Here is a 144,179-nt window from a genome sequence, read left to right on the forward strand (position 1 = left end):
TCCTGTTTAAAAAAAAAAAAAAATCTTCATGCATTGGACCTTTATTATGAAAATTATGTTGCAAAAACCCCTAACCCCTAACCCTAACGGCAGGTCCCCAATATGACAATGCATACATGATAAATGACAATTATAGAATTCAAATATTTTACAAGCTTCAAATCTGCCGTGTCTATGTTTCAAAATGCCACAGCATGTGTTTTACAAATGTCAAAATAAATTACTAGAATGAGTCAAGCTGATTTTTTTTCCAAGGCTTGCTTTCCTAAATAATCTTATCTTGTCGCAGTTTCTGGCTACAGTCAGGATACATTGCTTTGTATTGCCGGGTATGCTTTGAATGTTTGACCAGTAATTTGTTTTAATTGAGTTTGTAAAAAGCTTCATTTGGAGCTCAGGTGCAGAAAACTTGTAGGGAAGCTAACCGGGAGCTGTATTTAACCCATGCGAGGTCAAGTAGTTTTCCCAGAGCGGTTGAACTGTTCTAGATCCATGCTCTCTTCAGCTGGTCAAAGGGAAGAGGCTTTTAAAGCAGTTTACCTGAGGCAAATGTGTGATAAATGGCAAAGAGGGTTAATTACAGTTTTTTTGTAGCCAAATTTTACACTTTAAAGTTCTGAGTGTGCAAACTCCACTGTTCTCTACAAAATTCCCAGTTTCATATTCTCTACTTTCTCCTGCCCGTTGTCAGGGGAGCACTGGAGCATATCCCCAGCATGCATGGATTGAAAGCAGGGAGGCACCTCGGAGAGGCTTCCTGTCAATCAAGTCTCCAGTCGACTTTTTGCATGTTCTCCCACAGCTCAGTCTTCACAGACGAGTCTGAAACCCGAGCACTAGTGCACCTTCACAAACGTCAGCACAGAAATATGACTTTTAAATACAAATGCAGTGAGGTGGTTCAGAGAGGCACATCATGCCCTGTCCTTTAGACGAAGGACAGAAGATCGAACAGAGGGAGAAACTATGTGCTTTTTTAAAGATGCAAGTCAGATCCCTACATACAATGTTTTACATGTGAGATACAACTGAGGCGAAATCTAGGACTGGTACATGGCCAGATGTTGAACAAAACAAATCCCAATTAGGCCTACCCCTCCCATCTCTGCTATATTAAAAATACAGCCAGGGCAGGAACAAGCTCTGGAACAAGAGATGAATCAGGGACATGTTATTCAGGACACAGTCAGGGGGGATAGAGAGCTCAGGAGGAGCGCAAGGACTTGACCTTTTGTGAATATTCATGATGAGGGAGAGAAGAGAGATGTAAATCTCTTTTTTTTTGGAGAGAAAAAACCTTTGTGGAGTCTAATAACAGAAGGCAGCTTGCAGTTCACTGCAAAAATAAATATATCTAGCAGGCGTAACATCCAGATATCTTGGCTGTCTGCCAGTCAGAAGGATCAATAGCCATTAACACCATCATGCATGCAGTCAGAGGACAGCAGGGATCTGTGGCTCTGCACACTATTTCATCATGACGGGAGGTGGATAGGCGCTTTGGTTACAGTAAAAAGAGCCCCACTCCTCGCAGCTGAGAGCGATGCTTTCTGACTGACAATGTCATCAACGCTCAGTGTATGTAAACACATCCAGCAGCCTGGAGAATCTAGGTCATTTTCTGACTGGGATGAGATGAGGAGGAGGAGTCGTCGTCTGGAGACACACGGAGCCACAAATGTGTGCCGCGTTCATGTGTCAAGAGTCAGGTCGTAATCCACTCGCTCCTCTTTTATCTGCTTCATGAATCAAGAGAACATGCCTCCAGTGGCGAAGAAATCCACCGAGAAACACAGGCAGTGAAGCGGAGGGGAGGAGGAGGAGGAGGATGGGTGAACGCTTGTAATTTTTTGCTCCAGTTCTCTTTGGTTTAGCACCGAGGACACATTGTCCAATAATACCTAAATGTTCAGTCTTCAGAATACACAAAGCTCTGCATCATGCAATATTGACTGTAGCTTGCAAAAACACAATAGCGCGACCCATTCGAGAGGAATTACATGTTTAATGTGGATCATCGCTCATTGCATCACTGCACAGGCCATGGAGCGGTGATATTGGCTGGAGAAAATCCTGCCTTCTCCTGAATACAGTGGAACTAAATGGTGCTTGCATTGTTGTGCTCTAAGAGCTAATAATACATCAGGACCTGGTTTTCAACACAAACCTTACTAAGAGCACTTTCAGGAAGGAACTACTTTCTCCTTCACTAAACTACACCTGGTCATAATAGCAGAATGAAGCATACGTCTTTCCACAATGAGAGCAGGATGTAAACATTATTGGTGGCTAACTGGGTTCACACACCAGCCAACACTATCCTGGCTGCTTTTAGATGGGCGAATGTTTGGCAGATCCTGGAGACCACCAGCTAGTCCTCATGTTCTCCAGACCTCATTATGTAGTAATACATGAGACACTGCTAAATTGCACCAAAAAGCTGTCCAGGATATCCTCCAGGATGCCATCCATAACCTCATCCCAGACATTGTCAGAGTGCATACAGGCATTATGATTGGTTCAGGCTGTGATTTCAATAACAATAACAAATCAATGATCTTGATTTTTGGTGTCATTTTGAATCCAACCATGAAAGCGTTGATGATTTTGGTTTTCCATTATGACCATTAAGTCATTTTGTTCTCAACAAATTACACAAATTTAAAGGTGGTAAAGATTTTCAACTTGAATGTTTTGTTCATAGAGATCCTATGTGTAATTTAAGTGGTGCCTTATTTTTTGCAGTAATATATTTTCAGTGTGTAGCTGCTATGTGAAAGAAATTTTTTTGGGATAAAACGGTCATCATAATAAGGTTAAACATCTATACTATAAAAATCTTTGAGGTTTTCTTGAGCCCTGAGGGATTATGAGCTAAATAGGTTGCTAACATTAGCTTGCTAACATTAGCTTGCTAACATTAGCTTGCTAACATTAGCTTGCTAACATTAGCTTGCTAACGTGCTTAAAAACTAGAAACTAAAACTAAACCATTTCAAACAATACAAACAAAACTGAAATAGGAAGATCCACTCAAGAAACTACAATCAATTAAAAACCAAAACTAATTAGGAAAAAAAAAAAAAAAACTATAATAATTCTGATCCGGAAGAAATTATTTTACCATTTACACCGAGTGAATTACCAGTTGCTAGAATGTACAAATAATAAAGTCCAGCATCAGCATGGCTTGAAAATTCTTTGCCTTTATCCTTTCAGTTATTTGCAAACCTACCTCCGACTGGCTAAGACTGCAAACATAATAAAAAGAAAAGTACCACAGCATAACAACTAAAAGAAAGATTCTTCAGCTGACAAACTTACATAAACTTGTTATATCAGGGACGTATTCAATTAGCAGAAAATGTTTCTTAGCAATCAAACTTTACACGATAGGAGGTGGATTATTTTCTTAGCCTTAAAGAGTCTCTCAGTCTAAATAATCACCCTTTTTCCCAGCATGCTAACTGAAGCGGTTATCATCTTATCTTACTACTTTCTACCTGCAGCATCACTCCATCCTCTTCTCTTTGCTCTCATTACTTCTCTCACATTCAGCGGATCCACAGGGTAAATGGTAACCAGTGTAAGGGTTATTTTCAGTTAAATGTCCAGGCAACAACGGCACTGAAGTCCTACTCCTGCAACCTCATCTAGCAGCTGTGCGCATCACGTTTTGCTCCTCTGTGTATTCAGTGGCTTTCCATTAAAATGATTACAAAGTGCCTATTTTTAAAACTAGATGAATGATGCAGACTGTTACATTTAAAAAGGACTTCATAATAAGACTCTTTAGAGAAAAAAAAAAAAAAAGCTTTTTGAAGTGTGACATTAACATAACCCTCAAAAAAACATGACCAAGCTAAAATGTAGCTAATGAAACAAGACTGACCCGTTTAGCACATAAGAGCCTCAAAATGAAACATTAAAAAAAAGCACAAACGCATATCAATTCATAACATGTTAAAACAATCTAATTAAAGGACAGACCTATAGTAGATTATTGCTCTGGAAAACACAGAAACAGGCATTACAATCTCAAATCTCAAGCACCATTGCAGCATCTCATTAAAGGGACATAATGTGACTATAATGAGGATTTAAAGCTCTGGAGCCAACTCACCTGATGATTACACAAACCTTTTGTTCCTAGTAACAGCTTGAAGCCGACGTCTCGGACACCATATGCTGCTATTAAGGCTTTAATGATCCGGGAGCAGGTGGGCAGATTGTGGGCGACATTATCGTCTGTCATGATGGCAGGAGAAGAGGTGACAGCGGTGGAATTGCCAAATTCCAGTTAACACTTGTCAGCAGTGTAGTTTGCATCACTGGGTGGATAGTGCTTCAACAGCGTGGCTCTAAAAAGAAAAATCACACTCTATGTCTGTGGTTATCCTTTACTGCATACAGTCCAGCTCCACAGTATAAAAGCGAAGTCATCGTTCCCCACAAACAGACTGATTGATTTTTTCCTTCACGTCATTCACAGCTCATTCATTACAGACAAGTTTACAAAGCAACAAAGGAAGCCAACTCTCTCTCAGCTGATTAATGATCATGAATCCTGTATAAGAGATTTTAGATTCACTCAGACATCAAAATACGACCTGGATACGTGCAACTTCAAGCTGTAGCCAGTGAAGAGGACAATATTTGATTACTTTCAAAATCATGTTTATTAAATTTAGAAAACACCATTTTTGTTAACAGTTTCATACCAACAGCAGGAAAGAAGTGAAACTGCAAGAGAGACGAAGATGGGGCCTGGGCCAACCCCTGAGTTAAAAACCACTTGTCTTTCAAAAGCTCATCGGTCCCTATGCGTTTGCTGTCTGAGGAGGGTGTCACCTGCATCTAACCTGGCATAGACTAGAAGAGAGAGTCAGTGTGGTAGTCAACATCTCAAGGTAGAACACCAAAAGAAACGAGACATAAGAAAAGTCTGGACATCAGGTAGAAAAGTTGATTTGCAAAGTCACTTTTCAAGTGGAGGTTGTTTTTTTTTTTTTTGTTGTTGTTGTTTTTTTTCCTGCCAAAATATACCAAGTATGCAAAATTAACATGTAATTAGGTTGCCAAACCATGTTGGTATGTAGGTTTCATCACGCAGATGTGGGAGGGGGGGTTCTGCACAGCTTTAGGGGATGTGGACTTGGGGGGTAGTTTGGGATGCAGTACAGATGTTGTCCATAAAGGAAGTGCAAACAAAGTCTATAAGGTGTGTTTGTTGAGGGGGGCTGTCGGGGGGGGGGTGGGGAAGGGTTACGGGGGTATGAGCGAAGTAGGGCTCACCCCCTTTGCTCATCAAGGTGCTGAAAGCGGTGACTCTCTGGAGGGTGAGCCCGACATATCATCAGGGGGGAAAACTGTGAGTGTGCAGGCTCGGATCCCCCCCAGTGACTCGGGCAAGTCGAAAACTTTGTGCCATTCGTCTTTCTCGGGGTCGTACTTCTGTACTATTTCCACCATGCACCTATTGTTCCACGAGTAGCCGCCCACCACGTAAATCTTATTCTCAAACACGGCCACGCCCACGTCGCTCTGACCTCGCAACATGGCGGCGATAGGTGTCCACAAGTCGAGGGCGGGGGAGTAGTATTCGCAGCTGAGGACGTCGTCGTAGTCGCTGGTGCCCCTGAAATGATTGCCTCCGATCACGTAAAGACGGTCGCCCACCGTGCACATGCAGTGGAGGCCGCGAACTGTCGTCATGGGCGCTTTCTGAGTCCATTTATCGGCATCCGGGTCAAAGCACATCAGCTCCTTCTGAAAAGTGTCGTGAGTGATTCCACCTGCAGCAAGAAAAAAATATAAAATGAAACAAGAGCATGGAAATTAGGGCTCAAGGCTCATTAGTTGGGAGAAGCTGTCAATCAGACAGATTAATGACTCGTTCGCTCAAGTCAGCCAACCTTTTTATTCATCTGGCCGATGTGGAGCATCAGCCAGCTCTGACGCTGGAAGGCTGCACATTTAAAAAAAACAAAACAAACAAAAACAGAAAAAAGACCTCTGACTTCTCTTTGATCCCCTTTTTCCACACCTTCACTCGAACCCACCCGCCAATTTGCAGGCTAAACACTGATTTCAAAACCGAAGTGACATCAATAGCTTTTCAGCCTCTTTTCCACAACATGAAATAATGCTGATGAGGAGCGCTCAGTACAAAGTGGAACACCATTACAAAGCGTCCACGCATGCACGCGCATTCACGCAAACAGTCTGTAGACACCGCAACACACAATGCTGAGGGAAAGTGGGGAAGGAGGGAAAAAAACACAACCAAAAAAAAACAGGACATGTCTACAGGGAAGGCTTAAAATAAAGAGGAACACAATCCCAGCATGCATTTGGGTGGAAGCCAGCCTACCCCTCCCCCCCCAGGCAGATTGACTAGGAGCAAATGCAGTGAAGATTTGCAGAGCACGCCGAATACAGGCAGTATCCCTCTTTTCTTGCTGCCCAGTGATCGTGCGCTCGGTTTATTGTTCAGGCCTAAGCCGTCTATTCAGCTGCCATGACTCAGATCTCTGATGGAGCACCCCCTTAGCTGATCAGGTTCAAAGATGGCCTCACCATCCGTTTTCCTTATCCAAGTAGTCCACGGAGCAAATCAGCTATTAAAACCCTGACAAGAGAACAGTGCTGGAGTCAAAATAGCCTCCTTGTAATACCTCTCAAGGGAGTGTGCTGCTATTTTGATTCAGTTCAATGGCTTTGGCCTTTCCCTAATACAATAATGTCTGATCAGTTTTCCAGTATCTCTGTCTAATCAGCGCCATTAGAGAGACACTAAGAGCAGACAAGATTTTGCCAAATTGATCCCAGCTCTGACAAACTTGCTGAGGAGCTTTTGCCCTTCCATAGGCAGCTTAGGGCAGACTGCGATATTGTTCATAATGTCTGCTACATATGCCCTTGTTTTACCACGCCAAAACATTTCCCTGCTCAGCCATGCAGATATAAAACAACTGCAGAGTCCCCTTGTAAAACCAGCGACCTGGTTGAATCAGTGCCAGCATATGTGGGACTCACAGAAATGATGCGAAATAGACGGGGAGGTGGGGAGGGGGCTTAGCAGATTCCAAAAATACCCCATAATGAGTTAGAGAGCCCATATGTAACGATCTATGTATCCACGTATTGATTAGTGTTACTGCAGAGTGGTTTAAAATATATGTAGACTGACATTAACATACAAAAGGCAGCGCAGGCTTGATGAAACCAGTTTTTACTTTCTTCTCACTTTTCAGAGTGACTTGAAGAATGGAGAGGTTTGCATTTATGGCCTCTGTGTCATGCAAAATACTTTCAGTCACTTGCGTTTCTCCATTGAGCATAATCACCCTCTTGAAGTCGTACTGTCAAGTTCATTTTACAGCCGTATGACATCTCACTCTGACTATTAGTCCCTGCAGGAATATGAGCTCTAAATGGCTCCCCTGTTCCCTCTATTCACTATTCCTGATAAAATAGACAGTTATTTACTCTTGAGGTGAGCAGCAAATTGAAATTTCAGACAGTTATGAGCCATTATGGGTCATCACTTCTGGGTTTTAAGTCATACAATGAAATTCAACACACTTTCTCTTTAGGTTTTAAGCAGAAGCCCCTTATTTTTTAAATTCACTTCATAACTCCACACAAAAAAGGCAAAGGAGCTACGCTGTAACAGTCTTAACCAACACCTGCATTATATCACAGGTACGACCAACATTTCATATGATTCAATGTGGAGCCATCACAGGACATCACCATTTGGAAACCTAATATTCGTGAGCACCGTCAGTTCTCTGCACTGAGCCCAAACAGACTTCAAATGCATGTTCAGCACAGATGAATCAAAGGTGTGAGGAATGATTAGCATAAATCTGTAAGTGTGAAAGACAGTGTTTTTAAATGATGTAGCGAGTTCAAACATACAAATACCTAGCAGACTGTCAGAAATAAAAAATATGAAAAGGAATCTTTCTTAACCATCTTTCAAATGACCGCTTTCAACTATTTCAATTTATCCAAACAACTTTGCAGGCCAGTGACATTTCTGCTTAGTGCAGAAATGTCACTATTAATGCAAAGAAATTAAATATAAACACACATGTAAGCTAAGAATCAAAAGGCACGTTCAGCCCAGCAGATTTTTAAACTAGAAAATATCCTGATCTGAAGGAAGCACATCCATATATTGATCAGTTTTACTGTGGGACGGTTTAAAATAAATAGACACTGACATTAAAATAAAGAGGCTAGAAAGGGATGATGAAAGAAAATGAAAAATCTTGAGCTCCAATTTTTACCCTCTTCTCCCTTTTCAGAGTAACCTGAAGAAAGAAGGTTTGCATTACAGAACCATATCCATTTGAGATTACTGTCAGCTCTCACTGACATTAAATGCATGTTCAGCATAGATGAATTAAAGCGGAGAGTACTTTAGATTTTTAAAATATAAAATGTCCCGATAAATATAAATGATCAAATATAATCATCTTTAATGGAGGAAAAAAAAACCAAATAAAAATCTCAACCATGAGATTTACATCAACATTTTTTCTTTACATAAAAACACCATTAGCAGACAACTTGTGAGTTGCGAAAACCTCAAAAATCCCCAGTCAGTGAAGCAACAATCACACACAAATCATCAGAACACTCGGAGAAAGTGTAATAGTAAAACCAAAGGGTCTTAATCTCTCGATAGGAATGTGGACCAGCAGCAGCGTTGCTCTGTGCCGTTTTCAGTGCTTGTGTCTGAACTCTGTCACACCACTTGAGCCGTGATGGTCTGTGGGCTGAGTGCATTCGTCAGGCTCATCCAGCTGACAGAATACCTTCAGACAGCGCAGCAGCACAGCCGGAGAATGTGACCTGATGTACTGTGACAGCTAGACACAGAAGTGCACTCCAGCTCGGGTCACCTTGCACAGCGCGACTGTAACCTCTGAGACCGCGGACGCTACAGCAGGGACTCGCCGGAACAAAACTGCACTAATGGGTAATGCTCGTTTACCTGTGCCGTGGGCATTAAAGGCACTTGAAAACACGCTGTTGTGTTATAACCCACAGCTGTACTCAGAAAACTGCCTGACCAGTTTTATCGTGTAACGCAAGTGCTCATTTTCCCTGACACATATTTTCAGCTGTCACAGGTGCACAGCCAGCTGTTACAATAGTAGAATTTACAAGACTGCTGAACTGTGATTGATTGTATCTCTGAAACATGAGACCAACACACAAACGTACACACACACACACACACGAAAAAAGGATAATCCATTAGACGATCAAAAAGTGGAAATAAACGCTACGAAGTGGAAAGTACTGCCAGGGGCGAAACGATTCATACAGCTGGCTACCAGCAGATTAGCTCAGGCCGTGACCGTTTTGTTATTCATCATTTCACTTTAGTTATATTAAAAAGTAAAATGTGTGGCTTTCATCTCGGCTCCACTCTAATATTAGGTCTGCCAAATCTTGTGATCTGTGTGATCCCAAACATGCCCCAGTTCTTCTCCCTGATAATGTGAAATATTAACTAATTAAAAATTGTTTATATAAACCCTGATAGTACTCATGTGTGGAGGTAGTCCTTAGCTTTTGGCCTCTTTCCAGCACGTCAGAGTTCGGTGATATGAAAATCAAATCAAAGGGGCTGCATGTACTTTTAATGTGGCAATTTTTTCCAGCTAAACATGAAAGATAACTGGAACCAATGTGATAGAGAATGTGAGGTGCCTTCTGTAGGACCATCTAACACCGGCAAACGTTTGCAGGTCTGTGGATTGAATTCACGGCTTGTGTGCACAGTGATCACACTGCTGGATCTAATAAAACTGCATGGAAGCTGGTCAACACCTCAGACTGTAAATTGGTTTAATACTGCTGCTAGTATATTGCTGCTAGAGAGCATTTCAACATTTTATTTTCATTAGCTAAAGTTTCCCAGGTGGCACTGTAAGTACAATATGCGTTTAATGCAACTATGTAAGTGTTGGTGTTCATAATGTATTCATATTCAGGAGGATTAAAGGATCAAAATACCAACACCATTTCCATTCTTATTGTTACTTCTATCTCCCCTTATATATATATATATATATATATATATATATATATACTTAAAAAAAAACCAATGCTGAAAACCTCCATTATCTATTTTTTCAAATATTTTTGCATAAAACAGTTTTTTTGCTCATGTGTTGCAGATGGATCATAGTACCCATGGCCAGGAGGGATTATTACAGTCTCTTCTGTGTTACACCTCCTACACAGGCTCTAGTCCTCTACTTTGCTCCATCCTTCCCAATTCCCCTCCACCACCACCACCACCGTTCCCCATCTTTTGTAGCACCGCTCTGGATTAGTCACACTAAGAAACTAGGGCTCATCTCCATACTGCAGGATTTGTTTTCCGTCGTATTAAGTGAACAAGTGCCCAGGTGTCACCTAAAGAGAAAGTACTGGCTGGCTGAAGGCCCAATTCTCAGTGTCCGCCATCTGCCCTAAGTGTTGAACCCTCGCAGGCTCCAAAAGCATGCTCAGCATAGATGAATAAAGTGTGAGGAAAGATTTGCAAAAGTCTGGAAGTGTGAAAGACACTTTCTTTATATGAAGTTTGAAAGATAAAAATACCTAGCATTAACAGGCTGTCAGAAAAATCCTGACTCACATATAACTCCAGAACTCTATATACTGTTTGTCTAAAATGAGATACTATTGTGACCCCACCTTGCAGTTCTATAACACATTCAGAGAATAAAATTTATTGCTATTGTAGCTTTAAAACATACAATTAAAAAAAACAACTCTTACCCAGTCATGCAACATTACATCTCTATTTATTTAAGCCGATAATAAACTCAAGACTCCCTGGGGCCACTTACCTGAAATATACATATAACCACCATACACTGTCCCAGCGTGGCCATAATGTGGCTCATTCATTTTGGCAACGTATGTCCATTCATTTGTCCTTGGGTTGTAGCACTCCACAGTAGCTTGAAGAAACAGATGAAAAAAAAAAAGAGAAAAAAGACTGTATTAGTAGAAAGTAGGTCAAGACACAACTAAGGAGGACAAACAGCAGCAAATGAGGCCTTGGAGGGTCTCAGCGTGGGAGCTAAAACAAGGATTTAAATAGAGAGTACACATCCCCACCAGCTCTGAATGCACTGACTGTGCAGGAAATAGTGAGATTGTTCGAGCTTTCATCTTAAGGTGTCTGAGGATGGTTCTATAAAATATCAGAGAAATCAGAAAGGTGACCTTAGGGTTCATATCAGATGCTCACAGGCTGATAATTGCTGGCTGGGAACCCCAAAACCAGCCAGCCAGCCAGGGTCCATCAACATGTATGATCACTGCATTGATGGAGAAGGGTTTGAAAAACAGGTAATGATTTACCTTCACATCAAACACCACAGTTTAACATTGCAGAATCACAAGTTTCCATTTCACTAGAGCTTAACATTTATGATTTGTGAACTACTAAGAATTACCAGAATTTCTCCATTTATTATGGGTTACAGTCCCATAATTCCCCTGTTGACTTGCTCCAGGCTTCCTGGCAAATAAAATGGGTTTCACCAGTGGCTGATCTGTTTCATCATTTCTGCGTTCACTATATCTGGGATCCAGTTTTCTACATTTCTGGATTGAACTTGTTGCAGAAAGTATTTGAAGTGAGGTGCTCCAATTACGGATTCTGGAAATGTAGGTTGTAGATGAGCCAATCCCCATAAACATGCTTCAATCAACTTTCGCAGAACCTCAGAAGAGTGCTACAGGAGTAAACTGAGCTGGGAAAGGCTACACAGGTATTTCTAAAGACATGAGTGAGGACAAATTCTGAACAATCAGGACTGTTGCTCCACTTTCCAGAAGCAGCTACCTGCAAAAATTACAACTGAGACAGTTAAGCACAAACACACTTAAATACAGAGTACATCCCAATAGAAATGGTGGAAATGAGCCCAACGTTACCTGCCAAACGCCTGCAAGAATCTCTACAACCTGCTTAAACTCTTTTCATTCCTGAAACAAACACCGAAGCTGTAAGGCATAGTGGAGGTAGTATCATTATTCAGGGATGCTTTGCTACCTCAGGCCTGGGTGCCTTACAATAGTGTAGAGAAGAATGAATTCAAAATTTCCATCCATCCATCCATTCGCTTCCGCTTATCCTTTTTCAGGGTGGCGGGGGGGGGGGGGGGGCTGGAGCCTATCCCAGCTGTCTTAGGGCGAGAGGCGGGGTACACCCTGGACAGGTCACCAGTCTGTCGCAGGGCTAAATTTCAATGAAGAAATTTTCAGGGCAGCAGTGCATTCCCTGAAGCTTTGAGAACGCTCGGTGATGAGAGAAAACAATAAACCCAAGCTCACAAGAAAATCAGTGTCACAACAGTTTTTATAGTCTGAATAGTATAAGCTTGTGAGTTTTGTTCAATCATATCATTGTAGAAATAGATAAAGATTTTTGTTTAGTGCAGTCCTTCAAAATTCCTCCTCATTTTACAAGACTCATAAGCCACTGAAGAATATGGGGTTATAGAGGAGCTCCTGTTAGTTACTCAGCTCAGGAGCCGGTCTTTTCCAGCCTGCACTGTAAATGATTAAACCATTGTGTTATTAGTTCACTCACATTGTGTTTCTTCATAAATGAGTCAGAATAAATTTAAATGTATCATCAATAAGTTTAGAAATCCTGGTAATCCAATGTAGTTCACAAACTTTTGGTCATCTTCTATAGTTAACAGATTTACAGGCAGTTGGTTTTTGGTTTTTTTGTTCCCTCACAAGGATTGTGAGTCATCTCTGGACCAGCTGGACAAGTCTCACCAAGGAAATCAGTGAATACCTAGGTCTGCTTGCTCAACAACTATTATCAAAGTGACCTTCAGCAGTATACAAACTCTCACACCAACTTGATGGAAATAGCATAGTTGTGCTGACCGTATCTAAACTGCAAAGTTGCTGAAAATGGAATTCATCACAAGCAACTTCTCAATAAAGAAATTATAAATTGCATTTAAACCTTGAAATGTACGATTTTCTTCTGTAAGCTGGAAAGGTCACATTTGTAATTAGCATGGATTTTTTTTTCTTTCTACAAGTTCTTCACCACAACAATAGAAATAGAAAATAGAAAATAGAATAATAATTTTAAAAACTGGCAGCTTGTGGTGACATACAGCGAGACCTGTACATTTTGCTTCTTTTTCAATTAAAGCATATATAGGTGCCTGAAGCAGTCTTATTTTTATATTAAAAGACTGAGCTGTTATTGTGCAAGAGCTATAAAAGGGTTTACAATATGGTGAACTAGAATTAGTAAGTACGTGCATCTTTCTTACATCCTTTTGAAAATATAAAAGCAGCACAAAACTAAAATCCATGCAACACTCAGGTCTGCAAGTATATTCTAAATATTTGTTTCTATGTCGTGAAGCTTTTCTTTTAAAATCTAGGCATTTCTGACATAACAGAAAAACCACACCCTCGTGATCTACCCAGAGCAAACAAATATAATAAAAGGGGCACATCCAGAAAAACATGGAGGCCTAACCGCATGCAGTTAAAGGGCAGTGAAACGTAAAGAAGGAAGAGGCAGCTGTGTAGACTGACAGTGAACTGGTGCTGTGTTTTTTGGTCTAATTATAACCCAGACTGCTTCCACAGTAGCTTCTCTCTGTCCACTGCAGCTACAGAGCTGAATTTAAGTACTGGGTGGCACCTCTCTGTGGTCTACAGTTGGTGCAGAGATTGCAGATTGGTTACTCAGCATCAACAACCAAATTACAAAGACTAGATATAAATGTATAAATACATCTGTTGGCTTTTGCCTTTCCACCAGAGGGATGAAATGTGAACCAAAAAGCTTGTAAAAGCATCAGATTACTGATACAAGTTCATCTGATATGACCCGCTTTTTTTTTCTTCCCTTTTTAATCACTGAAAACGCCACTGGCAACATGTATCCACCTCTTTATTTAATCCTCCCTGCAAGCACAGTTTGTGTGCCAGCTTCAGCTGTATCTCATCACCTACAGTTCAATGTTATGTACCTACCACAGCCCTGAACAAATAGAAACATTGTGACTTTGTTAAGACTGCATCAGCGTAGGCTGTGGCTTTGTTGTATTGCACTGCAATTTATTACACGGAGAGAGAAAAAAATCTAAACTTATTTTATTCATGATATATTATGACACCCTAAACAACACCTCATCAAAAACCATGCCACTTCTCTGAGGCTGCGATAACTGAAATTGATTCTGCATGTGCTGAAATGCTTTTGTAATGGATTACATTCGATTGGGAGGGTGTTTGTGATAATGTGCCCATCCTCTAAATTTTATTAAATTACACACACATTATGTGTGCGACATGTTGAAACAGCAAATGATGTGTATGCACGGCTCTTGATTACTTGGCGTCGGTATGCTTGCAGCCTTATTAAAGCGTTCATTCTTTCTCATACTGCTCTCTCATATTAAAAGTGTAAAATCTCATACAATATTAATTAAAGGCCCCTGTTGTTGCTTAAAAGGAAACAAAAACAAACAAGTGGGGGAAATAAACTCACCAAGCTCCCCTGCAGCATTCCTTCCACCGACAGCGTAGAGGTGTCCCTTGAGTGCACTGAGGTGGAAGAAGGTACGTTTCTCATTAAGGCATGCCACCTGGATCCATTTGTTGTAGCGAGGGTCATATCGGAACACCGTGTCCACTGCTGTTTTGCCTTTGGTGTCGTAGTTGCTTTGGCCACCCACAACATAGAGAAAGTTGCCGATGACCGCAATGCCGTGTTGGTAACGAGGTGCGTCCATGGGCGCCAGCGCCTTCCATTCGTGAGCCCTCTCATCAAAGAGACGCAGCTCCTTGCTCACAACAAGCTGCTGGCGCAGAACACCACCCAGAGTGACCAGGTGGGCACTGTCTGAGCGGATGGCTGTCCGTTCTGACTGCATAACTGGCTGCATGTAGGGCATCATTTGGTAGTTGCTAGCTTCCAGGAGAAGGTTGACACAGGTGTTGTCTGTACGCATAAAGTCCACAGTCTGCACGTGATTGATGAGATCCTGCGGGTTCATGAGAGGAAAGCGGATGTTCTTCATGAGCTTTGGGGCATAGTCCATACGGCTGTCTTCAAAGCGTAGCCAGCGGCAAGCCGCCTTGAACAGGTCTAACTCAGTGCAGTGTTTTAAGCTGTTACTGGACAGTACAAAAGCCAAGCGTTCAAATGGTAGCTTGACAAACTCCCCCGTGCCCAGCAATGAGGGAAAGTTCTTCAGGATGAAATTGTTGACATATTTATCCACCTCTGTGAGGTTGTATGTGTTGGCAATGCGTCCCACTTCTACACAGTTGTCCAGAGAAACCTTGACAGAAAAAAAAACAAGTAAAAAATCTTGGAAAGCTGCAAGTAAGTGTGAATAGAAAAGGATGGATGTAGCTTACAGCCCTTGGAAAGTAAAAAAAACCTCTTGGCCTACAATTGGTCATTCCTTTAGTTGTATAGAAATCTATGGAAAAATGTCCTCAGACCCTTGCTCTGTGAATTTACGGGCCTTTTGCTAGTTTCAAGTCCCAGTGAATGAAACATAAATGAAAGAATATGCTATGATATTGACTAATTCTCAGCTCAAGGGAAAGAAGTCTCATTACAAAGAATCAGTGCTTTAGCAATTTAACACACAGCAGATGTCAACTGACTCTGCTGCTTTTGTCCATTTTATATCACTTTAAATTTAAAAAACGTGGGTTTTCAGACAGTTGGCAAGAAAACCAGCTTTAATACACCCTGATAAATTTATCAGTAAAAACAGATTGCTGCACTGCATTAAAGAAAAAACAAGTACATACACTCTGGAAACACTAATAACTGCTCATATACATTTTTAAACACTTTGCTGTCAGCATTAATAGTCACTGCATGATAACTTTAGCTAATGAAAGCAGGCAGACATATTAACAGTTGAAATTATAATTAAAAGCTGATTTCTCTTAACTCTGTACAACAAGCGCAAGCCGTAAACAAAATTGTTGTTCAAACGTACTTTTTCTTCATTTAAAATAAGTCTTTGGTTTTTTGCTCTTCCCCTGGCTCACAGGCATGCTCTCACAACTTTCCCACCAGTTCAAATCCAAAATATTCAGAATCAAGATACTTTTTTAAATCCCTGATGAAATGATGTGGTCACAGTCAAAGACACCAAGAATAGTAACTAAACTAAAATATATTAAATTAAATTAAATTACAAAGTTAGAAAATATAACAAAACAGCTCTAATAGATACAATATTTTGAAATCATAAATATCCAAGTACATTACACAAATTGAATATATGTGGTTGGCATTGAGGTGGCCCTCTTGTCATACTGTACTTTGCTATTTTCTCTGTAGAGGATGTGCAAATAGTAAGAGTGTGCAACTATTGCAGTTTGTACTTGTGGATTAGATGGAATTTGTTTAAAATGACACAATGTTTATGAAAAAAACGTTTCAAATTTTATATCCAGTTAATTCAGACAATAAGCTAACTTAAAAACTGCAGGATAGCTGTAAAAACACAACTTTTGTGAGTATTTCCTTACCCCAGAGATGAGAAAGACCTTGCAAAAGTCCAGCACTGGAAGGATTTGTAAGAAGCTGGCTGCCTCAAGAGTGTCTTGCAGATTCTCCATGTTGAGTGACAACTTTGCCGTGTAGATAAAGTCAATAATCTTCTTGAGGCCTATTCGGTTTACTCCATGCAGCTTGATACACATTAAATCCTGTTCTTTCATTCCACCTGCACCAGAGGAGAGTAAGGGAAAGAAGAAACTATAGTACTGAACATATAGTATCTTTATATGGTTCAACTCAGATAGTTTTTTTTTATTCAAAAGAATAAAAGCTAATATATGCACACATCACGTAGATGCAAATGTCAATACCAATGTTTTTACAGTCAAATGACTTATGTCACCAAGAATAGTAAGCATAAGGGAGCACTTTTGTTCAACATTTACACTCAGAGCATTCCCTTTTCACTAATAAGCTAACTTAGGGCTGTTCGATATAACGATATATATCAGATGACGATATAAAAACGTCTATCGTTTCATTTTACGCTATCGTTTGTTTCGTGGTTTCGCAAAATAAACTGTTTACGGCAATATTTTTTCATCGTTTTGATGGTCACTGTAGTGGCTATATTAATTTCTTAAAGTTCTCTCTTTCTCTTATATTTTATATAACCACACTACGGACGGACAAGCGCCTGTTTTTATGCGTTTATGTTAGCAACAGCGACGGTAACACCTTCGCGTCAGTGTTGCCAACTCCTCAGTAAGGAAAATCGCTATTGGTTGTCCTAAAAGTCGCTAGACGTCGCTAAATGACGTCATCGCCTAATTTTCATAATTGGTCATGCTAATCTAATTGTAACCTATGTTGTTGGAGAGAGAAATAACATCGCGGAAGAGACATAAAGTGAGTAAAAAAAACGTCCTAAATGCATTTAGAGTTTATTTAGAACTACAAATTAAATTTCTTTTAGCAATTATTGTTTTTTTTAATGTCACAATTCCAACCCTGCTCCTTTACCCTGGCTTGGACCGGCAAAAGTGACCCGAAATAGGCACTCTGGTGGAGTTACTTTGTGTGTGTGTTTATAAGTAGTTTTAAACCTTGTGATCCACAAAACAGCATAAGAGTAAAAGAAGAACTGACTGCGTTACAGCACCCGCTGCTTGTTGAGAGTAAAAGCGATACGCGCTTTCACGTCTTTTTTTAGAGACTTTTTTTTAGAAAAAAAAAGTCGCTAAGGGGTCTGAAAACTCGCTAAATATAGCGACAAAGTCGCTAAGTTGGCAACACTGCTTCGCGTGTCCGCTTGTTTATGTTCCACATAAATCTTTCACAATAAAGCTCAATATCCTGTTGAGACTTTTCAAAATAAACTGAATCACGTGAAAGAGCAGATTATTTACGGATGAGAATTAAAAAAGAGCCGCCAAGTGCTAAAAAATAAACCTTAGACTCAAACGTTAGAACAGGCTTTTCCCGCAGCACGCCGTGTAATAAATACTCACAAAGAAAACGGCGGCCTTTACAACTTATGTCTAAAAATGTATAGTTTCATGCATCGTGGCACCTAGCCCTGGAAAAAGAGCCATGTGTCAGGTCAAACACAAATGCAAGAACAATCATGCCACTGTGCGATGTGTTCACTGCTACAGATACACTTGTGGTAAATGCAGACTACAGATACCATGGCAGTGCCAGGTTTGTGAGTGATTGCTGAAAATGTTGAAATGTACTCACTCACTTTTTATTATTATTTGTAAATATGTGTACAAATGGTTGGGGGTTTTTTGTACTGTTTTTATCAATAAATCTCAGCAACAAAGAAAATACACCCATGTGTGTTGATTTCTCCCTAAGATGGCAAACTGAAACACAAGTTTCCTTGTGGCTCAGGAAACTAACCACTCCAAGTTGGTGACTTTTGGAGATTTATTTTCCTGGATGATTGAGAATGCATCAAGACGAACACAAAAGGAAGTTCACAACTTTTAGCAGCCCCCCCCCCCCCCCGGACAAACAAAGAGGCAGTTGGCAGTTAGAAAGGCGGGTTTTAAAAGGTAGAAAAGCCAAATGGCTGCTCTCTGGGACTCTAGGTGTTAAAACACTCACTCCAGCTACATGACGCGCAGCTGGAAACACTTCCCGCAAGACGAGCTGCTCGAGATTCACAGAATTTACGGGAAATGTTACATTTTTGTGATTTATATCGTTATCGGGACGATAGAATTCTTATATCGGGATATGAGATTTTGGTCATATCGCACAGCCCTAAGCTAACTTATTAGTGAAATAAGACAAAACAAAAAGCTTTTCCTTTGTTCCGTTATATTTCACAAGCTAATCTGGACCAAACAAAGAAAAAGAAATTCGTGTGCACTGCTCATCATATAGAACGTGATGTTACTTGATGACAAGTTGCCCATCAAAGCTTGAGTCATGAAAGTAAACACCTACGGTTTAATACAAGATAAATTCAGTGCAGTAAGGTTGCGTTCTCTGACAACATCTGTGCTACTCGTTTTCCCCGTGTCAGATTAAAAGCTTTCAGTTTAATTGCCCAGATATCTTTGTTATCCGAAAGTGAATGAAGAAAATTTTTTGCAGTCTGTTATTCCTGAAAATACCACACAAACACTCTCTATGTACTTAAAAAGAGCTCAAGGTTCTTCTGCCTCTGCATACAGTGCACAAAGGAGATGAAACAGGCAAGTAGGTCATTTATATTCATTGCCAGCACAAATGACCATGAACATGAATGCATAACAATGGCTCAAACAAGCTGGTTTTATAATATGAATATATGCTCAGTACTGGAGGGATGAGGGCACAAGGTCAATTTGAGTAATTTATTCACAATGCAAAATTCTAGCAACATGACTGCCACTGTGTAGAAACAGAAATGCACATGAAAAGAAAGCAATTTAGTGGAAAATACAGAGATATAGAGTACTTAAATGCCTGTGCCACTGTCACAAATATCACAAAATTCTACATCGTGATTTGGCTGGAGTAAGGGCTTGTAGACCAACCTGTGAACATGGCTTTGAAATAGTCGGAGGAGGAGGCCATCATTGCACGGTGCACAGGGAAAGCTTCATCACAGTCGCCAGCCACCAATGTGACATCACAGAGCAATCCCTCTATCCTCAGCTGGTCAAATCCCTTAAAGAGAAAAAAAAAAACATGAAAGAGAGAGTTTGTTGCTGACCCTGAGCTTAGAGCACCTGAACAGCTCTGATTTTACTCCCAAGAAGAAGATCTCGGCTTAGACAAAGCCAGATGAAAAGCACCAATACTAAAACTTTCAAATATGGCTGCTGCCAAAAAAGGAAAAAGCAGTCACTGCTTTAGGGCTCAACACAATGAACTTCTGTGGTTCAGTGAGGATAAAAACAAAATGCCGTCAGCAACGGCCTGTCAGACATGAGCTGACAGAAATGATACGTGACAGCGCTCTAGTCTTGAGCTGGAGCTGACCGACTTGATTGTTGCCTTCATATTTTCTTGGCTTTCTTACGCACAACTGGTTCAAAGTGACAGGATTTTTTTCTCTTGTTGGCATAGAAACCTGATGCAAAGTTACAGCTAAAAGGCACTACCTACACTAAACATGGGCGAACACACTTTAATTCATAAGTGGATATTGCACTTATTCACCCAACGCCTGATTTCACAACCTACCAACTGACTACCACTTCTGATTATGGTTATGGCGGGGTGCACTAAGAATGTGCAAGCCAAAAACCGCCTTGAGGCGACAGTTACTGTGATTTGGCGCTATTTAATAAAACGAAATTGAATTAAACAAAAAAAAAAAAAAAAAAAAACCTGTATAACACATACCGACTCTAAAACAACCCCTGCAATAATCAGTGGGCGGGTTTTTTGGTGGATGCTTCCAAATGCACCACCTAATTGAGACTAACAGATTCTATAATCAGGGTGTACGATCACATCAGGCTAGAAAAATCATTAGCATTCCCTTACTGTGCTGTGGCAGCAAAAGATTAATGAGCTGCAAAAGCAGCCAACGGCCATTCATTTTCAGTGAGAGCCGATGACGAAGGACAGTTATTGCTGTTGCAGCAAACAGCATGATGCCAGCACTCACTAGCACAACTTTAGGCTGATCTTCACTTTGCACCAATCAGCGGTGACATGCCAAAGCTGCCACCAACTGTAACATTTATGCAGCTTCCTGACTATTTTTTTTTTGGGGGGGGGGGTTGTGTATGTACAAGATGAGTGAGCTTTTGTTATATTTTTCATCAACACTAAATCAGGTTGCGCTCACCCCTTACATCAAATTACATAGACACCAAATCCCAACTGTCTTGGATTATTACTGAAACACGAGACGAGATATTAAACTGTGCCCAGGAATCCATGGTATCAATTCCCTTATGTTGTGTGATATCGCAATGTTAACAGTTTTTAATCTTCAAAGAAATCCAATTAAAACAAATATTCAACATCTTGCTGGCCTGCAATCTGCAAACACCTGTGAGCAGAGCTATAGAAACTACTCACGAGATCGCCAAAGAAATGGTAAGGCCAAACATTAATGTTATTATCAGACGAAGGTGATATTTGACTCTACACTTTGTTTTCTCTATGTTTCTGCACTCTCACCTGAAGAACCACTGAGCTGTGCGTGTTGCTTGTGAAAAATCGAGTGTTTCCAGTCTTTGATGCCTGAAGGTGAGCAGAGATGCCCATATCACCATAGCCCAGAGCAACTTTCATGTGAGCGTCGTCGTCCTCCACGAGGGATCTAATAGGAAAAAGGAAATAAGTTTTTCTTTTTTTTTTCTTTTTTTTACTTCAAACGAGTAGCAAATGCACATTTCCCTCTAATTTTAGCTTCTGGAAAGTAGGACAGATGCATTTTCAAAGTGACACTGCTTAAGGACATTTTGGGCGGCGGTAGCTTAATTGTTAGACTGTCACCTAAAAGTTGTAGAACTGCAAGACTGAATCAGCGAGGGAAATTGTGGCAAAGGAAGTGAACGAGGTACAATGATCTTCCCAAAGCTCTAACCAACCAGACTCCAGCTCTAGGCCACTCCCGAGTCTTAAAAAGATGCTCATGAATTCTATGAGAATATACTAATATGCAAGAAATGTTTCTCCATAATATCAGTAAAACATTGTCAAATACCCAAGGCTGACATTGCATCCGTTCTAACTTTTGTTAATTAGCACTTAAATGAACATGCAATGATATGCACTAAACATTCTGTGGAAAAAAAACAAGCTTTGAAATCCCAATGTCATATTCACAGCCTTTATTATCCTCTTTAGTTGTATAGATGAACAAGTTATAGGCACATATGTCTGTGTCACACCACCAGCACTAACATCAGCAGGATCTGGCATGAATATTCAACACAGTGCCAAAATGACCTCTGCCCTAATTTACATGAAATGTGATGTGGATATTTGCTGTAGCCACAGTATACGAGCCCTTTTGCCAGAACTGAGGATTTCCACTTAGGTGGATGTGGTATAACGGTTCAATCCCAAGCTCCTTCTGTCCACCTGTCAAAGTGACCTTGGACAAGAGGCTAAACTCCTAATTGGTCCCAGTGGTCAGGAAAGCACCGTGCCTGGTAGATTCCTGCCACCAGTGTGTGCTTGTGAACAAGACACAGACAGGATAATATCACTATATAAATGGAGACATACACCATTTCCCACAGTACACAGTAAATGTTTAAATTATGAAGAGAAGCTCCCTGAATTGTCCCTGGATGATGAATAGATTTCATTCTGGACAACCTCTACCACCTTCCATCTAGAGCCTCCATCATGTTAAATTGGCAAGAATATACATCTCAGTGAAATACACATGGACATAAAGTTTGCAAATGGATTCGCCACTGACAACTGCATCCTGTCTTCTGATACATTCAGCAGCAGCTCACCTTCCTTCCACTCCCCTCTTCTTTTATTCATGCAAGGCTTTTTAGTATTGCACATTTCTTACAAACACTGCAACCTCTGGAGGCCACAGAGTGTCACAAAACACATTATTACACCAAAATATTTGAAAAAGTAAGTGTGAAGGTGAAAGTGAAGCGCCTGGCTTCAAGTTGACATTGAAGGATTTTTTCTGCAGTGCACAAAAAAATGAACTAACTGCAATGGCTAAGTGATAAACAAACAAGAATACCGCCCGATGTAGACTTAGTGACACTTTAGCTGTTTTTTGACTCAAGCTGGATGCTGATGGGTATCACAGCTATGTAATCCATCATCTCTTGAAATTTAATGAGGAAATGAAAAGAAGAAAGCTTCTAATGAATTTAAATGAGCTGCGCAGCACTGAAAAAGATCATTAAATAGAAATAATGTGACTAATAGTGAAAGCATATTACATGTCCAGTTATTATTTCTCAGGTTTCAGAGCTTAGGGAGGGAAAAAAAGATAAGATACAAAATACTGCTAATGATGATTGAAGCAAATGAAAGTTTTGGGGCTTTTTTGTTGTTGTTTTGCATAATGTCTGAGCCATTTATCCTTTCGTGGATCCTACACAGTAAGAGTCCTCTGGGAAATCTTGCAGCAGCCGTCTGTGAGAAAAAAGTCAGCGCCGTGGGAGCACGATAATTTAGCATTTTGTTATAATCTATGAATGTGTAAAAGGATGAAAATTCAGATACAACTACAACCTCGACATGTGATGTAATAGGGTGTAAAGTCCCTAACTGCTCCATAGAGGGTGAACATGGAAAGACGGCAAGTGTGACTCAGATCCCCAAGGCAGATACTCTCGGGATACGAGTACATTTTGTTCAGACAAAACTGACATTAGAGAATGAAGCTCATTTGGGTACAAGAGCTGTGGATCAAAAGAAGAACAATACTAACATTTGCTATCAAGCAACACAGCTCTATAGTGTATGTCATAAGCAAATCATTTGGATTGCTTTTCTACTCCAAGTACCAAAAACAAAACAAACACAAAACAAAAACAAAAAACAGCTGACCTTGGAGTTAACAGTTCGCAAAAGAATCGGAAACACCTGTCTTGCATTTCTAGAAAAGCAAGAACATGATGACAATCCGACAATAAAAACAATGATGTGATTGAATAAGGGCAGTTGTTTTAATGGGAAAGAAACAAAACTTTCTTTGCCAAGTCTGCGTCCACAGTAGCCAATTAAAGATCTGTATTTCTAACAGAATGAAAACTAGGCCTAAAATATTATTTCTATTCTCCATGCACTATATTGAGATGACATAAACAGCAATTAATGTGCAATTGGGGCCTCAAACAGTGTTAATTTTCAGACGAATACTGGCCTGGTTAGAAATCCTTTTTTTTTTCTTCACCCCACAAAAATGTTTGGCTCAGCATAGAAGTGAATTTGCGTCTTCAAACAGACCCCATGAGCAGGCAGCGCTTGTCAGATATACGAAACTAATGGAAGTAATTTGAAGTTCTTGTCTGGCTGAGCGCTTGATTTTTTAAAAATTTATTTATTTATTTTTTGTGGGTAGTGGAGTGGTTTTCCCATTTGTGAGTAAATGTTCCCTGTGCTTTGATGGGCTGTTATTCAACATCACTGAATAAAACATAGCTTTTACATGTTAATAAAAAGGCTGGGTGAGCCGCTGAGTGTCACGCTCTTCTTTCATATGTATGAAATTAAGTTAATGGGGCATATTTAGGTGGAGGTAATATTTTAAAATTGCTTCACATTTAAACTGAAAAACAGTTTATGTCTGTCCCAATAACAGATAGATAAACATACACACAGAGGAGGGTGTACAGTTATTCTTTTTAAGTATACGGAAAACTACACACCCACAATGAATAATTAAAGAACGCTCTTGATATTGAGAGTCTCCTAAATATGTCTGTTTTCTACTTAGCAGCAATATTCGTATAGCAACTCTGATCACAGCATAAAGTGAGCTGCTCAGTCTAATAACCAATCATCTGGTCTTCAGATTTCCTCAGCATCTCTAACATGTCTGGTTTTTACTTAATCATAAATAAAGAAAACATAGTCCCAGCTGGTAAAGTAAGTTGGGAATATAACACTTGCCTCCGTCTGCATTACATGCATATCTATTTTAAGACTGATCTCATATAACGTTATGTACATCAGTAATAAGTAGGCAGAACATTGCTTATGTAAACTGTACATCCATTAAAGCTTTTGATGCAAGTCTATTATAGGAGTAATCAAGTGTGATGGTGTGTTCATCTGTTACATAAAGATTTGGTAGCACAACATGGTACATCTGATTAGAAGAAACGAGATAGTTAAAGCTAGGTATTTTGCTGTGATTCTAATTCTTCATGACACTGAACATGTCATGAAAAAGAAAAACACACTTTGATGACATCTCTTTTGTGGGGGGAAAGAAAAAGAACAGGGGAGAACTCGGGTTTTTAAATCCGCCATCTATTTGTATCATCTCCCCGTGTCTGCATGGATTCTCTCTGGCTTCCTCCCACAGTCCACAGACATGCAATTAGTAGGGTTAGGTTAACTGGTGATTCTAAATTGCCCACAGGTGTGTGTGTGGCTGTCTGTGTCTCTGTGTTAGCCCTGGTGACCTGTCCAGGCTGTACCCTGCTCTCTCTGCTCACCATATGGCAGCTATAATAGGCTCCAACCACCCCCATCACCCTGAATTGGATAAGCAGAAGAAAATGGATGGGTGGGCTAAGGGGAAAACAGATGCAATTCACAGAAAGGATGTAATGAATGCTAAATGGCAGAAATAATTATTCACACCTGCTTCTATCAAAGTTTGCTTTGATATTGGTACAGATTATACATGCATGCATGCATGCATGTATAAACAATACTAGTGTTCTCCTATTTTTCTTATGTGGAAGCCCGTTTCTGCTGAATGGTCAGTGTACAAAGGGCGCTGCTCCAGAGCGCTTGTGGTTTAGGTAGTAGAGTTGCTCCTACAGTCTATATGTCAAAGTATCCTTGGGAAAGATATTGAAGCTCAAATTGCCCCTGATCCATTCATCACAGTGTACATGTGTAAATTGATACAATAGTGATTAGGTATAGATAAAGGCACTGTAACAATGTATAGGTGATTGGGTGAATGAGAGTTGTAGCAGAAAAACTCTAAACAAGTTCCAGTCCATTTGCCATTCTTTTTCTAACTGTAACATCACAAACTTTAACACTAAACATACTAATTGAGTCAGACAAGCAGCTCTTGGGGTTTCTGCAAAAATCTGAGCACTGCAAAGTCTGACTTTGGGGTAAATTTGCTGGGAAGATTTGAGCTTTTGTACAGAAAACTGCCAAATTTTCTGTTATTATACAGATACTCACAGAGGCTCATTAGCCGTTAATTGAGTACGTTTGATTAACAGTATCTTGTTGCTACTTACCCTCTTAAGCAGTCCCTATGGGGGGACTACTTGTTTTTTTTTTTTTGTTTGTTTTGTTTGGTTGTTGTTGTTTTTTTACTTTTTAGAGACTATTTTCTTGTGATGTGTAACTCAAATAGGTCTCCTTTTTCACAATAGTTAACCCAAAATTGAAAAAAACAAAACAAAACAAAAACAAAAACAAAAAACAAAAAACCTCTCAGCAAAGGTAAGATTTGCATTAAAAACTAGATGTTGCAGCAAGGACTTCACTATAAAAATTATATTCTTACCATTATTAGTCAAGAACAGAGAGAACCATAACTATAAGGGATCAGCTTGTCTCACTTCAAACCCTATGCAGCATTTACAGAACTGTGCAAAGACTCATATAGCATGGTTTTTCATAGGACTGCACATGAATGAGTCCACAAGTGCAACATGCATTGTTTTTTTAAAACAGTGTCTTTATTTTTAAAAACATCACAGGCTGCAGGCTGCCGAATCACCTGCGATACCGCACATTTGACCTGAATAACTGACCTCAAGCAATGTGACAGAACTGGTCTACTTTCACTGGCCGTAAACCATTTTGTCAACGTTAAAGACTGTATTAAGACAGTAGTTTTGATGGTTTTGACAAAGATCAAGATTGAAATGATAATAAAAAAGGGAAGATCACTCTCCTCAGTTACAATTAAAAAAAAAAAAAAAAGGATTCGCCATTTGAAATAAAATGCCATTTAAACACACAGCATTTTTGCCTTTAGGTTTCAGAATAAGTAAATGGTGACTCATTAGATCGTTAACCTTGCACATATTAAAGAAACTCAGAAATGCATAATAATTACTGAACTCCACAACTAAAGACCCAACAAATCAAATGGTCACTTAAAAAAGATCTACACCATTAACTAAGTAAAATAAAATGCTCATTACTGGCCTGATTGCTGCTATTGTTATGCTTTAGTCTGTGAGCAAATAAAGTATGTAAGCGAGCAGAGATTCATTAGTCTGCAAACACAGAATGGAAATTAAATGTCTGCTTGGGTATTGTAATGTTTTTGATGTACATTAGTGTGAAATGTAAATAGCCATCTTTCAGTAATTATTTTTATAGTAACTGTTGCACAGTAATTAACTTTACCAACAATTATAGATGCTGAATCTTTTTGCCGTGAAGGAAAACTGCACACAGGGCTGGAAATGCAGAATTATTAACGATGTGAGGCACAATTACTTTGGATCAGTTGGACGTGAAAAAAAGGGTTTCAACTTGCTATACTATGAAAATGTCACTGAATGCTTTTGCTGCCTAATCTGGTTTAAAAGTCATTATTGTTCATCTTTAGACTCATTATTCGTGCTAATAAAAAATTTAAAAAAGTTAGCTTAAGAGTTGTGGGCGGAAAACTTTCTCCTCTTTTCTTCACAGAGAAACTTTAGGCTCTGATAAGCCGAGCTGACCTCAAACTCACAAAAAGCTTCATCAGGCAGGCTTTTCTGTCACCTCACATTGCTTCACATCTTTGCACTTTAACACACCACAAAGACTTCAGCAAACTAACATTCCTGTGTAGACTTTTTTGTAAAGACTCAAACGATTAGGCCAAAGACATTTGGGATATATGATGGATAAACATTAAGAGAAGGTCAGGGTGAATCTAATTGTTATTCCTTTCACATGCTGAACTGAGGAGCTGGTAGGAGGACCAATGAGGATACATAAACAAACAAAATAAGCACAAAAACACGGAGACCTCTACCACCACAGGAGGTAAGGAAAACTAGAAATATGAGATCTAGCTATATTACTACAGGTCTGTTACATACGAATGATTAAGAATTAAATACAGCACCATCTTTTAGATGACAATGAGAGAATGGAATTGGTAATAAGGTACATTTTACAAGGAGATGATAATGGACCATGTCTAGCAGGAACACCATTACCACGAAATACTGATGGCTTTAACAATAGTCACAATCACACTGACACAGAGCACAGGCAATGTACTGGTACATTTACCCCGTCAGGTGGTAAGTCGGACAGGCAGCGAGGAGAGAGTGGGTTGTCCAAACCACAAAGGAGTGTTGGTGGCTGCCGGAACGAAACAAAAAAGACAACAGCTACAGCATCCCACATAAAAGTTCTGCTCTTCCTTACAGACCAGAGAACAGAGTCTTGAATCTCTAGCTGCATCCCTGAGCAGTCTGAAGATACAAAGCTTTAGTGCACGCAGCACTGACCAGCACAAAAATAATATGTATATTATGTTATATTTTTTTCTCTGATCTTGAAAAAAAGTACTATTACATTCAAATAAATTCTACTAAGCTTCTATATTATATACGTATATAACATATGCACAATCATATATGAACTTCTTAAAACATAGCAATATATAACACTGTATTAATTGTGTTGTTGTGTTTGTATGAAAGATTATGCTCAATAAAAGCTGTCACAAGTTCAATGCTAAACTCATTTCACAGTTTAATCCTCAGCAGGTCATGAAGCACATTCAACCTTTGAACACTGAGGGTGGATGAATACAAAACTGCTTATCAAACTCTCATTATCATACACTGTCACACATACTGCCAGGATAATTTCATTAAAGATCAGTGCCTTCCCGCCTGATTTTTTATTTATTTAAATTTTTTTTTGTACAATAACTTATATGTACTAAATAAAGCCATGCAAAATCTTGCCTTTGCTATGAAAATCTTGAAGTACACAGGATTGAGGGCAAACTTTTCACATTTTAAGCCACTGCAGAAAGTTTTTTCATATAACCAACTTTAAGAACAAATATCACAGGATACATCGATTTGAAAAACAAAACGTCATCAGTTTAAGGTTTTGCATAAAGAGTAAGAAAACCAAACATTGGTGTCGTGGATGTGAAAGAAATTTAAAAAGTGCACTTTGGCTAAACTTCAAGGGGTAACGTTACCATGTGGGATAGGTGGCTGTCAAAACAAATTATAGCATATCTACTGTCTCTCTCTTTTTTTAACCTGCATTTTGATGCCTTGCTTATCTTCTGGCTGTGATTCATACCGTGTCAAAATAATTTTATAATTTAGTCATATTGTAAACGGTTGCAAATGTAGCTAACAGCCATGAAATGGAGAAACAAAACTGATGTTCCTTAGTTCTTTAAAATGCTGAAATTTGAGCTCACAGAAAGGCATAACTAACATGTGTACTTTGAGGGCCTGTAATGAAAAATTTTATAATATTCATAATATAGCATGAAGGTAAAATTTTTACATTTTCTCCAATAAATACGCTTAAACAAAATCACAAGTTACTTGATCATATATAGAATAACCCCCCTATTTCCTAGAAGTTGGTATTGTATCAGAAGCCTTAACATATTCTAAGAAAACCCATTTTATTTCATTTAATTTTAAAACATTTTAATACATGCATAATACTGACCACTTCACAAGCTGAGTGTGAAGTAATAGATTAAAAGAGGGATTTATATCATCCGTAAAGTCAATAAAGAGATCTGTCCTAGATTTTATGCATAAACAAAGTTGTTAAAATTACTATCAGGTAGTACCTTGAAATGCAGTTACCTTAGCAACTACATTGGCACATTGATAACAATTCAGTTAAAGACTCTGTATAATGGTGGTACAGATGAAAGCCTTTGTTCAGGGCTTTCCTCAACCACTAGAAAATGTACTTCTAACTACGACAAGTGCAAAGTAAATGTATGTGATGCTATACAATCCATTTTAATATCAGTGAGATTTGCATGAACAGGAATGTTGCCTTAATTTTCAGCGAGCCGGAGGAGGAAGCTGAAGGGTTGAAAAGAAGCAATAAGGGAAAGGGTGGCAGCCTATCGAGTCCCTTCATGTCAGTGGAAAGCTTAAACACATCCTTACACCACTGACAGTTCAGGAAGCTAAAGTCAACTTGGCTTTCTCCTGGAATGACAGCAGAAGGGTCTTAAAAGATTAATGAGTATGGCTTTACTGCCTCGTCATGTTTAGCCTTGCATCGATAGGAACTTTATTAATCTCATCTGTTTTAGGTTCTTTGACATTTGTGGGACCAACATCACATTTTCTGGAGACAGATGCTTTTAAATTTGTAATGCACCAGAAATTCTTTTCACACGTAATAAAAACAAAAACAGATGACCTTTTCTTTTTATTCAGCATTGCATGTCATATATATAAATGTTAACAAAAAAACTTGGTGTCTACACGTGCCATCAGAAAAGGCTTTCCTGTGTCAGTTTCTGGACCCTGGTGCAAAGTAACCAGGGTAAAGGCTAAGTTAGCACTGCAGTCCTCGTTGCTCGTGTCAGATTTATTGTCAGATGCATTTATTTCCCCATTTGTTTGGCTGTTGACATTATTTTTGAATCCTACTGTATAAATGTAATCATGGAGGCCACACAACTTGATTACATCAATAACTAATACACAGAATAAAGTGTGTCTTTATGAGGACATGGAGAGAAAAACGGAGACACCAATCATAATGGCAGTGGAGGGCACTAAAATAGCGCAGCCATTGTGTCTAAACAGGAAAAAATAAAAGAGCTAAATAGGCTGGTGCGTTCAAGCATAATCAAAGGCATTCTGTTTCACGTCTTTGCCTCAGACAGACGGCTTTTCATGTCTGATTTCATTTTTTATTGAATACTGAACTCATTCCCTGCTTTCACACTGGAGACTGGAATTACCAGTGCAGGTCCAGTTTTGAAGTTGCGAAACATCTATATCGTCTAGCAGGGAAGGGATCAAAAGTCTTTTGAAAAGTCTGAACTTGGGATTTTTCGATTCCGCAGGCACTTGATTTATTGGGATGTGTCTGTGATACCTGCCCACACTTTGCAGACTCACAAAAAAAGAAGAGAAAAAAAAAGGAGAGATCTCTATTCTTAGGTTGGAGAAGCAAAAAGAAAGAATCATAGATAAAATTGGTGAGAAAAAAAAAACAGCATCATAATCTAAATGATCATGCTTTGGGGTGAGCCTATCTCTTGTACAAAGAGATACAAAAAAGTTAATATCTGATACTGATATGTAAATAATGCCAACCTGTCCATCAGTCTGACGCCTAAAATGCATTAATTACTGACAACAGTGGTAAAAGCTGAAACCTCTTAAAAGTAAGTGGAGGTTTTTCTGTGCCACCTTAAACTATACTTAACTGCATCCTGTTTGCATTAGGTCTCAGTCACACATACCTGATGACTGGTCAGTGATCATCTGGCAAACAGAGGTTACAAGGGAAAGAAAAGAAAGATGAAAGAAGTTCATTCTCAGACCTGTTTGTGAGTGGTCGAAGGAAAATGTGAGCGTGAAAGTGGTTGCAAAAAGGATACTGCACCGAAATAGGGCTGGGCCATATTATACCGTTCACGGTAATACCGGAATAATGTTAGGCAACAATAGGAAAATGAAATATCGCGATAGAATGTGAGTAAAACGCGCATGCGCAGTGCCTTTGTTTTCATACGCACATGGCCGATTGTTGAGTGAAACAGATGAACCAGAATTGGTTTGTAAAAATGGTGCAACTTCAGTGATGTGGAACTGGTTTGGTGTTTGTCCGTCAGATACACGACAAAGCACATTTTTTTGCAGAACATGCAAGCGGCCGTCGTTATTGTCGTATTTGTCGGACTAAGATGCTCTTAAATCTGGGAGTATCCTGGGTCCTAAACTCCGTTTCTTAAGGTCAAACGAACACTGCAGCATCACTGAGAGTTAAAAACTGTCTCAATTATTTCATCTTTAATAAAACGATCAGCATTGCTGCTTTACCAGGTGTAACTATGAAGTTTAACTTCCAGGCATCCATGAAAACAAAATTTATTACATTTAACGGAGTTAGAAGTTAGCAGGAAGCTAGCGGAAGTTAGCTCGCTAATTTCGCTAGTTACCTAAGCATGATATTGCATGTTCTGACTGAGATTTCTGAAAATATTCAAACGTACAGCTCTGCTATCACGTCCAACATAAATGAAGACAGGAAACTAAACAGCAGTGACGTTTGTAGGGTTACTGAAGTTGGGCTAGCTGGTATATAATGATGTGCTACCTGATCGCTAGCGACACAGCTATGTTAGCATAACATAAACAGTGAAGCTGGAGGACGAACACTAACACTTTTCGACTTATAAAAGTTAACGTTAAGGTTCCTGATAGTTAGAGACAAATGCAATCGCATGGCAGGATGCTGTAAACGGACCAAATTTCAGTCAGGAGAACAACTGAGATAATCCATCCACAATACAAGGTTAGTCATTAATATACTGCAACAACATGGGAATAGAGTAGCTGCCAGAGAATTCAACATTAATGAATCAATGGTACAGAAGTGGAGGAAGCAAGAAGAATGAGTTTAATAAAGTTTGATTTATCTGACTGCTTTGTTTCGCTTAATGTGCCTTATAATCCCGTGCACCTTATGGTCCGAAAAATACGTACTGCACACTGCAGTTTAATGTTGCAAAGCACCTCTTTTTAACTTCAGTGGATATTATACATGGTTATGCTCAGGATATGTCAGCCCATTTCTACTGGAAATGCCTTTTGGTTAAACTTTAAGCAAGGAATTTGCATTTGCACTGTTACATTTTTATAAAGCTTTAATATACATAAAAACCAGCTTCTTGTTTAAGTGAAAATAAATGGAAGGTTGTCTTTTTGCGCTAGTAATGTTGTGGAGTTGTATTTTGTCTCGCATCAATTATATCGTCAGTTATATCGTTATCGCAAATTTTCAAATATATATCGTGATAAAGATTTTTGGCCATATCGCCCTGCTCTACACCGAAAACCTCTTTGCGATTGCTTTGTTAGCTAGCAGGTTGCCACAGTTACATGTAGATGTAGTTTGTGTGGAAGGCAACAACCTTTCTGCAAACACTTGCAAGCTACTCACCCAGCAGTACTGAAATTGTACAAGTACAACACAGATCAAAAAAACTTTTACCCTGAAGGTAAGCACTCTCGATTTCTGGTTTGCATCACACATTTTCAAGTTTCATTACAACTCAGAAAGTAAATAGTACATTCTATGCAAATCACAAACGACAAGAACATTGTCGAAAAGATCAAAGCAATCACAAAGAGGTTTTGCGTGTAGCACCCTTTTTGCAAAACAATTTCACCTAGCAACAGCCAGCAACCTCCAGCAACCACTCACCAACCTGTCAAGGAATACACACATTTTTCCCTGGAGATTACCTGGGGGTTAGTGTTCAGTCTCCAGGCCTGTGTGAGTCCACCTCTGACAAACTAAAGTGGCTGTAAATAGTTTAGAACAACTATGTTAAATAAAGGATAATGTAATGATTTGTAAATAATGTAGACCTACTGAAACATGCCAGTTTACTACAAATTGCAACAATTTAATTTCACGCAGCTTTTTCTTCCTTATTCTCCTTAAATGTTATACTCTCAATCTCTTTTGAAACACAGGTCTCAAAATCCAAACTTACTATCAGTGAAAAAGAAGACACCATGAAGTCCAAGTAACTCTCAGTCAGAGAGTTTTAGAAAAGTCATTTCTAAAACTTGGAGCACACCAGCCTCAATAATTATGAAATTGAAGAAGTTTGGGAGCACCTCGGCTCGTCATAAAGTTGGCAGTCTAACTCAGTGGTCACTCAGAGTGAGATTCATAGGTCCTCTGAAGAGATACCTGCTAGAAGGATGGCCATGTCGATGGCACTTCATCAATCAGGCTTTTAAGGTAAAGTGGCTAGACAGAAGCCACTCGAGGAAAAAGACATCTGACAGCCCAATTGGAATTTGTCAAACGGCATTTTCAAGGACTCCAAGAACATGAGAGAAAAGCTTCGGGTTTCATGGAAAAACTGAAGTCTTCCATCACAAGTTACTAAAGCTTGGGGTGGCTGCCATCATACTGCAGGAGTGTAGTGACCGAGGAGCTGCGTAAAAACTGTCAAATAGATACACAAAACCTGCTCCAGAGTGTACAGAAATGCTGTGGATGAGATTGCAAGAAGCTCTGCTTCTAATGTCCTGACAAGTACGAGGAGGGGCTTTGATCCATCTGTAATGTTGTAATTAACAATGAAACTCTCTTATTTTAAGACAAGAGAAAATAATTACTATTAAGCGCGCGAGAGAAAGAGAAACCGAAAAGATATCCCCCCTCCTTCCCTCCAAGGACACATCCATGGCAAACACGGCTCATGCATCATCTGTGGAAAGACTTGACGATGGCAGTTGAGAGATGCTGCCCTTCCAATCTGACAGAGCTTGAGAGGATCTATAAGGAAGAAGGGGATAAATTGTTCATGTTTGCAAAGCTTGTAGAGACTTACCCAAGAGCCCAAAGCTTTAAATGCTGCCAAAGGGACTTCCAAAAGTACCAAATTAAAAAGGCCTAAATATGAATATTATATTATGAAAATGAAAGACTTCAGTTTTTCCATTTTTAACAGATTTACGTATTCTTGTGTGACCGATGGGCAGAAAATTGCAATTTCATCCATTCAAGATTAAATCTACAAGATGAAAATGTGTCAAAGTGAAGGAGCCCACATACCTTCTGAATCCACTGTGCTTTGAGTGTGTGTGTGTGTGTGTGTGTGTGCGCTCAACAAAAAGATCACAAGACTCCTACAGTCTGGCTGGTGCCCTCACAATACACTCTCTAGCAGCTGAATCCAAAGCGCTTGTGAAAATAGAAAGGCACAAGACAAGGTGACAAAGTGCACGGAGAGAAACAAAACAGGGACGACTGGGTGAGCACCTCTGAAGCTAAGTGAGTGGAGTCAGGAGGAAAATCCATTTGTCTTTAGTAAACAGACACCTATAGTGAAGTGTCACTCTCAATCACTGAGAATAGCAATGCAATAATGCTATGTCCTGAGCAGCTCCTATTCATGAACAAAAAACGACAGTACAACGATCAATCACTACATCACATCAATCATCATCAAGGGAAAACACCACAAATTTACAGACTCAACAGATTTGGCCTTTATCCATCCATTCTCTCCCACTCATCCTTATCAAGGTCATATGAGGGGGTGAGGGGTGGGGGTGGGGGGGCTATCCTAGCTACCTTAGGGCAAGACATGAATTACACTCCGGACAGGTCGGCAATCTGATGCAGGACTAACACAGAGAGACAGACAACTGAATTCCAACTCAGAACCTTCTTGGTGTGAGGCAACGGTGCTAACCACCAAGCCACCGTGCTGCCGCAGCTAAAAAAAAAAAAAGCCCTGCAGCTGGGAAAATGCAACCCAACCTACACCATCAGCCTAGACATATGAATGTCTTAATCCCCGCACACACGTGTGCTTCAATTTAGCTGCTGCACATTTCTCAGCATCTCTATGTTTCCCTCAGCAACAACACGCTTTCTTCTTCAACTAATCTGAAAACTCGAGGTGCAGCTTTTGTTTCGCTTCCTGCACCACACACACACAGACCCACAAAACAAGAAACAGTGGAGAAGAGAAAAGGAGGAAGTGTTACAGTCTTTAAAATTCTCCTCTCATACCATCTCTTTCCATCAAACAGACCTCGGTGCATCAAAACTGTGACAGCGGGTCTGTTGGATAGACTGCAATAAGAAAATGTGTTCACAGTGAAAACAGAGATTTTAATAAAGTTATTGTGCAGACAATTTTCCCCCCCTTTTTGGTCAAGAGCTACCCTAGAAAAGGAAGAGATCACTCAGTTCTTTTCAGATAACTGTGTCTAGATGTGTCAGACAAATTGCATTTGCTCTGTTGATTCAGATGAAAATTGGCACTTCCCTAATTAAAACGAAGCCTTCCGAATCAATACTCACAATGCACTGGTCACACACTCAACAGTTATCCTTTTAATTGCTGGCAATCACAAATGGAATCCTTATTTAAAATAGTATGTAATTAACCTGTTGGTTTTAATTAAAAACAGAAAAACTAATGAATGCAAAGGAAAATATTAAGCTTTCGGCCCGCTGATATTTTAAGTGGATCGTTGGGGCTCTCTCTGTCTAGGACAAACTATCCATGATCTCCAGATAATTGCCCCAATCGCAGCTAATAATCAGTCTCCATATGCTTTAATGAGCCTGCAATTACACCTTATAATCAAAGAGCACTTTGAGGTCAAGGTTCCATGAATACAACTGAAACTGAACTTTAACTAAATTTCAGGAAAAAAAGAAAAAGAAGAAAAAAGTTTCAGCCTACACTGCAAATCGCTAAGTCAAGAAAGCTTCCCACGGTGTTTGCTCATAGGTGGAACAATCTGTCAGAATGTAACAAATGTTAAATCAACCCGAAGGACGTTGTTAGAGGTAACATGACCCAGCAAGGCCTGCTGTATGTAAGTCAAAAGAACAACTACAGTGCTCTACCCGGGGCACTAACTTGCCCTGGGTAGAGCAGTAATTAAGCAGAGGCATAACTTTGCATACAAAGGGGTTTAATCTTTCAATATCTAGAAAGGGACACATGATTAATTGTAGATCCTGCCACAATTGTATAGGTCAGCAATGTTTATTTCTATTTTTAATTCCCCTGACTGTCCCAATGTGGTATCGCCTCTCTTCCATTAAACCAATTACATCCTTTCAATGTGAAAACTATCCAAGTAGAACAGAATGTACTTGGGAGGGAGTTTTTTCTGGGAGTGAATGGAGAAAACTTGCAGCTCTTATGGAAAAAGAAAAGAAACAAAGGTGCAAATATAGTGACAAAGAGTAAGGTAGCTCTGACTGACCCTCTGACAAGAGTCAAGAATCTGATTTTTCTTTCAGGAATCTATTGTTGGCTCTGCTGGATTTGCTTTCCAATCCAGTCCCTAAACCTGAAATAACACTTTCTTTTTTGCCCAAATGTTCTCTCTGGGCTCGACAGCTGTTCTGATTTTTCTAGTCGTCCTCCCCAGTCTTTAAGGCAAGCTGTACTATTCTTCATTTTACAAGTCCCTGTTTTATTTTTGGGATTATAAAAAGATTTCCCTCTCTCGCTGCACTGTGTTCTGACAGACAGTAGCACTGTGAATCTGATGTTATCCACCTAATAAGGGAGTTCAATTTGGTTACTGCAATGCATTTTTTTTTATTCTTGCCAGATTAGATACCTACTTAGAGGTGAACTGTTTGGTGTAAGTACACCCAACTTCATCTTATCTTTGAGTAGGTGTGTGCATGTGTGCGTGTGTGCATGTATGTGTGTTAGATGAGCGCAGATATGACAGTTTCACCTGACTGAACTCAGTTGATGCTCTGCCAGCCAGACTGCCTGTGCCTCTCCTCTGGCCTTTCAATGAAAATAAATGATCCCTGGGTGGCTGTTTCTTTTTCTACAAAATGGCCACAAGTCAGCGGGAACTTAATGTCCGCTCCAAAGGGAAGGGAAATTAAAAGCTCAGAGACAATTTTCTAAAGTTCTTAATTTATCCACCAGCAGAGCAGACGTTAAGCTTCTTTGTGTGTGCAGGTAGATGCATACAGATGAATATCAAAGCCGTGATCCAAGGCTGGCCTTGTTTAAAAGTAGCGGCAGATGTTGATGCCGTGATGACGGGGTTCAATACTATAAGCTTTTTCAAGCAAACTATTAGCAAGCTATTCGATTTGTGCAGGAAGCTGGGAGTGCGCTGTAGCATTGCTTGACATGAAGGGAGGCACACAAGTGTTTTTTTAAAAGAATTATCAACTTCTAAAATATTAAATGTGCTCCTCGGCAAAAATAACTTGGCCCACTTTGTGACAAATAAACAAAGCAATAATTAACCGCCTCTTGAGCGAGTCTCTTGTCTTGTTGTTCAGATTCCCATTGCCAATGTCTTGGACAGCAGTCAGCTAAGGAAGTCTTTGTTCTGTTCTGCAGCCTTGCTGAGCTTTAAGTTGCGGTACTTTTTTTTTTTAAAAAGCCATCACCAGCAGCAGACCAAAATTGTTTAAACTGCAGGACAAGAAACTCTCAAGCAGCAGCTGAATGATATCAAGAACTGCCAAACTGTGACCTGCCAGCCTGCTGGTAGGGAAAAAAGGCAAAAAATACAAAAGCTCTGGTTAGCAATGACTAAACTTTCAAAATAAGAAGAAGGGAATTGCCTGCTGGAAACATTATCGCAGAAGATGTGGTTTAGAGGGGGTAGACAGAACATGAGCCAAGCCAGTATATTAATGATTTCTCACTGATCTCCAAATTTAGCTGCACTTTTAAAGAGGTTTTCAGCATTAGCTAAAAACAGCACTTTCAACTTTTCTGCTGTCACAGAAGTTAAACTCAGTCAGACCTGACTGAGTCCAATTAACACATAAATCACAGTGTGATATATCTGGTGAAACTCTTGAGAATACCGCCACTCTTGATTTATGTATTTTTAACCATAAAAAATGCCTGCGATCAGAGGGAGCTGAAATTCAAAGTCAAAGCAAATGAAAATCCACATCTCTTATTTAGTTTGTCAGCTGTCAAATCAAATATGTGATTATTTTCAGAATATTTGAATATAGATAAAATTTGGATTAAAAAAAAAACAGAACTAAACAAAACAAAGACTGGCAGGAAAAAAAACCCTCAAGGTTGAACATTAAAAAAAAAAAAAAATCACAGAAATGGTGATAACCAAAGGGCTATTTACCTCAGAGACAGCAAAATTCATTTCAGCAGCAGCAGAAGGCTTTTAGAGCCACACGAGACACGTGAAGCATCTTGATTTGCAAAAATCTGTTAAACAGATTCTCAGGGCTTTCATTTTATGTAAAGCTGTTCAATCTGTATGGAATCTAATGCGGTCACACCACTTACACTGCTACAGCCGCAATACAATTTAAAAAAACTATACATAGAAAAATCATCTTGTCTATAAAAAAAACCTTTTAATGAACAGACATCGCGTTCTGTGAGTGCTGGATTTTTAAAAATGGTCCATTTCTGTGATGGAAAAAAGCAACAGCGATCACTTACAGACTCTTTGAGGGTAAATATTAAGAAGCAATTTGTTTTCCAGACTTTCCAGCATTTTCCCTTAATTGCATTATACTGACAAAGAGTGACGGGAATGTGGGGACAGGGAGAAAGGGACCTTTAACACGTCATTACCCTGACAGGAATCAAACAGGTGTTGGTGCAGTTAAGGCTGCTGGCTCACCGTGATGCCTCTGAGAGGAGATTACAAAAGACAGCAGTCACATATATTAAGTGCTTACTACTGAATCACCGTAAGATGAGGGATGACATTCATTTCAAGGACTTTTTGTGGAAGGAAAGATAAACCCAGTGCTTTTTCTTCACTGAGCTCGAGATTAGTCCACAAGCCATGCTGCCAGTGAACCTTAACTATTCTTTTCTGGCATGAAATCTGCACCACAGGCAGTTCACTAGTCCATATATAGATTAGGGAGGTTTCAAAAGAGGTGAGCACATTGTGCAAATGGATCTTATTTCTTTATACATGATGAGCACTGTATACTCTAAAAGCTCGCTCTCCTGTATCCACCCTGCTCGGGATACATATACAGAGATGACTCTTGCAGCAGATGTAATTAGAAATGTCTCTGGAGTCAAACAGAGGGAGGGCCTATAAAGAGTGACTTCTCCCTGCCCATAGTGTAACCTATAATTGGGGGCCCAATATCAGCGCGCCTAAAAACACAGCTTACTATTTACACTTTTTTAAAATAGACGTGTTGTGGTGGGGCAGGGCCACACTTGGCAGGATGAGGTGGATTCTCAAGGCCTGAATATGCTTCACTTGTCAGCGTGTCCACATTATCTCCTATGAACAGAACCCAAACGATGTCTGCAACCACTTAAGTACACTTGATGTGCTTTTCCTCCAAACGGCATGCTGACGTGCTGGTGAGAAGATCCTCCTCTCGAATTTGCACAATGTCAAGCCTTGAAAATAATGTGAATAGTTAAGCTTCAATGCTTACAATCTCTGACAAGGTCTTGATTAATGCTATGGCAAAAAGGCGTTACCGGCATTCGACCAGAATGCAGAAAAGTCACTTTTAACGCACTGACACAGCAGGTTTTCCTTTTTCCAACAGTGACGCACAAATTCAGCATATCTGCAGACTGAAATCTTTTTTCTTTTTTTTTTTTAAATGCTCATTCACTCTTCTCTGTTAATAACTTTTTCCACTTAATTAACTTTAACTTCTTATTTACAATTAACCATTTACAGCCAATTTACGATAACTGCTTTTATGGGGTCTGTGTCGCAGTTTCAAAGAAATTAAATTAACAAGAAGGTCAGTAGTTTGATCTACAGGCTGTCAGGAAATGAAGAAGCGCCTTTTCCTCTCGGTTGCTACCATCACTGAGATGCCCTTGAACAAGGCCTTTAACACCCAACTGCTCTGCTGGAGATGCTCAATTGCCAATAACTGTGACTGCCGGGCAGGATGTTTAACCTAAACTAGCCTGATGAAATCTAGATTAAATCTATAATTAACAAGTCAATAGTGTCATTAGTGAACTTTTATACATACAAGATCTCACAATTTAGTCCTCTCCAGGATTCAGGACATACTATCCAGTTTAGGTTTATGCTACACAATAAAAATGTATTTCGTACATTTGCTTGTTCATAGCTGTGTTTTAAATATGAACAGTTCTACTGAGGATATTTAAAGGGGAGCCTGATATAAGAGAAGTAAAAGCATGGCTTTCTCTTACTGTGCTGCACTAATACAAAAATAAATATTTGAGTAAAACCATCAAAAATAATCTCCTAAGCTTATAAAGATACATGATTACTGGGAACTGCATGAATCCAATTTTGCAGAAATCCCTCTAAGTAAGCCCAGTTAGCCTCTGAAATTCCCTTTAGGCTTTTCAGTTAGCCAAGGCTATCTTGAAAACTGTCACTTCCAAAATTGTTCTTACCATCTGTAAACCAACCCCGTTAACGTTCAGAAAGTCAAACAAGACACTTACAGGTAGAAAAAAAATGTAAAGAGAGATGATGGCAGGGACTGTGTGAACCACTCCAGATCTACCCTTCCCCCTTCCTCTTTCCTGAACAGTAGCAGATGACAATAGCTTCTAAACCAGGGCACGCCAGAAATCCTGACAAAGGCAGGCTCCTCCCAAGCTGCTGAGTCCCCGGTTCCCAAATAAACACAGCCACAGGGAGAGGGCAAGAGTCGGGGATGTGGAGCATGCTGTGTCCAGACAAGCAGCAAAATGAGTCCTTTTGCCCAAGAGCAAGGCACTCTCCCAGCGAACCATAAAATTCATCTTGGACAAGGGAAATCTCTTGACACACTACAAGGCTTAATCGCATAATTAGGGCTGCAACAAAAACAACGGTGTTACACTCATTTAAAAAAAATAACATAAAATAAAATATTAGAAACTGAGAAGCAAATAACTGCATCTCCATACGCGCTGCTGCAATTGTATATCTTGAATGCTATTCAGCTCTTACTCACATGTAAGCAGGCGAAAGGGGTGAGGACCTGGATGTCTTAAGAACTGGCACTGGGAATTTCCAGCTGACAGGAGAACCGCTTTTCCATTTCAACGGCATGTTGTTGTCACCAGAATGGTGCTACAGCAATACCAACAGCAAAGACCATTTCCATGAAAAGGTTTCCAATGCAGTTTTCCATCCCACTCTGCCCACACCATTTAAGGGGGAGGGAGAGCAGCAGCAGCACCAGCAGCTACAGAAATACACTGGTAAAGGCAGTGCGGGCTACAGTCGGGGTTGTGACTTTAGCGGCAGCACTGAGAAGCCAATAGATTGCATCCACCACGACTACTTGCCCTGCTGCATTCACAGTTGTCTCGTGGTAGGAGGGGGAAGAAGCCCTGCCTTCTCATCACCCTTTCAGGGTAGTGAATAGCCCAGTAGCTAAGCAACAGTGCCACCTTGTTAGATGAGCTGTGATTACAGCTCTTGGCTTTCGGTGCAAATACAAGGATGGTAGATTAAGAAAAATATATATACAAGTCAATTTAAAAAAAAAAAAAAAAAAACACACACAACCAAAGGATCAAGTCTCAAGAGATGGGCATGTCACTGATTAAACTATATAGTTCTATATACTAGGTACTGGACATGGGCCACTATATTCATATTCCCATCGCCTTTTAAATTAACAGTACATAAAGAGCAACAAATTGATCAAAATTTTAACTACACTACCTGAACTGTTCCACTTTACCAAACCTAAGCATGTAGGGATTTGGAGTCAACTGTAATTTGATGTTCTCTTCCTCTTAAATTATCCCCCTGACAAAACTGATTGGAAGGCGATTGGCGGTGCAGTTGGATAATGACCTAAAACCATGGAAGCAACCCAAGAGCTTATTAGGGCAAAGGAGTGGAATGCTTTTAAATGGACAAGCCAATCACCTAACTTCAAACCAACTAAGCCCACCTTTCCCTTACTGAAAGAAATAAAACGGAAGGCACAAACAAGACCCACAAACAAGCAGGTACTGGTGCTAGATGCAGTGAAGGCAGGGCAATGCATTCCACAGGAAGAAACATCATTTGGTAAGATGCTCTGACTCAAGACTTCAGACAGTCATTAACTGCAAAGGATTTGCATCCAAAAGTTAAAGTCAGTCCAAATTTACGATTAGATATATATAGATGCATAAATATTTATATATTTATAATTAAGGATATTATATCACTGTCCTAGTATTTATGAGCCAGACTGTAAGGAGTCCCAGTAGGCTTTGCTTTAGGTCACAATACCTCTGAGATACAATGCAACACCTTTTACAATCCATCTGAATAATAGATCAGATAATCGAACACATCGACAGCTGAGATTTACACTGATGTTATAGAATATTACGTTACGGACTACAGCCAGATTTTTAGCTATAGCATAATTTTCTACCTCTGCAATTAACTAGAGGAGCTGATACACCAAGCCTAAAAACTGCTGCTCAGGCTGTACGAGTCAGACTGTGGTCACGGGAAGACAGAGTTGTCACTGTGATTGTGGCTGTGGCCATGGCTGTGCTTTGGACACGGGCACGATTAAAAGGCTTTGACACATTGGTTTCTGCTGCGAACTGAAATGGCTGTGCATACTGCAGGTTCTGAACTCTTGTGCTGCGTGGGTAAGTCATTTGTCTTACCTACGCTTTCTTGGCTGGGAGGTCATAGAAACAGTGCAGAGTAGTTACAGCACAGCTAGACATATCCTCAGCGCCACAGATTGGCTGATAAATGCAACCACAGTTTATGCTATGCCCGCTTCCACAGTCAGAAAGGGCAGATCCATCTAAAGGCTATGCACAGTTATACATATGCAACAGGGCTGCCCTTGAAAGTTAACACTTCATTTAATAAAGCATTTAATGAACATATCTAATTTGATTAACATTCCCCAACTCAAATCAATTATTTATCTACCAGACAACAAGGGCTGTGAAAACTAGGAAAACTGACCAAAAGTCACTCTTATTTGGAAAACACACACACACACACACACAAATATTTTAAATATCTGCATATTACACATTATATGTGCACATTATGTCCACAAGTGGTCAAACAATAGAACTAACCTGAACAGGTACATATACTTCAGCATAAACATGCTATTTACAAGCCCTACATTACCACATATTACAAAAAATATATATAAATAAATAATAATTTGCTTCTATTATAAAGAATGGACATTCGACACCCTTAGCGAGGTCTGCTGTGGCAAAACATGGAAGATTAATCGTTTGCTCAACATGTAAAAATGGGAAATAATCAAACCAGCAGGGGGCTTAGGTCCACGAAGCTTTGATCATCATCCTGTTCTCTATTCAGTATCTAGCCAGTTAAGGCTCCACGATTTGATGTCTGCTGACAAAAATCTATTTTTCCAAACAGGAGTCAGAATGTAAATCATTTTCTGGAGCCAAGATGGGGTTTCATCTTTCTACCATTATTATCATACGACTGTTTTAGAAATTATTCCAGGCGTAAGCTTACCCCCTACGGAGCCTGAGCAATCTGAAAATTTTGTATTTAACAGCTGTTGTTCAGACAAAACAAAACAAAAAAAACAGCCCTCAAGTTTTTTCATGTATTTTTTTTTTATTGTACTGTTATTTCCTGTTTTATTTTTTGTTTTGTTTTTTTAAATGGTACACATAATAACAAACTAAAAGTTTTTTTTGTTTGTTTTTTTTTGGGGGGGGGGGGTAGTTTTAAAAAGTTGAAAAAAGACATAAAATGGCTTAACACCTGCTCACCCTCAGCTGTTCAGCTGATATTTTTGCCCACTTCAGCTACTTTCACCTGCTCCCTAATTCAAAAGGGTCACCACAGCAGGTAGTTTTCTGACACAACCCCAAAGGGATACACATCTGTCCCTGGGATTTAACTGGATATCTTTTACTTGGTAGGTGAATTTGTAAACCACTCCACCATGGAGCCACATTTACTTGGCCACTTATGTTCCCTGCTTGTGGCAAACTAACAGTGAAAATGTACACCTGTATTTTCATCTACACTATAGTTACTGGGTGACCGCGCACCCTTGTCTCCCCCTGGAAATGTAACTACATGACTGTGATTGACCTCATCAGTATAATCCTTTCTTCTTATTTCTTCCAACTCCTGTTTCTGCCATGATTTTTTTTGAATGGACTAGATCAGCTTAGAAACTTGATTGCAAACCAGTGTTTTGGAGGCGAAGCTGCAGTACAACGGAGACACAACACGCACAAGCATAAATTTTGGCAACATCACCAGCCCTGTGCGTGGACTACAAAATAGGCTCTACACAGATTCGACTCACACAAGTCATAATTAGTCTTAAATCCTTCACCACTCTCTGTGTATCTGAGGTCTGAGTGAGACATCCACCTAAGATGCTACCTTTGCCATATATGAATATGGAGAATTCAAAACACTTAGCATTACATTTTGTGATTCTTCTAACTTTTTATTTGCCAGAGACTGCGAAAAGCACTGAGAGCCAACCAGAGGCCAATTCCAAAACAGTGTTTTTGTGTGTTAATTAAACTGCAAATCGGTTATATCAGATAGACTTCTTGGATCATTGAAAAAAAAAAAAAATTAAAACGTAATATGTCTATGTATGTAATATCTACTTCTTTAAAAATACAACAGTAGCAGCATTTCAAAATAAATCTTTCTTCTCTGTGTTATTTTTGTCTAACCTCAACTCACCATCAGACTGCTGCAGTTTCAAGTGGCCAAGAGTGCACTGTCCAGCATTTTACAGGAAAGGCTTCATGTGAAGTGTTCAAGCATAAATTCTTTCTGGTGGCTGATTTTGTGACAAAGTCCCTCTCAGAAAAGATGAATATTTGTCCACTTAATCTGTTCTTGTGTCAAATTTCAGCTACGCTGCATGTGTGTGCAAGCACCCCCATCTGTAGTGGATATTCCTGCATATGACATACAAACCCAGCACTAGCCAAACAATAACATCTTTAAATAGTCTTCTCTCCTCTCGCATTCTGAAATACATATAACGGTCATGACCCTTTTCCTCCTCTCTTCTTCTCCTCAACTGGCGGTGCCATCTGTATTACAACCCCCATCATCACACCTTACGCTGTAACTGGCAGAATGACCTTGCGTCTTAACCAAGGGCAGCAGTCATCGTGCCGCTTCTGTCAAAGCCTGAAGGCTCAGTGCTACACCCATTATTCACAGTCCTATTCTATCACTCTCCTCCAACAACTGCAAACCCCCACATAATAGAACTGTCCATGTCAAATGGCAGCAATACAATAATTCCACACCAGTGTAAAGATTTTATTTTACATGAATTAACTGTGAACAGCAAGGTTTCTATGCTAAATACAATTTGATTATTATCCAAAAGCAATTAACCATAGGAGAAGTGATGGTGTTTTTAAGCTTCTTTCATTTATTAAACAGGCTTTTCTAAATGTGTTACTGATAGCTTATGCTGTGGAGAGACAGTCAGCACTCTGCCTTTACTTTACACTCACAACTGTGTTCTCCAACTGCCCATCCATTTGGTGGTGTGTCTCATCCACCTCCACACAGTCTCAGTTCTGTTTTCGAGCGCCTTTTACAGACCATAGCTGTCCAAAGGGAGTTTAACCTACTCAAATTTAACTCAATTTTAATCAAAGAAGTCACGGTTGAGAAACTGGCTGTCTGAACTGGCAGGATTAAAAAAATAAACAACCTCAAATAAATATGAGGAATTAAATTAATCTAATTCCAGCTAAAAGTAACACCAAGGCTGCAGCCAAAGCCAAGGAGGAAGGCTGGGAAAAAAATGTCTGCTGTGTAAATTAATAGGCTTATCAGCATCACCGCCCCATTATTAAAGCAAAGCATATCTGATTAGAACTATAATTATGTGTTCCATTTAAATTTTGTGTTGCTTAGATGCAATCTTATGGCATGTACGACTACTTCACCCTTTTCTTTCAGGTGTGACCCTGCCAATGTTAAACAGTCTTGAAAGCAATTAAAGATCAAATATAAGCATGCTTACAAATCTTACACAAGCTCAACAAGTATTCAAAGCTTCTTCAGTGCTAAACGAAGGCCTTAGGAACAATAAAATACATCTGAAATTGTTTGCTACAGGCTAGAATAAAAAACAACGAGGCAAAGGAAAATGTTCCCTCTCCAGAGAATCAATATTGTTATTGATGTTTTGGAAAGACAAAGGGTTTAGATGCTCTATTAAAAAGACTAGATGCTCTCTCTAGATGCTATCTACACATCAAACTATTTTTGTTAAAAGTGGTTGACCAGTTAATCAGGCCTTTAAATGCAAACATCTGTTACCTGGAAAATAAGCAGCTCTGAAGCTTTTTAGAGATACAACTGAAATTACCATGACTCAGTTGGCTCACTTAAACTTTGTTTTTGTAGCATGCATTATTCAGGAAGTTAAAATTACTCCCTATTTTACCTGGATAAGTTACTTTTATCGATAGTGAAATGCTGGTGCTAAGACACCAAAGATGATAAATTTTCAAGTTCAATAAAAGTGGTCACTACCTTAATAATACTTGGGTTGTATTATTGTAGGGTCTTTAACTTGCAATATAAAGCGCCTGATGTTATGATTTGGCGCTATATAAAAAAAATTTCATTGACTTTAACTGAAATTGAGTTGAATTGAATCAGATAAAAATGTGGGAATTGTATCAGGCAGAGCATCCAGCCTAAAATGTGTGCCAAATCAAACATGTGGTGTGGTGAACCCTCGGGAAATAAGGGTCCAGCTGAAAGTACCTTCTTCTTCTATACCTGCTATGAAATTGTTGTCTTCTATCAGTGATCTCAACAGAAACTTGTACATCTTAATCCTATTAGTACCACATCAAAGAGCTGTAGCAGTTATGAAACCGAGAGTGAAACCGCAACACAAATACCAACAGTTTTGGTGCATAGTTTGACTTCCTTATCTCTTCATCTATCCCTTTTGCTTAAAGTGAAAGTTATAAGCTACAAAGGCAAAAGACGAACAGTTGTAAATCTACAAAAAGCTCAGACTTCTTATATAAATCTCTTTAACACCTGTCCAGTCAAGTCAGTAGGTATTGTGCCGTCATAATCCAACAACAGTGGAAGAAGCTAAAATGAGGACAAAAGACTAATTCTGTGGTCTCTGCATGCATGAGTGTCACTATTGATTTTGAAATAGTTATGCCCGTCTCTAACTTTAAGTTCCGCCAGGAACCGAAAACAGAGGGCACCATCCACCACAGTTATACCCAGTGTTGGTCCATATTAGGTCACATCAAGTTGAGTCAAATGACTCAGCTTGATGAGTCATTTCACTCAAAAACAAAAAACAAAGACAAAACAAAACAAACAAACAAAGAAACTGCTTGTTTTCAATTATTACCAAGTCCAGTTATAAATGCCATTAAAATCCAATTTGAGTATATATAAGAAAGTATGAAATAACTATGAGTATGTGAAAATATTGTTTGTTTAGTGAGAAATAAGCCACTATTACACACAGGCTACTCAGGCATGCAAAGATGTAAAAGGTGAAGTACTGGAGAACAAAATAATATATTAGAGTCACTGGAGAGGCTCAGAGGTTTTAGCAGTATTTTTCAGTCCTGGCCTGTGTATCCTAATGCATTAATACTTTAATTCCTTAACATGTAATAAATACTACTTAATTAACACCAGGTAGAAGCCATTCCTATCCAGAATTTACACCAAGCATTACCTTCAGTTTAAAAATGGCCCACCATCAATTCTCTATTGGAAGATGCTTTTTTTTAAAAACGACTAATTTTGGCTGGTTACATTTAATATTATTCTAAGAGAAGGAAAAGGAAATCTTAAACATTGCTTACACCGTATGTTAAACATTCCTTAATTTTTGCTACGTTTTGTGAGCAAAATATGAAATTCATAGGCATATTAATAAAAACATAATGCAAGATGAGGCCGTCTGCATTACCATACCTATCGTGCAGTCCGACGGGCATCGTCTCCCCTCTGTGTATAGGGTGCTCCATACCCTCGCCAAAAACCACACCTCAAAAGCAAAATATTTGTGTTAAAACCCTTCTCCAAGAAGCACACATTCAATTGAACTCCAGAAAATGCCATAATACTTTTTTTAATTAGCTGATTTTTAATTCAGCACTTTTAGGACAGTTTTGACAGTATTAACAGCATGTTTAAACTGAACTTACGTTATCATGTTTTAAAGTTTGCACACTTTAACGAGCCAGTATAAGAAAGCTTCTCCAGCAAGGCATTGATCTTTTCTTAATCCACTTTACCCCATGTCAGCTGACACAAACATTCAGTTACATGGCAATACACCATCTGAACGCTTATTCTCCTCAACTGAGATGTACCACACACACAGAAATCCTTCATATAGTTTCACCTTAGACTATATTAAACTTACATTAACATCTTAAATAATTGGTAGTAACAAAGTGCGTGTGCATGCATGTTACTTTGTAGCTGAAAGCTGAAATAGATTGACAGAAGGGTGAATGGGTGTTTCTTTGACCCCATCCGCTGCTAAAATGTTACAGTTACATCACAACTTGTTGCTTTACACTGAACTAGGCTAATTAATGCTAAATATAGCTCCAGTCTATGTTACTTGAGAGAACAATCTTCGTGCTCGTTTAAAATACAGCAGCATCACCTTTAAAATAAGAAAAGATGAGCAAACTGTCATCGCGACTGTTTCAAAAGCTTAGCTCAAAAGTTTTTGATTTTTGAGAAGTTTTCCTAACACTTTGATTCCCTCTGTTTAAGAATTAATTTAGTGACAGGGTTTAATTTGGGACGAACGTTTGTCACCACAAAGTGCCGAGCTGTCGGAGAGACGTGTGGAGAAGGAGAGGTTAGTCCTTTTAAAGCTCAAGGTTTGATATCGTGATGTATGGGAGAGAAACTAAAACTGACTTTGTTCCTAGCAAAGGCTTCAGGCTCCTATCTTTAAACACGTCTGTCTCCATTAGCCGGACTGCGACAGCTGTTCAGACTTAACAGACAAGGCAACCAAATGGGAGCTTTGCTCATTTTCTGGCCATGTTTGACTCCATACTGTCGGTACACCTCCGGTGGGAACAGGCTAATGCTAACTAGCTAGGCTAACCCTATCGTTAACATTTGCTAGCTTAAAATAACATCAAATCACCACAGTCGACTTTGTGGTTGTCGCGTAAGTTTCTCTTAAGCAATCTTCCCATAGCGACATTAGCTTAACCAGTGACGGCGCAAAGGACTGTGGTCCTAATATAAGTTAGTTGGTTTAGTTATTAGTTGGTCTGGTTGGTTGGTTGATCTGCCACCACCAACAGATGCCTATGGCTAACTGACAACCCGGTATGTGTTGAGCTTAATATACTACGTATAACATATTCATTAATGTAGGCAGCTTAACTATACTCTGCAAAGTTTTAAAAAGCATATTCCATACCTTCCACAACGATATAGCGTTACCTTGCGTCCTTGTTTTCCTTCCAAGCCCTCAAATCCACTTATACCCCTGAAGCCTCCTTCCTAGTTTTATCCAATGCAGTTGTAGCTTACTAGGAAAGCCGGAGTATCCACACTTTCCATTGGCGGAAGAGTATGGCAATCTTCTCTCATTGGCTTAAAACTTCCGTTACTAAATAATGGTTTTAAGACAGCTTTTTTTATTTGAAGCACCTGGACACTGGATAATACTTTGTGAGGTGAACCATAGGCTTCCATTTAAAAACATTCGTGAGCTATATTCATAATGAAAAGTATCACATGTTGGAAATTAGTGAGACAGGGACGCACATAAAGTATGATAATTAGGTTGGTTATTTATTTATTTATTTTTACAAAAGCAGAAGTCTGAATTTGGAGTTTGAATATTGTGGTAAATCAAGTGGAAATTTCAAGATGAGCTAATGTGAGAGGCTAATGTTGTTGAAATATGGAAGTGATTTGTTTTTTCACAGGTACAGCAGAGATCGGTGTTCCTGCTGCCCAATGACATTCCAGCTCAAACAGCAAAAATTAAAAGGACTCTCACAAATAAATAAGACAACACATACCTCATTTATCCCAAAGGTCAGGAATTTATTTTTTTACACCATGTAAAATTAACTAGAAAAAAAACAAACAAATAAATATGTTAAATAAAATTAAATAAAATATAACAACAATACATAAAAAATATTTTTAATTCGTTTTTACTAATGAAAAAGGTAAAAGATGGATCAATTCTGCAATGAAAATGACCAAATAGACAAACAATAGCCACATTTGCTCACAGTATGTAAATAATTTTAAAATACATAAATGTCTTTTTGAATGACCTGTAAAATATGTTTGTTTTTTTGTACTTTTTTAAAGTACAAAAAAACTTTGATGAGTCTTTGATGAGTCTTGTGACTTTGTCTTGTGACTCAGAGATCCTCTTCTGCATGCCTTGGTTGTAATGGGTGGTTATTTGAGTTAACAGCTACAGTCTACAATGACGAAATGTGTAAAAATAATGTATGCATTCATTAAAATGCACTCAGATTCTCCAATAATCACCTTTCTGCAACCTCCACCTTTTCATGCTCTTGAATAATCCATTAGATTGTAGTCTTATTATCAATCAGCTGATGCATTGATCTGGAACAAACAGCACTTTGATTGCAAATGAAAACACTTCAGTCTGTGGTGATTTTTCCATACCTCATTCACTGTGCCTGTCGCAGCATGTGAGAAAGAATGAGCGGGGCATAGAGCGGCTAACATATGAGCGTGTAACTTAAATGAGTTTTTCAATGGATTTACTAAGCACTACAATTTAATTACACTTTCTAGTATACTTAACAATACCCCTGCACTAATTACTGATCAGTAACCGTGTAGAGTGGGGGAAATGATTGTTTGACAAATGCTGAGTATGATCAAAAGAGCGCCATTCCTACATTCAAGCACAGAGGTGAAAACATTGTGCTTTTGGTTATTTTTCTGCTAAAAGTACAGGACGACTTCACCACATTGAGGGACCAATGAGCGGGGCCATGTACAATAAAATCTTGGACAATAACCTTGTTTGCTCACCCAGAACACTAAAGATGGGTCAAGGATGACTTTTCCAGCATGGCAGTAGCTAAAACCAAGGCAACAAAGAAGCACATTAAGATTATGGAGTAGCTTAGCCACTCTCCAAACTCTCTCAGTCCTATAGAAAATTGGTGGAGGGAGCTGAACCTTTGAGTTTCCAAGTTGCAGCCAAGAAACCTAAAAAAGTTTCTGTAAAGAGGAGCGGGCCGAAATCCCTCCTCAGATGTGCACGAACCTGGTGACCAACTAAAAAAAAACTTCTTACCGCTATGCTTGCTAACAAGGGTTTCTCCAACAAGTACTAAATACTTACTTCACTGAATGATATGCAAATCATCTTATAATTTTTATGTAATGTTTTCTTTCTGGGTTCTTGGTTAAAATCCTTCTCTATCCTTTCTCTCTCAGTTAAAATAAAACTACCATCAAATTTGGAGACTGTTCATTTCTTTGTAAGTGAATTCATCAAAAGATCAAAATAATTATTTCCATCACTGTATCCTGGTCACATTTATTTAGCCGGTTTTCTGGTGACCTTACATATAATTAATATTATTCTAACTAATAATTAAGATATAATTATTATGTCTGTGTGTCTGCTTAAAACAACCAAATGTCAGCAAGGCTCTAAACTGCTCATTAGTGGAAAAGTCAAATGCAGTTTGCATACAAACCAAATCTGCCAGTAGATGATGCAACTATATACATGCTGCAGAGAGCTAACTCCCATCTAAAAAAAATGGCTGCATGCAGAGGATCACTTCCTTTGATTTCTCAAATTAAAATGATCCAGCTCTTCTCTCTGCTGAGAGAAAAGTGATAAGAAATGTCAGTAAACATGTATACCATCTCATGGGTTACTGACAGAGATTAGTCAGTGCTATGTCTGATTTGGTGATGTGCAGCACAGAAGCTCCACAGACTTTCAATACATGCAACCTACAGAAATACTCTGACAGTTCTGCAGTGGCAGTGAATTTATTAGTGATAGGCAGGAAGAGTACAGAGCACCAGTGGATGATTGTGTGGCGTGTTCTGTGAAGAAACAGCAAAATGATGAGATTTTCTGTCAATTAGGCATTGCAAGCCCAGTGTACTTGCCTGTGGTCTGCTTTGGGAGCAGCATCAGTGCTGGTGACATGAACAGAATCACTGAAAAGGCTAACTCTGCAAATGCCAGCAAACTGGTCACTTTTGAAACTGTGGTGAAGCTGTGGTGTCAGTGAGCAAACTTTAAACTCCATGGATAATCCTGTCCCCCTCTGCACCACTGACAGGCAGCGGATCACCTTTTCCAACAGACTGTTTCAGCTCCACTGCCACAAGGAAATCTCTCAGACCAAATGCTACCAGCCTCTATAATTCAAAAATGTCTGTCAGAGAGTCATCTGCCAGATATACTACTACTAATAATAATTTCTCAAAAATGGGTTAAACAAACTGTTGCTCCTCTGATTATGTATCTAATCATGATCATATCATCCTGAGAGGATTATTTAGGAACCAAAAACTACACCTTGCTGCTAGACCAACTAATACACTCTACTCCACCTGATCAGTAGCTGTTATTCTCTTGGTTGTTCAGTGAGTATTGTAATGTATACAGTAATTTTATAAAACGGCACTCACAATAGTGAAGTAAAATGAGTGAGAATTAAAAGATTAAAAAAAAGGATAACAACCAAGTTGTTCCATTCAGATTCCAGTCCAGAAGGTGGCAGTATTAGCCGTAAAAGCTGTTCTCTAACCGCCATTGAAAAAGAAGAAGAAACAAGAGGGCGCCTGTGCCCCTCCCTTGCTTCGTTAGGATGTAATTTTTGTGTAGCTGGTTTGTTTATGACGCGGTTCTCTGGTTCTGTTAGCTTGACAGCTTATCAAGTGTGTAATGTTGTGAAAAAGCATAACAAAAAACTCGCTTGTGGCGTTTTTCTCGGTCGATACTGTGCTTTGTGCAAGATAGATCTAAAAGAGGGTCAGGGTTAGTTAGCATTAAGTGCTGCTTAGTCGTTCGACAGGATTACATTTGTTAGCTGCAGCGTAATGTTGGACCGGAAAGTTGTTATTTGACGACTCCCGGGCTCGGGCAATGGAATATCAGTGTTAACATAGAGGACGTTACAAGCGCATATGTAATACCTTTCAGTCATTGACTGGTTAGGCTTATACACAGCTGCCTGGAAACTAGGCTAGCTAGCGAACTACATTGACGTTAGCATGGCGTCAGATACAAGTGACACGGAGGAATTCTATGATGCTCCAGAGGACCCCAATTTTACTCCGTCTCCACAAGTGTAAGAAAAGACGTTTTGCCAATATTACTTTTGAAAACGGTGTTAAATGAACACGCTTTCTTGCTTGTTTTTGTCTTGTCTCATATGTATCTAGCTAGCCTAGTATTGACAGCTAACGTTAGATTTGCAAAATGGCCATTCTTTCATGAAAAGCATGAACTCAAGCTGCTTCAAAGCCAGGTCATGTGCCGTGTGCAAAATACGACCCAGTTTGTTTTGTATTTAGATGCCGAATATTAATTATATGCTGTCATACAGTGCTTGTGTTCACCAGCTATTCAGTGCAGGTACAGGAGAGTCTAACCCTCAAAACACTCACAAGTCACATGATGACAGTAGGATTTGGACTGAACGAAGAGGTTTCTTATGAAAGCTGAAACCACAATGCAAATTTACAGTTTTCATCCAAAACATAGTTTGTTGGAATAAAAAAAAAAAACCCGACTGAAGGTAGCAGTAGCTTACAAAACAGTATTTTTGTATGATCCGCTGTATGACAGCTCGATTAGAGATTAAAAATGTAATGTAAATTTTAAAGATGCATTTTGTGTCCGCTTAAAAGCAAGCGGTTACTGAACCACTCTGTAAATGTTTAAAGTGTGTGCTCTGTTGCTTCTATTATTTCTTCTGATCAAAAGTTATATATGGGGTAAAAGTTATTTAATTCATTGTCTCAACTGCTTAGGTGACAGGTAAAATTATAAAAAGTTAGATTTTTGTGTTGTATTTGGGTTTTTTTCCTCTGCTTTATAAGTTTAGCCTATATCAGTTTTAAACCATGTGTTTTGTGTTTCTTAGGTCTCCTGCAAAGTTCGTCATTCCTTCACCTCAGGTATGTTTATTTAAATCTAGGCACTGTTGAAACAAGGTGTCACGGGTTGTGCTGAGTTGCTCTTGGAATGATTACTCTATAGTTCAAAGTAATATGGCAACAAAATAGTGACTTTTTGATTTTTCAAATTCATATATATATATATATATATATGCCCACGCACACACACATAAAACACTATTAGTTTGTAGCTTGTCTATAGTTTTCCTGTCTCTGAATGACCTTTGGGAAGGGGTGACTACAGTAAAAAAACAAAAAACATAGAGATCTATGCATTTTCCAGTTATGTTTATTAATCTTGCTTTATCCATGTTTATCTCTATGAAAGGTGCAGATTTTTTCCTATGCCTTGGTGATCGTGTGTAAACGGCTATGAGCAATACCGTTCCTAAACACCTTTATGTACTAATTGTACAAGGTCCCCTCCAAGCTCATGGCGATGTAATGTTTTTTTGACGACTACCTTTGTTACCTCTCAGTAAAATTTGGATTACTTTGCATGTTCTTTTTTCTTGTGTTTTTTTTTTTTTGTTTTTTTTTTTTGCATGACCTCGCAAAAAATTTGCATTTCATCTGACCCATCGTAAAAGGCTTTACTGTTTTATGATGTGGTGTCATGTGGTATTCTAGACTGCTGGTGGTTGTGACAGCAGTGAGAGTCAGGACACCCTCAGCTGTATATGTACTTATGACTGCAGAGTTGGGTTAGAGATTGTTGCTGTCAAGACTTGTTTTTTATAGTTATGGCTGTGACAAGTTTTAGTGGTGCAACATTGATTATTCACAGTGGGTTTTTTTTTTTTTTGTGTGTGTGTGTGTACTGATGGTGTTGTTCCTGCTCCTGTTCCATCATTATTATAATGTTTGTCCAGGATGAACATTGCAACTGACCAGTCACATTGTTGTCATGTCATAGCTTTGGAATGCGGAGGAAAAAGAAAAAAATGCCTTTGTTTATATAAAAATCCTTTCTGGAGTAAATTGTAGGCATTTCAAATATTTTCCTTATTATTTTATGAATTATGACAAATATGCTATTAAGTTACATTTGCCAAATTTAGGTTAGTTGGTTTTCTTGTGATAGTTTTTAAAGGCGTTTTTAAAGAAGATAACTTCTTGCCTCATGCTAACTGAATGCTCAGATAATGTGTTTGGTCATTTGCAATTTTGATTCTGAACCAACATTGTTATGATGTTAGTTACATGTTAGATGATGCTGATAGCTGTCCAGGATAAGAGTTTAATGCTACTGTATGTTGGTAGTATGACACATTTGTCACTGAAGACCTGATCTGGACCAACAAACAACCAAACTTTTCAAATGGATCATCAGGAATGCAAAGCAAGGAAAAACAAAAATAATATATATGCTATTGCAAGGTGATGCAAACGTTGAAGACGACAATCGCCTGACCTCACTCCATGCAGGAAATGGGACCAAAATAGGAGAGCGGTATACAAATTTTGAGTGGTAACAAGATGTAGACATTAATTTCAATCTAGAAAAGCCATTTGTTATATCATAAGCTGGCAGTTACACAAGGAATTAATATAAAGGTAAACAAAGAATTATTACATAACATAACCTCCAAGACTGTGTTGATGAATATCATAAGATAGATAAACAATTCAACTCTAGGTTTCCATTTGTGTGGATACGCCTGAATAACTGTAATTTAGCTGTCATGTTACTGTTGATATTTCTCCTGTGTGTGTGTATTGTAAGTACATGTTGGTAAATAGTCTACATGCTTGTTTGTTTTTTTGAAACAGCTTTTGCACAGTTCAGTAAACGTTGCGCAAGATTTGAGCTGTGCCACTTCTGAGACTCAGCAAGATGATTCGTTACAGGTATGTTTCTCTAGTCTCATCCTTGCTTAGAGTTTTGTTTTAAGTTCTGTGCAAAGAGAAACACATTTTCTTAGAGATGAGCTATAATGTAAAAAAAAATAGATGTTGTATTGCTAAATCGACTGTGTTTTCTCTTCTTTTAGATCATTGATAGTATCATCGAAGAGAGTCAAAAGGGAGACGTAGGTGAGGTGGCTCAGCTGTTAGATCAGCTGCATGTTGATGTAGCAGCAGAGCCAAATGAGCAGAATAATGGTGACAGAGTCCCTGGGGAGCTGGCTGTGCCAGCTGTTGAACCCCAGCTTGTCGAGAGGTCAGAGGAACAACGGAGTAGCATAGTATCAAACGGCGAGTGCTCTATACCTGCTCTGGAGCCCACAGATCTCCCAGGGCCATCAGCTGGCTCACAAGAACATGTTCAGCCTCCAGACATCACCAGCACCATAGGACAGAGTCAGCCCAGCCTGTCTGTTGCGGTTGCAGAAGGTGGTCAGGAGCCAAGACCGGCTGACATCTTAGACCAGGTTCCCTTGACTGACAGGCCAGCTGACTCGGACTCCTCTGGGTCTTTAAAACCTCAGCAGTTCACAGTGGAGCCAGACATTGTAGCTAGCACAAAGAAGCCTCCTCCCTCACGCCCACCCCCTCCAAGCGGGGGTCCTCCTGCAAGACCTCCGCCACCATCTCGGCCGAAATTACCTACCAAGAAGTCACAGGAGTGTGTTAGGCCAAGTGGGCTGGAAGGTAGGCAATACAGTGCGATTTTAATGGGTCTCAATGTCAAATGTGTTGCATCAATCTAGTGTGGGATTTTAAACTGTTACCTTTTACTAAACAAGTGTTAAAATGTCTTTATCTTTTATGTATGTCTATGTACTTACCTGCCGCATCATATGAATCACACTAACATAAAGCAGACAGAAAAAGAAGACCAGTTTTTCTTATAAAGTTTTTTTGTTGTGTTGCGTGATTTTTCCAGTGTCTGCTGTCAGTGTGGTCTGCAGTGATTCTCTAGAGCCATCAGGCCTCCTGTCTCCTGGCAGCACTGTGAGGAGTCTAACCAAAGAGCTGCAGCATTCCTTGGATCTGGCCAGTGCTACCAGTGGAGACAAGGTGGTGACGGCACAGGTGAGTGAGGCTCAGACCTCTTTTTGGTGCTAAAAAAGGAATTTAAATATTGTGCAGTAATTTATATTTTATTTATTTATTATTTGTTTATTTTTAGGAAAATGAAGATGAACAGACCTCATCTCAGAGCGGAGGACAGACCCCAGGCCCTCAACGACCTCGGTCAAATTCTGGCAGAGAACTGACAGATGAAGTAAGAGTCAGTTTTTGTGTGTGCTTGAGTCCAAGCCACAACCTAAAATCGACACATTCCTGGCACCGGTCGTCTTTGCAACAAAAATATCCTTGTGGGCATCTTAAAACAGGAAATCTTGGCCAGTGTGATGATCAAGAATTTAGACACTGGGGAAGAAATTCCGCTAATTCAGGCAGAGGAGAAACTTCCTGCTGGGATCAACCCTCTCACTCTGCACATTATGAGGAGGACCAAGGAGTACATCACGTAAGCAGAACATTATTTACGTGGGTTAGCTCAAGTTGCTGTTGTCAAATTTAATTTAAAACTGTTCAAATCACAGCTTATTAATCAAGTCAATGAGGGAAAGATTAGGGTGAAGCCAAACACTTGACCTTCAGATCAGATTCCCAGAAAAGAAGGTTTTCCCTGTTGAGGGAATAAGCTGATTTCAATGGGTTGCACTGATATTGCTCACATAAGTTTCCCATGGAAAACATGGTTAAGCTTTATCATCTAAAACAAGAACCTGGTAAAGTTTTGAGACGACGCTGATATATTTTTGGCTTTGCAGGAATGATGCAGCACAGTCAGATGATGATGAGAAGACTCAGACTCCAATGACAGACACAGACGGTGGAAAACTAAAACAGAGAACGTAAGGACTAGTGGTTTTTGGTTGCCTTTTGCTGAAACTTAGTGTATTTCCCTCTTTCACAACATCATCTAATTTAAAGTATGTTAATGGTTTGTTGGTATTTCTGACCAGGACCCAGTTAAAAAAATTCCTCGGCAAGTCGGTGAAGAAGGCCAAGCATCTGGCTGAGGAGTACGGAGAGAAGGCAGTCAACAAAGTGAAAAGTGTTCGTGATGAAGGTAAAAAAAAAAAAAAGAGACAGAAGTGAAAGGATGTTGTGCAGAGGCACTTGTATTTTTTTTTTTTTTAAACCATACAGCCTATATTCGTGTTCCTGTTGTTAACTTACTAAACATTACAAGAAAATGTTCTGTCCAACTACAACCCTAGTTGTCAGTATAACAAGTTGTGTGCACACACCGTTTTTAGTGTGTGCTTTTTTTTAAGCACCATAAAGAAAAAAATGCATTAAAAATACAGTTTGCTTGAACACAAGAAAATAAATAGTCTTTGACTCTGTCTCAATTGTACGTGTTCACTATTAGAGCTCTGACTATTATCACAGAACCCCTATGAGTCCAAGAGTGCAAAAATACGGACCTAGTAATGAGCATAATGGGTCCGACTTTAAGAATATCCCAAATGCCAACACAGGCTTGTGAAATAACCCTGATACACTTCTTCTTTTTGTTTATCCTACGCTCAGTCTTCCATACAGATCAGGATGATCCATCATCGAGCGACGATGAGGGTATGCCTTACACCAGGCCGGCCAAGTTCAAGGCAGCGCATAGCTTCAAGGGTCCCTTTGACTTTGACCAGATTAAGGTTGTGCAGGACCTCAGTGGAGAGCACATGGTGGGATTATTGTACCATGTTATTTTATGCACTGACACACAGTGTGCTACTACATGCTTGTATTAAGAGATCTTTGTTTGCTTGTGTTTTTTTTTTAAGGGGGCCGTTTGGACAATGAAGTTTTCTCACTGCGGGAGGCTGCTGGCAACTGCGGGCCAAGATAACGTGGTTCGCATTTGGGTCCTGAAAACAGCGTTTGATTACTTCAATAATATGAGATTAAAGTACAATACTGAAGGTAAGCGCATTAGCAACATATTTGATTTCTTTTTTATTTGTATGATAATTGATTATTTGAGAAAAAAAAAGAAAAAGAATTCAGCTGCCTGTCATTTTGCTTTGAAGGAGCCTTTTTTTTTTTTTTTTTTTTTTTTTTTTTTTGCTTAAAGTCGTCGTGAACAATATTTCTTGAGGCTCTCTGATCTATTACAGACAACATAGCAAAGAAACGATTTTAAATTTATAGTATGGAACCGATAGTTTCAGCAATCTCCCTCCAGGAATCTGCTGACATTTGTGAGTGTTTATATATTGATGCTATGATTATTTTTTTATTATACTGACATGATGATTGGTATTCTCTCAGTGATAAATTCAAAAGCCCTGGCAAAAAGGTAGCTGGAAATGTATACAGGGACTCTAAACAGACTGCGTTTACCTGATATGTAGCTACATTTCTAGGGAGGTGCACGTCAGGTTACACCTTAGGCTTTCAGAGGGGTTTGTGGTTACAATGTAGCTATGGCATAGATTTCCCACTGAAGCATAAATCCCCAGTAAGAAATAGGAAAAGGTCAAGCAAAGTACCTGAGAGATGCAGGACCTTGTGCTGATCCATCGCCTGTTCACTGAAGCCTCATCAGAAATGGTCTCAGTGAAAGGTTGGCTGTCAAGAAGCCATGCTTAAGGAAGGAGAACAGGGAGAAAAGCCTGAGGTAAGCCAAGTTACACAGAAACTGGGCTGAAAATCAGTGACAGCAGGTCTCATGGAGTGATGGATCCAAATTTGGCATTTCTGGTTTAAGTTGTCAGTGTATATATGGAAGGGATCAGGAAAGGGGTTGCACAACGAGGATGTGGCCAGTGCTACTGGAGATCAAAAGTGAAGAAATTTTGAAAGCAGAAAAATCAGATTTTGACATATATTTCTGAACATGTGGCAGTCAGTGTAACAAAGCATACCTGGATAGAAAAACGGAGTGGAACACTATCAGTCAGCTTTGAATGTCCTTCAAGAGGCCTGCAGAAAAATTCCTGAAGACTACTTAAAGAAATGACCAGAAAGCTTCTCAAGCTGCCAACTCTGTTTTTGCCCTATATACTGCATCTGATGTATGTTTACACATGCTTTAGTAAATAGTTTGTTACACCTATTTAACATTTTCCTAGCCAAATATAAAGAAATTAAGACTCAAGACTTTTCCAGAAGATGTTCAAGTTCTTGTTAGAGAAACCTTCCTTTGTTTTTTCTTCTCCAGGTCGAGTGTCACCTTCTCCTTCTCAGGAAAGTTTATGTTCTTCTAAATCTGACACTGAGACTGGGGTGAGTGATGACACTAACACAAAAATCAGACATTTTTAAGCCATTTTGATCCAGATGTGTACCTAAGTGACATTTTTATTGTAGGCAAGTTGTATTCCAGAGGACCCAGACACGGAAGATAGAAATGCCCCTTTCCGTCAAGTCCCTTTCTGCAAGTACAAGGGTCACACGGCTGATCTGTTGGACTTATCCTGGTCAAAGGTGATTAAAGCACCCTGTTAAGTTTTTCTACCCCCACACATTTTCTTCTCTCTTGTCTCATCTTTTCCAAAAAAAATTTTTTGTCTAGAACTTTTTCCTGCTCTCCTCTTCCATGGATAAAACAGTCAGGTTATGGCACATATCCAGGCGAGAGTGTCTCTGCTGCTTTCAGCACATTGATTTTGTCACAGCCATTGCTTTCCATCCCAGGGTACGTTAAGTCACCTTGCATTACTGCTCTCAGCACAAATCATACATCTATTATTTTGTCTCACGGACTCTATTCATAGTACTTTTTTTTTCCTTTCTTTTCCTTGTTACCCAGGATGACAGGTACTTTTTAAGCGGTTCTCTAGATGGAAAACTACGGCTCTGGAACATTCCAGATAAGAAGGTGGCTTTGTGGAATGAGGTGGATGGCCAAACCCGGCTCATCACCGCTGCCAACTTCTGCCAAAATGGGAAATATGCAGTGATTGGCACCTATGATGGTCGATGTATCTTCTATGACACAGAGGTATATACATATATTGCTTCATCCAGCCAATACATGGTTTAATTATTTCTTTATAGTACTTTTTTTCATGAACACATCCATTCAAATATGAAGCAAATGCATTTTTCTGTTTGCACCTTGTTTTTAGCGTCTGAAATACCACACGCAAATTCATGTGCGGTCCACCAGAGGAAGGAACAAAGTGGGACGCAAGATCACTGGCATTGAACCTCTGCCTGGAGAAAATAAGGTAACAGCTGGCCATCACTACAAATACGTCTGCGGTGGGTTGTCAATAGGGCTTGGTAAACTGCGGTTTACTAGACCATCTTTATTTCAAGGCTTTCATAGCTTAATTTTTCAGATTTAAAGAGAATAAAAAGAAAAAAAAAAAAAATATATATATATATATATATATATATATATATAGAGAGAGAGAGAGAAATAAAATATTATCTTAATATTTAAAGATATTGGTCAGTAAAACTTTGAGGGACTGACCTGGAGCTGTTGGGTTTTGCTGAATTGCTGTTAACATTATTATGGTGTAGATGTTAATAATTAAAGTCTTGTTTTTAACAGCACAAAATTTTGAATCAAAGTCCAGGGCAAACTTCAGAATGCTGATAGGCGCTGGTTCATTGAACTAATCGATGGAATACTTGATTACTAAAATAATCGACAGCTGCAGCCCTAGTTGTCAGTGTAACAAGTCGTGTCTGTAAGACTTGTGAAATGCCAAATGTTGAACTGTACCCTTTGCCTATAGATTTTGGTGACATCAAATGATTCCCGCATTCGCCTTTATGACCTGAGGGACTTGTCTCTATCAATGAAGTACAAGGGTTATGTCAACAGTAGCAGCCAGATTAAGGCCAGCTTCAGGTAAGGGTGTACATTGCTTCTAGTTTGTTTGTTTTTTGTCAGTTTCTAACCTTAAGCATGGACAAAAGCTCTTTCTGTTGTTGTTGTTGTTGTATTGACACAGTATGTTGCAGTAAACCTGTTTGGCCTTTTTCCTGTAGTCACGACTACTCCTTCATTGTAAGCGGCTCAGAGGACAAGTACATATACATCTGGAGCACTTACCATGACTTGAGTAAATTCACATCTGTACGGCGGGACCGCAATGACTTCTGGGAAGGGATTAAAGGTAACTGTGTTTATGCTAAGTGGCAAACACCGTTTAATGTAAGCAGCCTTATTTCTCAGTTCTCATGTGATTGGGCCGCCACTAAAGAGTTTTTCTCTTTCAGCACACAACGCTGTGGTTACGTCAGCCATTTTCGCACCCCACCCAGGCCTTATTGTCCCACAGGAGAGTGGTGCAGAGAAGCCAGAAGCAGAGTGTAAGAGCCTGGACTCCACAGACTCTGAAACGATACCCTCAGGTATGCCCCCTTTAATTTGCATATGACTCAAGATTTCTTAAAACATCACAGTTCAGTGTCGTAAACTTGCAATGCCGTTTGCTCTCTTTTCAGGAGCATTAAAGACAGATCACACAGAAGTTCTTCTCTCCGCTGACTTCACTGGAGCCATCAAGGTTTTTATCAATGTAAAAAAATACTGAGCATTTTAGAGGCTCTTGGCTCTTCAGGTTCAGGCCTGTCTATCAGTGATCAGTCCTAAACGTTGAGGACAGCTTGTCTCAGAGCCTTGTAAGGTCACTAAGTACCTAATGGTACTGAGACAAAGTTGTCTGTAGTAGCTGTTTTTGGTAAACAGGGACCCTAAAATAAAAGGGAATAGGTGGACTGTAAATGGACAAAGTGAGGTTCCTTACCGCTTTTTTAAAATCTTATACCAGACAACTGTGAACAGTTTGGTCTGAACGAAAGATCTGGACATGTCAAGCGTGAACAGAAACTAAATCTGTTCAGATACGCACGTGTACATTTCAGGCTGCATGGTCAGGGCTGAATATAGCTAGAAGACTATCTGTAACAGTATGGGGCACCTTATGCTTTCTTTGGCTACCACATTTCAGAAGAAATTTAGAGAAGCAAGGCACTGATGTTGGGCAGATTTTCATGTCTTGTGTTAAGACGCATTTGTCTCAAGGTGTCTAAAGCTGGACTGTAATGTCATTTACAAAATATTCGTGCCTACAGAGTCTAGATTGCTTTCTAAATTACACTTCTAAAGCTTTCCTCTCACTTTATCAGACATTTCAGCAGATAACAAAATTTTCAGTGCAGGAGATGTGTGGCTACTAATGATTGGGGCTGGGCATCTTAAATCTGTGTTTCAGACCAGTATTGGGTCAAGTACTTTTGATACATTTCTTTGTTCAATGAAAGCACATTTCATTCTATAAAACAGTTGTGTAAATTTACTGTGTAACATTGCATACTTAATGCTTTTGTAAACAAATGCTCTATTACTTTCCTCAATAAAAATCCACACAAACTAAAAGAGTGCTTGTCGACAAGTCATTGTTAACTTAACATTTTGATGCTTTTTCTCACTAATCATATCTTACACACACGCGCTTCCATCACCAAAGGTGATTTATTTAGTGTCCGAACTTTACAGCGACATTTGTTTTGTTTGTTTTAAACCAAACATTAAAACAAAAATAAATATAATTACAGTGTTCATTCTTCATCATATAAAAGTGTACTGAATCTTGCATGGAGTGTTTTAGTTATGACAGAGCAGACGTGTTGGTCTGTTTGAAAGAGCGCTGCAGAAGTGCACTGCAGAGCTGAGTCAATGTTTGCTCTTCTTTGCTTTCTTGTGTGAGCGATGGGGTGACCGTGACCTGGATTTGCCTGCCTTGTGGTCCGGAGATGGTGATCGGGAACGTTTGGACCGTTTGGGAGACCTGAACAAAACAGAACATATAACATACTGACTTTAAAGATAACACTCGGGATGGATGCTACTGCAAAAGCATCACAGTTGACTTACTTTAAAGGAGAGATGCTCCTTGATTTTCGGGCCTGGTGTCCAGGGTCATTACTACGTCTTCTATCCCCATCATCATTTTTTCTGCTCCTTTCTTTGCTCCTCCTGTCGTCCTTGGACCTCTCTTTGGATTTTGATGTTGATCTCTCATTCTTCTCTTCATCTTTTTCAAACTCCTACAGGACAGAGTAAAAACATCCCTGTTAATTTGTAGTTATCTATCTAAAGATGTAATTCCCTAATCAGCTCAGTCTGGTTTAATGGGAGTTTCCTTCTAGGGGGTTCTATAACAAGGAAAGTAATTTTTTTAAAACCTCTTTTTGTCATCTTTTTTGGTCCATGGGCAAAAGCAATAAAATGCAGAATTATTTAAACGCAATGAAGCTGCTACATTAGAACACAAGTCCAGCAAATTCCGCTAGTTTTTTTCCCCTCTTGAGATCTCCACACATAATATACCCAACAGAGCAACATTTCTAGTAGTGAATATGAACCGTGCCACTCAAAGGAAATTGTGCGCAAACAAGAACCAACAGCGCCTAGGTTAAAATAAACTGCAGCTACAGTTCCTTACCAGTAGATGGTGCAATTTTGACAAACATTTACAACTCTGCCACTAAATCATTATTTTAACTGTACTGACTAATTTGATTGAACTAATTTTGGTTTTTTTTCCCACTACACTGTTCATTATTAGAGGATGTGCTTCTATTATACATGAGTGACTTGTATTTTGCTTAAAGTGGGGCTCTTTTGGGGAGAAAAATCTGAGCACCTTTTATTCCTCCACAGGTAAAACACAGTGCAATGTCATTTTAAAGCTATACTAATTCAAGTGGCTCATCAACCCACCTTTTGTAGCAGTTTGTTTCTGTAGTGCTCCACTTGTTGCTGTAAGCTCATTCCAGACTTCCTCGGCCTTTTGCCAGACTCCAGCTCATCTTGGATCTTCATAACCTTTACCTGTGTTATAGTGAGAAAGCAAATCAGTTCTGAACATTTATCAACTACAATCTGACTTATTGTCCAACATGCCTGATGGTGGTACTCACAGGCATCAGGTATGGACTAAAACAGTTTATGCCTGCCTGAAGTGTGACTTTTTTTTTTTTTTTTTTAAATAAGAAGATCTAAAAGTAAACAGTTTTCAGCAACTCTAACTCATACAAAGATGCTTTTGAACACACTTTCACTTGCCTCTAGCTCTCTCAGCCTTTTCCTTTTGCTCTCAGACATCTGAAAACTTCTGAGCGAGCTTTGAAAAACTGCACTGTCATAGTTTGATAGACTGGAGGAATCGGCACTGCTGTCGCTCTCCGAGTCTTCGTCTTGCGAGTTGCCACTGTTGACAGGCATGAGATCCATTTGACTGCAGTCTATTTCTTTTTTTTATAAATGTACACAGGAGGTGAGACACTCGGGCCTTACCTCACGTTTGCTTCATCGCCGTTGTCTCGCTCCACCACAGTGTCCCACTTAGATTCAGTCTTTGCTATGAGAGATAAGAGAACAATAAGCACGATGATCTGGGCAGATTGATGATACAGTAACATCCTGACAAGTCTACCTTGAGAAAACACCCCAGTATCAGTAGTCTTCTCCCACTTAGATAAAGGCACACTTGAGACAGGAACACTGCCTTCATCCACTGGGGAGATAAAACAGCCACAAGGTTAGGACGAGGACAGGTCATCCTTGAAAGGCTTCCAGTTAGATCGTGATAACAGTGAGTTTGCTCTTTAATGACTGAGAAATACAGCACAAATCTGTTCCTGCTGAGATCGAGATGCGCACTCGTTACTCAGGACGTCAGTGTTTTGATGTATGAGCTGGGTGGATTATTGACGTTTTTTGTTTAAAAAAAAGAAAAAAAAGAACACTATTAATATGCTGTGGACTCACAAGGCATCCCATCAATGTCATCAGCGGTGACCCCTAAGGGAACACCGTCTATGTCATCAACAGGGACTCCATCCAGAGGGTCCCAGCCCATAGGGCAGCCATCCAGGTCATCCACAGGAGCTCTGTCCAAAGGTATGCCATCTATAGGTGTGCTGTCCATTGGTGCACCGTCAATATCACAGGATACTTCCTACAAAGAGACAAGGAAATGCATTTATGTCAAGGTTCATTTACTTTTCAACAAGAAGGGGAGCCTATATTGTTGAAATGGCATCACCAAAAGGCAGTAATAAGGGGAGTAATTCAGCTAACCTCTGCCATCTCTGCTAGCTCCTCCCCTGCTTTGGCAAAGCCGAGAAAGATATTCTGAAGGTGGATTAGATAAGGCTGTGGGTAAATGGCCCAGTCCTCCCAAGCTCGAAAACAACTCATGACCTTTTGCTGTGGAGAGAGAGAAAGAGATAATATGCATATGAAAATGTTTTGTTGTCCTATTTTTAGTAAATGTCCTTGTGCGAAAGGCAAGCGAATTCCATGATTACCTTAAACAGCTCAGCCTGCAACCTGGCTTGTATGTTTTTGTGCGCTGCGTTAAGATCTCCAAAGATCTGTGGCAGCTTTGCTTCAAAACTGGAAAGATGAGGGGAAAACTTTAAGATGGTCAGACAAAGCTGAAATAAAATGCGATCAGAGTGCTCAGGCCAAACTTAGGGAAAGTCTCTTACTATTTCCGGTAATACGAGGCACCGGCTACTTTGGCACATGAATTGTGCAAGATGTCTGACACAAGGTACAATCTGGCGATCTGTGAGATTGAAGTGGACAGAAAAGTTCAATATGACCTGGTTATTGTAGCTTTACAGAGATTCTGTGTAACACGTGTTATATAAAGATATAAGGAAGAAAACTGCCTTCTTCTGAAGGGACGTCTGGAGCGAGGAGAAGGAATCGGAGACATGTCCCACTACTTCCTCTGCTGCATCCGCTCGGTCAAGGCAGAACATCATGGCATTGGCAATGTCTTCTCTCCCAGCAGTGAGCTCCTTAAGCAACATCTCCAGCCTCTGTCTGTGCCTGAAAGATGTTTACAGAAGAGTCATGTTCATTCAGTTTAACTGAAGTTACAAGCATAAATAAATGTCGCTGTGACCGCTAGATGACTTACTCGGCTCGGAGTTGCCCTTTCTTCACCTCCTCCTCATGGGAAACATCATCTTCTTCCTCTTGCCTTTCTTCACTTCTCTGAGAGTAGCTGTTTAAAGAAGGTGGTCTCCACAAAGAGCCTCCGCGGAACATGCGAAAATCTGTCGTCCTCCACTCTGTTGGGGACTCTCCCTGAGGTACGGATGAAAACCAGACAAATTTTTAAAAAAAGAAAAAGATGATTTAAATCCACATGACCCCGTTACTTCCGGTAACTGTTCAGAAACAAGGTTTTGCAGAAACAGAATACCTGAAGAATGGAGAAAAGCTTCCAGCGATAGTACACATGATCTTGGCTTTTGTTGTCAAAAAGGAATCTGAGACAATAACAGATAAATCAAACACGATGCAATTTTCTTTCAACTTAACACCAACACGGGCCCAAGTGCTGCAAACATACCTGTAATGTGGGTTGTTTTTCTCTTTATTCATGATTATGGCTTCAAACACTGGACCTTCACGCACCACAAACTCTATCATCCTGTGAATAAGGAATAACAGATTCCTGTGGGGACAGAGAGGCGCATCAGAGCCAGGTTTAAGATTAAAACTCATAATGCACACTCAAGCATCTCTAACAGTAAAAGGCCCATGAATATTATTGGCAGACTAAATGCTGCTCACTCTAAATCAAGATATACTGTGCTTATGCACGCCCAAATATAATAGGAAAACTACACGTGTGGGCCTATCTTTTTTCCCGATAACAATGTAAGAATGGAGAAGAAATGACACAATCACAATAACTTTTCATGGCTCACGTTGCAAAGCCCCAATCCAAAGTTTAACATTAATCATGAAGCTTCAAGATGCCAAATACGCAAGAATCCTGATGTCTTGCTATATTTGACTCATGCAATGCTTTGAGAAGAAAAAACAGTAATTTATTACTGTGTTTTAGTTGTCAGGGTTGCCAAATTTATGACATCCTGCAAAAATCTTGCTGTCTAAAATGTCTGAAAAAGATGTATCCAGTGGTTACTTTGGATTGGGGCTGCAGACCTGAAACCTGTTTGAACTTGATCAGTGTAGACTGTGTTCATGCAGTTATGTCTGCCACTATAGTTACACTCACATATTACTCTACTATGACCTGAAGGAGCAGCTGGCTTGATTTATGACAAAAGTACTACTCTACTGACATCTGACTTGAGAAAAATCAACATGCCTTCTAGCTGTATCGTCTGCAGTGTCTCAGCCTACCCATGGGAAATCCAGGGCGTGTTGGTTTAAAATACAGATACCAACGGATATTTACAACAATTGCAATTAAGTATTTAACAGAAAAACTAGCTGACAACTGAATGACATGGTGGGAACAAGATGAGTTTTGATGGATTTTTAATAAACTGAAACAAGAATTGCATGTAAACCTCAAGCCATGACATTTGACATGTGTGAGGAATTATCCAAAAGTTCTGCAACTCTGCCCTTAAAAAGCAAACACCAGGCTTGATTTAAAATTGGCCCATCTACCCCTTTTGAGATTGCTCTGCAGCTCTGGACTGCTTCCAGTGTCGCTCAATCTACAGAAGGCCTGGTCTGACCAATTACAGGTGCCCACCTGCAATGAAGCTCAACCTTGTGCAAAGAGAATGGATTTACTTCTCATCATGTTGGAGATGAGAGCTGGGTCTCAGGCAGCCAAACCTGAAGGGTCTTATTTAGGTCATCTGAGCTATCTGCTGTGCTGACCCCTTGTGAACGAGAGCAACCAAAAGCAGCAGCAGTTTTAATCACTGATAGGTTTTATGCACTGTGGATTGTGCCCATGTACTGTTGGGGGGGGAACTGTGCAGCGCACTGATGAGGCAACGGTGTTTTTTTGGCCACAACAACAGTCTTCACTGTAACTGCAAATGGTCAGAACACGCCTGAGCATGTAGCCTTCTAAAAACAGCAGCTCTGCTGGAAATGGTTTACTGCTTCCCAAGGAGAGGGGAAGGTGAACAAATTTAGATTTTTATCATCACGGGCAGAGTCACACCTCCAACAAGTTGCAGATGTCAAAGTATCCACCCACTTACAGCAACTGTAAAACAACTGTGGGATGCCAAGTGTATTTCTAACAGCCCTAAGACCTGAGACTTCCTGCCACAAACAACACATCTGGATAAAAGAACAGTGCACCACAGCCTCTCGCCTATAACACTTGTGTTACAACAGCTGGGCAGTCATAGTAAGAAGAGTGTGTATACCTTTCGGTTGGGATAACCACTTTGACTACGGCTTCGGACAGAGTCTGTTTGTGAAGTCAAACCAAATAGTGAAAACGTTAAAACGTGAGCACTTGTACAGATGAAACACTGCAGGATACATACAGCATAGAAAACGATGACAGTATTAACGGTCAGTGAAAAGAGATGGGGTGACACAGCTGTAGGACTCTAATGAACTATTGTAAAATACTACACAATCTATACAAGCTGAGCTGATTCGAGTAAATAACTGTGACAAATAACTTTTTAAAGCACAAATTTACCCTGACTTGGTCACTAGCTATAGTTTCCAAACTTGGATCAACAGCAGGCCTTTCCACAATAAATAAGTAAATAATAATGATAATAGTAATACTGATAAATCTGCAGGTCTTTAAAGAAACAATTTTCCTTTATTTGTCACACTCTTATTCCTAATTCATTACATCACCATACAAATGCAGTTAACACCAATTACTTGTGGATGAGATTTTACCTTGTCAAGCTCTTTTTTAGACATGCCCAGCGGCTTGGTGAAGTCATTGCGGAAGCGATCCCTGGGCTGAGCATTGAAAGGCAGGCCGGACGGCGGCGGCGGTGTGACTCTCACTCCCACCGGCGTGTAGAGTGGCTGAGGTGGGATGCGAGCTGGTTTGCCCCATCCCAGCTTCATCTCAAACCCCATAATCACTTTACCTACAAAGCAAACCATATTTCATTGTGCTGTGAGAAAAACAGCTGTGATATGTAACAGGGGTATTTTTAAGAGTCACCTGTACCATCTAGTGCAGCCAAGGCTCTCTCCGCATCTTTCCGTGTCATGAAGGCCACGAACGCTCTGTTAGAGGTTCTGCAGCGCTCCTCGTCTGTTCGGGGCCACATAATCTTCACACTGGCCAGGGGACCATACTTACAAAACTCTTTACAGAGCATTTCTTCATTCATCTGAAAAGTAGTCGAAATTTAAAGCGAGGATCGTACGTGAGCAATATGTTGAACCTATGCAAGTCTGTGTGGACCTTTACCTTTGGACTTATGCAGTTAATGTAGAGATTAGTGGTGGTTGGCACTGTCAGGTCATCATATAACGCTGTAGGGTGAAAAAGGGCTTGATGTTAGGTCAATTTAAAGGTTACCAAATTGATTCAACTAACAACAACAGTAATATCAAAGGAGGGGTTTTACTTGATCGTCCTGATAAAGGCGTGTCCAGATCTCCATATGGTCCTCCACCGGAGTCAGTTTTCTTCCTTTTATGTCTCTCCTCACGCTCTTCTTGTATTCTGTATCCCCACACATGAAAACAGATTTACATGTCCCAAGAAGATAAACATATTTCACAGAAACATGATTTCTAGCACATTTTTGAAAAATAAATTAAAAAACAAAATCAACTTACAGCTTAAGTTCTTCCTTGAATAGTTCGAGATTACTCTTCTTTTTCTCTTCTGCCTTTTTTTTAAAGGTCTATCAAACAAACAAACAGCTGGTTATTAAAAAGGTTCAAACACTGAAAGCTGAGGCTAATAGGACTGTATTTTTACATTAATACTTAATCAGATATTATGCATTTGATCCAAAATAAAAAAAATGAATAAACTTACAGACTTTTTGCTTTCAGCTGATGGTGAGACATGCTGGGACACGTGGACAAACTTGGTAGCAGGTTGGTAGAGCTTACTTTTCTTGACCTCTGCTGCTTCCTCCTCTGCAAAGATTAAGACAACCCTTGAATACTGATCCGGCTTATTTATGTAAACGCTTTCATTGTTATGACTTGACCCTGAACATCATTCAGACAGAAAGTGGCACTGGTTCCAAAAACAATTCATATAAACTCACTCACAAGTGAACTAAATGAGATGTCTGTTCATATAACAATACGTTGAGCAACTATGTTCAACTATAAGTAATCCTATAGTGCAGTTCTCCCAGAGTTCAGAGTCTCTGAATTTTATTAAACCATCACAAACATGTGGCCCTTAAAAATGAAGATGGTGAACTATTTCACTGCTGAGTCAGGCACTTGGTTCATCATTATTATTATTATTATTTTAAACATGCAACTTGCAATCAGGCTTGGTCCTGACATCCCACTGCTGAACAAAAGGAACATAACTGCAATGTCGCTAAATCACATCATGATGCTTGTGAAAACCCTCGCTGCTCACCTTTAGTCGCATTCACAATACCTCCACGGACAAAAGTTTTCACTCTGCTTTTCTCACTGGTCTCAAATGAAGCCAGAAATTCTTCAAACACCTCTGCTGCTTTTTCTTCCTCCTAGACAGACAAGGAAACACTATTTGTATTAATTCATTACCATATGATCTTAATAAGGTTTTATTTCCGCCAAACATTCAAAAGAAACACTCTGCATCGTATCTAAATGTTACATCCCAAACCCCCTCCACCTTTTTTTTGAGCTCCTCTTGTTCCTTCTTTGTGAGTGTTTTCAGTGGAGCTGCTGGTTTCCCCTTTCTATCTGCCATGCTCAAGCTGCAAGCAGTACATAATAATACACAAGGGTGGAAAAGTTCATGTTAAAATGCCTTTCAATTGGTAGCACAGAAGCAATTGTAGAGGTCTTAAAAATGCCTAACATCCTCGACAGTAGTTTGCAAACAATTTTAAGCAACTTGTAGCATTTTCATGCTTTGATAATAACAGTAAATCTTAAGAGAGCTCCCTGATCCAGTGGGAGGCAGAGCCCACAGCAGCAGACATGCACTGAAGGGCAAAGCAATAGAAATCTCTGTCTTCTGTTGAGTCATCTTACCGATTTAGTGTCACTTATGGCATCCTTTCTTTGGTAAGATATTAGATACAGACTATTAAAGGAGAAAAACACAGAGTATTAATCGCCAAATAAAATAAACAACACACAGGCATAGAAAAAACTAGTGCTACTCATCAATAACCACACACAGTGCTAACCTATGGTACCAGGGGGGTGGACACTGGGATGTTTACAACCCTTAAGTTTGATAGTTAAAGCCAAGAAGATGAAATGCATTAAACTAAGAGGCTCTTTGAACAATAAACATGCACTACTTAAACAGAGAAGCTGGTCAGGTCCATCTTGAGCAAATAAACGTGTTTAAAAAGGCCTGGACAACACACAGGCTACCATTCCACTTTGCTAATGTTAGCTAACGAATAAAGAGCTAGCCCACCCTTAACCTTCACATGAATAATGCTAGAGCTTATATTTCCTCTGTCAACCTATGGCCCCAACAATTCAGTAACTCGGACACATTTGCATCTTTCATAATCGCAAACACCTCCCTCAGTGCTAACACTCACACAGAGCTCAGACACTCTTAGCTAGCTAACATAACTGTCTCTTTATGTTGTTCTGAAACGCCGCAAAAGCGCCGACTGACCGCGCAGGACAACGTTTAAACCACAGTGCATGCACACAACCCGATATAACCGCAACTTACAACGTGTGTTAAGCTATTGCTTCACCATTTGTTTGCGACTGACAAGTGTTTTTTTTAATCACATCGTGCTAGCACGAAGCGAGTGGAGCTCCTGTGAGAGGACGCCTGCTCTTCTCTGCTCGGTCCGCAGCTTATTAAAGGAGTCCGTATCTCTGTGCGCTCATACTCTACTCATTACGGAGACTTCTCTTTCTTTCATCTACCTGCTGCTACAGTTTTGCCTCCTCACGTCCAGGTTTGTGGCGGTCACCGGCTGTGGGGTTTTCATAAATCTCATAAATGTCAGTTTGGGGTTTAAACGAAGAGAGAGAGAGAGAGAGAGACCCCTTTATTTATTAAAGTGCAAGAGGCTGATTTAAAGCACTTTTGAACACCAGTGGACAAAAGACAGTCCGAATCAATTACTGATTATATGTGACACGTGTGATGGAAAATATTAAGGTATATAAAATAATTATAATAAATTCAAAACATGCCCCGATCATCAAGCTGCAAAGCAATTGGTGGACCTTAGCTTACCTGTTTTCATGATCATTTGTACCCATTGAGTTATTATCCAGTCCAATCCAATCCAACTTTATTTATAGAGCACTTTAAAACATAGTTGACCAAAGTGCTTTCCAGTTAAAGGATAGCCATAAAAAACAATAACCACATATTAAACAAAAAGGAAAAATAAATAAAACATGGAAAACTACAAAGAAAAGATGTACAATAAATTAAAATAAAAAATACATAAAAAAAAATTAAAACTAATCAAATAACTGACTAAAACTGATTAGAAGCCAACTCTGATACTACTCCTAAAATGCCTTGAAGAAAGTGTGTGTTTTTAAACGTGATTTAAAACTCAAGTGTTAGGTCCAGCCTAATATGGAGGGGCAATGTTGCTGTTGTGGCAGTTTGGGAGCCACACCAGCAAAAGCTTGTCCCCCTGGTGTTTTTTCAGACAACAAGGAGTGACTGGTCCTTGTTGTCCACTTTGAGGAGTGTATATGTGTTGAAGGTCTGCCAGGTAGGAAGGAGCTAGGCAGCTAAATATTTTTTTAATTAATTCTAAAATGGACAGACAATCAACGTAAAGAGGCAAGACCCAAGGAAATATGTTCATGTTTAGGTGTCCCTGTCAGCAGACAAGCTGGGTTTTTGGACTATTAGTAGGCGCAATAATGAGGCCTGATCAATACCTAAGATGAAAACTGTATTTATTTTGACAATTTTAAGATTTATGCATATTTTTACCCCAAGGTCGGTAAAAACTGGTTCGTGAATCTGACAGTCATCTACATAAAAATGAAATGAGACATTGTGTTTGTTAAATGAGAGCGCATCAAATAAATAAAAGAAAGGGGTCCAAGGATGGATCCTTGAGGTACACCACATGGGAGGGAGATGAACAAAACTTACCAAGTGAGACAGAAAAATATCTGTCAGGTAGGTATGACTTGAACCAGTAAAGGCAGGACCTCTGCCAACATGATGTTAAATGTTGTGATCTAATGTGTCAAAGGCTACTGTGAGATCTAAAAGCACAAGTATAACAGAGTCCCCAAAGTCAAAAGTACTTTAAAAACATGACTGAAACACCTCAAAAATATTGTATTTGGAAAAAAGGCTGCAGCTGTAAGGCCACTAGTTTTACACACATGGTACATATATAGAGACTAGTTTTGATTAATGAACATCACAATACACAGTTTAACTGAAACCTTATGTGATATTAAATGGAAAATTAAGCAGTAAAGTAAGTGTCCACACACACCTGCTGTCGTCTACTTCCTATCTCTACCTTAGATGAAAAAGTTTCAGGTCATAATCCGCTGCCATCATGAGCTGCATGTCAACATACAAAAAGTGGAAACTTTTATTAAAATTGCACATCTTTCTATTTTCCTGTTGTCATTAGCTAACACTACTTCTGCTTGTTTTGGTCATTTTAAAAGTATTATGTCTGCAATAGCTAATTAGGTTTTAGAGAGACTACTAGCCTCATTAGAACAAGGCAGATTAAAAGAACTACATTCAACCTATGATATCTTGTTGCTATGATAAATACATATATAAATATATTGATAATATACAGTTTCAAGATCCAAAGTTTAAGAGAAAAACGTATGGTACAATTTGCCATGCTCAAACTGCAAACAGTGCAACAACAACAACATATGGTAAGACACATTTTTCCATAGATAGATAGATAGATAGATAGATAGATAGATAGATCGATAGATAGAGGGCACATGAGGGTTGTTTTGGATAACCTTCAGTTTACTTTAGCACCATTCTGTGACATTACTGGGATAGTGGAATGCCCCATTAGGACCCGGGTATGATGGTGGAGAAGTTTTCACAATGACTGAAGAGGATAATTATTTGACTCACTGTTCAGACAACCAGGAGCAGTAAAGCAGTAGATGATTAGTGATATCCAGTGAATGTGATGAGAGCTGTACTATAGAAACATGTTAGATTATATATGTTTTATTTCAATGTTATAATAAACCTTTATACGCTAATCATTTTTTAAATAACTATCTACAGTGCACCAATTAATGTGCTATGCTTGTGCCCCCTGTGTCATTCTGGGTCTCCTGTTAAAAGGTGTTTATTACCAGATGGAGAGAAAAAAGGGTTAAAAGCCCAAAATGGCCACCATACCCCCTCATCATCATCATCATCACCAGCAGCAGCAGTAGTAGCAGCAGCAGCACCAATACCTCAGAAGCCCATCCCCTAGCGTCCGTGCTGGGAATGTACCGTGTATGCGCATGGGCGGAGAAACTGCCGCTGTGCGCTGTTATTATTGTAAGAGTAATTTCTTTTTTTCTTTTTCTTTTCTTTTTTTTTTATTTTAAAAAATGGCGTCCAGTCAGGGAGGCGTGGGAGCTGTCACCGCTCTACAAAGCCATCACTATCCCACCGGACCTCACTGGAGCCCGGGCATCACACCGTTCCAGCAGCAGCACCACACGGCCCGAAGCCTGGACCGGGCTCTGGAGGATGCTGTGTGCTCGGGGATACTGAACCTGAGCGGCAGGAAGCTGAGGGAGTACCCGGGGATGAGCTACGATCTCACCGATACAACACAAGCAGGTGGGTTGGTGTGCACGCGTGAGGACTACAGGAAACAAAACGTAAACCAACAAAAAACATCAAACACGTACTCGTGGATGAATGCAGCATGCCCGCATTGTGCATGGATTTTATCTCGATTTTGTGGATAAAGGCGCAATAACGTGTAGGTGACATTATTTATAGGAGTATACCGTGTACTCCGCGGACTTCTGTAAATGCACATTTGCTACATCCTGCTTGTAATTACTGTCCACCGGGGCTCGTATATCTGTAGTTTAGTGCGCTGTTGTGTTGGTCGACGCCAGTAGCTTTCAGCCCCCCCCCCCGAGACACATGAATGAGACGGCAGGCGCACCCAAGTAGGCGCTGTGCAGTGGTTTGCACACCAAGCTGCAGCTGATTCTGCACGGGGCAGCTGGAGCACTACACGAATGAAGCCTGCGGCAACGAAGAGTGTGATTCTTGCTCAATGAATGTCATTTGTGATGAGCATGTGGCACACACACACACGCGCGGCTTTTTTCATATTCGGCACAATCAGACAAAAGATGCAGGGTACTTGCTGGCAGCCTCACGCCCCTTTGGTTGCTCGGCTGTATATGCCCATATAGTGTAGCTTGTAATGTACCAGACAGGAGGAAGACACGGGTTTACTTTTGGTTTCACATGTAGGCTGATTCCTGTTTTAACCCATGTCTTTATTGGGCGATCTTTTTCTGGGTCACCCTTAACCGTAGTTAGTGGGTCAGTATTAGTGTCACGTTTTTCAGCAGTCTGTGTTATCAGTGTGAGGTCATACATACATAAGTTTTATTGGGAATGGCCTGACTTCAGTGGCTGTGCGTTTAATTAGGGTAGACATACATATATTCATCTTTTTGCACACATTTGGTAATTTTGGTAAGACTGGCTTGCTATTTATCATTCCCAAGCATTAACATGAGCATGTGGAAGATGCCAAATCTCAGAAATGATAGTCTCCTCCTCTGATGTGTCCATAGACCATCTGGTGTTAATCTGTCATCATGTGCAGCTCTTACCCTTACCCGTACCACCAGGGTGTTAAAATTTTCTACTCCAAGATTTCAGAACCTCTTCACATCTAGACAGTCTTCTTTGAGCACACCTGAAAGTGACTTGTTTAATTACTGAATCAAAAATAAAGCAAAAAGCATGATATGCACAGGGCTCCAGCCACTGAAAATCATTTGTGGGCTTGGTAGGAGGTGAAAGGTTTGCTGAACAAGCAGACATGTCTTCCAGTACTAAGCTATAATCCAACTATTTTCTTACATGCTGCTCTGCTGTTCTTAGTCGTTAGTAATCGTTTTGTGAGTGGGTTTGTCCACCCAGATCTATGGAAATTTGCTCATTTGATAGTTATATGTGCTAATTCTCCAGAATAAACAGGACTTATAACAATACACACCATTAATAACCCAGAGGAGCTCAGGGCCTTTTTGTTTTACACAGATTGCCAGTCATGTTTCGTGACAAACCACAAAACAGGAAGTTTGGGGTGAACTATTTACAGACTGTTAGGCCGTCTTTGTAATGATCTGCTCTTCTACCAGTCAGCTTTGCTCCATTAAACTTCAGTCAAAACATCTGTCAAGAGTTTTATTTATTTATTTATTTATTTATTCGCGTTTTAAATTTAGAAACAGCTTCTATTATCTGGAGTGCTCATTATAACAGCGATGAGAACTCGAAGAGGTGGGAAGGTTTATATTTCTGTGCCAGTGCAATTCAGGTGCTGTAAATGCTGCACGCCTCGCGCTTGTATCTCACGCCTTCATTTCACTCTGTCAAATTAAAGGTGTGCCAGAAGGGAAGTGTCACTTTCAGATGTGCGAAGAGAGATCAACACCTCACGGCGCTACCCTTTACATCAATTGCAATCTCTGCTGCAAATAGAAACGGTGTCATTTTTGCTGGCTCAGTCAAAATCAGATGCAGTTTAAAGTTAACTTTAATGCATCTTTTCTTATAAGTCTTTGCTGCAGCTTTCAGTCCTCACTGAACAGTGCCAGCTCTGTAAACTAAGACCCAGCTTGTTAAGCTACATTATTTGTTACACGTGAAAACTGAAAAGCGTTTAAAAAAAGAAGAAGTGGCTCTCGATATGTCTCGTGACAAGTATAAAGAAGTGCTATTTCGATAACATCGCATTGCTTCTCTTAGAAAGCAAACGGATTCATCTGACGGCTAAGCAGCAACCAAAAAGGGAGCGGACATCACAGGGGTGGTGTCCGTTTGCAGTGTGCTGCTGCTAGTTTGTCTCCAGTCGGGTTGTTTTCCCACAGGGAAAGCGCTAAGAATGCTGCCCCGAACTTGTGTAGAAGTGCATGCGGGTTAGTGCATCTATCTGGGCAGATGTTCAGGTTCATAACCCCAGCATGCCTCTACCTGCCGTTACCCCACCGCCGGGAGGTGCCTTCACCGTGCCTTCACAGGTGTGAGTTATTGTCAGATATTCAGCCAAGTTTACACCAGCTGTTTCTGTGACTTCTCAGGAAAAATGCTAATAAAGACATTTCAAATTGGGATTTCTTAGAGACCGTGATGACTCATTAATGGTATAATCAACAATACATGCATTAGATTTAGTGTGTGGTTTTATCTTCCATTTTTAATGGCTGTGCCACAATTGAAGATCGCACCTAATCTGTCATCACACTATAAACACTTCACTGACTGGCTAATTACTCCGTCATCCACAAATAGTTTGATCTAATATTTAATGGCCAAAATGAAGAGGTAAGTGAAAAAAAGCGTGTAATGCAGTTTTTGTCACAAAAAGAGAGTCCGCATAATTTGACAGCCAAGAACAAACCAAAAAGCCCACTAAGATACCGGAAGTCCTTGAAACAGGAGGCCAAAATGCAACTTGGGCATTCTTTATTCGATTTTGTGGGACTTTGTGTGCACAGTAAATCTCACAAGGTGCTGCTGCATTCCTTATAAGTTAAACTCTTCAAGGACAGCCTCCACAAGGACACAAGTATCAAGCAAACATTCTCTGCCTTAATAATCAACCAGTGTAAATACTGAAAGCGCCACAGCTCATTAAAGTTCAAGCAGGCTGACTCCCCCCAAAGGCTTTAAAAGTGTTACTCATTCTCTGTGCTCTGTTAAATCAAACATCCTCTGTCTCTCCTGAAAGCCTGTGCAGAACAGCAAGCGCTTTGGGCAACAGAGTCGTCCCATAATTATGTCTTATATATGAGACACAACATAAAATTTTCTTTTAAATCCCTTTTTGAGAAAATTGTTAGTGTCCTTTAGTTGAAGGTAGTCTTTGAAAAATATCAGAGATAAAGGCCTTTACTCACCCACGCCTAGTCTGGGTTATAGACGCAGGCCTGTATATTAATGATGCCACTGTTAAACATTTAGACTTGAATGTAAAATGATCAGAAAATGAAACGGTGGTCTCTAATTGATTCTTTTCTGTGAACCAACAGCTTAAAAAGCACTGGAGTTACAAACACGTTCAACAGAAGTAACATTCACATTTTAAAAAGGCACCAAGGACATGTTCACAGAATTTTTCTTTTAGTTCGCAGCTAGGCTTTATCTGCGTGGCGTATGTGCGTGACAAAAAGCTCAACAAATGAAGGTATAACCACAGTAAATTAGAAATGTGTGTGTCATATAACAGAGTGTGACTATTTTAGTGTCGTCTCAAAGTAGGATGTGTTAGAATTTAACAGGAACAATGTGGCATGTCTGAATTTTCCAATCAGACATTTGTAGTGTCCAAATTTGTGTAGTGTAACACAACCAGAGTGTCTGCTTCTTCATTTAAAAATAGGAACATGAATCAAATGCTTGACATGTGATTTAATTTCATTCAATTAATTTCTGGTGTAATGGACTCAGTGAAAAATTAATGTTGGGGTTAATATTAAGCCTATGATCATAGAATAGAATAGAATAGATTAGAATAGAATAGCCATTTACTGTAAATGAAAATAGTAAAGCAGCAGGAATAACTAACAAACAGGAGAAATATATACAAAACAAGGGAAAGGCACACATTACAGAACAGGTTGCAAAGGACTTGGTCTGAGTAGAGTCCTTGTGAGTGGTCTGAGTGATGAGGGTTACTAAGACCATGGCTCAGATTGGTGGGTGGGTGGACAGGGATGCGGTGTAGGGGGATAGTGTTTGTTTACAGATCAAATGGTCCAGGGAAAGAAGCCGTTTCTGCACATCTATAGTATCTATATCTATATTAATGTTTTTGCATATTAATGTGTCTGTGTGTCTGTCAACACCGGGTGCTGCTGAAGCATGTCTATGCCCAATCCTGAAGCATCTGGATTGGGCAGAGATCAAAGGATGCGGTTCATGGATCAATTGGACCGCGTTAGTGCCTGACGGTGATTACAAGCTCTCATGGACAACCCCTGCACAGTAGCTGAACAAACGCAGCTGATCAAGAGACTACCCGATCTCTAAGGCCAAATCTCACAATGAACAATCTGCACGGTCCAACCCGCAGCACCGGACCACACCCAAATCCTGACAGCCATAGTGGCTGTGGCACATCTGCTGCAGGGTGAAAATTAATTAACCCCAATTAATCATCTCCTTGACATGCACCTTCCATGTTTTCATTAAACTGAATCTTGCGGCATTATTGACAAAATACAGTAAATAGAGTATGATGGTCTCATTTTCCTGCAGCTTAGAGACAAATAACTTAGTGATAACAAGCTGAATTTCTAAATAGCAACTTAAAGCTATTTTTATCCTCTCTTCAAAATCAGTCTCTTGCTGATCAGAGACTCACTGTTTGCTCCAGAAGAAAGCAATTAGTATTCATTTTGCTGTGTCATGGAAGGACATATCCAAGCAGCATCTGCACTACGAACACAAATGAATAGATTGATGATATGGTGCCGTGGAGCCTTGGTGGAGTGCTTCTCTGCCTGGCGGGCCTTGTTCTGTGGGAGCTTGAGGCAGCAAGCAGGTGGATTAAAGACCCACTGTGCGCTGCAGATGGTGCGTGGCCTAGGTTGGAGGAGGGAATAGTGGGAAAAGATAGACAGGCATATAAAGCCTGTCTCCACCTACCCCCCAGCTCCCCCATCACCCAGATGATTCAACTACTAACACAGAATACCCAGTTGTGGGACCAGATTAGGGTGTGGAGGGAGATGGGGGAATTGACTATATGCAGCTGGGTTACAGCATCAAGGTCCAAGCCTGAGGGAGAGGCAGAGTTTAGTCTTAATGGAAAGCGTGTATACCTTGTGACCTCAGCTTTAGTCTTTCCCCATGTGGTAATTTCTGCTTCCCTTAACCCTTTGGCTTCTTTTCCCTTTGTGCTGCTGACTGTGTCATAGTCTGCTTCTCACTTCTGCTTACTGACTGCTGTCAGAGCCCATAGACAACTACACAGTCAGAGCCTATCTGTGGAAACCTGCTTGAGCTTTAAATCCATATTATCTGACCTTAGTTTCCTATAACCACTGTCTGGACGTTTGGTCATTTTAATTGACTAGTTTTAGTTTGACTAGTCACTAGTTTTGCTGCAACTAGTGGCACTTTTGTTTAAATGCTATTGTGAGAAGCCATATTAGGAATCACACTAGTAGCACCAGAAAGCTAATCTGCTTTCATGTATTAGTGGCATGTATGTAATAAATGCATCTTTCTCTTTTCCCTGGTATTAATTAACCAACAACAAAAACAAGAATTATACCTCCAGACAATAACTGCTGCAATCAAATGTCCGACAAGTAGTGATAATGACTAAGATCACGGAGGACACTGACATCTGATATAAAGGACATGGAACAAATATCTAGTTTATTACTGATTCTTCAGTTTTTCCGATTCTTCAGGCGGTTTTGTTCTCCTCAAACTGTCTTGTAATCTGACCGAATGGGGTGAAAGGTTCAACATATAGTATGTAATGTTAAAATGCAGGTAAATCAGGCCATTTCAATACAATTCGGGTCAGTTTCTTTTCATAGCTGATAACAACCTTCAGTAAAAGTAGAGAAGGTGTTTCATTGCACTGGGGATGAATGAATAAAGGCCTTACTTCCCGTATTTAAATACTAGATACGATATCCTTCATACTAAACAGTAACCTTTTAATAGCAGGTAAGTGAATTTAGTTTCATTAAAACCTTTATACTGTAGCTCAGTTGTTTAATAAATAGTGGTGCCTATATGTAATTTCACATAATGAGGGGATGGAGGCGCAGCAGTGTTTGGTTTTCCCAAGCAAAGGATAGCGCACTTTGGTTATGTGGGACAGAATAATTGAAAGCCTTCTGTTTATCTGGAGCTCTGCAGCAGGAGCTCCTCACTGTAATTATCTTGTCACCCAGAGATAATTCACAAGACAAGATTGTTCACGCGTGCACGCATACACACACGCACACGGACACGCACGGCTCAGGAGGGAGAGCGGGTTGTCCACTAACCCCCTGCTACTCTCCTCATGTTGAAATGTCCTTGCCACGATACTGAACCTTTACACCGAACCCTGGTGTATTATCCGTGTGTGAGCATGTGTACAGTAGAAAAACAGAGTTGTAAGACTCAGGTTGCGGTGTAAGGTGCTTTTAGAAAAGTGATGTGCCAATGTGTCCACATTCTCAAAGAATTTAAAGGACATTAACTTGACTTACTGTGAATTTCCTCTGATCTAAACTACTATTTGCCCAAACTTTAAAGACATTAATCTTAGTAGGTAGTGATTTATGTTACTTTGTAGCAGACATCCTCATAATGTAACTGTGTTAACAGATTTAGGTCAGTGAAACACGAGTAGAATACCAACAGCACACACGCAGACACGTACACACATAATTTATAGGCACTGAATCAATAAGTGTTTGACGGGGAATTCAGTGCAGTGCAAGGTAACCTTACAAGTATCCTTGTGTTTCTGGTTAAAGTGCACGGGGTTAGTATCAGTGATTATTTAAGTGGAAATGTGGGCACGATCTAAAGACATTTAAAAGAAAATAAAGAGTTAAGCTATGCTTCAATTGATCACAGGGCATATTTACATTTTGTTGGCAGGTAGCAGTGAAATTTAATAGTCATGTTTCAGTGGATGAACCTTCCTGTTTTTCCTCTTGCAACATAGGTTGAAGACTGAGCCTCAAAGACCACCAGCAGTATATAGGATAAACATTATTTAATATGACTTTCCAAAGTAAGTATTTGGAATACATGTGGAAATTCTGAATGCTGGCTGAGGACAGATATCTGCATAATGAGCTTAAGCATCTGTATCTGTATGCTTCCTTTATTTGACGTTGTTGGGATGAATTCTAAATATTTTATTACAGCAGGCAGATAAAAATGGGGGGTGGAAGCAGAGATTACATTCATGTTCCTGTTGCAGAACAAAAGCACATGCATGTAGCTCATTAATGCATGGCTATGATTTTTTTTTAGCAAACTGCCTTCAGCGGTTAAACAGAGCGTGTTTAACCGCTACTTCTGCTGTCGCTTTGTCGTTTAGCTGTCTCTTTGCATCTACACAAAATATCTTGAACGAAAGGCCTCGTCTGATTCGGTCGACATAAAAATGGTAAAATTGATCTCATTTGTTTGTACAGATATGTTTGGCAAACATGAAAGTGTCCTACTTATCAAATCTGTGTGCTAAACATTCATCTTCTGCCAATTTAGAATCTAACTTCAGTGTTTTCAGGCGACACAACAGACAGCTCGACAAGTTTAGGAGAACTTGTCACATTAGCTGTACTGTCAACAGTTGTTATTGCCATTTGTGGTTACCAGAAGGTGACTCATACCCTTTTTCCTTTCTAGCCACACCTTGAAGTTGGCACCAAGTGTTTTACTGTAGGTGACATGTCGTGACAGGATTGAGATGGGTTGGCATTGAATTTGGCAAGGGACAATAGTGACTCCTAAGAAGAATTCCTTGTAACTTTGTTGATATCTTAACTAAGAAATGCATGCAAAACTCTTAACATTAAACTGTTGCCGTGGGTTTTAATATGAGTGAAGGTGAACTAAGCTCTTAAACATGAAAAACAATTTAGCCATTGTGATATGCTGCCATGCTATTATAGCCTTAACAGTTGATAGTATGGTTGTTTACTCTGGTATTGTTCTATTATATATCATAACATGATTGCAAATATGTTGAATTTGTATAAAAAGACTTATTTCAGTTAAATGCAATCATAGAACTCATTCACTTTTGACCGTTCTTTTAATAAAAAGAGCCAAATCCAATAAAGGATCCTACATAAATTATTCTGTGCCTCAGCAAACCTGATTCTTCTCTTAAAAGAGCAACCCAGAAAAAAAATTATGTTATTTTATTTTGTTGTTAACTTGTCTTTCAAAAAAAATGACAGCTGTAGGATGAGTTCCAACACTCTCCACTCATTCATACAAATCTAAAGCCATTAACGTGCCACTCCCAGCGAGATCGATGCTGGAAATACTGACGTATGATCCCGCCGGCAGCACTCAAACCTATAAAGCCCAAAACTCTGGTGTAATATTAGACCGACGTTCGATGAAGAGCTACGTTTCCTACTGCTCTGTCACAGATATGTATTGATCAGTGTTTCGAGGCTTTGGGAATGGCTTCTTGTGCAAAAAGCACACATAACTGATGTTAAAGGTTTATAATGAGTTTGTCACCAGTGTGCTCATGCACACAAGTATTCTGTTTCTTCTCCTTGCAGATCTGTCTAAGAATCGTCTCACAGAAATCCCCCCAGAAGTGTGTCTGTTTGCCCCCCTGGAGTCACTCAACCTCTACCACAACTGCATTAAGTGCATCCCAGAAGCTATTATCAATCTGCAGATGCTGACTTATCTGGACATCAGGTGAGCCATTGCTAACACTATACTTTTATTATTTTTTCAGACTCTAATTGAATACAAAAGGAGTGAATGTTGGTATTCAGTTATATGCCAAAAAAGTGCCTGTTCCCCTTTCACCTTACTTACAGGGTGAAAATGCTCACGCGAAAGAGATGTTTCCTCTTTTGCTACAACTCAATTCCCAGTCACCATCGTCTCAGTGTTACACGCTTCTGTATGCTATTTTAAATGCAGGTCATTGTTTTGTCTTTCTCTGCAGCCGAAATCTTCTGACAGTGTTGCCGAAATACCTTTTCAACCTTCCCCTGAAGGTTTTGCTTGTGAGCAACAACAAGCTTGTGTCCATCCCTGAAGAGATTGGCAAGGCCAAAGACTTAATGGAACTGGTGAGCAGCCTGTATACATCAGCCTTTGTATACAGTACAGAGCTTGAGGCACATACACCAGTGTTCTCTCTACACATAACAGAAAACTTAGCAAAGAATCAATTTTAAATTGTGTCTTTAGGCACTTTTTAACTAGCAGCCTGTCACAAAAACACAATCGTTTGTTCCAATTCATTTAGTTGAATCTATAAGAAAATGCCAGATAACACAGTTCGATAGACATAAAATTGTATTTTTACACCAACAAGGTGATTCCCAATAAGCTATTAGCCAAAAACTTGACATATCTCAGCATGGTGTGCAGTATGTTCTTAAAAACTGGACAAAGTGATGACAAAAGAAAATGTGACAGGCCTGAAAGACTACCGACAGCAGTGCGAGATGATCCTGACAGAGAAGAGAACAAAAGATCCAACCTAAAGAAGAGCCTTATTGTCCTTCAAGAAGCCTGGAGAACTATGCCTTAGGACTGCTTAAAGAAATGACAAGAAAGCTGCCTTAAGAGAGTTCAGGCTGTGGTGAAGAATAAAGGTGGTCATACTAAATATGGACTTCCAAGCTCAATAGATTTGTACAAACTCTGCCTTTGCCTTTTATGCTATATTTCTATGTTCTTTGCATGTCTCAATAAGTTGCTGCACCCATTTCCCATTTTTCTATATGTATGTGTGTGAGAGGTGAGAGAGTGAATGCTAATAATTCCTTTTCTCACTCTTTGTCTCCACCTGCTGGGTTGGATTTCAGGACGTGAGCTCAAACGAGATCCAGGCGCTGCCTGCTCAAGTGGGAAAGCTTCAAGCCTTGAGAGAACTCAACATCAGGAAGAATAGTCTTCACATGCTGCCTGATGGTAAATCCATCACTCATGAAGCTCTCTGTGTGTTTCTTTCACTTGAGACGCATTGATTGCGCATCACTGAGACATTTTGGCATCTATGCCAGACTTTCACAGCCAAGAGATACAACTGCTTTGTATTGCCTGTCTTGTTACTGTTGGCACAGATAAACATAGCAGAAGACAACTTAATAAATTATAGTAATATATATCTGAATAACTAAGGATACCTGAATTGACAAGCCCAACTTGAGGAATTCGTACGTGTGGCACATGAATCCATGCAGTCTGTGCTGTTGTCTAACACAGCGGTCCCCAACCCCTGGGCCGTGGACCGGTACCGGTCCGTGGGTTTTTTGGTACCAGGCCAGGAGAGTTAAAGATCAGGTGTGAAATTTATGGTTTTCAGGGTTTTTATCGTTTTTTTATCGTAATTTTTTAATCGTTTTTATTGTTGACATGGTTTCCGTGGGTCTTTTCCCGTGTGTTATGAATAAATCTGTACCGGTACTGGTTTTATTTTGTTGTATATATCCACGACACCTTAAAGGCTGGTCCGTGAAAATATTGTCGGACATAAACCGGTCTAACAGATTAATAATATTTATAAAATTCTGTATAAAAAAATCACATGTGCTCAACACAATGAACTAAAAAAATCCCCTTAAAAGCAGTTAGAGATACTTTTACCCATATTTCTACATGCCCTTAAAGTAAGAACCATAGCAAAATATTGCCATTAATTTGAAGGATGAAATGCATTTTAATCACAAGTCAAGTTAACCCCTTTTTACATTAAAGTACCTTTGAAAAGCTTAACATTAGAACATCTGCCATAGATGGATGGAAAGACTACATTATGACAAACAGAGCAATTGAAAAAAATTGTGTAATAACATATTTATAGATACAGATATGATCTTTTTTTTATTTGCTGAATTATTGTGGTTGCTTCAGGGTTAAGAGCCCAAAAACAAGAACTTGACTCTGTTTTAATGATGTGGTTAAACTATTTTTATAAGATCTACCCTAACAGCACATACAAATTTCTGATGATTGTGCAGTCGAAGCAGTGCACATCAGTTTCTTGTTATTTGTATTTTCAGAGTTGGCTGACCTGCCTCTCATCCGACTTGACTTCTCCTGCAATAAGATCACAGAGATTCCTCCAGCCTACAGGAAGCTGAGGCAACTGCAGCACATCATCCTAGACAACAACCCTATGCAGTCTCCACCGGCACAGGTATGAGGATTTGCTTTATGGTGGTGCTTTTGCCCATATGTGGGAACAGATGTACAGCACAATTGGAGCTTTATGGATTTTCTTCAAAAAAAATAGTGGTTGTTTTTGTACATCTAACCCATCCACCCACGTGGATTTCCTTGTAGTTCCCTCTGTAGTGGTTGGAGCGACTTCAAGAACACATTTTGTGTTTATCTATTTCAGATTTGTCTTAAAGGCAAAGTGCACATATTTAAGTACCTGAACATGCAGGCTTGTAGGATGGATAAGAAACCAGACACCCTGGACCTCCCCTCTCTTGGCAAGCGTTGCCTACCGCAACCACTAACAGATAGGTACTGACAGATTTACTAACTTAATTGCAACCATCATCAAGTATATCATTATATCATAATGCATCTATTTATCACTTCTATTCTGTTAAAAACACCATGCATTGCATTTCTGCTATCTAATCATTTAATGCTGTGTAATTTATGTCATTTTGCGCAATTTCAGCATGGAAGATTTTTACCCAAGTAAGAACCACGGTCCTGACTCTGGAATTGGTAGTGACAATGGTGACAAGAGGCTGTCTACAACAGAGGTGAGAGTCCAAACAAGTGTCACACATGTGACATCACTCACTGACTTGTGCTTTCCTGTTTTGGAGCCTCGAGCTGAGCTATATTTTTCTGAAACCAGATCTCATCAGTGATGGGTGGATTTGAAAGCTTAAACAGACTTATATATTAGGGAGTTGTCACTCATAGGTGAGCCACGCCCCAGAAAGTAGAATACAATTTTATTTTCTCTTGTGTGAGAAAATAAATACATTTTACTACTTAAGAAAGAGCACATATTGAAATATATAACTATAACTTGATATAATATGAGCTGTTTATATAGGTGGTCAACTTGTTAATCACACTAAATCTAAGGAGTGGAAAGAGCGTTAGGCTTTGGTTGTAGCACTCATGCAGGTGCACAGAAAAGAAGCAGCTTGGCCAGAGCACATTTGCCACGATAAAGGGGCTGTTGTTTAAAAAAAAAATACAGACAGAAGTAAATGTTAGCACACTAGGTAAAACAACATAAATATCTGACTAGACAAACTGGCAAGATGTGACCTGCAGGGCACTGTTGGATAATGGGAAGCAAGTGTGCAGGGAGGTTGGTTGTCAGCAGCAACACGTGAAGCTTTGTGAAGGTGGCAGAAATCCAAATGGAAAAATACTGATGTGACAGTAGAAGGTGGAAATGTGCAGCTCTGAATAACATATTTAAAGGACTTCCCTCCTAAACTTGAGTAGCCTCCCTTATGCCTGTAAGCTATAGCATTGCAAAACACTGTGTGAGCTTACTGTTGTGACAGGAGAATAACCGGCGAGACCCAAACCAGTATAAGAGACAAGGATACTTTCAGAAGGATGTCTGGATACATGCCAAGAACTACAAATACAACTCAAAAGATCATTAATGGAGGAACTGAATATATACATAATATATCTGCTCATTAAAGTTGCTTAGTAAGGCTGTAAACGTGACTTGGCAAATGCTACAATCACGTGTTGCAGGTGTGGTTTTTTTCCTTTTAATCCTGTTCCATTTAAATACCCAAAATAGCAACAGTAATAATTCAGGTGAATTGATTGCATTTGAAACTTGACTTCCCATTCCTCTGTTTTCCTCTCCTTCAGCCTTCAGACGATGACACCGTCAGCCTGCACTCTCAAGTTTCAGAGACAGCCCGTGCCGACGCCCTGTCACTCCTCTCCAAAATGGACTCTTGCAAAGGTTACCGAAAATAAGTATCACATATTCCCTTTGAAAGCAATAACAGAGACACGGGGTTGTTGAATAAAGTGCCTAAAAATGTGACAGTTCATGTGATGAACGCGGATGCTTCCTCCCTCTATCAGATCAGGATCTCTATGACTTTATAGAGCCCAACCCGGACGAGGATCCTGCTCTGTCAGAGTGCAATGGGCAGCAAAGCAGTCATGTGTCTTGTATAAAGGTATGAATTCATCAATCAGTCTAGAAAACCGAGAAGAATGTGGGAAATCTTTTGAAGACACGTTGGGAGAGAATATCTATCTCTGTGTGCTTGGTCCTGTGACGTGACGTGATGTCCCTGTGTGCGTTCCAGGAACTGGAGAAAGTTCTTAACATGTCTCACCAAAGCAAAGATAAAGACAGCTGGAAAGAGGAGTCAGGGTGAGTTTTTTTGTGTGTGCAATGCTGTTACTTTCCACCATCCCCTGGACTTTTTAGGGTAACGTAACCGCTCGCTGGAGGGTGAGCTGGCACAGGTTGTGCTAATTGGTACCCAAATCAGATCCAGACAGACCAACAGAGCAAAATTTATTTTCGGGAAGCAAGCCCGGTGATGAGGTTAGGCATATGGAGAGTGGACAGGGAAGATGTTGGGCTCAGTGTGCTGCAAGGCTAGCGGGTTGAAAGAAAAATCTGAATCAGAAATATCCAATAAAAGACATGAAAACACCAGGAGTGGTTAGCCTTAGCGTGACTGCCACACTGCTCACCCGCTCTAATGAGAAGTGAGTGGGAAGCCTAGGTATTTATACTGGAGCCAAGGAGTGGTTAATACAGACCAGGTGTGCCACTCCAGCAATTTACAGGAACCAGAGGAAACCATGCGCAGAAAGAGAGAGGGGAGCGTGAGAGAACAGAAAAAAAACTTTCTCTTTGTTTCTTATCGCAAGTGGCGGCCACACTGGTGTTTGGTTTGGCAGAGTTTTGCCAAGTGCCGGTTTAGCACACACAAAAAGACATTTTGTATTTTTTTTTTTTTGTGCATGTACTACCAAGGAGATCTCTTTGGAAATGACACGTTAGGTAATGACACAGTTTGATGAGTCACTGCAAAATGTAAAAGACTGTCATCACTTGTGAATGATGGCTTTCTACCGAATTGCATTGAAGTTCACATTAATCAGCGACTTCGATGCTGAGTGGTGCCAGCAGCTTTCCCCCTTTAATCATCTGCATGTCTCAGCCTGAAACCAAAGACAAACATAATAGGTTAACTAGGGATTCCACACGTGTCTGTAAATGTGCTGGCCCTGCGACACACTGATGACCAGTCTTGGGGGGGGGGGGCAAACTTTGCCCTGTGGCAGCTGGGATAAGCTGAATTGGATAAGATGAAGCAAATAAATGGATGTGTGCCCACACCTAGATATATCTCTAATTAATCACTTGATAGTAATTTTGTTCCTCACCTTTCCCAGTTCTGATAAGGAGCAGCTAGCTGAGGAAGAGGACGATGAGCTGAAGGAAGTGCTTGATCTGAGGAAGATTGCTGTCCAGCTTCTGCAGCAGGAGCAGCAGAACAGGTGTGTGGCCCTCACGTCTACTCTCGTAACATAACAGTAGCTGTGTGGTACATCAGCGTTTGCTTAGCTGCTTAAATCCGTGTTGTTCATGTAACATCTTTCTGCAGTTAGCCTAACAGCGATTTCTCCCTGCAAGCCTATAATACCAACAGCATTATTAAATCCGCTTAAAGGTCTCATTAATCTATTCCTTTCTAACAATTTTCTGTATAGGAAAGCGTTACAAAGTAGGCTTACATCATAAGCTTTTAAAAGAAACACAGATGTTTTAAAAACTTTCCAAAGTCGTTGAGCGTGACTTTTAAAACAAAGCAGCATTACTGCCTAAGCTTCATCAGTTTGATGCCAGCGTTTTGCTAAGTAGTCATAAAAAATGTGCCGTGACTAATACATGCCCTGCTGTATAGAAATTTTAAGTAATAGTCCTGTAAGTGGTTTGACAGAGCAAACAGACAGGCATCGAAGTCTACATTTCCCGTGAACTGGACAGTTTGGTTTACTCATTGAACAAATCCACTGCGTCAGCATTCCTGCCCAATCTTTTACGCTACATCACTACCTACTGCACTTTACCGCTTTTGTCTTTGCAAGTCAGACCCATATCAGCTATACCTGACTTTTTCTTCTCCACTTTTGCCATTTCCTGATCTTCTCCTGTTCCCCCGACTTGCCTACTGTTTGTTTGCGTGGCTTCTTAGACGACGGTCCTTAATTTGCAGAGCCGAAAGTCTAATTCACAGGAGGAGAGTGACCGGCCGGGCACACAGGTAGAGCGATTTTTGTTGTCATGGTTTACAGTTTGCTTTTTCAAATTCATTTCATACATACAGGCGTCTTACGAGAATAAAGTAGCAGCTATTTTTGATTCTTTGCACTCACTTCCTGTGACTCAGTGTTTGGTGACTCAGTGTACTGAGGTTTTGGGGTTTTTTTGTGACATGGTCAAAAAATATTTCATGCACTGCATGTGCAATGTAATCTCAGCCTCTTTGAACAGTTCTTGTGTTCGCCTGTTTGCCGTATGTGTGCGTCTGCAGATTCCTCAGTCACTCTGGAAGCTCCGGCAGCAAACCGAGACTCACACCTCAGACCGCTCGCAGGTGAGTTCTGTGCTAGTGCGTCTTCAGCTTCCAAAGAAAACTAGAGAGATGTAACTTTTGTCGATAAAATAACTCACGTTTGCTAAGAAAGCACATTAATACCCACCCCTGCACCTGTCAGTTTGTGTTGATTCTTAAATCCTCTCTGCTTGTTTTTAAAGTACTTCATGGTGTCACTCCAGTACGTTTCACATGCTTACAAGCGTGCGAAGCAGTGTGCCCTCTCGTTCCTTGTGTGCCAATCTGCCATTTGGGGAGGAAACCTTTAGCTTGTATGGACTGCTGATGGAATTTTCTGCTGGTGTCCCTGAGAGAATCTGAAAGCGCTAAAATCTTTCAATCTAAACCCACCTCCTTTTTCTGGCATTATCATTCAAAGACTTATTGTGACCTTACTTTTAATTTTTTTTTAAATGTATTTTTAAAGCTTCATTATTTATTCCATTTTTGGATTGCTCCCAGGGTTACCTGCTTTACTCCTGCGCTACTGATTTCTTTAAAATTTAAATTATTTAGCTTATTTTAAAATTGTGTGTTGTTGCATTTAAATCTTTATGACTTCTTGTCTTATCTGGCAGCTTAAGCGATAGAGTCCTCAGTCTGGGCAGCGTCCACAAGAATCACTACTCCTCACTAATGGGGAGCACTAATCACTAATCACTAATCAACAGTGTTGCTTAGGATTTAGTGAAACTTGCACACAAAGATCACCTCACGGGTCTTCACCCAAACTGTACTCAAAGTCAGACCGTGCCACTTTATGGGCAGCTGCTTCTCACATTTTTCAAGCTGAACTCAACATGTCCGGGGCCAGTAAACTGCAGCAGACGTGATTTACTAGCTTCCAAAGTGTTGTTCAAGTTAATCACAGGGCAGCTCGGTGGTGTTCTCCAGTAACACTTAGCTGTGAGATATACAGGAGTCTTGCACACACATTTGTTTTTGAGTAACACAAAACAGCCAGATTTGTTCTAGAACGCATCAACTTTTCCAAAACGTGACTGGTGGTGTGAGTCATGCACAGTTTGTCTCCCTGTCTCCAAATATTTGTTGACCCTAATCTCTTTGTCAGTGGCATGTATTCCCAAAAACATAACTTCATGGTATTTGAATGTCAAACAAAAGCTTGTGACGTTATTGTGTTGTTATATCAGTGCCTCTTTAGATGAAGGAAGCAGTGGAACGTCAGTGCTGAGCGGACAGGTACCAACTTACTTTCTTTAAAGCAAACATACCGTGTTTCATTCACGCCCGGTTTTCCAGGCTTGTGTTTTTTTTCTTGATTGTGCCTCCCATTCTTCTCTGTAAGATGCGGAGAGTTTTATAGAGATTTTCTTTAGATTAATTTTAACTGCTTGTGTTTACAGCCCTCTTCCTCCTGCTCCTTTGATGGCTGTCTGAAGACAGATCAGTCTGATTCAGAGCCAAAGTGGCCTGAGATCCCACCTGTCCTCAATCAGAATGAAGACCGCAGGCGGAACAAGTATCTACGAAAAGATTATCTGAAGGTTGTGCAAATTCCCAGATTCTCACTGCATATTCAGTAATGTCTTTGAAACACATTCTGGATTTGGATGTGTAGAATTTACAGACAAGAGACGAAATTTCTGCCACCAGAAGTTCTCTTGCATGTAGTCTGCTTGTACTCTGTGCTTGCACTTGTACAAAATCCATCACGTTTCTTTAGGCTTTGGATGAATGAAGGTGATAAACAGTCCCCGTGAAGAACAAAATGCAGTGCCTACATGACCGAAACAAAAAATGCATGCATTCACACACGTATTCATAAACAACGACCAACAGACCAAAACATAATCTTGGCTTGGATTTCTGGAGACTGCTGGAAAGCAAAAACAATGTCTATCGCTCCCAGATGGGCCAGGGACTTTCTAGATCAGCGGTCCCCAACCTTTTTTGCGCCACGGACCGGTTTGTGCCCGACAATATTTTCACGGACCGGCCGTCCGTGAAAATATTGTCGGTGTCGCGGATAAATACAACAAAATAAAACTAGTACCGGTACCGAAAAAAATAAGATTTATTCATAACACACGTGAAAAGACCCAGGAAAACAGAGTTAACGAAAAAACGATAACAAAATAACGCTAAAAACCGATAAAAACCCTGAAAACCATACATTTCACACCCGAGTCTCACTCTCGCGGCCCGGTACCAAATGACTCACGGACCGGTACCGGTCCGTGGCCCGGGGGTTGGGGACCGCTGTTCTAGATTGCATCTACTTGCAGCAGGGCTGTTCGATATAACGATATATATCGGATGACGATATAAAAACGTCCATCCTTCTTTTTATGCTATCGTTTGTTTCGTGGTGTCGCAAAATAAACTGTTTACGGCAATATTTTTTCATCGTTTTGATGGTCACTGTAGTGGCTATATTAATTTCTTAAAGTTCTCTCTTTCTTTTATATTTAATATAATTACACTACAGACGGACAAGCGCCTGTTTTTATGCCTTGTGGTTAGCAACAGCGACGGTAACAGTATCGCGTGTCCACTTGTTTATGTTCCACATAAACCTTTCACAATAAAGCTCAAGATCCTGTTGAGACTTTTCAAAATAAACTGAATCACGTGAAAGAGCAGATTATTTACGGATGAGAATTTAAAAAGAGCCGCCAGGTGCTAAAAAATAAACCTTAGACTCAAACGTTAGAACAGGCTTTTCCCCGCAGCACGCCGTGTAATAAATACTCACAAAGAAAACAGCGGCCTTTACAACTTATGTCTAAAAATGTATAGTTTCATGCATCTATTAAAACACTGGACTCCAGCTACATGATGCGCAGCTGGAAACACTTCCCGCAAGTCGAGCTGCCCGAGATTCACATAATTTACAGAAAATGTTACATTTTTGTGATTTATATTGTTATCGGACGATAGAATTCTTATAACGGGATATGAGATTTTGGTCATATGGCACAGCCCTAACTTGCAGAATACATTGTGCTATCAGACAGAATTGCATGTTCTATCTGATTTTCTGTGATAGTCATCTCCAAATGTGCAATAATGCATGACTTTATCAGAATGATTAGAGTCGCACTGATTGTGAACACAGAAGTCAAAGGCTTCTATTCTGAGTGAAAATTATTTTAAGAGAAGAAAAGTTTAATTTGAGCCAACAAAATCCATTGCTGCCTGCAAGAAATGTATTTCAGTGTTTGCTATTATCCATATGCACACACAATAAAAACCCCTCTCGCTCAGTTGTTGGGATTTGTTCTTGCTCAGATCTCTACTCTGTCTGCTAACAGACACCTGCGGACCTGTTCTCAACATTTCTGCACCCTGCGCGCTCACCTCTTTCTGTACACCCTTATAAGCAGGGGTGCACATAGGTGGTCCGCAGGTGCGCATTCGCTGTCAAAATAAAAGACACGCACCAGATAAGAAGTTGCAACGCGCATTTGCGTACATATAAAAGGCACTGTTTTTGTCCGCTAGAGTGGGATTTTCACGGCATATTCTGCACCACATCTCTGTGCGTTCATCATTTGTTTGAATCCAGCTCACCTCCTGCAACCACTTTTCCGAGAATACGCGCTTCTTTTGCGGTTTGGACTCCTGACATTTCTTTGGAGGTGGAGGAACACCAAAGTAATTCCTTAAAGGAGCTTGCTTCTTCGACGTCTTTAAGAGTTCTAAACAAATGCATGTCCTCCTCCAGAAAATCTTATGTACGCAAACAATACAACTTCTTATCTGGTGCGCCTCTTTTATGCGGACCACTTATGTGCACCCCTGCTTAGAAGTGTGCCACAAAACCAACCAATCACAGACTTGGATGCAAAAAATTCTCATGGCTGTTTTGGTCACCAATAGCTCGCTAGCTACTGCATTCCGGAAACACTGTCCAGAATGTAGCTAAATCCAGTGGAGTGGTTTGGTTTAAACTAGATTAAAACCATAATGGTCTTGAAAAATAATATATTTTAAAATAAAATAATTAAACATAGTAACCGAAAATGGGTTTAGCTACATTCTGGACCGTGTTTCCGGAATGCAGTAGCTAGCGAGCTGATTGGAGACCCTAACAGCCAATCAGAATTTTTGCATCAAAGTCTGTGATTGGTTGGTTTTGTGGCACACTTATAAGGGTGTACAGAAAGAGGTGAGCGCGCAGGGTGCAGAAATGTTGAGAACTGGTCCGCAGGTGTCTGTCAGCAGACAGAGTAGAGATCTGAGCAAGAACAAATCCCAACAACTGAGCGAGAGGGGCTGTTATTGTGTGTGCATATGGATAATAGCAAACACTGAAATACATTTCTTGTATGCAGCAATGGATTTTGTTGGCTTAAATTAAACTTTTCTTCACTCAAAATAATTTTCTCCCCAAAATGCAACATTTGCACTTGCAATTTTTATTTTTATTTTTGCGTGGGTTTAGAATAGAGGGACAAAAATAGTAGATGACCTGCATAATAGTGCAGGTCATCTACTAATGGCCGTGTTGGCGGTTTGATCCCTGGCTGTTCCAGCCTTCAGTCTGCATAGCACAGTATCCACGGGCAAGATACTCGCCCCATTATTTTTGTGGGATTTAGAGGCACACTAGCCACTTAATGTATAAACATGTGCCGATCACTCTTTTAATAAGCGTGTCACTGTTTAGATAAATGAATAACAAACATGTAACACCAGGTTTGCTTCCATAAATAGAACAGGAGATGAACAATTAGCATGAAACAAAGATCTAATTATCTCTTTTGTTGACAGTACAAATGTCAGAGTGCTCGCAAAAACTCGAGTGGCAACGTTGACTCTGAGGTGGGTATGAAAATGTTATCTTAAAAGATCGTGTAAGTGTTAATGTTGCGTCCCATTCTGAATTGGATGTGAATGTTTTATCCTCAGGAGGGTTTGCGCAACACTGATTTCAGCACTACTCTGACAGTGTTTGGACTTAAGCCAAGATCAGGTAACACAGACGTCCTTGTTCTTTAAATGACACTGTCTGAATCGTTTTGCTCAGTGCTTTTCCTTTTCACTGGAATGATTGTCTCGGGGCTTTCTTGGGCATAAAAATAGTAACAAAAATAAAGTCAATCAGACGGTTAGAACCCATCCTTCCCGTCGATTTGAAAAGATAATAAAAAACAAACTGCTGAAATGATATAAGTACGTTACATTTTACATGTTGTATGGATATGAAAAAAGATCTCTCTCATATGTTACAATTTTATTGAGCAAAAAACAAAACAATAGTGTTTACTTACTAAAAAAACCCTTCTAAAGACATCATAGGTAAAATAAGCTACTCTGTCTAAAGGATGTGTTACCGCGGAAAACATCGTCGATGCCTATATGTGTTGAAATGACAATGTTAAGAATGCCTTGTTTTCACACCGAGTCACTTTTTTTAAGGTGGAGTCTCATCATTCTTTCACGAGAATTAGGGAGGGTTTTCTAAAGAACTGCTGGTCTGCACCCCCATAACCAGCTTTTGGATACAGTCATAAAATCTTCCTGGATGTACAAATAAAACTTGTTTTACTTTGACAGGAGGATAATAAATCGTGAATTAGCCTACCGAAAAAAAACAAAAGCAAAAAAACCAAACAAACAGTGTCGGGGAAAAATCACGTCTGCCAGTTTTCAATAAGGATTAATGTGACAACCTCCTGACTGCATGTTCTCTCTGACTATAAATCTCAAAGAGCTAATCCTTGCCTTGCGTAGACTGCAGTGCCAGCTGAGCGTTTTGTAATGCATGTCCACAATCTGTTCGCAATTTTTGTAATCTTGCATCTGTACACTGGCGATTTTAAGTCACACGATCAAGATGTGATTGAAGTGCAGACTTTCATCTTTAATTCAACTGGCTTAACAAGTCTTTCTTTTTAAGAACAACCTTTTGTTTGTCTCCCGAAGCCTCCTTCAGTTGCATCAGTGTCTGTTTGGGCCTCATATTGAAGAAGAAGTTTTATTATTATCCAGTGCACAGCAAAAATAATCGCAGCGGTTTACACTGATCAGTAAAATTAAGAAAGTTATTGGAATTCTAACCCCGCCTCTCGCCCCATGACAGCTGGGATAGGCTCCAGCGCCCCCCGCGACCCTGAAAAGGATATGCGGAAGCGAATGGATGGATGGATGGATTGGAATTCTAATAAAAAATAAAGAGCCCAAATTTTTACAAAATAAAGTGCATCGAAGGAATACATTAGAAGTGACCATGAAAGCCCAAGTTGTACTAATGCCTTGTGCAAAGGTCTTTAAAAAATTTAAAAGGCTTAAAGGTTATGGCTAAGCTGCTCATAACTGTTTTGGACAAAAGTCTCCAATGAGCTTTGATGCATAGTGATGAAGCAGAATGCTCTGCTGGTGTTGCTTGACCTCTGACCGTCACATTTTACTTGACTGGGATACTCAGTGTGTGTCTCAGGTTCTGCCTTGGAGCGGTTTCTGCCTCGTATCTGTCTGATCGATTCCTTTCTTTTCGGCTGCTTTTAACTTCAGGTCGTCTTCGACTTTTCTTGATTATGGTGTACTACAAGGTTCTGTCTTGGAGGCTTTACTGTTGCTGTACCTCCTGCGTCTTTAGCATATTTTTACAACGTTCAAAGACGTTATTTGTCTCTTTTAAGCCCCAGGATGTTTCTGAGTGACAGATCTTGCATAGTTGCTTAGACTCTGTTAAAGGTTGGTCGGCTGACAGTTCTTCTCAAATTGAAGAGGAGAAAACGACTTTTCGTATGTGACCCTGAGAGATTTTTACCCAAGATAATTGAAACTCTTGGTCGCTTGCCACATTTGCTAAGTGTTAACTTTTGATGTTTGCTCTTCCCTAAACCACTTATTAGAATTTGTTGCTGGATTATTAACACAGCTTCTGTGAGGCTGAGAATGAAAGGAGACAGTGCTTTTGCAACAGTGGCCCCAAGACAAAACTCTTCTATTGTTTTATTTACATAATTTGTCATGGTGTAGCGAGGGAAGAGGCCTCTTTTGGCAATGAACAGACTATCGTCCAGTCCATTTTGAGCTTCTGAAAACTGGAATATGTCAAAATATCAAATATCTCTACTTCCTAAATAGTTGATGTAACATTTTTGATAAAGCTGAAAGTCTGCACTTTAGTCACATGTTGGCTGTTTCATTTAAAATCATTTCATTTAAAATATGCAGGCATTTTTGGGTAGTTTAATCCATAAAGTGTTATACTTTTTTTTAGCCTATATATGGTTTGCAAATTAACTACTAACAAAATACAAACTTTAACACCGATCAGAGTATCATGAAAAAGTATTTTGACATATTTGTCACAGTTAAATGTTTTAGAACATCAGCACATTTTAATATTAGATAAAGATAATCTGAGTTGATACAAAATGCATGTTTTAAACGATGATTTTATTAATTAAGGGGAAACAAGCTATCCAAGTCTGCATGGTTCTTTGTCCAGGGTTGCCCCATCCATAGCAGTAAGAATTGAAATCAAACATTTATGAGAACTTGCCATCACTGTGGAGGAATTTTGCCCAGTCTTTTTGTTATTGTTGGATCATGAACTCTGAAAGACTCTCGGGTCTTTCGTGACCTCCTGGATGAGTCTACGATGTGCTCTTGGAGTAATTTTGGTCCGCTGGCACACTCCTGGCAAACTTCACCACTGTTCCAAGTTTTCTCCACTGAAATTAGCTTTGTAAAAAATTTGAGCAGTCGCAGTTAATTCATGATTTAACAAGGGCGTCAGGTAGCTTTGGATAGCTTTGTTTTCATTAATTTACAAAATCATCATATAAAAACTGCATTTTGTATTTAAATGCAAAAAATTCTGTCTGCCTTATTTGGAGTGTTTTTTTTTTTTTTAAATTTACCTGTTATATGTTACCTGGCATATGGTGATATTCTTTGAATTGGCTCCGATTTTTATAAAAGCTCTTTTATAAAAGTCTAAGGAGGTTGGAAAGAAAGCGACTGGACGTCTTTAAGTTTCTTGAAGACGTTTCACCTCTCGCCTTTCTTTCTTCCCACGCTCCTTAGACTATAACAACAATATCTTGGATGACTGAGAACCTACAGAGACTCTTTGATAAAAGTAAAGAAGACTTTCACTGACTAGGAAATGAAACTAAATCAGCCAGACTGTGTCTCGTAAACCCAAAGGGATGGGATGACTTGAAATAAAGGAAGACATGCACAAGCACACTGTACGCTTCCTACTGTAAATACAGATTTAGATTGTATCACAGCCACACCTAATTCCAGGTAACACACAGCACAGATTTGTTCCTTGGACATTGTTGGGATTTGGTCTTATACAGTAAGAGCTCATATTATTTGATAGAGTTTCACATTAACTTTGCATTTCTACTGTCAGACTGAAATCGAGCAGGTGGCCTGAAATTGAACTGAGCGACTGTGATGTACTAAATACTTTTTTGTCTGTTCTTCTTATTTCCTTTGTGTGTTCTTTGGATTGTTACCCCCATCTGTAATTTTAGCCTTCACCAGAGGAAGCCATCAGGAGATCAGCTCTACAGACCCGAGCTTCACGATGAGAAGGAAGATGGAGCACTTGAGAGAGGAAATGGAGCAGATAGGACTGTTACGACAGGTCAGATGCCTTGCAGCTTATTTATGCCTTGTACGAGTTATGGAGTCATACAGAGGCCAAAGCTCAATAGATCCTGCTTTTGTTTCAGTGTTTACTCATTCGAGCTAGACAATTGCTTCTTATCCAGCCTTCCTGCTTAGGAATACAGATTCATCATGACTTCACTTGGTTTCCAAGGAATTAAGAAACACACTGAGTCTAAATTGACTCATCTATTTATGCTGGGGCTATAGCGACGGAGGGATGGGTGTGGAGGGCTGAAACACTTTTGTTTTTGCTTATGAAAATAATTTAGGAATCAGGGTGGGCTGGGCATGCCTAGCTGGACCTACAACTTACTAATTCCAACATAGTTGGGAGGATGTGTGAAATTTAAATAAAAACAGAATGCAGTGATTTGCAAAACTCATAAATCCATATTTTATTCACAACAGAACACAGAAAACGACAGTTAAACAATGTTTAAACTGCGACACGACATCATTTTAAGAAGAAAAAAATGGTCATTTTGAATTAAATGGGAGCAACACATCTCAACAAAGTTGGGACAGAGCCATGTTTGTCATTGTGCAGCATCCGCTCTTCTTCTTTTAACAGCAGGACTTTTGGGAGGGGAATGTTTTCCTGTTCTTATCTAATAGTAGACTCAAGCTGCTCAACAGTCCTGGGTCATCAAATGCTGGACTCCAGGCAGGCCAACTCAGCACCCAGACTGTAATAGATGCAGTATGTGATTTGGCACTGTCTTGTTGAAATATGCGAGTTAAAAAAAAAAGAAAAATATGTTATCTGGAAGTGAGCGTATGTTGCTCTAAAGCCTGTATATATCTTTCAGCACTGATGGTGCCTTTCCAAAAGTGTAAGCTGTCATCAGAGATGCAGGTTTTCTTAACTGAACACTAATAAAATCCCACATCATACCTCTCCTGTTTCATCCACAAAATGTGGCATCCATGTTTTCCGAAAAGAATTTCTAATGTTGATTTGTGCGACCACGGAACATTTACTCCACTTTGCCTCAACCAATGACCTTTGGTTCTTTGCATAATAGAGCTTTAACCTGCATTTGTGGATGTGGCATGGCAAACTGTGTTCACAGATGTTAATTTTAGAAAGCATTCGTGAGCCCCTGCAGTGATTTCCATGAGAGAATCATGCCTGTTTTAAATGGAGTGCCACCAGAGGGCACGTAGATCAACAACATCCAGTACAGACTTTTGGCCTGCGCAAAAAAATGTCTCCAGATTCTCTAAATCAGGGGTCCCCAACTCCAGGCCTCGAGGGCTGGTGTCCTGCAGTTTTCAAATGTGTCTGTGATCCAACACAGCTGATTCAAATGGCTAAATTACCTCCTCAACATGTCTTGCAGTTTTCCAGAGGCCTGGTAATGAACTAATCATGTGATTCAGGTGTGTTGACCCAGGGTGAGATCTAAAACCTGCAGGACACCGGCCTGGAGTTGAGGACCCCTGCTCTAAATCTTCAATAAAAAATATCTTTCATAAAATAGTAAAGGGCCTCAATTTAAATGTTTGATATTTTTCTTCCATTGTGAACAAAATACAGGTTTATGAGATCTGCAAATCATTGCATTATCTTTTGATTTACGTTTTATACAGTGTCTCCAATTTTTCCGAACTGGCTTTGTAAGTACACTCTTACTGTTCCCACAGGAATTAAGAAGGTGTGCAGCAGCTGGGTTCTGCTAACCAAATGCACTTGATTAATTCATCATCACCAAATGTGAGCACCTCAATAAAAGTCAACGTTTTGGCATTCTTCTCGCCTGGAGTATTCGGGCATGCTAACACATGATGGGACAAGGTCCCAAGGTCACACTGAGCAATGCTCAGAGATTCTGCACAAACCTCAAGAGGTACAACTCACATGTAGCTCAGAGAATCCTTGCAGCTAACTAGGCATTCAGTGCCAAGCTGTGGCATGTGTTTGCCTATTTACTTTTGTCAGCTGAATTGGAATGAAAGTCCAAACTGTCATTTTTGCCATTTTCAAGCAGCCCTGCAAGAAAGGGACAAAGAAAGTATCAGGGGAAAGCGAATGATCAGGTTAACATTGTGGTTTAGTAGTTGCACACATACCCGTGCAACCTGCTGCGTCCCATGGTGCTAAAGTGAAGTAACGTATTTGCTTGCAAACCATCTGTACAGAACCAGAGGTGTAACCAACAGTCAGCATGTCGGAGAATGTCAGACACACCTAAAATATGCGAAGCGTGCAGTGTCGTTTGCATGATAATAAACATTAGAAGAGAGCAAAACACATCAAAATGACTGGCTAGTCTAATTCTAATGAAAAGCATTAGAGATGCAAAGTCTCTACAGGAGAGGCTAAAGAAAAATAATGCTTTCATTTTCTTAATCAGGCCAGGTTCATGAGGTGATGAGATGACAGTGGGGAAGAAAACAACCTGTCATCACTTGTCACAGAAATACAGGCCGGTAAACTAAGCGCTATAAATTCAAGGCGTGCACAGCATACTTGTGATAGCATCACACACTGACAGATGTTTTATACAATACCTGACGCTTACATACCATTTTGCCCAATAAGGTTTGCCCGAGACAAAAGAACTCTTTGTCAAACCTGCCAAAACATCTTTACAAAAGGAGAAAAAAAATGAACAAGGGCACAAAGTGAAAGGGTGTTCCAAAACTGAGATGAAAGTCCGTAACAAAGTAGGCGTAGGTGACACTTTGCGTTCTGGAAAAAGAACAGACATTACCTTGAGAAAAAAAGCACTCTTTAGACTCAGAGTGTTCCCATGCCTGGCTCTACTGGGTGTTAGGCCATCATAGCATTGAGGTGAACCTCTTTTTAAAGATGTTGTCAGCGAGAGGATTCTCACCTCGTTTCCAAGAAAAGTTGCGAAAGCAAAGTAGCCTCAGGAAGCGAGCTACGATAGATTTGACCTGTTCGTTAATGATCAGATGATGAGAATAAAAAATTGAAGGCAGATGAAATGACTTGAATAAGTGGGAACATTAAACAGAGAAGAAGAAAGCCACCTGACAGCAATTGCTAACTTGGTTGGTATTTTAAAATTGACTGGGATTTTTGCAGTGGGTGGAATTTTTTGATAACAGCTGAAGGTTACTGGAAGTGTTTTTGCGTGCTGTAGCAATGTAGCCATGGTAGGGAAGGGCTGATTAATCTGAGGCGAGAGCCTTCTGAACTCAGGCAGTGGTCTGTTAAGCAGGAGTGATGGCATTTTTCCACACATGGAAGAGCTTTGGATAATTTTATAGAGCAGTGTCACACCTTCCACCTAATTGATGGGAGCTCATACACAATTTACACATATAGATCTAAACTACTGGGAAAATTATAATAAACACATAGAGTCTAATCAGAAATGTACTTTTAATTAATTTCTGATTGACCTAAGAAAGTGCTCTTTTTTTTTCTTTTAATTTTTCAGCTTCTGCCTCAGCCCTGAAATGTATCAATAAACAAATAGTGTGTTTGATTCACCAGAAGTGTCTTTGTCAAAGTGCCGTTTACTCCTTCAGGGTGGTTGAAACGTGTGTTTGTAGGCGGTCTTGGAGTCTGAGACAATCAGATCCAGGTTATGGATCAATAAATAATTCAGGTTTTGTTCTTGAATCTTGTCCAGAGTTGCTTTGTAATGCGGTTAGAATCCTGTTTTCTGGCAACGGTTCGTGATCTTACCTAACAGTCTAGTACAGAGTACACAGCCTGTCTTTATTTTATTATTTCCCTTGGATGTACATGTTGGTGTTGGGTATGAGCTTCCGTGTTTGGTTATAAGGGAAGTATTTAAATTCTAATATTTGAAAATTAAGCCAGGTGGTCATTTGTCCTAATGGAGACGCCTGTATAAGTGAAAGAAACAGTTTCCACGGCTGGATTCAACCCATACAAGTGGCTTCTTCTTCTCTGACTGAAGTGACATTTCAGGGTGTGCTTGTCCGTTTTGGGGTGAAAGCTTAAATTAGACTGTGGACAGAGCAGTTCACTGTTTGGGCAGCCAAGAGAACTTTCATTTCTAAAAACATAATCATTGTCATCGCTGGTTAGAAATGCTTTCCAGGCCAAGCAAAAGGTCAAACGGAAACAGATGGACTTCAGAAAAGTTACAGAAAGCAAAGCGTCACACCACAGGAGCAGAACAGTGCCTTATTCATGAACTTCATGGGAAATCAAAAACACGTTCGAAAGCATGCACAAAAACATTCAATGGTAGACAATTGACTTCAATAACATTCCTTTTAACATAATCAACATCAGTACCAGTTTCTTCAACTGCTTTGGATATATTGCGATGATAAACAGTAACTTTCCTTCTGATTTCCCACCTGAGGCAAGTATCTAATTCTTCTGTCTCTCCTGACTCACAGCAAATAGATAAACCAAGAATACCAAGAAGTATTTGTTGGATTTTGTCCAACTCTCTTCTCTGGCAGCAGTACTAACCCACCCATTCATACAAAAACAAACAATTTGGTTATGTGGGAGATATTTAATAAAGACATAAATAACACTCTGCAGATCATCTGATTAACAGGGAGTGAGCTAATAGCTGGTGATTATCAGAACGCACATGCTCAGGTGTACTGGAAGCAAAGATAATATAGCTTAGTAGATAGCAATTATTAAAAGGAGGATTTAATATGATCTTTCAGAGTTGCTTAACTTTCATTAAGCTGCGTGTGGTACACACCCAGGCACTTACCTCAGATCATTAACTGATTACACTCTCGTGAACCTTTGGTCCAAAGAAGCTGTTTGGCTAAATACAGTAATTAAAAATAACAGAATGAAATGAAAGCGAGAGGATGGAGAACCCGCTGTGAGTAATTGATTCAATGTTAATAAATTAAACACCTTTTCTACTCCAAATGTCGACGACAGTGACATTAGTGCGTTTTGTGTGTGTGTGTTTGCAGAACATTGAGTCCAGGCTCAAGGTGTTGCTTCCGGATGATGTTGGAGCAGCTCTAATGGACGGAGTTGTCCTTTGCCATTTAGCTAATCATATCTGTCCTCGGTCTGTTGCCAGCATCCATGTACCATCTCCTGCAGTGGTGAGAACACCCCATCTTCAAAATGAGTCTTTTTTTTAATTGTTAATGCCAAGAGTTAGAAATTCTCATGAATTTATTGGTTATAAAATTTTTGTCTGCTTAGCTATGTGGATTTTGTTCCGCTGTGAGTTTAATTAACTAAAATGATTGATATTTGGGCTTCCAGCCAAAGCTTAGCATGGCCAAATGCCGGAGAAACGTGGAAAACTTCTTGGATGCCTGTAAGAAGCTGGGTGTCCCACAGGTACTAACATTAACCATTTAACACTTTCATTCAGGTATTTCATACACGCTTCACTTCAAACACCACTTAACCTGTATTTATTTTGCAATATATTCTGTGAAGATTTATTACCTTCCATGGTGATATCCACCGTTGGGCTCTGAAGCACAAGTTCCATACAGTTTCTGCAAGTTATATCATGCATACTCACTGGTCTGGTTTTTGCCTTTATCCTTGATCCTTCTCCAGATGAAGAATTGCTGTCATAAATAATGAAAGACAAATATGTTCTATTTGTCTCTGGTCAAATCTACCTGTCAGAAAAGCTTTTAACGGTTAAATACTGTCTGAAAACCCCACTTTTTTTATTTTTCTCTGAGAAAAATTAACAAAAAGACATCTCTCTGTTGACTCAGGACAAGCTGTGCCTGCCGCATCACATCCTAGAAGAACGTGGCCTAGTGAAAGTGGGTGTGACTGTGCAGGCTCTGCTGGATCTCCCCACGTCTAAGCCCACGCAGCTCTCGACTGTTTGACACGAGCCTCAGTTTTGCATCGGACCTGCACGAGTGCAGGATCACCTCTCTACCAAGCCCAAACCTTCTTCCTCATTACCAGGGACCAGAGAGCCCAGTGGGGCGAGGACACAGTGGCCCCATGGGTCTTTTGGAGTCGACTTTTGCTTGACTGAAACAGGAGACAAGATGTCTAAATGCTTCTGTCTCTTCATATGATGTCAGCTACCACTTACCTCTTTTCCATCACATTTTCACTCTTATGCTGTTCCTATTACTGGGGTCATCCTGGATGCGTGTTTTCTAAGGTGCTGAGCTAAAACTTGCAGAAGAGGCACACACGACGGTGAATCTAAGACATTAAAGGCTTGTGTGTCCTTCTTTCTAGTCACCGAGTCTGCGAGTGTCAGCACTGACCAAGTGGAAGTGAGGAAATGACAGACACATAACTCACTCTTTCACTGGAAAGGACTAGGCTGCCTGTACTGAGGGACCTTATTGGGTACTTACCCTTGAGTTGCTCTTCTTACTTGTTAAATTTATTTTCTCAGTGAATTTTTTCTTGATTTTTTTTCATGGTTTTACACAGTCTTCATCAGGCATGCAAGGATGATATCCTGTTTTGAGCAGCTAAGCCTGATTCATCAATTGTTTTGTTTTTGTAATGCATTTAGACAGTGCTTTTTGAAAGCCGGTGTAATCTAGGAATGAATTTAATGTTATTATCATGCAGACAGAGGACTTTCCGCCTGTTTTTCTGGTGCAGTTTCAACACCTTTCAACCATAAATCACATCTGCATGCACCAGGGGACTTGACATTTGACCACTGTGATAATACGAACTTGGCTTTTGCCAAAAGCATGATATCTTGTTTTGTACTGTAGCATTTTTTCACCGTGTTTTTTTTTTTTAAACTCTAGGCCATTCTCGATTTTACCTTTTCTGAAGCTTTTGATACTTTGCTTCCAGCTGTTTCCAGTTAATGCTTGCCATTTATGTGAAATTAGCAGCACAGATCTGCTGTATTGTTTATATTCTATGTGAATATTGTTTGTGAACGGCTGACTGATGGGTGCCTGGATCCGAAAATGGTTCAGGGTGCCCTTACAAACTTCCCACGCACGGTATGGTCTTATTTTCCCACTAAGCCATCCTGTTTAGTGTGGTTTCTAATACACTTTATTTCAGGGAAATTCTATTATTTATCTATTTATTTACTTGTTTTAACTGTGTACATTTTTGATTTGTGTGTCTCTGTCCTCACTACCTGCCCACATGCAACTGAAGATGTTAATCTCATGTTTTCCAGCAGATGGAAAATGACTAAAAGCTTTTAACTTTGGCACTAATCTGTTCCATATGGTGGATCTGAGAGTTCAGTTCACTGCCACATGAGAAAACACACGACAAAAACAGACAAAACACAAACCAGAAATTGAAACCATAAACTAATCAAGAGATCTGAAGAATAATTTTCTTTATTTTTATATAAACACATTTTTTAACCTTATTTCTCAGACCATGATTTGCAGCCATGGCTAAAAAGAAGTTCATCATCTATCATTTCTATGGTTAGCAGGATGATACCAGGATGTAATTTTAAAAGTATAGTTTTTTTCAGGTATAAAACTTAAATAACCCTAAGGACACATTAACACATGACAAAAAAGACGCCAGAGTGCAGAGGCACTTTGGAATTCTGGCCCACTCTTCTTTACACGCCACAGGATTTCAGTCAGGTTGAGGTCTGGGATTTCTGTTGTAGATTCACTTACTGTTGCATGACCCGGTTTTGGCCAAGCTTTAGCTGTCAGACAGGTGACCTCACCTAATTGACTCTAGAGTACTTTGGTATACAAACAAAACAAGCCCAAGTCATCACTCCTCTTCCACCGTGCTTTTTAACAGTTTAAGGTATGAGACGTTTGAGTTAATCTTATCTTATCTTATTTGCTTTTTGCCAAATGTGGTCCACTTTAGTCTCATCTGTTCAAAGGGCATCGTTCAAGAAGTCTTGTGGGTTGCACACATGTAACTTTGCAAACCTAAGCTGTCTGCCATGGTCTTTTAAAAGCAGAGGGCTTCCTCTGGCAAGCCTTCTAAACAAACTTTATGTGCGGCATAAAGTTGTTGTCACTTTGTTGATGTCTCCCTGGCATTGAACCAGTTCATACCTGAGTGCTCCAGACCAGAAAACTGTCAAAGCATCTGCTTTTATAGAGGAACTTAGGAATAAAAAGCAAGGACTTAGTTTTTCACTCACTTCGTCTACATTAAGGCTTACTTTTTGTTAAATAAATAATGATATGGTGTATCATGTTATCTGTTGTTGTTCATCTCCAGATGTGCTTACCTCATTTTAAGACCTGCGATGGACAGATTTAATATATTTTGTCCTAATGTGCAAAACCTTAGTACAACACAGGGGTTGTACTGTCATTTTACAATGACTGTGTATACACTCTGTGTTTAAAACACAGTTTTAATTAAAACCTAAAGTGAGGTTAATGATTGGATTTGCACTAAATAGATTACTGGCAAAAGACTACAAGATCTACTAAATATGGGCTAACGCGACATCCCTAACCACTTCATAGGGCCAGGATACGCAGTTCCCTAATCTGACAGAACAAACAAAGAGAAAACTTGGTTAATGATCGGTAACTGACTTCACTAACTCCGGGTTTCTTCACTCGCAGCCATTAGAAACAAAGTATGATGACCTAGTTCACACCATTCTCACACAATAGCTTTCATGCAGCCAACAGCCACAGACTTCACTGAAGGCTAATTGCTTCTGAATTTGCATGCTGATATGACACCAGTTAAATTACTTCTGACAGAGAAGTCTTTGATAGCGCAGCTATGGCAGTGTCGTGTTTTAACAAGGTCTCTCTTTTTACCACAGAAACAAGTTGACAGGGTGGTTAGAGCAGAGTGATGTCTGGTGAATATGTGGCGGATCACAAACCCGTCCTTTTTTGGCGAGCCTTAGCTTTACTAGCTTAACGAGCCAAAGGCTAAAAACTAATGTGAAAAAACATTTGAGACTGGAGTAGGACATGTAGAACTACTGTGCCTCAGAGGAGGGATAGCTTTATTTATTTATTTGTTCACTTGTAGGTTAACTTCTCTATACAGGATAATTTATGTTGTTGTTAACTTAAACAGCTTCTATGCTGATGAGCCGCATCTCCGATTGGCCATCTTACTTGTGGAGAATTTGCTCAGATGCAGTGGTCAAACTTCATGAAAGGAAGTATAGAGACTTGCACTTCTGGTTTGATTCCAGGATACGAGCGTGCGTGCCAAATTCTTGGTTTCCATGTTACTGCTTTTCACCTCACGTTAATAACCCCAGTGTCTGAATTTGAATGGTGTTCATGAGAACCTCTGCTTCCTCTGAATAGCCTGTATTCCCCCCCCCCCCCCCATTGATGCTATGGCGTCATGTTCCAGAGAACAGATATCACACAGATAAAAATTAAGCTTCCAGTTTATCAGACCTTGAGTGTAAAATATGCATAAACCATCACAGAATCTCAGGTCGCACATTTTACTTATGCAGATAACTTTGAGTCTTTATGAATGACTGTACTGTTGGTCACTGGGTGATGTTTCCTGGTGTGTCATTTGGAATGTGGTAGTTGTTCTTTTTCCTGCAGGGCTCTAGTTAACAAGCAAAGCAAGCAGCAGTCAGTGAGCTCTCTTTTAAAGTATCTACTGTATGCATTCACCAAATGTATTGCCGTGCAGAATCCTTTATTCTGAAACACAATCAAATGTAACATCTGAAAAATAATACATAAAATAATAATATTACACTGTGGTAGCCTGACAGGAGCTTTTTGGGTATATCTGATGGTAGCTTTCTAACTTCTTATCTTTAAACAATAAGAATAACTTGATACCTGAAGTTACCTTACCTATAGATACTGTTACAAATATTAACAATGGTGCAGAACTTTAGCTAAGAATGTGTTGCCTCATCTCTGTCTTTTAAATTGCTGCACATATTCTGTTGTTTTAAATAATGCAGTTGCTCTCAGATTTGAGGTCCTTTGTGTGAAAAGTGAAAGGAAAAATAGAATTTTGTAAACAAACTAGAATACATTTTCATGATTTTGTCACTCGTGAAGACTGCCTGGGACTGGGACACATAGTGTGTTGAATATCTCACCGCATAGACAATGTTTTGTGGCTTTAATCATTATTATCCGGTTACTGATGTGGTTTCCATGGGATTCGACTGAGATCTTCAGATAATAGTGACTCATACAGGTGAAGGAATATAAACAGAGGATAATTTTCTCTCCTGTGGGGAAAAGAGGTTAAACCACGTGAGACACTGCTAAGGCAGGAATATATGTGCATCTACAAGTCATAAAATATTCAGTAATTGCAAATTAAATTTTCACCACACCTTGTGGAAAAAGCCACTTTCATATAAATCCAGTTGAAAAAACAACCCCTCACACACCCTCAGAGTTCTTTGTCCTCAAGATTAGCACAAGGCAGGCCTTATCCCTTGTGTATTTTTCTATTTCTAATATCCATAGTAACGCATATTGTATTAACAGGTGTGTCTCATTTCCTAAGGGCTGCAATTCAAGTAAATAATACTTTAATATAAATCCAATTGGACACAAAACCTCAGTGGTGTTTTAAGTGGTACAGATTTAGGCTGAATTGAACTGGTGTTGGACTCTAACGATGCGTGTAACTTCTGTAAGTTGTTGTAGAAAGCAAGGAAGAGCAGCAGCTTGACCTCTGTTATCTCTTTCTGCAATATACTTATGTCATCACCGCACCGCTCGCGCCCCTGCAAAGACATGGTACATTACATTTTCATTCATCTTGTCATCGAAGTGTTTCTGCAAAGCATATTTACATCTCGGTATTTGCAAAAGAGACGTGATATTTTCTGACATTTGACGGGAGCTTAAAACCCCCCATCTGTACCCAGTGTATGGATTTTAATTTTGACTGAATTCAGTTCTGTGACATTGTATGTTTAGCGGTTGTTAGTAAATCCTTATTTAAAAGTCTTGAAAGTAAATCTGTGTGTTGTAATCTGCGCCCCTGTTTGTACTGCCCATGAAGTAATCCTTGTTCTGACAGTTTCTCAAGTTCAACCAAAGATAAGGCTTCGGTGGGCTAACAACATACGAGTTTTCTTGTGAAATTTCCACTTTATCGTTCAGTATCTTTTTGTTAGAGGAGTAAAGAACACAAAGAGGACATTGCAACATAAGATTAGAGAAAGAAGTGCACGATCCCTCCAGCCCTTTAGCTTGGCCCTACCTTAAGGACTCTAATCTCCATTACTTTAGCAGGGATTTCTTCAGGGCAAGCATGGACTGGACGAAATAATTGTAGGGACTGATTCCTCTTAACATATATGAATAGTGTTCAGAGGCAGGCGTTTAACAAAGGTGAACGTGATCTTTTTTGCACTGTTTGGAAGTGTGAAAATGTCTCTTTCTGTAACTATTGCTTGATGAATGTCTCTCATCATTAGTGAACATTGTGTTACCTCAGCAACTGATCCATCCGCTGTTTTTTTTTTTCTTTTTTTTTTATGTTTCTTATAGGCCTGGGGGCAGGTTATTGTGTTTCTATAGAACGGCAATGTACAGGATGTTTTGGAATAATGGGAAAGTCCCTGTGCTGCATACTTACTGAACCATCTGCAATATGTAGAATTCATATGCATACACGAAAAGACAGTGGTGCTGATTTTTATTTTGTAATTTTGTATGTGATAAATCCATTGCCGTGCCTAAGTATCTGTTATTGGTTTAATTGGTTATGCTCGCCATGATTTAACGTCTCACAAGTGTCGTCTCGTTAGGAGAAAACAGTGAAATAGTGAGTTATGTCTAAATGCTACACTGCCGAGAGAATTCACAATTCATGTACATAATCTGTTTTTTTTTTTTTGTATTTAAAACTGGTCTGACGCATGCAAGACTACAAAATCACTGAAGCTAAACCTGTGTACATATCATCTGTGTAAATTCCAAGGTTTTCTTATAGCGAACATGCTGAATCTAAAAATAAAGTGAAATTCTTTGGAGCTCAGTCTGTGCTGTCTTCATTGTTTTCCTTTCATTCACTCACCAGTAGAGCACATTGCTTTATGTACACTCAAGTAATGTTATCTGGGCCAGCTTGCATCAGCAGTAATTAATTTCAATTATAGAACCGGTTTCTTCAGATTAGTTGCCCAAGTCTTTGACGTGATTTAACCAAACCTTGGTAAAGCTTATTGTTAGGGCTGGATCAGGTGTGTCACTATAAGTTCTGGCTGCTGTGGGACTTGATGTGATGAACTGAGTGACTCTTCTCCACACGCTCTTATCACTCCGCACGTGTTTACAAGTGGAGCATGTGATTAAAGTTTTTTCTTCTTTCTGCCTTAGCCTGTGTTTTATCTCTCTCTGCTATCGTTGTATCAGTCTATCTTTTATCTCATCTTCTGTTCTCTTTCCTCTCACACACAATCAGTCACACCAGATGCCTTTTAAAAGGATTTTTCAACCTTGTTTGTTCATAAGGGTGTCTACTAATTATTTGGGATTTCTCCCAAGTACTGCACTGTCTTTAATCTCCAGTGTAAAGCGTTTTGAGGTGACTGTTGGTTGCAGCATATATGTCTCTCCTTTGTCCTGTGCCCATAACATCACCCCCAAACGGCTGCTAACCCTCCCTGAATGTGGTTTTGTTGGATTTGACTTCCTGTTTTTTTTTTATTTTAAAAGGTGCTTTGATGCTCTGTGTGCACACACACACACACACACACACACATATATATGTATATATATATATATATATATATATATATATATATATATATATATATATATATATATATATATATATATATATATATATATATGTATATATATATAAATAAAACTGAATTGACGTAGGAGCCAAACGCAGACACTGAGGCTAAATGGAATACCAAATAATCTGATAACCAAATCCAATATTACGTAACAAAAAGGTGGAAAACCCCAAACTACGCACGAAAGGGAAAACAGATGCCAGGATATGGACAAAGGGTTGGGAAGGACTATATATACACAGAGGATTGACTGTAGAATGACATTTTCAAAGTACAACAGGATATAACCAAAAGTTATTTAACTGCAAGTGAAACAAGAACAGTAGACACTACCATAGGAGGAATGGGAAAAGCTACAAACACAATAAGTTAACATTGAGCTCAATTGCTAAAAAATAGTTTGGGCTTTGCCTAAAATTAACATGAAGGCAGTATGCAACAGGTTGCAAATCATTTATACGCTCATATTTAATTAACAATGTTAAAAAGACAAAATATCAAGTGTTCAATCTGAGAGATGTTGGTTTGGGAGAAATGTATAAGAATCGGTCAGAGACACACTTGCACTTATGTCAAATTGCTGTTCTTTAACAACATTTTAAGTGATTACGAAAATTAGGTCAGTTGCTGTAGTTGTGAAAGCAAAAATGTTTCCCATTTGTCCTTGTTTCTTATCAACTTCTCAGCAGCTGTGGGTTTACTTTGTTATATTTTCCCAGTGCATAATGCACTACGTGTTTCTGAGTAGCACTCCGGTTTCATTCACTATAGAGTCGTGCTGCTGTTGCTGTAGAATCCTCAAAAACAATGTTGTCTGTGTGGCACTACCCATTCCAACATGTGTATATACTTTATTCCATGTTAATGGTGCCTGCATACCTTTATGGAAGCTTTTAAACCATGCATTTATATGTCACATTATATCTTTTTTTCTTTAGCCTGGAAAGCATGCCCTCCATAACTTTAACTTTTGTTGTTTTTTTATTTGTCAAACCACACAATGGTTTCCTCCTTGCCTCGGTCCCTCTTAAATGAACTCAAGCCTGGCGTTGGCGCCAGTGTTGCTAGACCTTTTCTTTCTTTGCATGACAGTGGCTTGCGTTTGAGGATCAAATTCAGTTACAGTGTTCCAGGACTGTTTCTGAGTCAATATGCTAGTCTTTAAATGATAATATAAACCAGAAATAATTGTATGGCCTTAAATAATATTTATGCCCACAGTCACATTGCAGTGTAACAGGGGTTTAAATTACTGCATTCTGCTTTAAGTAAGATTTTTCTGCAGCATCCTGATGTTTTTAAGTTTTAAAGCTGTGCTGTTTATTGGAAATAATGTGTGGAAGTGTAATTCCACAGAAACACAGACACGTTGGGACATAGATTTGTACTTTTGAACTTTGTACTGCAAAGCCACGTTAGGTCCTTTTATCTAGAATTTAGTAAGATTTTTTTTACAGTTGAAACACAGGCACATACATGCAGAAACTAATGTGTTACTGCATGTGTTTTTCCCTGGAAAACAGGGATGAATTTGGCAGGAATTCCCGATACGCTAGCTCCCAGTATTCAACAATAAGCCTGTCACGGTATAGAGTCCCTTTTGAGTCTTAATTTTGTTTTTCTTTGGCTGTTTCATTTTCTTTTATAGTTGAACATCTGTTACAGGAAATCTTCTCTCAACTACGGAACCTCAAAATGTTTGAAAACTGAATAAATTTCACCAAAAAATAGAGATAATAGATAAAATATCAAGTTTAATATTGAATTGTATATATTTGAACAGCAATTTGGTAAATAACTGAAGAAATGATTCAAACTTTTTAAAGTTTTTTCTGCACATTTCTTGTTTAAATGAATTACATATGTCATACCTCTCTTAAAGGGCATTGTCAGTACCATGTAAACTTGTATGGGCTGATTGTGGAAGCCACTAAGTATGCAGGGATAATAGAGGCAGGAGGTATGCTGACAGCTTTCTGAGGGCCAAACCTGTGAGGGTACTTATGGTATTATATTGCTATTCATAGAGTCTTCACATTTTAGGTACACACAGACACATCTTGTTTCTGAAGAGCAGGTCTTTAATTTTTAATGTCATGGAAGACCAAGGAAGAACTGAGGCAACTGAAGAAATCCACCATGGTGGTCTTCCTTGGTTGCCCTACCTTTCAGCATTTCTTTTGCTTTCAATGGCACATGATGAAAAATGGCAGCTCCAGACTCAAAAGGTGATCGAAAGCTAAATACAAATACAAGCAAAACCATGCAACTCTTTAATATATTTAACACTTTCATTTGAGTGGTTACTTTATAATATCTGGTAACATTTTATAAAAATAAACAAAATACTGCTCTATGGACAATTTTTTTTAAACTCCAGGTTTACAAGCTGCTGCATTGGTCACTTTAAACCACTCCAAACTGTAAATTGTAAATTCTAATCGCAACTTCTCTTGATCCTCTATGACTTAAGCGGATATTTTTCTTACTCCTTTTTATAACTATTTATTAGCTTTTTTGCACTGATGTAACCAGAGCTTCATCGTCTTGTCTGTCTGTATGCTGCACTGGATATAGCAGAGATGACAATAAAGTTTACATTGACTTTGACTTTGAAAATGGTACAACAGGATGGAGACCTAAATGAAGGACTCAGGAGACTGAAACATAAACTCAAAAGGAAGCTTTTATGTAGGACTCTCTCTCTCTCTCAAAAAAAAAAAAAGAAAATACAAAAATCCCCCAAAGATTAGGTGGGAAGGAGCAAGGAAACCAAATACTAGGAATCTTCAAGGAAACATAGATGAAGGGGACACACAACAATGAGGGTCTAGACAACAAAGGATAAAGAAAGGCTCTGACAATATGTACACAAGCCAGGTAACAAGACATGTCTTCATCAGACATCTGACATCTTCTTTTGATATAATATAAGCCCATTAAAAACAAACAAAAACAAACAAACAAAACTTTGGAATATTCTATAGAAAAGGATAAACAGTGTTCCCACAGCCATCAATGTAATTATGCAATATCTTCATGCATGCTCAATCATCCAGGTAAGTAAATCCTAAAAGGTTGATTCTGTTCATCTGGACGTAGTGTTTTCAGCGAGTGAAACGTTTTGTCATTTCTTTAGTCTCATCTGCCTGCAGGTTTGACTCTTATCATCCACTGGAGCATAAACTGGGTGTCATCGGGACGCTACAACACAGAGCGAACACCATCCCCACAGACACAGCGGCCAGGGAGGCAGAAGAACATCACATCAAGAAGGCCCTGAGTAAATGTGGTTATCCCAGCTGGACATTTGTCAAAGCTGGGAAGGCGCCTAAAGAAAGCTCCAGCAGATCCAGAAGAGAAGGACAACTGCTGCCAAAGCGAAAACCCTTAGTGATCCCGCTTGTGTCAGGAGTATCGGAACAGCTGAGATGCATTTTTTCTAAACACCACGTCTTCCACACCACAAACAGAGTAATATAGTGTACGCTGTTAAGTGCCAGGAGGATTGCCATGATTTATACATCAGGGAAACCAAACAACCTCTGGCGAAGCAGATAGCACAACACAGAAGAGCTACCTCGTCAGGCCAGGACTCTGCAGTCTATTTACACCTACAGGCCAGTGGAGACTCTTTCAATGATGAGGATGTACACATCCTGGACAGGGAGGAACGCTGTTTTGAGCGGGTAGGGAAAGAGCATCTCTGAATCTAGGAGGGGCCCTAAGGGCACATCCTTTGCCATCTTACAATGCTGTGATTGCAGCTATTCCCCAACTCTCTGCGAATGGTACTCATGGCCATTGATCAAAATCCTTTGATCAGTGGTTGTCGATCAGTGGTCACAACAATTTGCATATTAAGTATCAAGAAACTGACCTCACAGCTCATTGTTCATTCAGTGTGCTAGTTTCAGTTATCGTGCAAATGTTTTTATAAGGTAGGGGAAATCTTCAGTCAGCTGAGAATGAAGAAGTCACTTGGATGAGTGACGAAATGTTTCTTGCACTGAAAATGCTACGTTCAGATGAACAGAATCAACCTTTTGGTAATTATGCAATACTTTAAGGCCTGTGGGCCATACTGAAGTGGCTCTGGCTTAGGTGGTAGAGCAGGTTGTCCAACACTCAGAAGGTTGATGGATGGATTTCCCAGTGGATGGATGTGTCAGATTATCCTTGGGCAATATACTAAACCCTGAACTGCCCCCGACGCATCCATCATAGCGTGAATGTGCGTGAGAACGTTAGATAAGACCAAGACCTTTGGCCGAGGAGTAAGCGTAAACACACTGGGGCATAGGGTATTATGAGGTGAGAAAGCTGGGACAGAACCCTTGAAGGATCCTAGGCTAAACCAGGACTGATGTGATTATACTGTCTTCCAGGCATTGGACAAAAACCTGGCAGCTGTGTTCAATTGTTTTCAGTTCAGGTAGGTGAAAATGTTGTTAGAGTAAACAAGGTGTGGTGACTCAAAACTATTTCTATGTCTTTGAAAGAGAAACTGATTAGTATATTTTGAGAATTCGCTAAGATAATAAAAAAAATGATTGCACAACCTTTGCTGTTGATTAGCAGAGTTTGTTTTACCATTTGCACAAGGAACGTTCAGTGGTAGAAAATGACATGACACCCAGAGAAGGTAGCATTAAAATTGAAAAAGACACCATGACTGTGAATAAGACTTTTAATGTAGAGCGTGTTTAAGGAAATAAAATTGGCACCAGATCCTTGGGGATATGTAAGAGATTCAAATGTGGATAAATAGTAGTGCTCTGTTATCAGATGTGTTAACGTCTGAGCTATAGGCTATATTGCACATTTTTAGTTCAGGTCCTGGATTTATGAAGCGATCAACATGTTCAAATATAAATCATGAATTATGGTAAATGAGTGTTTTTAAAATAGGGTATGTTCCCGTTTTGTCATGAGCCTGGGTCTTTTGACCCAGCGTTTTGAGTTTTAATTTATTTTAATGTTTATATTGTATGTTTAAGTTCATTAGGTTGGCGAAGTTTATTTGTTTATTAGATCCCCTTTGTGTTTTCTACCACTGTATTTAAGTTTCCCTCTCCCTTCATGTGTTTCATGCCTAGTGTCTTTTGTTGTCAAGTTTGTATTGTCATGTCTGCGTCTCACGTTTCCTGTTTTATTTTGAAGGTCTATGTCCTATGTCAGTATAGTCAGCTTGTTATGCCAGATTAGTGTCAGCTGTTTCCCCATGTGTTTCCACTTCCCCTCATCACCCTTGTGTGTATTTAGTCTGTGTGTTCTGTTCATTTGTTGTCAGGTCGTCTGTTGTTCCATGCCACCTTTCCGGGGCTTTTCCATGTTCAAGGTTTTGTTCAGTAGTTAATTTTCCCAGTTTAGTTCTAGTTAGGTTCTTTCCTGTGCGCCTCTACGTTTTATGTTTGTACTTTTTTTTTTTTTTTTTTTTTTTTTTAAAATCAGCCATATTAAATGGCTCGCTTTTTGTGAATATTCAAGTTTTCTTCCTCGTTCTTTGCGTCTGCATTTTTGGTCCTCTACATCACTCCATACAGCCTGACTCCACCAGACCGTGACACTTTTAGAGTTTCTATCATCACGCCAATGGAAAAATACCACCCTCTCCATAAAACAAACAAAAACAAAACAAATACCACCCCCCCACCCCGTGTTCATATACCTGCATACGGACATCAAGTCAAATAATTTGTGTTAAAATAGTTGGCCACAAGCAGTGATGCCAATTATTTTGAAGTTGAGTAGAATTTGTTGTAATGTCCTAACATGACAGATACCAATAAATGAAAATAGGTGAGGTGCTTTTAGGCAGTTCTTTACACTTGCCAAGTTGGGAAATAACGCAATACCTTGTCTTCTGTCAAGACTTTACCTTCAGGCATTTTTCCATTTCAAGGCAATTTCCCTGCAATAAACAGCAAATAAATAGTTCATGTATACAAATAAAAAACTTGTGAGATTGAATCCCTTCTGAAAGATGCAGTACCACCTCGGATGCATCTTGATTGTTCTCAGATTCATTCATTAGGATTGCAATGACAGCTGAAGGTTGCAGTCATTATGGCAGTATGTAAGGGGGTGGTGGAGGTAGTGGTGTGGAGTTCATTCCACAGTTACACGTGAATTATACTTATGTGTCAGATCAGTATCATAACTTATGCCGTAATCACAAGCCCATTTTAACCCTACGGCAAAAAATTCTCTGCAACCTGGGCTCTTGACAAACTGAACTACACAGCCAACTCATACAACGACTCTAATGGCGTGGATCTCATGGTTGTGAAGAATTTGGACCCAAAATGCAGACTCCAGACAGGTTTAAATGAGCAAAAACCAAGCCTTTATTTACATGAGGCCGCAAGTCCAGGCGGTGAAAGAAACTAGAAAACATAAGGGGCCCACTGTTACATCTCCTCGAGGGCAGGAGGGGATAACACAACAACTCTGGAAACCCGGTACAGGTGTTATAAAAAAGTTTAATGGCAGCGCTCTCACAAAATAAATAACCCAAATTCAAACAACAAATGTGGGGGAGAAAGGGACAGTTAGGTCCAAAAAGACAAAACCAAAACTTAGCTGAGCTATTATCCTAGAAAAACAAAAACAGAAAGACCCTAAACCTCAACTCAAAACAAGCTCAAAATTACATGGGTGGCACCAACCTACTTACCTAGTGTTTCTAACAAAAAGACTCTACGTGAGTAAGAGTTGGTTCCCTGATCAGTCTGGACTACCTTTGGAAGACCAAACACAGAGAAGAACCCGACCAGAGCTTTACTGATGACAGGAGCGGTGATTCTTCGCAGGGGCACTGCTTCAGGAAACCTAGTAGAAGCACACATCATTGTTAGAATGTATTGGTGCCCTGACTTTGATTTTGGTAAAGGTCCTACACAGTCAACAACAACTCTGCGTGTGTCTGCAGATTCCAGACAGGTTTAAATGAGCAAAAACCAAGCCTTTATTTACATGAGGCCGCAAGTCCAGGCGGTGAAAGAAACTAGAAAACATATAAGGGGCCCACTCTAACAGACAAGCAGTACATAATAACGAACAAGGAAAACCGAGGGCTTAAATACACATGATGTAATCGGGGAACGAGACACAGCTGCTGAAAACAAGGCGCAGGTGAACAGAATCAATTGACGATCAAGAGGGGAAGCAAAAATGAACATAATGCACATGAGATGAGAGACTCAAAATAAAACAGGAAGCCAAAACAATGAGACGGAGACTAAGACACAAACTTGACAGACCAAAGTAAACACAAAGACAAAACTGACTAAACATGGGTGACATAACAGAAGCACAGACTAGGCACAGGGAAGTGAAAACTACAACAAAATCAATGAAGAGAAGGCAATGTGAATAAATCCACAAATTTACATGAAAAAACAAGGAACTGTATCACAATAGTAGTGTTTCACTACTATTGTAGTATTAAAGGAGTAGTAACTTCAAGACCCAGTTTATCTGTTATGTCACAGTGTAATTTGGTGGTTTACTTGCTAATGCTCCCACTCATCTGTGTATATACATTGTGCTCATCTGACAGCAGTATGAAAAGAGGAAGATCACAGACAAGATTCATGGATGTAGTGAAAGAGGACATGCAGTTTGGGTTGCTACCCAAACTACTGTGGCCGCTGATGATGTACGAGGTCTTGCTTAATCTTGCTTAATCATGCAAATTGACTGGAGAGGCTGAGGTCTACATGAGGAAGTGCCTTGTACTTTCGAAATGCCTTAACAGCGTTGAACTCTACAGCGACGGGATGCTGTCATTGCCCATCCCTGGCCTGGTAGAAGAGACGTCACTCGTGGACTCCTGAGAGCCCATAGTGGGAGGTGCTGCTCCCAACCAGCAAAAGGGAGAAAGTGGATCCCAGTCACAGCTACAGGCCAAATCTGCTCTTCTCCATCATGATGTGGTGGGTCACGTCCAACAGGGCAGAGGAGGATTTTATCTTGGAGCAGTAACACATCTCTGGCAACAGGCATCTGTAACTGAACAATGAGCAATGGTGCGAGCAGGGTCGCCGGATGAATTGGGAGTGTGTTGAAAAGAGAAAACTCACATGGAGTGAAATCTGGGGATGGAGTCTAATAGGCAGGAATAAGACATTCCTCATAGTAACCAACCCTCAAGACTTTCTGCATTAGAAACAATGCAATATCAGGGATTTGTAACATCTAGTTGTTTTATTGAATGAGATTGTGGGACAGAAAACTGTTTAAGATGTAGGGAAATAAATATAAGTATGTATAATGTATGCCATTTGGCAAGCACTGCTGGCCATGCATTCACTGTCAAAATGTTAGTTTTGTTGTTTAAGCTAAACATAGGATTTTGGTAATGGCAATGATAGGAGTATTAATCAAATGACTTTCTTATAAATTTCTTCTTGGTTGTACCATTTTCTGTTAACCCCCCGTCTCTGTCACACACACACACACACACACACACACACACACACACACACGTAAAGAATCCAACCCCAAACTGTGTGCCATCTTGTAAATTCCACGTAGGTACTTTTGACTGCTTCTTTAATTGTTACTGGTCATGAGCCACATGTTTTAAAGTGGTATAGATTTTACTTCCATCCCCTTCTTGAGCCAACTCCCCCCCAAACCCTTCCATTTTCCCAGCAGTATTACGCTTGCTTGGCTACTGTTAACTCCCCAAAATTGAAAATATAGAATAAAACAAACAAACAAACAAAATAGAAACCAATGGTCCAAAAACAAAAGATGTTTATGATTAAATACTATTAAAAGTTCACTGTATTATTATTAGTGTTTAGTTTATAACTTTAGAATTTTACTAATTAAAAATAACACATTAAATACTAAATATCACCACAATAAGACCACTTGTACAAAATAGTATTTTGTAAAAAACAAAACAAAAAAAACTTGGTGAGGTGATCAGGATAAGTAATTTTTGTGGGGGGAAAAAACCTCTATGTATGTTATGTCTTTCTTTCTTTTCTGTATTGCGCTTTGTAGACGGTCCCTGCACACTCGTCTCACATCCAAGTGCTCACAGAGAGCAGTCATTGTTAGCCCAGGTTGGAAAAGGATTCGTTTTAATTAAAATAAACTTTGACATGTAAAGTGAAGCCATACGCATCCTTAGGTTTTATTCTCTCCGCCTTCCTGCCGCGCGTAATGAGTACCTTTTAATCTCTATCAAAATGTTACATACAGGTTCAATCTAATCGTTTTACAGACTCCTCCCTATCTGTGTTTACTTTGCACTTCCACTGAAGAGAATATTAATTTTGATATTATTACTTACAGTAATCAGCCGCTGTTTATTATTCGATGGTTTCCTCACTTGTAGTCTTAAACTTTCCTAATCGGGGAGGCTATAAATGCATCAGTCCACCCACGCTGTGCCAGTCTGCTGCGCTCTGCCCGAACCTGCTGCAGCAGGAAAACAGCGCTCTTAGCCAACGATCACGTAAGTATTAATCTGGACATTTTACCGTTTTATGTTTGGCACTGTTTGATTTAACCTATAGACCTACAGATATATATTTGTGTTTATTTTACTTTTATTCATGACATTTAAAAAATTAATTAAATCATTTATGAAGTGAGATCACTTATCAGAATTCTTTTTGTATTTTTTTTTATCCTAATTAATTTTTATTTTCTTTAGTCTTGAATATACACTCGATAAACTACTGATGGCGAGAAAATGCAGGCTGACTTACACAGCTACACTGATGCTGCTTTTAATAACCTGGAAGGAGAGCACGTATTGCAATGGGCTTACAGGTTGGTCCCAGACGTTTTTCATGTACTTAGACTTTGCTTGATAGAAATGACAAAAACGGAAACTTCTCCTTTAATATGCAATGTTTTTAAATATGGCCCTCTGCCACTGGAGTTCTGAGGAAAGAGCCTATCCTGCAATATGATGCAGAAGGAGATTTATTTTTACATTTGGCAGCAGTTTGTTGAGATATTCCACTGGATACTGTTGATATAAAATAAGCTTTTTTTTTTTCTTTTTTTTCCCATAAACACAAACTCTACAAATATTTGTTTCCTTTGCAGTGAGTCCTCCAGAGAACCTTGTAATAACAGACCCGGGGCATCTTGGACAACTGGAGATTACATGGAATCCCCCAGACAGCTTGCCTAACGTGACAGAGTGCTCAGTACGATATCAGCTGGAGTACTACAACACCTACCGGGACAGCTGGGCTGTAAGTGCTTAGTCTTTTTATCAGATCTTACACGGAAGCGCATAACCTGCCTGAACTCCTCCCAGAATGATTTTCTCAAGAACATGACCTGCTCTGGTAATGGGCCAATTAATAACCGTAATTACAAGCAATAAAATGTTTACTTGAAATGATATCTTAAGTGACTTTACAGTATAAAAGCACCTCAGCAGGACTGTAACTCTGCGGAGATCACAAACATACAGCCTCTTAAAGCTGCTTCATCATGATGGGATTCGTGTCTCTGTACTTTTAAACCCAATTTTGTGGGAATTTTCCCAAATAAACCTAATTGCACTTCCACGTATTTATGCCCAAGCATCTATGTCTAAACAAGATAAAAACAGAACATATTCTTGATACTTTTTCCAATTAATGTGGGTGAGGCAATGCTGTTAGTTATGTCTCAGTAACAATTAGTATGACGCACTGATCATTATCTTACAATGAGTGAAAGAACGAGCTTATCTGCGCCTATCATGACAACTGTGCCTGATAATGAGACGTGTTTAGACAACTATGCAAAGCTCTTTTATATCTTTTAAACAGCTCAAGTAAAATATGAAACAGCAGATATAATGTGACTTACTAAAAATTGATGCATAAGTTGTGTTTTTTTTTGTTGTTGTTTTTTTTTTTTTTTTACACAAGCCTCAGTAATACGGTAAAAGTTTTGTGGGAGAAAACTCTGTCTACACATCTTTGTTAAATGAAATAAGAAAAAACTCAGTAGATCAGGAAACTTTGGCATGTAGTAACTCATTTGTGCTTTTGCAGAGCATCAGGACAAGTAAAAGGACCTACACCGCTCAGTTTGACCTGATGAAAGATGTTAGAGTGAGAATCTACACCTTGCTGAGTGGGACCTGCACCAATGATACTATGATCAAGAGCACAGACTACACTGAAGTCATCCAGAAACCTCCCAGCACAGGTCAGCCTTCCAAGGCTTATAAGATTTGTGATTACAGAAAAGGAGTATTAGTAAGATCATAGCTAATTTGATTCTTTTCTTTTTTCATGTTTAGGTGTTTTGGGTACTGAAGTCCTGGATTTTAAATGTGTGTTCCACAACATGGAGTACACAGAGTGCCAGTGGAGAAGAAGTGAAAAGATACCAGACAACTCCCTGCAAAAGCTATATTTCTGGTATGTCTGCCACGTCAGAGCTTTGTTGGCTCGTGTTGTGGTCCATAACAAAATATTCCACTATCATTTGGAACGGCTAATGACATAATCAGCTTGTTTAATTGTTTCCTGAGACAAATCTGTCCACTTTCTCTAATATTTGATGAGATTTCTATTCACCAGTTAACAAGATATGAAAAAGGGCAGTACATCAAAAAATGGTGTAATAACTAAAGTGATTGTAAAACGTGCTTCTTTTCATAATGTGTGCTGTTTTCATCACTGTTTAATTGCTAATGAGGCTTACGTTTATAAAAGAACACCACAAAACAAACAAGAGCTCCTGTTATTTTCCTCCGGAGAATAAAAGGAGAAAACAATCCAGTTGTCTTCTTCCGCTGATGAGCGGGCAACACTTTTATGTGCAGTGTTTAATGAGAATAAATCTTGTTAAGGCACGTACCCACGCAATTATCTGGAAACTGCAGTGGAAACATTTAAGATCACTTCACGCTGAAATGCATCAGCGGATCTTTTACTTTTCTTAGTGGGAAGAATTTCCTCAGTATTGAGTTACTCATGTCTTTTACTGATTAAGATTTGATGTTGTCACATTATGTAAAGCAGGATGTGGATACAGAAGCTTATCTGATCTGTTTGTTCTGCAGGCACAAAGAACTTGGACAGGCTGAGGAATGCCCAAAGTACAAGACATCAGGCGGTGTCACGATAGGGTGCACATTTGCAGATGTACCGCTTCCTGTATTCACTGATATCAACTTCTGTTTAAATGGAAGCTCTCCTGAGGGGCCACTAAAACCAACGTTTGCCTCCCTGCAAATCCAGAACCATGGTAAATACAATTCCTGCTCCAGTTTTGACTCACCGCTTGCACAACTTTGATTTGACCGAGATCCGCAACATCTGTATACCTCCTTGCATGCTATCACAATCGCTGATTTTGTTTTCCTGTGTTCTTGATGCATTTATGCAGTGAAGTGTGCAGCCACAAAAAAACTGCATCTGCAAACAGGTCCTGACAAGTTTGAACTACACTGGGAACATCCAGATGGAAAGGTTCCTAGCCACTGTCTAGAATATGAGGTGGAACACAATCAAAAAGGACCTGATGGAAAAGAATCATCGGTATGGTTTATACAACATGTGCTTTGTTATTAATATTATTTTTAACTCTAAGGCAAATCTGTATCACAAGAGCATTTTCCCTCCCAGATACCTTGCTGTGCAAAGAGTCTTTAGATTTGGTTTGAGTGGGTTTGTGGGGATGTAAAAGTGGGGAACGCATTGCATAAAAACAAGTAAACACAGGATTTGAGAGTGTAAACATTCAGGGAAGAGTTTTGTATCTCAAACTGCAAAAAATCCACCTTAAAAATTCACGTTCTCACTTTGTCTTTATTTCTAGAAATGCTCCAATCATTTCTGTGCAAAAGCTTAATTGCATTAATATTTATTTAGATTTGAGTCTTCTTTAACTGAAAACATTAATCTCAAGTCATAAGTCATTCACGGTGTTTGCCACTGCTATCAGCTGTCTGTAGGTATTAGCACATTCCTGATGTTTTGAATGACTTGGCAGGTCATGGTACTTCATTCCCACACACTTGACTTTAAACACAATAATAGAGCAAAACCACTAAAATACTTCAAGATCACTGGTATTAACACAGCAACCTAGACAAAACATAAAGGTGGGAGAATATTTTATTTGACATTTTTCCTTTGTTGTACTTCTAGACATTCCACTTTACAGCTGTATAAAAAATAAACTAACTTGTTTGTTTTAGCTGTGCACGCTTTATTAAACATGCAAACTGTTTCATTCATCAAATATCTTTTTATTGAAAGGAGTGCCTTAACATTACTTCAGGCACTGTGGCTTTGGGCAGCTAATAACAAAGCTGCTAACAATTTGACTTTGTGGTTTTATAGACCTTTAAAAAGTGGAAACTATTAGAGTCTGTGGTTTTGCTTTGCTATGCAATTATTATTATTTTTAATCCCACAGTAAAAGGTCAAGAAAAAAAAGATGGATGGATGTGTTTTAAAGTAAATAGAACAATAAAAAAATAAGTAAAAACTCAAATTTTAAAACAAATCCTCATGACCATCACTGAGTGGAGATTAATGAGGTTACAATGGGAATTTAAGTGTACCATGAAGTACAAAATAAAATAGGGTTACGAGTCTTTGAGACACAGCTGAAAGCTGTCTGCTTGACAAAGCAGTGTAGCCTTAATTGGTCAGATGCCCAGTGCTTAAGCTTGGGTATGAGCCCAGAACTCTGCATTAAAGACCCAGTATTTACAAGAAGTATAAATCTGGTTTTCCAGATCAAAAACAGCTGCTTAACACTGTTAGACAGCAAAGTGGTGAGTGAGTTAAACTGTCATAAAACTGAAATGAAGATGACGAAACTCATCAAAACTTAAGTACTTTTTGGGTCTGTTAACTCTGTTGTTGTAGTAATTATTTACTTTCTCTTTTTCATTGACAGACAGAATCTCTGACAGGAGGTCGGACAAGCCTGAGTTTGTCCATCGACATCAACAAGACCCACTGCTTCAGGGTTCGGTCTAAGGTGCATAAGTACTGTGCGAGCACGAGCTACTGGAGTGACTGGAGCCATCCAGTATGCCGACCAGGTAAGAATGTTTCGCACAAAAACGTCTTATTTTTTGGCTCTCTGGAGTACTGGATGTTTTCAGGTTTTCATTTAAAAACCATATCATTTCTTCTTTTGACACAAAAAAGCCATTATTTTTTGATGAGTTTGTAACTGATATTGGCAAGTGGCACTCTTGGTTTCCTAATGCAGTAGGAATATTTGTTTAGTCTTGATTATAATTCTATAAAAGACTGTTCCAAAGAGATAAAAGGTAAGTTTTTTGAGTGCTGTATCAGTGGGATAAAAAAAAAAAAAAAACTAATCAAAATACAAAAAGCCAAAGCTAAAAAAAAAAACCCAAAACAAATACAAGCAAAGAACTGTCTCAGCTGAACTATGGACACGCACACACATACACTTACACTGATAAGCACTCACTCATCCCCCCTCCCTTTCCAACGCCTTCGATGCTTGTTGCCCCCTGGGAACACGAGGCGGGTCCGGGCCCGTGCTGTCGAAGAGATGACGGCGCCGTCGCAGGATGGCTGCTGTGTTGCCTGGGGTTACTCCTCATCCCCTACCCATCCCTGTGGCTTGTCATGTCTTCCATAATGTTGTGCTGTGGACATTTATGTGCTTTTTTGTGCAGAGGAGTTTTTTTGTTTCCTGTTCTCGTGCTGTCCTACCATGGAAGCACAGCATGAGTGGAGGTCTCTTTTTTTCCTCTTGTACCTTCCCGATGTTGTGTACATTTCAGTGTTTTTCTTGTAACGCTACCGATCTCCGACTTGTAATCCCATGTGATGTCTGTGTTATGTGTGTAAGGTCGGGGGGGGTTACCATCTCGCTGCAGGGCAACCTGCTTGCGACAAATAAAGCTGTCATTCATTCATTCATTCATTCAACCCCCCCCCCCCATTAAACATAACAAAAGCCAAAAGCTTGGAACTGCCTGTTTTGGAAAAAATAAAGACATTTATACTAAAAAAACAAAAGATTAGGCGCCAGTTTGGCTCGGTGCATTAAGCAGTCGGCCACATGCCACACAGCTGACAGCGGCCAGTCCGGGTTCGGGTCAGACCCACGGCCCTTTGCAGCATGTCTTTCCCCTTCTCTCTCTGCCCCTACTTTCCTGTCCTTTCTTCACCGAGTCTAAATACAGCTGAAAAAGGCCAATATTTTGCTGTTTACTAGCAAAATATTGCAAAGGGAATATCGGAAACAGCTAAGCTCTCTCTTGACTTTTGTGAAATATTAATCAAAGCTGCTTTTAACTAGAAGAGGGACCGTATATAAAAATAGCAAATAAAGTACAGTACAGTATGTAAAATCATGGATTTCTACTGAATCTAAAAGGTTAAGGTCTGTACTTTGCATAAGGTGGCACATATGTTAATTTTGAGTGCTATATTTAGAATAAAACACGATGTGATATACTTTCATCTATGATAGGAGACAGTTTTCTTACCTTGTCTCTGTTATAAACTTCGGTACCCAAAGCACTTTCTTGCTACAAGCCCCTAAACAAACGTTTACACTCCAACAACTGCACCAGGGGCGTTTTGGGGTCCAGTGTCTTGCCCAGGAAGACTTTAACATGCGAACTAGGAGAGCCCGTGATTGAACCACTAACCTACTAAAAAGAAGACGACACACTCTACTTCCTGAGCCACAGCTACTACATGATGTTGGATAACACAAAGTGATTAGTTGACCGATTCAGCATTAAGGCTTTAAATTCCTGAGTGTTACTTTTCATCTCATATTCCTAAGCGATCTGTTCAAAGTGTGTTTCCTGTAAGTAAAGGATTTACAAACTAAGCTGTAAAGCATTTCTTTTGTTAGCAACAAGTCCTGCTAAGCCCTCAAAGTAGTCACGTTGATTTCAAGCTGGAAGATCCTGACGCCACCAAGAAATAGTAAGTTTTAAGATTATCTCATTCAAGCATGCAGTACGTTTCAATTTATGTCAATACAACCAATGTAGCGAAATATGCATAACAATGTTCTGATTTCTTCTTTTTCTTGCTTTTTGTAGCCACGATTGGAAAGTCCCCTGAAGGAAAAGCTGAAGGATCATTTACATCCAGGCTCCGCACAATATTTTATAACATGTTGGACAAATTAATGTTGCAAAAGTATTAATCCAATGTCCAAAGTCCAAAACACACACAAAAAAGAACATCTCCAGTCTAATCCAATGAAAGACGGAATATTAGAATTTATGTAGATTGTTGTGTTAATTGACTGTGTAATTCTTTTTTCTTTCTGTTGTTACATCATACTGCCATTAAAGCAGCAGACTGAGTAGGTCACATGAGAAAAAAAAGTCTGAAAATCATAATATGTATCCACACTTTATTTTTGTGTCTACCTCTTTTGGATATAGAGACATTTCAGCCTTTCTTGGTACTGTGAATATAATGATTGACATCTCAACATAGCAACGGGTGGTAAATAAAATGCAGCTTGTAAGATGTAACATTTTTCTACATCTGAAAGGCACTTTAAGGCCAGAGCAGTGGTATACAATGTGGAGGATCAGTTGTGTCCCAAACCTTTTATTGTGGCCTCTATAAAGTAAATAGTCGCTGAACCATGCCATAAAATGGACCTTCCCTTGTCCTGTTTTACATCATTTCAACTGCTACTTAGAAACATCTGTTCAGACTATGATTGTAAGCATTAGTATGCAGGATACGATTGTATTTTTGGCCTATGAAGTTTCACAGAATAAAATTTTTTATTGGTGTGCTCGTGTGAGAGTCTTTCATTGAGATCCAGTTGGTTGGTTTAGACCAGGGGTGGGCAACTCCAGGCCTCGAGGGTCCTGCAGGTTTTAGATATCACCCTAGGTCAACACACCTGAGTCAAATGATGAGTTCATTACCAGGCAAGACATGTTGAGGAGGTCATTTAGCCATTTAAGGCCTGGAGTTGGTTTAGAGAGAGACTCACAAAGACATCAGACTTTCTAGTATACAGGGAGTGCAGAATTATTAGGCAAGTTGTATTTTTGAGGAATAATTTTATTATTGAACAACAACCATGTTCTCAATGAACCCAAAAAACTCATTAATATCAAAGCTGAATGTTTTTGGAAGTAGTTTTTAGTTTGTTTTTAGTTTTAGCTATTTTAGGGGGATATCTGTGTGTGCAGGTGACTATTACTGTGCATAATTATTAGGCAACTTAACAAAAAACAAATATATACCCATTTCAATTATTTATTTTTACCAGTGAAACCAATATAACATCTCCACATTCACAAATATACATTTCTGACATTCAAAAACAAAACAAAAACAAATCAGCGACCAATATAGCCACCTTTCTTTGCAAGGACACTCAAAAACCTGCCATCCATGGATTCTGTCAGTGTTTTGATCTGTTCACCATCAACATTGCGTGCAGCAGCAACCACAGCCTCCCAGACACTGTTCAGAGAGGTGTACTGTTTTCCCTCCTTGTAAATCTCACATTTGATGATGGACCACAGGTTCTCAATGGGGTTCAGATCAGGTGAACAAGGTGGCCATGTCATTAGTTTTTCTTCTTTTATACCCTTTCTTGCCAGCCACGCTGTGGAGTACTTGGACGCGTGTGATGGAGCACTGTCCTGCATGAAAATCATGTTTTTCTTGAAGGATGCAGACTTCTTCCTGTACCACTGCTTGAAGAAGGTGTCTTCCAGAAACTGGCAGTAGGACTGGGAGTTGAGCTTGACTCCATCCTCAACCCGAAAAGGCCCCACAAGCTCATCTTTGATGATACCAGCCCAAACCAGTACTCCACCTCCACCTTGCTGGCGTCTGAGTCGGACTGGAGCTCTCTGCCCTTTACCAATCCAGCCACGGGCCCATCCATCTGGCCCATCAAGACTCACTCTCATTTCATCAGTCCATAAAACCTTAGAAAAACCAGTCTTGAGATATTTCTTGGCCCAGTCTTGACGTTTCAGCTTGTGTGTCTTGTTCAGTGGTGGTCGTCTTTCAGCCTTTCTTACCTTGGCCATGTCTCTGAGTATTGCACACCTTGTGCTTTTGGGCACTCCAGTGATGTTGCAGCTCTGAAATATGGCCAAACTGGTGGCAAGTGGCATCTTGGCAGCTGCACGCTTGACTTTTCTCAGTTCATGGGCAGTTATTTTGCGCCTTGGTTTTTCCACACGCTTCTTGCGACCCTGTTGACTATTTTGAATGAAACGCTTGATTGTTCGATGATCACGCTTCAGAAGCTTTGCAATTTTGAGACTGCTGCATCCCTCTGCAAGATATCTCACTATTTTTGACTTTTCTGAGCCTGTCAAGTCCTTCTTTTGACCCATTTTGCCAAAGGAAAGGAAGTTGCCTAATAATTATGCACACCTGATATAGGGTGTTGATGTCATTAGACCACACCCCTTCTCATTACAGCGATGCACATCACCTAATATGCTTAATTGGTAGTAGGCTTTCGAGCCTATACAGCTTGGAGTAAGACAACATGCATGAAGAGGATGAAGTGGACAAAATACTCATTTGCCTAATAATTCTGCACTCCCTGTAGTGCTATTACTACTACTCCTATTGCACTACTACAACAACTTCTGATAATTATGCTTTTCAACAGAAAAGTCCATTTATTTCCCGCTAATCCAGTCACGGGTAGGCAGCAAGCAACAAGAAATTTAAAATTTGGACAATGCATGGAGAGCGTGTTCTGTCTGCAAACTGTGCAAATACAGATCTTATATATTGGACAGTTTGTTTGTGCTGATTCGTAGTTATACAGATTTTAGTTGACCTCACTTTATAGCGTTTTGTTGATGTGTTTCATCGAAGCTGAGCAGCTGTTCTCTAACCTGATTTTACTTTTGTGTGCTTATTATAGAGCAGAAAGACGTGACACCTGAACCAGATGCCATATGGGATGCCATACCTGTGTACATTTACATCGCTGTTGCCATTATTGCCCTGCTAGTGCTGTCTCTGTGTGCGTGGGCAATGTTCAAACTGTAAGTATATTCACACCCATTACAAAATGTGCCAACATGCAGATAAAAAGCAAACAGAGCACTAAGCTGTCCTTTGGATCTCAGGAAGAAACCAGTGCAAGAGAAAAAAGTGGAGTCTCTGCTTACATCCCTGTTTGCCGGGCGTCCCCTTCTTGGTCCCACAGAAGCCTAAAAAGGCAAGAAAAGCTGTACCTTCCTCCGACGCAAAGAGGACCTCATATAAATATTTTACTGTTGCACTCCTCCTCAGTCATTGTTTAGGTTCTGTAGTTTCAAAAGGCACAATGAAGCACTCAAAGATGGCATAGCATGCAGACAGTGAGATTGTAATCACATGTTTCAGAAGATATTACATTTAGACTGAAGGTCATAGTTTGTGTTTGTATTATATCATATACAGAACTACATATTATTCCAATATACTATATTTTTTGTATTTTTGTGTATACCTTTCTATATAAATGTTTGAACTGTCCTGTTAACTGGACTGTTACACTGTACCAGAAAGTATCCTATCGTTGTTTACTTTTTAGCTACGACACTTGCATATTTGTTAAGGGAGGAGAACTTACTTTGGGATTACGTTTTTTAAATTTTTTTTTACTACTTATGATATCTTATCTGGTTCATTTCACATGGATTTGTATTGATGTTGTGGAGAAATAACGTTTTTAGTGAAATCTGTTTGTTGTTTACCTCATGCCTCAATTCTTGCCAGTCAGCTCACACAATAAAGACTGTTTTTGTTTTTGTGTAAAGTGCAAAATATGTGTTTCATAAATGTTAAATGGATTTCAACAAAGTTATTGCTAAATACTTGGAGTCAAGGAACTTTGCTGACACCTAAGGATGAATTAAATGGAGAAATTGAACCAGTTAGTTGTTTCAAATGCCACATGTCTTTGCCAGTTTTAATCCCTCCCCCGCCCCGTTTTTGGAGGCTTGAACTTTATCCAAACTAACCTGCAAAACAATGTTACATCTATTTCTGTGCAACTCTTGCCAAACACCATTTATTGTATTAAATCATAGAATTGATCCAATTTTTATGACATTGAAAGTGCTTTTTGGCTGCCATCATTTTGGCTGCCATCCATTTATTCCAAATAAATAATGAATGTATGATTTTATAAATTAATGGATCACATATATCTTTTTGATTTCTGATCCTGTTGGGGTTAGTGGGTTTTAGAAAGCAACAGAACATATAATACTATAAAATTAGGCTATCAAGTTGGTGTTGAGTGTTATTCTTACCAGCTTTTATATGTTAAAGCATATTTTATGGAATAATAGTGCTTGTAATGAATGTATTTTATGCTCTTATTTGGGTTTGATGTATTTGATGTATTTCATTATGTGCTTAATTCTAATTCAAATAAAGAATAATGTTCAAGATCTCTTCTTTACATCTTCGCATTAAAAAAATATAAACTAAAAAAAAGAGAAAAGGGATTTTCTGTTTTAACAGAATGTAAGTTTGTAGGAAGCAAACACATACTCCATTTTTTTTTCATTGGCAAAGATTACTGTGGCGCACTGGAGAACGCTTTGTTCACTCCAGATCGCAAATAAGTGTGAGATGTGGTTTTGCAGAGACGCTACATAGTTTATTAATGAATACTGAGTGAGTATAGTAACGCAGCCAAAGAGTTATGAGTTATTCAGGACAAGGGTGAGGCTTCAGCTGAAACTGATAACATCAGCTCAACTTTCTGAACCTCATTCAACTTATTATGGGCCTCCCAGCAACACCAAAGAAAAAACAAGCATTCAGGTAGAACAATAAAATACTGTATGAACATTAATGCCCTAAAATGTCTGTGATTCACTAAAAATACAGATAACCTTGTTTTTCCATCATCTGTGTCATCATGCATTCTTGGATATTCATTCATTCATTTTTAACTGCTTATCATGGGGGATAGATGGTGGTGGTAATCCAACAGAAATAATGATAATAATCAATGTCGCATGTTTTGTACATGCTTGTGCAGTGTACTCTGTAAGCCAACCTCAGCAAAGTCAACAACATACCACTCTTGTAATATAAATTATGAATGTCTTAATTTTTTCATCATGTATCCATCACAGTTGTATCTGGAAAACAAAATAGGATATGGACAATAGGATTTAAGGTGGGTAAAATCTCCTGAGGGACCTGATGGAAAAGAATCATCGGTATGGTTTATACAACACATACTTTGTTATTTTTGTTTTAAACACTAAGGCAAATCTGTACCTGAAGAGCATTTTCCCCCAGCAAGCTTGCTGTGCAAAGAGTCTTTAGATTTGGTTTGAGTGTGTTTGTGTGGATGTAAAAGTGGGAAAAGCACTGTAGAAAAATAAATAACCACATGCTTCTAACTTTACCTCTATTTCTAGAAATGCTCTAATCATTTATGTGCAAAAGGTATTTATTTGGATTTGATTGTTTTTTAACTGGAAATATTAATTTCAAGTCATAACTCATTCACTGTGCTTGTCAGTACTGTCATCTGTCTGTAGCTATTAGGACATTCCTGATGTTTTGAATGACTTGGCAGGTCGTGGTACTTCATTCCCACTCAGCTGAATCTGATTGATGTGTTAAAGTCAAGCAGGACACCAAATAGAGCAAAACCACTAAAATACCTCAAGATCATTGGTATTAACACGGCAACCTACACAAAACATAAAGGCGGGGGAATATTTTATTTCTGACATTTTACTTCCAGATGCTCCTCGTTACAGCTGTATAAAAAAATAAACTAACTTGTTTGTTTTAGCTGTGCATGCACATAAAGTGCGTATGCACATAAAGCTTATGTGCATGCATGAGGACTGCCCAGCCTGCTCAGACTGCCTATACTCCCCCAGCTCCCACATTGTGTTTTGATCTTTTGTTTTCATTTTCCTGTTTGTTCGTGCTCCAATCTGATTTAATTTTTACCCCTCCAAACAAAAAAAGGGCCTGGAGCCTATCCCAGCTGGGAAAGGGACTGGTCTACTGGAAGCTTTTGTTTAGTTAACAGAAATTATGATAGTGATCATGATGACTGTGAAAATTATTGCTGCAAGTTTTATAAACCACTTCTGCAGTGTAGTTGTTAAGTGAACCTCAGCAAACTCCACTTTTGTAATATTCATATTTTGTAATATGAAAGTGCTGATGTGATTTTATCATCATATAATTTTATGTTTATCACAGTTATATTTGTTTTATACTGATAAAATGTTGTATGTGGGTGTTAATTTCTCACTACGTAAGTAAAGATTATTTATATGGCCCTTTCAAGAACAAAAGTCAGAAAGTGTTTCACAATGAAAACTAAACCAAAACCAAAATCTTGGGAGGGCAGAATCTCAGAAGCTTAATCTCCTTTTTCTTTAACCTGGACGAAGATACAACCAACAAGTAGTGAGCAGATGATTTCAGAGGTGTAGTGATTACGAATCGATATAGTAGTTTACTAATAGGGAAACAGCTGACCTTGAATAGCCCTAAAATGATCAACGAAATCTTGAATTGAACACTGGAGAGGCAGTGTCAGTTCAATTCATATTGTGGTAAATCACAACATGAGTCACCTCAAGGCGCTTTACAATGTAAACAAACCCTGCAATAACACAAGAATTCCCGACAGTCTATGACTCACTATGAGCAAGGACTTCGTGACAGTGAGAAGGAAGACACCTGTCATGTGGGACCTTTCAGAAGACTGGGTGAGAAGCATTTGCAAGTGATCTGGGGATGATTTGCTCAGACAACAGAATAAAAAATTTAAAATAATGATGGTGTGATGAAATGAAAGCCTGTATTATGTTATGACCCAAGATCATGTGGGTGTGTGTGTGTGTGTGTGTGTGTTTATGTGGCATGGAAGATTGGATAATGGATTGATCAATCAGTACTTAACCACCAAATGAGAGCCACCTGGCCCCTCTCTCATGGCCTCCACCACCCAACAGCCTGTGTTCGGGATTGTTACGCTGAGTGTCTCTGACACAAATTGGTATGTTATTAAGTATAAATTCATGTATAAACATTACCGTGTTAGGGTTGGTGTTAGTGTTAACCCTACAAACATAATGCATAAAAAAAAGCATACCTAAACTGTGAACACTGGGGATAGAGACACTGGATCTGGGAGAGCCGGAGGGAAGGTGACTCAGCATCCTGGCAATGAACAGGTGTAATTAGAGAAGTGGTAATTGGGGAAGTGGATACAGCTGGGAACACAACAGGGATAAATCAGGAATAACACTTAACATAATGCAATGAGATGAAGTACTCTCACAATAAAACAATGGGTGAAAGAACACTGAAACCATGAATAAGACACACCAACTTGACACAGACAGGTCACAAAGACAAGACTGACTAAACACAGACTTGACAGGAGAGGATGAAACACTGGGGGGAACTAAACTCTAAAGTAATTTGGAACATGGATGAGTACACAAAATAATACAGACATCACACAACCCAAAAGTCTCACATTAAATAAACAAAAAACTGGAAAGCCCATAAAACTTAAAAGACTGGGTCAGCTGACCCAGGACCACGACAGCCTTCAGATGAACCATCGATCCAGGTGACAGACGTTACTATAAACGAGCGACTCAGGTGCATTTACAGTGTCCCAATCTTTAAAAATCCTCAGTCGAGAGAACGGAATGAGCTTCTCACTCTAAATGAGCAATTCAAGATAGTCTTCCATCACTTCTGGACACTGGTGTGACTCACTGAGTTGAGCAACTCATATTCTAAAGGTCCACTGCAGAGGCCAAGTTTGAATCAGGCATTTCCTCTCTCTTTCCCCTGATCTTTCAGTCTGAATTTAATCTGGATCTTTTTATGGTTAAAGTTCTTGTCCTTTATTATTCACAAATGTAACCATTGTCAGCAGGTACTTCGTGCATCACAGTAGACCTCCTAATACTTCCTTCCCTTCTAGTCTCATTGACCCAGAGTAAGCATTTCTAAGAGCTTATCAAAAACAGGAGCGTTGGAATATACTGAATATAATGGGGAGGCATTTGTAGTAAAACACAACATTAGCACAAGGTGTATGTGACAAATATGAAATCAGCGATAAGAAGTTTGGATTGACTGCCAACAGGTTAACAGGTTGTTGCAAATACAGTACAAGAGTACATAACCCAGTGTAAATATCAAAATATTGAAAAGCCCAAATAAATGCACTGAACATCAACCTGAAAATGGAAAAAGGTCTAAATAGGTGAGGAACAAGCTCAGGAGCAAAGCACAAAATACTTTTTATGCTGTCAGATTCCTCCCAGCAAACAGAGACCAGATATATTTGGCATCAGCTTTCAGCAGAAGCAGAAGTGGGAGAAAACCTATGTTACATTCTGGGGAAGGCCAGATTTGACCAAAATGTTACCAGTGATACATTTCAGCAATATAGGCATTCCTAGTGTTGCCTAAACCTTTATATTAATGGGACGAGGCTATTGGTGCTTTTGCAAACTCACATTTACACAGACTAAATGTGACTTTGCTAATCTGTCAAATGCTGCCTGCACTCTCTTCAGGGGGTCTGACCATGTGCCCATGTTCACCACCATGCCATCCTAATAAAATGCATAACACTCCAGCCCACACACCACTTTGTTCTCGGGCTGCATTACACTGTCTAACCAGCATGATGCTGTAAGAATATATGTTTTGACAGGGTTACAAAAACACAGATGCTGCTCTTCTTCTAGAAAGGGCAACCTGCCAAGAGCAAAACCACAATTTTTACCATCCCTATTTAATCAACACAATCTTCCTTCCTTGGTAGGGGAAAAGAATCTGGTTTTGTTAATATTTTTTTTTACCTTAGATGCCCTGTAGTGATTTTACTAAGTCAACACATGTTTAAATTCTAAAAATACAAGGGACGGCCCAATTAGAGGAAGTACCCACAGCAATACTAATTTAAACATATATGCTACCTGCTTCAAGTATTCAAGTAAGACCATATTCTTACACATTTGTGTGAGTTTGCATGTCTAAAAAGAAGCATGGGTCCCTATGAACAACCTCAGTTGTTTACATTTTTCCCATCTAAATCCCCCAGTGTTTTATTTAGCATTTCTATAAGTTTATTCTCACCTTCCTCCAATGTTTCCTTACGTGGAATTACACACATGATAAGGTTTAGGCAATCTACCATGGGAGCTTTTAGAAGACTTCCATTTATCTGGTATTTTGACCGTGTCTCGGTGACTCAGAGCAGATGAATTGGCTCATGGCCTTGACTCCAGATGTTGCAATGATAGAACACAGCTGGATATCTATTTGACTGGTGCATCAGTGTTAACAAATAAGAGCACAACACAATTTATAATGAGAAAGAGGACTCATACGGTCAGTAATTGGATGTTCAAACTGCTTGAGGGAGGTACTAGATAGATATGAGTAGCAGTTATATTGTTATTGGGGTTTGTTATAATCTGGGCAACTTGGCCAATCTTTACGTGTGCAGAGAAATATGCGTTTTAAGGAGAAACACAGATTTCAGAAGACATTTTTTATAAAACTGCAATAAAGAAGCAATTCTGTAGAAAATAACCTCGTCTAACTTCCTACCTAAGATGCAAGCAATACTAAGCCATCTGTGTTTTCCTATATCAGACCAAGACGCAGACGGATCAGCTGGAACTGACTATGGAAACATTTTTTGGACATACACCAGTCTCACCAGCCACAAATCACAAACTTTTATGCATAGGCACATATTGTTTGCAGACCCATTCCTCTGACTTTCTAAGTCAGAGGAATGGGAATTCTAAGAGGTTTCTACTGGTTCAGCCAAATTAGCAAAATGCACATCTTTCCCTTTTCTTTTTGCAATTGATTTTTTTTTTTTCCACTTACCTTTCTTATGGCAATAATTATAGATATCTGGATCATTACCTTCATAAGATTTCTGATCTGGTGACTAAGATTCTAATTTCAGTGCCATGTCTTTGTATTTCTCACCAAAGACGTCATCAGTGAGAACAGCATCCTCAATGGGACGTGCTCATTAATACAGTGAGATACAATAACAAAGAAAATCAAGATAAATAAATTTTTAAAAAGTTATGAATTAATTTGCATCTTCAGTAAGAAAATAAGTATTTGATCTCCTATCAATCAGCAAGATTTTTGGCTCCCAGGTGTACTTTATACAGGTAATGAGCTGACATTGGGAGCCTTCTCAACTTGTTACCTGTATAAAAGACAGCTGTGCATAGAAGCAATAAATCCATCTAGATTCCAAACTCTACACCAGGGTTCCCCAACTACAGGCCTCGAGGGCCGGTGTCCTGCAGGTTTTAGATCTCACCCTGGATCCACACACCTGAATCAAATGATTAGTTCATTACCAGGCCTCTGGAGAACTGCAAGACATGTTAAGGAGGTAATTTAGCCATTTGAATCAGCTGTGTTGGATCAAGGATACATCTAAAAGCTGCAGGACACCGGCCCTCGAGGCCTGGAGTTGGGGACCCCTGCTCTACACCATGGTCAAGACCAAAGAGCTGTCCAAGGATGTCAGGGACAAGACTGTGGACCTACATGAGGCTAGAATGGGCTACAGGACCATTGCCAAGCAGCTGGGTGAGAAGGTGACAACAGTTGGTGCAATAATTCACAAATGAAAGGACCATAAAATAACTGCCAATCTCCCTCCTTCTGGAGCTCCACGCAAGATCTCACCTTGTGGTGTTTCAGTGATAATTACAATGCTGAGGAACCAGCCCAGAACTACTCAGGAGGAACTTGTCAATGTTCTCAAGGCGGCTGGGACCATAGTCACCAAGAAAACAGTTAGTAACACACTACCCCGTGAAATCCTGCAGTGCCTGCAAGGTCACTCTGCTCACGAACGCACATGTACAGGCCCGTTTGAAGTTTGCCACTCAACATGTCAATGATTCAGAGGTAGACAGGCTGAAAGTGTTGTCAGACAAGATCAAAATCGAGCTATTTGGCATCAACTCAACTTGCCGTGTTTGGAGTAGGAGGAATGCTGCCTGTGACTCCAAGAACACCGTCAACATGGAGGTGGAGACATTATGCTTTGGGGGTGTTTTTCTGCCAAGAAGACAGGACAACTGCACCACATCAAAGGGAGGATGGATGGGCATTGAAAAGGGGTCGTGGGCATGACAGTGATCCAAAACACACAGCTAAGGCAACAAAGGATTGGCTCAAGAAGAAGCATTACGGTCTTGGAGTGGCCAAGCCAGTCTCCAGATCCTAATGTGTGTGTGTGACCAACTACAAGACACGTCTGACCTCTGTGATTGCCAACAAAGGTTTTGCCACCAAGTACTAAAACACGTTTTGCAAAAGGGATCAAATACTTATTTTCTTCATGAAAATGTAAATTCATTTATAACTTTTTAAAAATGCATTTTTCTGGATTTCTTTGTTTCTGTCCTGTCTACCATTGAAGTTATAGACTGATCATTTCTTTGTTAGTGGGCAAATGTACAAAATGAGCGGCGGTTCAAATATTTTTTTCCCTGACTGTAAAAGTTGAGGAGTTGTGTATGAATAAATCCAGTGCAAGTTCCACATATTTGTCTGCCAATCCCCGTACATGAACTAACTCATATACCTGCATGAAAGCTGCCTTTCTGCTGATCTTTACAGTCCTCAGCTGATAAAGGGGAATAAGCCTGTTGTGCTTTACCTGTAAAGACAGGCTAAAGGATTAAAGTCTGCGCCTTTTGACCTTAAAAGAAACAAAAATGCATTGTTAAATGCAGCCTGCCTTTTCGACTCTTCTTAGCCTTTTTTTCCTGACTTTTCTAAATGTGGTGTGCAGAGTGGAAGCGTGGCTAGTCAGTGTAATACTCCCTCAGCTCCCACGTGGGTGTCTGATTTGTTTGTGTTTGCTTTAGTGGTTCACGTTGATAATCTGTCATATGCTAATATCAGTGATTTTATTTATTATTTCTCTTACAGCTCATTAACTGGTGTTGGGAAGCGGTTTGATTTGATATATCAATGTCTTGATCTTTATTCATCTCTCTGTCTCCCTCGTTATTTATCACATGAAAATGGTCTTTGTACTGTGTCTGTAGCATGTGGCACAACACCAAAACCCATTATGAAATAATCTCTTATGAAGTTCACCCAGCTCCCTCATGCGTTCAAGAGTACTGTATATGTTGTACGGTGATGGATCATCAGCTCTTGTTGCCCTCTACTGCCCAGATAATCTGTAGCATATGCATTTCATAAATAAAATAAGTCTTTTTGGACGTTTCTCAGCTGACTCTCCTGTGAAACGTGGATAGACTGATTGTAAACAAAAGCTGAATTAAACTCTGTTAAGATTACGTGAGCATGGCATGTTTCTTGCTATACACTTGTGCAGATTTGCCTGAGAAAGACTGGAGTTGTGTTGAAAAACATGTCAAACATCTTAACATGCTCTGTTTAAATGATTACACCATTTTCTTGAAGCTTATATGTGTATATTATAGAACCCCAAAACTAATGAGAGCTTCAGCTGCAAGATATTTGCTTTCTTGTTGGGAAAATAACCATCTGGCTCCGGGCTGACCGCAGCTTTCAGTGTTTGATCCAACATTCAGTGACATCCACAAGGTCAGGTAGGCAGCTGGCTGCTTCCCATGGATAGCTGTCTCTGTTGTTTACTTACTTAGCTCGGTGGTAAAGTTCGGACTTCTTACACAGTCACAGTCTTAATGAGAGAATTAATAGAGGAAAATATATTAAAGTGTGTCCATATGAAACATGTCTTTATTTTTGTGTAATTTTGTGTACATGTCCACACTTTCAGTGCACAACTACAAATGACATAACAGATGGTTTTCAGATACTTGAGCAATTGTTAAAGTTTGCCCCCATCCACAGTGACTGTTTATTTATTTACTATAGTCCCGGTGTTCTGTTGGCTTGGCTGCACCAGATTGTGTAATCATGTTTAGTGTTGGTTTTTGTGTTTTTCTGTGTCTTCTTATGTGATAGCAGGTGTTTCTCTTTATGTTACTTGCTGATCCTACTTTTTTTTGTTGCTTTTCACATTTGCTTTTGTTTTCATTTCCTGTCTTGTTCACGCTGCTGTGATTGTTTTCACCTGTTCCTAAGTGTTTTCAGCTGATTCCAACTGTATCTTCTTATTCAATCAATCCTGTGCATGTTTCACATGCTGTTACTTTGTAGACTTTGCATTTGTCTTTTGCATCAAGCAATAAAACGCTTGAATTTTGCTCCCCGTTAACACCCTGCTGTGTCCTTTGCATCTGGGTTCAATGGGACCCAAAGAAGTTGCAGGGCAGCAGTGATAACAAGGAGAGATGAGAAATGCTCTTGGGTTAATGTGTAATTTTGGTGGAGCCAGTCTTAACAGAGTACTTGGAGGAGGGTAATGTATAGCCCGGCTGTTACAGTCCAGTCCATTTATCTGACTTACTAGTGTGCTGACCCTTGTTCGCAAGGACTTCCACTGTTAAGGAACACATAAGCTGGACAACTTCAGGTTTGGATTTAAAATGTTCTCAGCTTTTTAGAACATCTGTGCATAATCAGTTGTATCACTAAAACAAATTTCTTCCACAGGTACCAGGGGTGAATTTTTAATCTGTCCCCCAGGTTCAGTAACTGGAATCTGTCCCTGCATGGTAAAAGTGTGCAGGGCCTGGCTGGTTACTGCACCGAGGGGCCAGGCTACTCTCCGCAGCCAGATTATCGTCAAGCAGATGCAAACAAATTCACACAAATAACAGTGATTAATGTCCCAATGGCTTTCATAAAGGATGTTTGCATGTGGGTATTTCTTGTTTTATTCATTTATTGGACTTTTTTTTTTTTTTTTAAATGCATCAAATTCTGACCTTAAAAAACATAAATTAAAAGGAAAAATCTACTGCTCCTTTTAAAAGCTTTGTAGCACATACAGAAAATGAGGGGGGGGAAGCTCACTATTACAACAGATTGTGACCCTCCTCACTCTGCAGCACCTGACATGTTCGGCATGACCACTAGGTGGGGCAAGATGATTACTATTGAGGTGCTGGTTAAACATGATCCTCAAGAAAATGCAGCAAATATAGAGGAGACTTTGGTATCTGGCACTTACTCTTATTCTTGATATTTTTGGTTTCTTTTCTGGTGAAAATGTCAATTTACTTTCCAGAAACGTTTTGTGCGAGAACAGCAACTGTGTGGGTGGAGTGCAAAGCATAAAGATCTACTGGCATTTCAACTTGAGACTCTAACACGAGTGGGCAAACATTTCAGAACCTCCTCCTGCCAAAGAGATAGACGTGCATATTATGTGAAACAGCTGGGATATTGTGGGTGCATATCTAACAGTAATGCTTAAAAACATTCTTGTACCATAGAATTTTTTTTTAGTATCCTGAGTAAATATTTCACTTGCTCAGTGTCAAGAGTCTCTTTGCTCTGCTGGCTCTACAGCCAAAGCACTTTTCTTTAGTTAAAATTTACTTTTTAACTAAAGAAAATAAAAAAAAAAAAGGTTTTACATGCATCAGGGACATTAAACTAAAACTGGATCACACCTGACAGATATTTTGGTAAAACTTGGCGTGTCCTCTTTTAGCCTGACACATGACGCCTCACCTTTTAACCTGTATAGCACATTTCAAAGATTCCTGGGAGGTAATGAGACGAGGAAAAATCTTCCACCCGTCACAGCTTAGAGGGGCAAAATATCAGCTTCACACAATGCAATGATTTGAACCCTTTCCCCTTTAGAGTTGTTGACTCTTGTGTACACGCTGTCCACAGCTGGGGAGTTTTCACGCTTCTGCAGCTGTGGAAAAAATATTTATCAACTTTTCCAGAGTCCTTAGCAGCTGTTGCATTTTGTAATCTGCAGGGTAAACGAAGACACCAGCAGGATGTTCCAAGTGTGGCAATACCTTCTGTTCCCAAACACCCTGAGAAATAACAGGACTTCTTAAACGTGCTTTTCATTAGCACTAATAAACATCTATGACTCGT

At 39.6% G+C, this 144,179-nt stretch overlaps 5 protein-coding genes and 1 pseudogene across 9 annotated transcripts; 4 read left to right on the forward strand and 2 right to left on the reverse strand.

Annotated features, from left to right (window-relative positions):
• Nucleotides 1–4,655: 4,655 nt before the first annotated feature.
• On the reverse strand, nt 4,656–49,911 carry klhl13 (kelch-like family member 13). Of its 3 annotated transcripts, XM_084942205.1 has the most exons (9): nt 49,826–49,911; nt 48,343–48,415; nt 27,962–28,033; nt 21,206–21,347; nt 19,603–19,735; nt 16,597–16,793; nt 14,585–15,380; nt 10,884–10,997; nt 4,656–5,795 (listed from the first exon to the last, which is right to left on the reverse strand). In XM_084942205.1, the coding sequence occupies exons 2-9, from the start codon at nt 48,393–48,395 to the stop codon at nt 5,308–5,310; spliced, it is 1,995 nt and encodes a 664-aa protein (XP_084798331.1). In that variant the 5' UTR covers nt 48,396–48,415; nt 49,826–49,911; the 3' UTR covers nt 4,656–5,307. The 3 variants fall into 3 exon arrangements, with proteins under 3 accessions (XP_084798331.1, XP_084798333.1, XP_084798332.1); XM_084942207.1 differs by lacking the exons at nt 48,343–48,415; nt 49,826–49,911 and adding an exon at nt 41,354–41,833; XM_084942206.1 differs by lacking the exons at nt 27,962–28,033; nt 48,343–48,415; nt 49,826–49,911 and adding an exon at nt 41,354–41,830.
• Nucleotides 49,912–53,188: 3,277 nt separating this feature from the next.
• wdr44 (WD repeat domain 44) lies at nt 53,189–63,874 on the forward strand. Its single transcript, XM_084942209.1, has 20 exons — nt 53,189–53,735; nt 54,534–54,567; nt 56,341–56,418; nt 56,562–57,162; nt 57,398–57,546; nt 57,644–57,739; nt 57,852–57,988; nt 58,296–58,379; nt 58,491–58,597; nt 59,065–59,216; nt 59,316–59,454; nt 60,695–60,759; nt 60,844–60,960; nt 61,049–61,171; nt 61,286–61,477; nt 61,605–61,706; nt 62,226–62,341; nt 62,482–62,609; nt 62,713–62,847; nt 62,941–63,874. Exons 1-20 carry the CDS (start codon nt 53,659–53,661, stop codon nt 63,027–63,029), a joined length of 2,721 nt encoding a protein of 906 aa, XP_084798335.1. The 5' UTR covers nt 53,189–53,658; the 3' UTR covers nt 63,030–63,874.
• A 77-nt stretch (nt 63,875–63,951) lies between these two features.
• Nucleotides 63,952–73,418, reverse strand: LOC146378981 (U2 snRNP-associated SURP motif-containing protein). Of its 2 annotated transcripts, none has more exons than XM_084942211.1 (25): nt 73,322–73,418; nt 72,452–72,503; nt 72,087–72,171; nt 71,844–71,955; nt 71,277–71,380; nt 71,072–71,139; nt 70,858–70,955; nt 70,698–70,762; nt 70,452–70,617; nt 70,169–70,368; nt 69,673–69,716; nt 67,875–67,979; nt 67,725–67,791; nt 67,437–67,606; nt 67,183–67,345; nt 66,997–67,076; nt 66,814–66,901; nt 66,584–66,712; nt 66,272–66,461; nt 65,937–66,017; nt 65,798–65,861; nt 65,567–65,711; nt 65,222–65,332; nt 64,373–64,545; nt 63,952–64,286 (listed from the first exon to the last, which is right to left on the reverse strand). In XM_084942211.1, exons 3-25 carry the CDS (start codon nt 72,162–72,164, stop codon nt 64,172–64,174), a joined length of 2,616 nt encoding a protein of 871 aa, XP_084798337.1. In that variant the 5' UTR covers nt 72,165–72,171; nt 72,452–72,503; nt 73,322–73,418; the 3' UTR covers nt 63,952–64,171. The 2 variants fall into 2 exon arrangements, with proteins under 2 accessions (XP_084798337.1, XP_084798336.1); XM_084942210.1 differs by lacking the exon at nt 73,322–73,418 and adding an exon at nt 73,119–73,273.
• A 2,401-nt stretch (nt 73,419–75,819) lies between these two features.
• lrch2 (leucine-rich repeats and calponin homology (CH) domain containing 2) lies at nt 75,820–112,413 on the forward strand. Its single transcript, XM_084942212.1, has 21 exons — nt 75,820–76,211; nt 84,899–85,043; nt 85,300–85,426; nt 86,171–86,276; nt 87,368–87,504; nt 87,709–87,839; nt 88,003–88,090; nt 89,184–89,280; nt 89,406–89,503; nt 89,636–89,703; nt 90,741–90,845; nt 91,544–91,612; nt 91,883–91,945; nt 93,100–93,148; nt 93,313–93,453; nt 96,686–96,736; nt 96,824–96,887; nt 100,417–100,529; nt 105,458–105,595; nt 105,762–105,839; nt 106,235–112,413. Exons 1-21 carry the CDS (start codon nt 75,977–75,979, stop codon nt 106,352–106,354), a joined length of 2,223 nt encoding a protein of 740 aa, XP_084798338.1. The 5' UTR covers nt 75,820–75,976; the 3' UTR covers nt 106,355–112,413.
• A 9,932-nt stretch (nt 112,414–122,345) lies between these two features.
• il13ra2 (interleukin 13 receptor, alpha 2) lies at nt 122,346–133,588 on the forward strand. Of its 2 annotated transcripts, none has more exons than XM_084942215.1 (10): nt 122,346–122,665; nt 122,867–122,985; nt 123,268–123,419; nt 124,215–124,371; nt 124,466–124,586; nt 125,234–125,418; nt 125,560–125,711; nt 127,084–127,231; nt 129,040–129,113; nt 129,233–129,962. In XM_084942215.1, exons 2-9 carry the CDS (start codon nt 122,895–122,897, stop codon nt 129,066–129,068), a joined length of 1,035 nt encoding a protein of 344 aa, XP_084798341.1. In that variant the 5' UTR covers nt 122,346–122,665; nt 122,867–122,894; the 3' UTR covers nt 129,069–129,113; nt 129,233–129,962. The 2 variants fall into 2 exon arrangements, with proteins under 2 accessions (XP_084798341.1, XP_084798339.1); XM_084942213.1 differs by lacking the exons at nt 129,040–129,113; nt 129,233–129,962 and adding exons at nt 132,067–132,190; nt 132,275–133,588 and having other exon boundaries at nt 122,348–122,665.
• A 6,105-nt stretch (nt 133,589–139,693) lies between these two features.
• LOC146378984 (uncharacterized) lies at nt 139,694–140,673 on the forward strand (annotated as a pseudogene).
• The last annotated feature ends 3,506 nt before the right edge of the window (nt 140,674–144,179 follow it).

The sequence above is a fragment of the Perissodus microlepis genome, chromosome 10, assembly GCF_051167445.1.
Source record: "Perissodus microlepis isolate ML-2025 ecotype Zambia chromosome 10, ASM5116744v1, whole genome shotgun sequence".
Lineage (NCBI taxonomy): Eukaryota > Metazoa > Chordata > Actinopteri > Cichliformes > Cichlidae > Perissodus > Perissodus microlepis.

What these genes read in the sequence shown, in the direction of transcription:
- klhl13 (XM_084942207.1), bottom strand. Translation starts at nt 41,451, where the DNA reads ATGCCGTTGAAATGGAAAAGCGGTTCTCCTGTCAGCTGGAAATTCCCA. An exon ending in CCCCTTTCGCCTGCTTACAT is followed by an intron (nt 28,034 to 41,353) that starts GTGAGTAAGAGC and finishes TCGTTCCGGCAG; the next exon opens with CCACCAACACTCCTTTGTGG. An exon ending in AGGTCTTTCTCATCTCTGGG is followed by an intron (nt 15,381 to 16,596) that starts GTAAGGAAATAC and finishes TTTTCTGTCAAG; the next exon opens with GTTTCTCTGGACAACTGTGT.
- il13ra2 (XM_084942213.1), top strand. Translation starts at nt 122,895, where the DNA reads ATGGCGAGAAAATGCAGGCTGACTTACACAGCTACACTGATGCTGCTT. An exon ending in CCAGAAACCTCCCAGCACAG is followed by an intron (nt 124,372 to 124,465) that starts GTCAGCCTTCCA and finishes TTTCATGTTTAG; the next exon opens with GTGTTTTGGGTACTGAAGTC. An exon ending in CTGATGGAAAAGAATCATCG is followed by an intron (nt 125,712 to 127,083) that starts GTATGGTTTATA and finishes TTTCATTGACAG; the next exon opens with ACAGAATCTCTGACAGGAGG.
- lrch2 (XM_084942212.1), top strand. Translation starts at nt 75,977, where the DNA reads ATGGCGTCCAGTCAGGGAGGCGTGGGAGCTGTCACCGCTCTACAAAGC. An exon ending in AGCTGGAAAGAGGAGTCAGG is followed by an intron (nt 89,704 to 90,740) that starts GTGAGTTTTTTT and finishes CACCTTTCCCAG; the next exon opens with TTCTGATAAGGAGCAGCTAG. An exon ending in CGTCAGTGCTGAGCGGACAG is followed by an intron (nt 93,149 to 93,312) that starts GTACCAACTTAC and finishes TTGTGTTTACAG; the next exon opens with CCCTCTTCCTCCTGCTCCTT.
- LOC146378981 (XM_084942211.1), bottom strand. Translation starts at nt 72,164, where the DNA reads ATGGCAGATAGAAAGGGGAAACCAGCAGCTCCACTGAAAACACTCACA. An exon ending in TGACATTGATGGGATGCCTT is followed by an intron (nt 66,018 to 66,271) that starts GTGAGTCCACAG and finishes TTATCTCCCCAG; the next exon opens with TGGATGAAGGCAGTGTTCCT. An exon ending in GGCGATGAAGCAAACGTGAG is followed by an intron (nt 65,712 to 65,797) that starts GTAAGGCCCGAG and finishes GCCTGTCAACAG; the next exon opens with TGGCAACTCGCAAGACGAAG.
- wdr44 (XM_084942209.1), top strand. Translation starts at nt 53,659, where the DNA reads ATGGCGTCAGATACAAGTGACACGGAGGAATTCTATGATGCTCCAGAG. An exon ending in TAGGCCAAGTGGGCTGGAAG is followed by an intron (nt 57,163 to 57,397) that starts GTAGGCAATACA and finishes TGATTTTTCCAG; the next exon opens with TGTCTGCTGTCAGTGTGGTC. An exon ending in GTATCTTCTATGACACAGAG is followed by an intron (nt 61,478 to 61,604) that starts GTATATACATAT and finishes CCTTGTTTTTAG; the next exon opens with CGTCTGAAATACCACACGCA.